We start from the raw sequence: 142,796 nt of genomic DNA, 5'->3' as shown, positions 1-142,796 counted from the left end.
AGATGCAAATGGAATTATTACTCTCTACAAGTCAAGGGAAAATTGTTGATTTGACTAGTAAGAATGAAACCTACAAAGTTGAGCTAGATCAGATGAATGCTCAATTAATTGCACTTCGAACTGGAACAAATTTGACTGATGCTATGAAAGATTTATCGGATAGTCATTATAAAGCCAAAGAAAAGCTCACTGAAGGTAAGGTTGATCTTAAAACTACTTCCGATTTGTACAAAAAAATCGGGGCTTTAGAAAGTCGAAAGGATAATTTAAAAAGGGATTTATCTATCACTAATACAAATCTCCTAAGTATGACCAAGGAAAGGGACAATTTGAGAACTACCAAGGCTAATCATGAACAAATTGAACGAGAATCAAAAAGGTTAGCTGAACAGTGCCAAAAAAATTATCAAAGAGTAAGTGGTGAAAATCAAACTTTACAAAAGAAGTCGACGACAAATCAAAGAGAATTAGGGATTTAGAAGAAGCCATTCAAGCATCTAAATTGAACCTAGAGCGAGAGAAGGCCGTCACATCTGGTCTTGCTGCACGTTTATCAGAAGAAGAGAATAAGTCAAAGGGACTACAAAAGGATATTGATGATTTAAGAAATCGACCAGTTCTAGCCGCTGATATGCATGCAGGAAGGTCTAATTTTCTTGAAAAAATCGAACTTGAGGGAGCAAAGACAACTTTACAGGGTAAGAATGAACTTCTTACTATGAACTTGAACAATTTATCCAAGGAGATGGTTAATGAGAAGGCAAAGTCGGCTCAGATTCCGGGACTGGAAACCAGGATACGAACCCTTCAAGAAGATATGGAGAAATTATCAACATCTCATCGTGAAAGGAGATGAGTTGGAATGCTGATCGAGACGATCTAGATGAAAGATACCAAGAATCCATGAAGTCCGTTGAAGAGGCAAAAGCTAATTTGGTTCAGAAAGAAGAGAAACTCGAGGAAGTCAATAAAATTTTGGACATGCAAAATGTTAGACAAAATGAAGACGCTACTAAACTCGAACAGCAGATTGCATTGATCAAAGAGAAAGATGCTAGAATTGATACACTTCTGATTCGAGTTCAAAATTCAGACTCTTTACAAGGTATATCCGAAGAATATGCTCAGTGTCGCGCGAAATGGGACGAGGAGAAGATTCAAATGAATAAGTCAAAAATTAGGTTGGAAGGAGAACTTCGAGTTACAATGAAACATTTAGGTGACTTTCGAACTGCAGATTACAAAAGTCGAAGAGTATATAGAGCTCTCGAACAAACATTCGAAACTTTCAAAACCAATGCTGAGAATGATAGGAAAGCGGAAAATGTTAAAAGAATGAAAGAATTCGAAACGGAAAGAAGAAAAGGAAATCAAATCCAAATGAAGCTTGATGGCGCAGTTGCGGACCTTGAGAATACTCGCAAGGCTTATCAAATTGCTCAAAAGAGAATTGAGAATTTAGAAGCAACTCAAGACAAAGTTATTGGTGATTGTTTCAACAAATCAGAAGGAGCTGGTTTTCTAAAAGGTCAAGTAGATTTACTCCAAAATCAAGTGAACTCACTTCAAGGGCAAGTCAAAGATATGAACTCACTTCAGGATCGAATCAAGGAATTGGTCGAAGAAAATAGTTACCTCGATATCTTGATTGCTCAAGAGGAAATTTCAAAGAAGACTCGAGAAGCACGAAACAATGAACGTCTTAGTAGATTGGAAGAAACCTTAAGAGCACACCAACGTCAAATAGCATCACTTAGATCAGAAGTGGAAACTAAAACGCAGGAAATCAAGCATCGAGACGAAGAAATTTCCCGGTATTGTGAATCAATCATTGATTACACGAATAAGATTGGAGAATTGCGGAAACGCGTCAATGAAGTTAGTAATGAGAGAAGTGAACTGGCTTGCAAGGAAGTCAGGTTTCATTGTGAAGTGACTGCGGCCACCAAAGCAAAAGATCAATTCGAGTCGAAATACAAATCATCTCAGAAATTGAATGAGGACTTGCAAAACGAGTTGAATAGCCTGAAGACTGCACACAGTTTGTGTAATGATTCCTCATTCCAAAGACAGAATAGTGAACTTCGGAGGAAGAATGAAGAAATGGAGAAGCTCAACTATCATGGTCTGAAGACGGAGATCACTAATTTGAAGTCAAAGTTGACTACAATGGTACCAAGATCCGACTTGGATACATTACAAGCCCAATTTGATACACTTAAAACCGAAGCAAATAAGGATAGAACATCTCTTGCAAGTGTAGTCACACAAGAAGATCATGAAGCAATTTTGCAAAGGGTCAGAACTGTCTATGAGAATGCGTCCAAAGATTTGGTACCTAAAGTCGATCTTGAAAGCACGCAGAAAAGATTCAATGCAGTGTCAGCGGAGTTAGATGCCTTGAAGTTAAAATTTAATTCTTTCAATGACACAACACCATAATCTCGATCTTTTCAATCCCGAGTACCCATGGGGTCTACATCGACAGATAGGACAATCAATAGCGATCGGGCTCAATCCCAACCGCAAGTTAATTCCAAAAACGGTTTTCAGGCTGGTACTTCTATACCTGTTACGCCATCATCCACACGCCACCATACTGGGATGGATTTATCACACTCGAGAGCTAGTTCTACATTCACTGGATTCAATTCTGGTGTCCCTCTCCCTGGTCCAAACTCCACTTCTGAAACTCTTGGTCATGGTGTTAACTTGGGCATAGAAAATGGTCAACAGCTGTCAATTCCACCGCAAAATATGGACATCCCGTTGACAATTATTGAACAATCTCCACAACCGGCGAGACTTGGACAACCCTCGAGAATTCCTAGGTCCCCACAGGATATGAACATGCGATTTGGAACCTCTCAAGGAGTTAACCGTCAACAGTTCCAGAGTCCCATGCCCCCAAATACTGGTCATTCATCTCGGGCTCAGACCCCTTCACATATTCCACTTCCAGCTTTCGGTCGACAATATGTAGATTCTATGCTACCACAACCTGGTTATTCTTCTCGAGCTCAAATGCCTTCTCTTCCTCCTCCAACTTTCAGTCAACAATTTGGAAACCCTATGACACCGGGTATCGGTCATTTATCTAGAGCTCAAACACCTTTGCAAATTCCAGCAGCTCTCGATCAACAGGCTCGTAACTATATGACATCACAACCTGGTAGTTCATCTCGGGCTCAAACTCCTTCACACATTCCCATTTCAGTACAAGCAGGCGGGATGATGACGACTTCAAGACAATCATCAATACAGCCACATAATAGATGCATGTTTTTGATTAGTGGTACAGTCAATCAAGGACCTAGAACGTTACAGGTTCTACCAGAGTTGATAGATAAGATTCAAATGGAAATTCAAGATTGGGATTCACATCCTTCAAACACGAAAAGGAGGTGGGATAGAATTTCCAAAATGAGCGCTGACAGGTGTGTTATTGTCAGGAAAAAAGCAATTGTCTCTTTCTGTTGCTCCATCATCAGCTGAAACACCAGACAGATTCGCTTGTCCATACTGTGTAGAGAATCGAAAACTTTGCGTGTTGGTATCCCTTTCTGGGCCAGTCATTGCACCTCTACCTATTAATTCTAGGTCTGTCGATGCTAACCCTACCACAAGGGGATATTGTATCAAAGAAATATGAGGAAGCATCATTACCCCGCACAACAACTTGGAAATAAATTGAATACATGAACAGCTAGGAGTTTATGAGAATAAAATGAAAGTTTATATTATGTACATAGATCATTTCAAATCTCAATGAATCCTCTAATTATATCAATCATTGCTTTGATAATATGTTTGCCATGTTTGTCTTTTCATCATCAATGTCTAGATTGGAGGGCGCGGTCAATGTTATTGAGACTGTTAACCCTGTAAATATCTAATCCCAAAATTCAAACCACCTAGTTAGGCTTGGGATATAGGCTTTGCTACCTGCTCCGGGTGAAACGGATATCAAATCCGTTGATTAATCGAAGCTCACAAACATATATTCGCCAAAAGGGCTTTTTTCCTCAACAATAATAATTGTGACGACTCAGTACCATCCCACACATACGGTGGTTGTCTCTGGAATAATCTGAATACCATCGAGACCAACTTGGTCATCTTACATCCTCTCGAGTTTACACATTCCCATCCGCGTGTATTTAGCAATTCCGCAACATTGCAACACGGGTAATCACATGGCTAGCAGCACTTCTACCAGAGGAAACTAATGAGGTCTCCTAATTTTAATCTTCCGATTCAATTCATTTTCATATTGAGATATTGAATCGTTTCGTGTATCAACTTAGTTTGCCTACATTACTTAAACTTCCCCGAAACTAGTCCAGACGACGACTTTATCATGAAGACCAAGTTGATGCAATCTTCTCTCCTCATCCGCAATATGGACACTCGTCCAGTAACTGTTATCTTATTTCTCGGTTTCCGCTTTATTAATTGTGCGTGCTAGACACTTTGCTTGTTACCCATAGAGAAATGATCTAGAGTCTGCAATAAATTCATCGTGCCGAGAATTTTTATAGAAAGTCTGGGTACGGTGTAATCGTGGTGTCTTCGATCTCCTCTTTGTATCCCCATTATCACTTCAATACCTGCCAAGTTCATATCATAGCTCTGCATTCTTAAACTCTATCAGATCACACCATGTTAATTCTTTAAACTACTCGGTTATTACCTTCTAACCACTAACATACTATATTACTAGATCTCCCTCCTTTCCAACCCCAAATTCTCGAGATAGCCCCTAAGCCAGCCTTCGTCTTTGAGAGTGACTTTAAAGAATTATTTCCTTGAATATTCATAGTTCCTACAATTAGTACCGGATCTCTTATTGAACTAGACTTGACCTCACTCGACTTGTATGTACCAAAGTGACTATATTTGCGTCAAGTAGTATATTAAATGTGTGGGTTTAGACTTTGATCTATTGTTATTTAAGGTAAAATATTGAAGACAGCCTCGCCGGGTGTATGCTGCTTTTCATTTGGGGGGGGGGAGGGGCGGGGGGTTAAGGATATATTGAGGGCAGGTCTAGAGGTATCTTGGAAGTTGGCTTTTATAATAAGAGATATTATAAAATAGTGTAAGATCTAGTCAATTTAAGCTTAGGGACGAATCGAATATATGATATATGAGTTGAATTGAAGTCAATTTAGAAGAGCTGGGCTGAATTGAAATGAAATTGCTTGCTTTTTCCTAGGTTTTCTTTGAAGAAATCCTAGGTTTATATATTATTTATTTATTTATTTATTTATATTAATTAAACGTCTGTTTTGGACTTCCCTAAGGGTATTTAGATGTGCTAAGATAAGGAACTATTTGAGCGGCGTGATCGTTGCGACCGAATTTAGCAATTTAACTTCAATACCAAGAGCTATTCGCTCCTCTGTGGATGCGATCCGCTTCTGTTTCCAGAAGGGAATATCTGATCCGGGTTGTTGTTGAGGCAGAGCTTGGTTCCCAGGTGGATAGGCTCGTTGTGGGCTTCGATCCTTATGGTAGAGGAGAAGAAGTGAGAGTAGGTTACTATTTGTTTAGCCAAGCAGCAAGGCTTTTGTGTTATATATTGGGTTTGCGATTTTTAGAGGTGTAGTGTATTCGAGTGATCAGTTGAGTGATGAGTTTATAAGGGGTGGGCAGTAAGCTTTGTTGAAAAGATTGTTGCTTTCTAAGGGTCTTTTAGTAGTTAGGACAGATCTGAGTGTAAAACTCTGAGTTGATGATTAGCTAAGTGAGTTTGTTAGATGTGTGTAAGAGTTTCTTGATATATATGATTACCTGCTTGTTAGATTGTATTTCTATAGGGGCAAGGGGCCAGTCTGAACGCTTTAGATTGTTTATAGTGCATTTAAAGAAGTGATATGGTTCCTTAGCGCTGCCGCATGAGCAGTCCAGCTTGTTGTTTTGATGACCAAATCGAAAGATAAATCTAGGTTTATATAGTTTATAATGAAATTCCAGTAGTTTTTATGCTTATAAATAAGATCGATTTAAGACGTATCTTATAGAACCGTATTGTATCATAAAAAGAAAGTATACTAATCAATTTGATCTGTTTTATCAACAGTTTTCCATATACTTCTATACCATTCTATTCCATTGTAAATCAATTTGATAAAAGATATTGTTATATAACTATATGATAATATAATTTCATAATCTAAAATCATATTATACATATATTATTCATCAAAGTATCTCTTAATTGGTAAGATATTAATAAGTGATTTAGTATTATTATAGAGTTTCACAAGATAGATGAAGTAATGATTGTAAAGACGGGAATGAAAGGGGAGGTAGTAACTGTAAAGAGATGTTTAGTAGTAGGTGTAACAAACAACAAACACGAGGGCACTCTTTTGTATTTTTCCCCCTTCTCTGTTCAATTATCTAGATGGACAACAAATTCCACATCTTCCAAACCCGGCAATGGGAATAAGCAATATACCATGTGAAAATCTTATAACCTCCATTTTCTCATCCTCATTCCTGCCATAAATCTTTTCTCTGATCTTTCCTTTTCTATAGTATTCCTATTTTGAAATTATAAATATACCAAATCCTCTTATAAGACTGGGTGTTGGAGAATATCTATGTGGCTCAAGTACTTAAATCCAAGTTTGTGTGAGTATGCGGGTACGAATTTATGTTCTTTATAAGTTTGCTTTTTGATTTCTATTCCACCATTTCTGGAGAATGAATGAGAGGACAACAGTTGGATGCGGGATCGAGGCGAAAGGTAGAAGAACATAGTTAAACTATTAAGTGTATATGATTAGGTGACTAACATCAATTTATGTTTAACTGTAACGTAGTTTATCAGCATGTGGGCCATATCATTATATGGGCCACTGTCACGGTGTGAGCTCACGTGATATGCTAGTCCTATCGGAGAGGACCGAAAGGAGCGCTCACACCGGAGCGCAAGCGAGCTAGGGCCCGATCGGGCTAGCTCGCTGTGAAAATTCCGTATATCTTCAACTCAGAAGATCCTGTATTGTAGCTCTTGAGCTACGTCTTAATCCTCAATCTGAACCTATTACCCGAATCAGTATAACTTTGCCAGATTAGGTAAAGTTACTAGAACCCTATCCCGCCCGCCTGCCCCCGTGATACTACGTAGCTCCTACCCATTAAAATATCGCTTTCGCGATGACTGCTCCGCACCCCGCCTGGCCGGCCTGGGGACTCCTCAGAATTTGGCGCTTCTGTATCGGAGGACCCCCAGGTTTGGTACCAATACCTCCAGTCGGCATCTGCGTATTATGCCGAGCTGGAGGAGACCAACAGATCGCTCGAACGCGAAATTTCCGAATCCCTAGTCCGCGAACGTATTCAAGCCGCTCTGCACGAGCAGGTTGCTACTCAAAACGCCCGTCTACTCGATCGCCTTGCCGAATCCACGCCTACTATACCTGCTCGTTTGGAAACCGTATCTCCCGAAACTCCCGCTGACTCTGTCCCTGAACCCACTGTACCTGCTCCGACCACTCGATTGAGTGAGCGCATCCCCGATCCGAAAGAGTTTGATGGCACCCGCTCCGACCTGCGTAGATTCGTTCAACAGATACATGGAAAATTGAATGCGAATAATGATAGATTCCCGACGACTTCTGCCCGCTTGACTTACACTGCTGGAAGACTTACTGGAAAGGCATACGAGCTTATACTACCTAAGATCTCCCGTGGAATTCCTCAGTTCACCGACTATACCGCACTCCTCGAATATCTCGAAAACGCCTTTGGGGATCCTGATCGAACACAAAACGCACAGAATAAACTATATGTACTGAAGCAAAGACACCTCGATTTTAGCACCTTCTTCGCGGAATTCCAGAGACTCGCCCTAGAAGGAGAGATGCCTGATGATGCTCTAACCCCGCTCCTATTTCAAGGAATCTCTCGCGAACTACAAGACATGCTGTTGCATAACCCCGCTCCGACCCGTGAATTTCGTCAATACGCTAACCACCTACAACAACTCGATAACCGATTCCGTCAACACCAACAACAAGTCCACCGTATTCGTCCTGTCGCTTCCGAAACTTCACCCCGGAGAATAATCGCTGCTCCGCCTCTACGACTCGCTAGCCCGAAGTCTACTCCTGGAGACCCAATGGACCTGAGCTTAGGAAAAAAGGAATACACCGCTAGGAACCTGGGTTCGCGGCGGGAACGCGGCGAATGCTATCGCTGCGGCTCTGCCAGCCACCTGATACGAGACTGCCCGCACCCCGATACCCGTCCTGTTCAACTCCGAGTTACCACTACTACAACCAGCCCTACGAGAACCAGCCCTGTACCGAACAGTCCTCCGAGGGGCCGAGTCCCTATCCGTTCCCCACCTCGCTCTCCTCCCCGCTCGCCGACCAGCTCAGTCAATTCGGGAAACGGGATACGCCTGACCTAAACCGCGATCAGGACGATCCTCCGCGTACCCTCCGCTTATCTACTGCTGCTACTCATGGCCTTCCTTTGGAAGATGAACTAAACAATCGTGCGGATCTGATGATTCTACCCGTCACCCTGCTCTTGGAAAAAGACACCCTCCCGACATACGCTATGGTCGATAGCGGATGCGAAGGAATTGCCTTCGCAGATCGAAGCTGGGTGTCTTCCCAGAAAATACCAGTACACCAACTGTCTACGGCGTTCGAAGTCATAGGATTCGATGGAAACACCCTGCCCGACAATCGAGTTACCTCCTACATCCGAGTAGGACTCAGAATCAACGATCATATCGAGAAGAAGATCGTTTTGTATGTAACCGAGCTAGCCCACTATCCTATTGTGCTGGGGATAGCTTGGCTTAAGAAACACAACCCCCGTGTCGACTTCGCGACAAACTCGTTCCAGTTCGATAGCTCGTTTTGCTACGAATTTTGTAACACTCCGTCCCGCCCGTCCCGCATAAAAGCTCTGCCAGATGTTCCTCCAAAAGCCCGACCTGTACACCTGCCTGCCCGCCCCGAAGGGTTAAAGAATAAGGATATAGCCGCGATCTCCCTGAGAGCCTGTTCGGCTTACGCCCGCCGGAAATATGAAATGTTCCAGATATCGATCGAACAAATCGATGATATTCTAAATAAGAAGAAGAAGGTATTCGACCCCAAAGACCTATTACCCGAGTTCCGAAATTGGAAAGATGTCTTCTCCCCAAAGAACGCAGAGAAGCTACCCCCTCATCGACCGTACGACCATGAGATCCGTCTCAAAGAAGGAGCTGTTCCTCCTTTCGGCGCCTTGTACTCCATGTCCCGCCCCGAATTAGAAGCCCTGAAAGAATGGCTGGAAGAGAATCTTAGAAAAGGGTTCATCCGGCCGAGCTCTTCCCCTGCCGCTTCCCCTGTTCTGTTTGTCAAGAAGGCCGATGGAGGCCTCCGGTTTTGTGTAGATTACCGCGCTCTGAACAACCTTTCGGTCAAGGACCGATACCCTTTGCCGTTAACAAAGGAATCTCTAAACAACCTGAAGGGAATGAAGTATTTCAGTAAGATTGATATCATCTCTGCCTTCAACAATATAAGAGTGAAAGAAGGGCAGGAGTATCTGACCGCGTTCCGTACCCGATTTGGACTGTTTGAATCCCTGGTTATGCCGTTCGGGCTGACAGGAGCACCCGCAACCTTTCAGAGGTTTATCAACGATTCCCTGCGAGGATACTTGGACGTATTTTGCACCGCTTACCTGGATGACATTCTGATATACAGCCGAACCCGAGAGGAACACGTCCGTCATGTCCAGAAGGTCCTGCAAGCACTGCGGGAAGCCGGTTTGTTCGCTAAATTCGAAAAGTGCGAATTCCTGAAATCCGAAACCAAGTTCCTAGGCCTTATTGTAGGAAGGGATGGTATCCGAATGGACCCAGAGAAAATCAGAACCATCATGGATTGGAAACCGCCTGCTACTGTAACTGACGTCCAAGCGTTCATCGGGTTTGCGAACTTCTATCGACGATTTATTAGAGATTTCTCGAAGATTATCAGCCCGATGGTAGACCTGACCAGAAAGAATGTCCCGTTCCTGTGGAGCCCTGCCTGTCAAAAAGCGTTCGACCGATTGAAGCGAGCGTTCATCGAAGCCCCTGTCCTGGCTTCCTTCGATTGGGAAAAGGAAGTCATCTTAGAAACTGATGCCTCCGACTATGTATCTGCTGGAGTACTCTCCCAATACGACGATGAGGGAGTACTGAGACCTGTTGCGTTTTTCTCTAAAAAACATTCGGCAGCTGAATGTAACTACGAGATTTACGACAAAGAACTGTTAGCTATCATTCGCTGTTTCGAAGAGTGGCGCCCGGAGCTGGAAGGCGCCGCCTCCCCAATTCAAGTCATCACCGACCACCGAAATCTGGAGTATTTCACCACTACAAAGCTACTGAACCGTCGTCAAGCCCGCTGGTCCGAATTTCTGTCTCGATTTAATTTCCGAATCACCTATCGCCCCGGGAAGCTAGGTGCCAAACCCGACGCGCTGACCAGGAGGTCAGAAGATCTCCCTAAGGAGGGGGATGAACGCCTCCTGCACCAAAGCCGTACTATCCTGAAACGAGAGAACCTGGATCCCGACCTGTTTCCCGCCGCTGTTACTCTAACCGAACCCAAGATTGCCAAGAAAGTACGCTTCGCTGTAACCACCCGCAGCCAGAGAAACCCCGATCCTACCGACACCACCGACCATTTAGATTCCGACGACACCGTAACTTTGCCAGAAAATGGCAAAGTTATAGAGCCTGCAATTCCACTTGCTATATCTGTACCCGACCCCGCGATACGACTAGAAGACTCAGAAACCCTTCTAAACCTTCCTGCCGACCTGCTTACCCTGTTCCACGAAGGCTACCAAGCCGACCCTGTACCCGAATCTGTCCTGAAATCCCTACGAGAGGGATCCCCGAAACACCCGAAAATCACTCTTGCCGAGTGTACCGAAAACAACAACCTGCTGTATTACCGAGGGAAACTATACGTTCCCGACCACGACCCCTGAAAACCTATCTGCTCCGCCTGTACCACGAATCGCCCCGCCGCCGGTCACCCGCACCGTACCCGAACCTTCGAATTACTGTCCCGAAACTACTACTGGCCTGGATACTACGATTATGTTACGCAGTGGGTCCGTAACTGCCATAGTTGCCACCGCGCTGCCCCGAATCGTAGAGGCCAGGAGGGAGTTCTCCGCCCGCTCCCGATCCCGCAGAGAGCTTGGCAAGATATCTCGATAGATTTCATTACACACCTGCCCGAAAGTACCGGTTTCGATGCTATCATGGTAGTAGTCGACCGATTGACAAAAATGAAACATTTCTTGCCCTGCTATGGTACCTGCAACTCCGAAGAGGTCGCCCGCCTGTTCCGGAAAAATATCTGGAAGCTCCACGGCTTACCCTTGTCCATTATATCTGATCGTGGAGCTCAATTTGTCTCTGAATTCTGGAAACATATCTGCAAGCGCTTGGGCGTAGCCGCCAAGCTCTCGACCGCTTACCACCCCGAAACTGATGGACAAACCGAGAGGGCTAATGCGATGCTAGAGCAGTACCTCCGATCGTACGTAGCATATCTACAGGATGATTGGGCAGAGTGGCTCCCACTTGCCGAATTCTCCATCAACAACGCCTGGTCCGAAAGCACCCGGATGACCCCGTCTTCTCGAACTACGGGTTCCACCCCCCGCCTGGGCTTCGAGCCCGCACCGTCCCAGAGTAACCGTCCTGCCGTGCGAGACGCCGAAGAATTCGTTGCTAAAATGGAAACCATCTCCTCGCACTTACAGACCGAACTGACCGCTAGTCAAGCTCGATATTCGAAGAATGCCGACGCCCACCGTTCCCCTGCCCGTAGATACCTGCCCGGCGACCTGGTCTGGCTGAACGCCAGAAATATCAAGACCCTGCGCCCACAAAAGAAGCTCGATTGGAAGAACCTCGGGCCCTTCAAAATCTTGAATCCGGTAGGCCCCTATGCCTATAAACTGGAGCTCCCGGCCTCGATGAAGATTCATCCTGTTTTCCATGTCAACCTGCTATATCCTGCACACGATGATCCTGTTCCTGGGCAGCGTAATCCGCCACCACCCCCTGTAGAAGTAGACGGCCTCGAGCGTTTTGAGGTTGCCGAAATCCTGAACTCCCGCTGGGAAAGAAGAGGTCGTGGAGGACCTCGCCTGAAATACACTGTCCGTTGGGTCGGCTACGATACGCCGACCGAAGAACCTGCGAGCTACCTGGAAGACGCACAAGAACTGATCCGCAACTTCCACCGTAGATACCCTGACAAACCCGGTCCCGCTTGACCGGGCCCCGCCTGCCTGTAGATTGTAAACCGTGACGTGCCGCCTCGACGGAGCTCGACCCTTAGGAGGGGGGTAATGTCACGGTGTGAGCTCACGTGATATGCTAGTCCTATCGGAGAGGACCGAAAGGAGCGCTCACACCGGAGCGCAAGCGAGCTAGGGCCCGATCGGGCTAGCTCGCTGTGAAAATTCCGTATATCTTCAACTCAGAAGATCCTGTATTGTAGCTCTTTGAGCTACGTCTTAATCCTCAATCTGAACCTATTACCCGAATCAGTATAACTTTGCCAGATTAGGGTAAAGTTACTAGAACCCTATCCCGCCCGCCTGCCCCCGTGATAGCCACCCCTTTTTGCATACAAAATTCGTCTATGCGTAACCGTGCACTTTCTTTATTTAATAATATAATTTATAAAGTTTGAAATTTTGAAAATTTAATTATATAAATATTATAAAATTTGAAACATTTATTGGAAAATGAAATTATTATAATAGTTATTATAGAAATAATATTTTTGTAACGAAAATCGTGACAATTTCTATTTTCTTTATAAAATAATAGGAATTTTTATATAAATATTAGATTCATAAAAAGCTTGTTTTCTGTTATTATCTTTTATTCTTTTTTTTTCTTCAAAATAATGATTAACTATTAAAATAAGAATATTGAAAAAGGGTTGATTTTGGTGTGTTTTCAAGTGGCCCACATGCTGATATGGCCCATATGCTGATAAATTACGTTATTATTTGATTAACGAATTCAAATCGAAGGGGTATTACAAAAACGAAATCATCATTTCTTCTTCTATCTCTTTCTTCTCTCATTTATTGCACCAGATTTATTAATGGCAATACCGAATTTGTATACCTGGAACTTTGTTCACAAAAGAAAAGGGATTTGGGATTTGGTAAGAGAATATACTGGATAAGAGAAGATGGGAAGGGAGAAGTGAGGTGGAAATGGAAGGTGGAACGAGGGAAAGGGAAAGGGAAGAGGGAAAATAAATGAGAAGCGGTGATAGAATGTGTAATAATAGAAAGAGGGATAAGAAGTGAAAGGGGAAACGGGGTGGAAATAGCATTAGTCTTGTTCGTAGCAACCAGCTCTTGGATTATTGCACTAGTCAATCGACCAGTTTATTTCCACAATTACCGCGAGTATTTCCACAGCTATTGTGAATACTTTTAGAGCAATTGTGAGTATTTCCACAACTACCACGAGTACTTCCAAACTTCCAAAGCTATCACAAACACAATCACTACTCCCACCATACCTGTTGGGAAAAGTTCCGAAGTGAGCTCGTATTTCGGAAGATAATGATATCTTAAATGTGATCGGGAAGGCTATTTCGAGATGAGCTTAAATAAGAGATGTTTGTAAGGGAAGAAAGGAAAGGGTAAAGGAGAAGAAGGGTAAAGGAGAAGAAGGGTAAAGGAGAAGAAGGGTAAAGGAGAAGAAGGGTAAAGGAGAAGAAGGGTAAAGGAGAAGAAGGGTAAAGGAGAAGAAGGGTAAAGGAGAAGAAGGGTAAAGGAGAAAAGGGGAAGAGATAATGGTAGGATGAGAGGAAGAGAGTTGGAGTGGGAAATGGGAAAGAAAAAGTGAGATGGAAATGGTGAGTGAAATAGAGGGAAAAGAGGAAAGAGAAAGCGGAAAGGAAAGACAAGGAGTGGAAGAGATAAAAAGAGGAAAAGGAAAAAGATGAAAAGGGGGAGGGAATAATAGGGGATGAGAGGGATAAGTTTGAGATCATATTGAGATTATATCGATTGAGTGAATCCCGTCAATTTTTTATGTTGAGTTGAGTTGGATCATGAAGTTGCCATTATGATTCAAAACGGGTTTGAATAACATAAGAATTGACTCCCTCTCCATGCTTTTACCTTCGCTATTCCTTCATATTAATATAGAGATCTTGGTGGGTTTAGAGAAGAAGAGTTGGAAGATATCAAAAGTGAGAGAGAAGTAGGAATTTATTGTGTGAGTGATTCATACATAATCCTACGCCCATAAACTTCAAACAGATCGAGACAGTCGGAATTGCAATCAACTGTTGTCCTTTTAAATCAATATCACTCGTACCACAACCACAAACACAACAACATTCAAAACTGCGACCATACTTTAATAGATCTGTAATTAATCACACATTACTCTCAAATCATGAAGTTTTGAATGGAAATGAAAAGTGATCAATGTGATTATGACTTGATATACTTCCCCAAACTCTTCTCATTTCTCTTCCACGTTGGAGAATTATTTGATAATCATTCCTCCTCTCATATTTCTGTAATCGGGGATAGATTCCAAGAACCTTTTCTACTTCCTAACCAACCGATGAAATCGATGCACAACAGGTATGGTAGATGATGAGGAACTTTCATTTCATATCCAAATTATCGGAATAACGATGCCACGAAAAAGGAGAAAGAGTTGATACTGCAGGGAAATGATAAACTTGGTCTTGACCGTACATCAAACATAAGCAAATGAGGAGTGACTGACTCATACTCATTTCCAGTCAACGGTAAAAAACATAAGTAAATGATTCATCAATTCTTCTGTGGAGTTATTTTGCTCTTAAAACATCCACCATGAACAAGATATTCGGCCGTATGGAGGATCAATTGAGATTGGATCAATAAATATCCAATTGCTTACTATCGCACATCACCAACGATATTGTTCATTGTGGTTGATGGCCATGTATATTTGTTTTGGTGTTGTCGTAAAGCCAATGAAATCGACGGATCCCAGATATTTGGAACTAAGGGTTGTGGCGGACCAATGTGAGCGACGGATCCAAATATTTGGAACTAAGAAATGTGGAGAGTCAATGTGATCAACGGATCTGAAATATTTCGAACTAATGGCTTTAGCGAGCCAATGCAATCGATGGATCCCAAATATTTGAGACTAAGGAATGTGGGGATCTGAAATATTTGAGACTAAGGAACATAGCTGGCCAATGTGATCAACGGATCTTACATAACATCCTCACCCAAATACTTCATTGACCTGTCTGTACAGTTTCAATCACGTACAGATCTCGTCAAAGATTGGTTGAAACATTGAAAATTAGTGACAAGATAAATCAGATTGAGAGCTTTTCAAAAATATAATTTTCACTGCGTCAAGTCATATCGTTATTGAGCTGTTTGTGGTTGAAGTTTCGTACCACTTTCAAATCCAGCCAAATATTTTTCCATGCTATTTTCGAGACACAGTTCAACTCAATACTCTTAAACTCTGCCACTATGAAATAGTTTATCATCTGGCTCATCTTACAGTCGCATACTTTCCAGTCGTACGAGGTATGCTAAAGACCTTACGTTTTGGAAGATGCATAATTTTAATGGGCGGGAGAGGGGGGAAGGGTTGAAAGACTCTTTGAATTTCTCTGTCTCGAAAATTTGATGTGCTGCCGTACAAAAGCATTGATCATCCTGAAGTATGGCATGGCATAAAGGGTTTTGTTTGAAGGACCTTCTCTGTGAATTTCCTCATGCGATTCTACTCCTTTCGAGAAACTCTCTCCAGAAGTCGCCTGGGAAGTATATTCTCCACGGGAAAGCTTTTCATACGAGAATTTACAATAATTGCGAAACCCTTGGTCTAAAGTACTTCCGCCGAAAATATCAACATCGAATTTCTACATGTGAATGTGTTATGTGATCGATCACTCGAATTGAAAATTCAAGGTCAGATTGAGGAGGAAAGTTTCAACAAGTGTACATGAATGAGGAATAAGAGAAAGACAGAGGTGGCGGAAGATTATCGCCCTCTTGAGGAAAGATGACAGATGTGATGTGATGAAATGCTCTTTGTCTAGCATTGTATATCGTTTGTAAGTACTAGGAAGATATTTAGACCTCCCGTGCTATCATCTCGCTCTTGGAATTATCAGTAAAACTGGACTTAAATATGCCAAAGACTGCTCAACAGATTAAAGCCTTTCACTTCTTCTCTGACTCACTCGTTCGTGGTCAGGTTTCAGTTCTCTTCAACGCGATAAATAAAAACTACTTTCCCGCATCCCGCCCTTATTACTTCCTTTCCTATAAGAAAACTATTGGAGTTATTCCGTACAACGGATGCTGTTCATAGCCGTACAACAAACACTGAGGGTTGCTGAGCCTGAACATAGTCCATTGGGTTCAAAAGTAGTCTTATCGTGTATTGAGGTTACCTTCTTAGCACCTATAGTTTTCTCTTGTGTTGCTCGCCATAACCAAAACTATAGGCCGTATCTTTTTCGTTTAATTCCAGTTTATATACAAATGGTATATACAATTAGCCTCCTTGTATTCTTGCTACTTTCCTCGTCTCCACAACAAGGTTAAGGGGTTTACCTGATAAAGGGTTTCTCACGGAAGGTAATAATTGCTCTTTCTGGTGTCGTCAATGCTAGTTCTTTCATAATTCAGAAATACTCGTCGTGTCTGTCAGGTGTGATGCCCTATTAAAAAGAAGCAACGCGTGTACTCTTTAAAATTCTGGGGGATTTGCACCCTCTAAATTGGCCAGTAAGGCTATTTAAACTAAGATACAATTGCCTGGCTTGAAGTGAAGTAAAGTAAAGTCTGTTTATTAGAACAAATTACCAATAAACAATTACCACTAAACAAGTACCTACTATATTCCATTTTTAACCTCACTAGTCATGTAGCGGGGCACTTTCTAAGTCCTACTAGACATTATGTATATATCCATATCCCAGTTATGTATAGGTAGGTATCCCAGTATCGAGAATGTTTCGCTCGCTGCAGAATTAGGATTCATCAGAAGGCGTGAATGATATGACTTCATATTATAGCAAACTCACCCTTCCTTCTCCCTCTCCCTCTCCCTCTCAGTCAATCTATCTCCCATTTCATTGTTTTCATAGTCTCAAAACTACCACCTCTATTATATACTGCATAGTTCGATCTCTCCAATCTCTCCAATCCCTCACTCTCCGACCTCTTCACCTCCATTCCCCTCCATTCCCCTCCATTCCCCTCCATTCCCCTCCATTCCCCTCCATTCCCCTCCATTCCCCTCCAACCCTCATCCCCTCATCCCCTCACCATCCCTTATCATTCCACCCCCCCTACATTCACAACCACACTTCATACTAACACTCACACTTCATACTTACACTCACATTTACACCCACACCCACTGACCCTCACAATCTGCTCACTTATATCAAAAAGTATCAAAGAGTATGTTCTTTTATATTTATATTTTTATTTTTATATGTATATCTCATAATCGCTGATACCCAACACTGGTACCTACACAACCAACACAACTAGTACTATATATCTAGCTTTCGCTGACTTCCCTTCCCCTCACACACAATACCCAACGCTAATATTTTCAATCCCATTCCTCATCCTATTCATCTGATCTCATCTCATCTCGTCTCATCCAATTTTCCCTCCTCTCCCCTCCCCATCCCAAAAAGACAAGCTCGTGCTCATATACATGCAAGACTTGTTTAACCTGGTATCATTGCCATTGCCATTACCATTGCCACGAGTAAGTGAGGTAGGTACAAAAAAGTACCACTCAAAAAAGACCTCAAAAAAAAAAAACAAATGAAAAATAAAAAACCTCAACTCCTTTATATCATATTTTTCCCTAATCCCCCGGCCAAGCCATCCATTCCATAAAATTTCCCATTCCCATTCCCAATCCAGATCATCCAGCCTTGGTATAAAAATTTCCCTCTTAATTCTCCTTCCCGCCCACATCAAACAAATCACATAATTACTTCCATTCCATCCGTTCCATCAACTGATCATTTACAATGAATAGATCCAAGCCAATCCACCGAATCAGAGAATCGTATTCATCTCTATCCTTCCAAGCCATGCAAAAACAAAAAAAAAACATCGTGAACCCGCATCATCATGGTATATACTGTTAAAAGAAAAAGAACCTTTGTAAAAGAAACCCCTACCACACACACACACACACAGCCTCTAAAAGAAAAATGGTATATACTTGAAGAGAAGTAAAAGTCAAGTAACTTTTTGCATCACCATCTCATCCATCACCCAAGCCGAGTGAGTACCCGATAAGTATCGAAAGAATCGGATAATTATGTAGCCCGAGACCATCCGAAAAAAAAATGGTACCACCACGGCATACAAATTAACCGACGGAAAGAAAACGCCAAAACCAAATGCAGTTTCAAATGCATTCAATATATATTTGCCACTCTCCTTCCTTTTCATCCAATGACAACAGTTTTCAAGTCAAGAACTGCCAAAAGAATCGAGATACGATGAGATGTGGAGAAGCATTTCATGCAGTATTCAAAAAAAAAAAAAAAAAAAAAAAAAAAGTAATATAACCTGCATATGCTGAAAACGTATACTGGTGCGGGGAGAGGAAATCGGTGGTCCAAACGCAAAAGTTATGGTTCTGTACAACTCTGGTTTGTTCTGAATATCTCATAACTGGTAAGATATTAAGAATTACCAATTAAATCATATCTTCCGATGCTGCTTGAGCTAATATATCCAAACGATTGGGACTCTTGGGTCTGGTAGGTAGACTTTGGAAATCTGTTTGGGTAGGCGAAGGACCCGATCCCATTTGAGTGTAATAAGAATCCTGTTGGGGTTGAAATTGTTGTTGATCCCTTAAATCGAATGGAGGGATTTCAGAAGTCAAGATTCGAGATGGCATCCTAGGTCTTGGAGATTGCAAGTTGTGGATTGATGGAGAAGCCTTCTTTTGTACTCTGGCAGGCATGGTAAGTGTCGACTTTCCATTCAATCTACCACTCGATGATGCGCTGCTCGATGCAGATCTAGGCTTGTCCTTGTAATGAGTATCAAGATGTTGCTTCATGTTGTCCGCTCGGGTGAATTTCTTCATACATCCAGTAAATGTGCAGCACACCATCTTTTCGGCAGTGTGAATCTTAGCATGCCGAGATGCATGACCGGAGGTAGTGAAGGTTTTATTGCAGTTGTGAAGCTCCTTGTATCGACATGAGTAACGTTTTCCAGGTCCACGTTCAGTAACTCCCGAATAAGAATCTTCATGATAATATTGTTCTTCGGAATATTGTTGTACGTTTGCTGATTGATAAGGTTTTTGTGTGGAGTAAGGACGATATTCGTCCATGGAACTACGCTCATAAAATGGAGTTTCCTTTCCATATTGCTCGGTGAACGAATGATTTCTTCCATGAGCGTTTGGGGTAAAGGTTGGGGTGAGTGGTGATCGAGCTTCATATGAATCGTAAGAATCCGAGCGTAATAAACTTGGTACCGATGTAAGACTGGTAATTGAAGCATTGGAATTCGTTCGCACCATGTGTGGAGAGCTTGGTGGGTAAGATTTTTGAGAGAATCTTTGCGATCCATATGAATCGTATGAAGGTTGTCTGAATGGTAATTGTGGTAATTGTGATTGGGATTGTGATACAGGAGATGGAGATATCTCCGTCGTGGAGGAATTTAACAAGGAAACTTCGCGGCCCGAGGAATCTCTACCCTTCATACTAGGTCTTCTTGTGGAAGACATTGTGATGGATCCGGTGGAATGCGAATTGAATTGGAATGCGTATTAGTAATTTTGAGAAGAATTGCGGTAATTCGACTATTTATTATTAGAGAAGATTAAAGATTGAAGCTACTTTATTGAACAATGATATTCGAATTTGAAGTAGATAATCTCGAGTACATGTGAAAGTGGGAGGGAAGAGGATATCGATAGTGGGTGTGTTGAGTTGAATTGATGAGTTTTAAATTCTCAATTACAAGCATATAAATATGATTGATTGATGGATGGACGGGTACAGATATAGAATTGAGTCAATATATCTATTTCGAAGTAGGTTGATAGTAAGAAGTCTTCAATAGTCTGAGTAGAATCGAAGTCTGATGAAGGAGGTGGAGAGATAGATAGCGATGTAGCGAGGTCGTGACTATCAGCGATAATGGAATTGTTCCGTTGATAAGTTTGACGGTAGTGAGGTGACGAAAAGTCGAGATAATGTTCTGATGGTAGGTAGGGTGGGTGTTGATAGGAAGGATATCTTTAATATCGTAAGCAAAGAATTCAGAGATCTTGCGTCGACTTTGATTTCTTTTGGATCTGAATTGAATGAATTTAAGAGAAGAGATATATATTTCGGAATATAAAGAGGTGAGGGGATGGTTGGGTCATTGATAAGATGGGATTCTTAAGAAAGATATGGGATTTGGCTTTGGGACGTATTACACATGGGTCCCTTTCCTTAGAGTCAAATGTGCCTGAGCAGTTGATGAATTATTTTTTTTTTTTTGCTTTAGTTTCTTTTTATTTTTTTTCTTTAAATTTTAATGTGGATAAATGGGAGTGGAAACTGGGATTAAGAGATGACTAGGGATGACTAGGGATGAATAATGAAGGGTCAAATCAAAAAGGGTTCAAGGAAGGGGAAGGGTTCAAAATCCAAAAAAAAATGTTGGAAATATTGGTGGGGCACAGAAATGGGAAAGTGGGAATCTGATGAATATCCCTAAAGGATACAAGGGGGGGAAAAAGAAATCCAAAGAAGGGTTTTGTATGATGTTGATGTGGTATTCTGGTGTGGTGGATGTGTGTGGATGTGGTATAGTATGCGATATACGGTCGTATGATTACTCGATACCGAGATAGGTGATAATATAATATAAATAATAAGTGTCCCAAGTTAAGTATCGTCTCTTTCGTATATTCCATCGTCTTTCCTGTGAAGGTTTCGACCGGGATCTTGGGAAACCAGAGTATACGGTACATATATGACAATCTTTACCCAAGCCAGAGGATGAAGAATGCCAACTTGACTGCGTTGGGTTTAATCACAAAATTAAAAGGCATTAGATAGGCAGGCCAGTCGATGAGTAGGATCTAAGCCCGATAGCAACTTCGATGCATCGGAAACCCTATTGTGGATGTAAGATGGAGGTAAATGTAGGTAAGATGTAGATAAATGTAGGTACTTGACTACTGCTCACCTAACAAAATGATAGATTTATATGTTGTCCTTCTTGGTACAATATGTACAGTAGGTACAGTATCGACTTTCAACCTTACCCGTCAAACGAATCCATAAAAACGCGCCTTGATGCATGTCCTTCCTGTACGAGCACTGCGTGAGAAGGAACCTACATGATTTTCATTTTTCCATGCTACACATCACGATCCATCTACCCAGTCACCCAGTCACCCAGTCACCCAGTCACCCAGTCACCCAGTCACCCAGTCACTCAATCTGCCTGAGTACTCGGGCAGGCACAGACAGACTGGCAGACGGAAGAAGTATAACCAACAATCTGCCTGAGTACCCGGGCAGGCACAGACAGACTGGCAGACGGAAGAAGTATAACCAACAAGCCGTCTCAATCCCGACCGATGATTATTTTAATCCGAGCTACTTAGCTACTTAGCTATCTAGCATCTAATATCTAATATCTAATATCTAATATCTAATATCTAATATCTAATATCTAATATCTAATATCTAATATCTAATATCTAATATCTAATATCTAATATCTAATATCTAATATCTAATATCTAATATCTAATATCTAATATCTAATATCTAATATCTAATATCTAATATCTATCATCTATCATCTATCATCTATCATCTATCATCTATCATCTATCATCTAGTCATCGTTGCCAATCGTTATTCACCATCCTCCCTAGCCATCATACTAACTCGTTGCTAATCGGACTAAATCCATTTGACATATCGTAACCATAACAACTTTACCACTTGATCCTCAACCCAACCCAAACCTCTTCCCTTCCCAGTTCCAACTTTCCATCATCCCTCCATCTCTCGATTCTATCCCCAAGCAGCTAACCCAACGACACGCATTTAAATTCCCCAAGCATCCTTTTTAATCTTTCTGCTTCACACACCAACTCACGCCCTAGGGATATCATACTATAACCCATTGGTCTCGTGCTCTCTCATCACCCATTTAAACTCTCATCTAAGATCTCCCAAGGCAATAGTAAGAAAACTTAACTTTTGAACACAGTAATATGATACTGAGAATTACCACAAATATTTTCCTTAATAAGTATCTAGTACCTAATAACATCTAGTATCTCCCATCTAGTAAAATTCTCCCATCTAGTAAAATTCCTCCCCAAACAAAAAACCGGGGTCACATCATACACCATAACAATCCTACCAATTTCCAATGCCGAAATACCCATCACATTATCTTTTCTCCCCGACATACCAGTACTTCGTAGATGGAAGGCAATGTCCACTCCACTTTGTTCCTCAAACATTGCGATGGCGTCTACGCGGTACAAAGCACATGTTGCACAGCATCATCTTTTCTTCTTCCCATCGTAAAGTATAATGCTTAGGTACGGTCGGTACCTAGTATTTAGGTTACACACGATATATATATAGCAAAAGTAAGTATGTGAAGATCTGTCGATATACGTTTTGCGACGTGGATATATTGACGGCGTTTTGATAATACCTTACCTACTTTACTTACAACAACACATACCTACACGTATACTCGTTCTGAATGATACTTTACGAACTTTTCCTTACGAAGCGCATTCAATACTAGATACTCTTCACGAGCGTAACAGAGAAGAGAAGAGAAAGTTAAGCCATGAAGAATGAAGTCATCATGTTTCAGTGGATTGTCCCCGTCATAGATACATATGAGCCAAGGGATAAAAATAAGGTAATTTTGCCTCTAAAAAGCATCCGTCCATCCATCCATCCATCCATTCATCCATCCATCCATCCATTCATCCATCCATCCATCCATTCACATTCATCCATAATAATAAGAATTCTCTAGCACGTACCGGTCTCCTACTAAATCCAAACCATACTATCGGAAAATTTGAAATTCAATCATCATTAACCTAACGTATTCGTATCCCCGTCGAACCATCAAACTAGTCGAACCGCACGAAACTTTCCCATCTTAATCTCTCTCGTCCATCCATAGGTAAGTAAGTAAGGAAGTAAGTAACCAGGTATATAACAGGTATCCAGGTATCCAGGTATCCGGGTATCCAGGTATCTAACTTTCCACTACCACCCCTCCCAGACACAATTCCCAAAGATCTCCCACGCTGACATGGGAGATCTCTGTATGTATCTCAGCCAGACCCCTAGATCTACCTCGCCAACGTACAGGTACACCACACCACACCATACCATACCATCCATCCCATACCTAGGTCCTCCATTTCTTTTCTTCCTTCCTTCTTTCCTCCCTTCCACCCGCTTCGCTATCACTTATCACATGTAGGTATTGTATCACAGGGTTTTCTGTACTACCATACCAAATTCATCTACACACACATTCATACACACATACATACATCCATACATCCATACATACATACATACATAACATATACATAATATATACATAACATATAATCCGTCCCACCCCAGGCTCTCAAGTTCACCATCTCTCCCCCCTATCCAAATTCCTCTGTGCTCAATCATCCTACCACTCCCACCAGCACCAGCACCGGCACTCCCAACCCACGCACCCACGCACCCACGCACCCTTTTCTTTTTCCATTCCACAAGCATGGGAGAAGACGGCCATCCGCATCCGCTTTCCTACATATGCATCGCACCATCTCTTTACCGTGCGAGGCCAGCCAGCCAGCTGCCTGCCAGCGGAGATATCTCCTTCGTCGCATCGTATCGTATTCCGTGTCACCTGTACAGGAAGGACAGGCTGGATGAAACTGTGAGGGTGAACATTTAATATGTCGGTTGGTGTAATGTTTTGGTTACACTGTCTTTTTTTTTGGGTTTGGACTCCTTTGTAGTGTAGGTAGATTCGAGGTTGCATATGCTATGTTATGCTCTCATTGCCTGTTTTTTGGAAAGTGAGATATTTAAATATTAGTTAGATAAGTAGTTGATATCGGGATGGTTTTATCAGGAATCTAATATAAGACCCCTCTTTTGGGGGTTTGATTTGTAGATACATATGTATCATATATATCATATACAGTATCAATCAAATAAATTACTAAAATCGTCTACTTGCATTGCATGCACACGATGAAAAGTCATTTTGGGATCATCTTCAAAATACGATTTTATAAAATACGATTTCACCTCGTCGTCGCAAAAAAAAAACAAAAAAAAACATCGTGACTTTTTCTTCCTACCGACTTATCTATCTATATCTTGCGAATCTTGACGTTGAAGTTGAAGGTTGAAGATTCTCGCTCGCTCGCCTCCAATTCCCCAAAAAACCTCCGATAGGTAACCTAGATAGGAGATAGGAGCAACGGAGTCATCTCCGCCTCTACCCCACGCCAAATGATCGTAAATTTTGATGCTCTCTCGCTTTTTCGCTTTCTCCTCTATCTACACCCACCACGATTGTGTAACTTTGTGCGAACCACCACTTTTGCCAACTTTTCAAACCTTTCTCTTCACATACTATGTATCATACGAAGTATTTGCGTTGCACACTCACCTCTTGTCGTACAAAGTCACAGACAGACAGATCCTACCATCGATGTTTGGATTTTTCTTCTATCCATTCATGCTTTGAGCAATCCATCTTCTAGGATGTGCTCATTTGTGGCGGAGAGATTCCTCCGTTTTGTTTGGTGATGGATGAGATGGATCTCTCTCGATCTCCCAATCTCGAGAAATTTATTTATCGATGTTTGGAGTTTGGTGTTGTGTCTTTGGAAGTATGTATGAAGTAGGCTTTCAAATCACTAATCGATAGCTTATATCATACGCTGCGTACAAACACAAGAGTTTGTACAACATAACATAACATAATATAACATAACATAACATAACATACAACATCTTCTCACCAAAAAAAAAACAGAAACAGAAACAGAAACCGCAATCCCAAATCCCGGTAGAAAACCCCCGAGCGGGTACATACTTACAGAGCCCAGGTGTGACAAGCTACCTACCTAGGTACATAAGAAAAGCCCAAGTAGGAAATACTACTTGAAAAGGGATAGGGACGCAATAATTACGTGCGGATGACTGCCTGTTCCATCATCCGCAGTTTGGGGGACCCGTTGCTCCATCAGCCAGGAACAAGAAGCTTGGACGCGGACATGGTATCAAAGGTAACCTTGGAATGGATCTGTTGCGTCGAGAGATAAACTAAGCCGATGATGCCGAAACGCGCACGCACTCGTGGTCTTTAGCTAGGGATGAGGTTTCTGGGCAGCGGACCCTTTAAAGTTTTATTTTATTTTAATGAAAAGGGTAGAGTGTGGATGGATGGATGTGTGTGTGTGTGTGTGTGTGTATGTGTGATTGATTGTCTGTGTGTATATGTGTGTGTGTGTGTATGTGTGATGGATTGTCTGTGTGTATATGTGTGTGTGTTATGTGTATTATGTGTTGTTGTATTGTTTGTGTGCGTATCTATCTATCTGTATGTTATGATTTTTGTCGAGTAGTCTTGAAATTGTATACTTGGCTAGGTCTTCTCCAGATGCCACCCAACAGTAAATAATTCATCACCAAGTGCCGTAGATCTTGCGAGTTTTGTGATGAGAATGATTTGAATCAAGATGATTCAAGATGAATCCCGATCAAAGTAATTTCCATAGATATTAGGCACGGCGTACGGAGATGAAAGCATCAAAGTTAAAATATTATGTAAGAAATGAAGTTATCCATAAAGTGACTTGATGGGATCTCCCTCTTCCTGCTCCGAGTCCCAGAGTCAAAATCAAAATCACAATCACAATCCAAAAACCTCGTCGAGACAAAAAGAGTCACAATCATGTCTCTCATTATACTCTCCACCCCAAGCCCAAGATGGAGATGCGCTGATACTCCAACATGGGATTCTGCAATTCCCCTGACGTCACACGGGCAAAAGTCGATCGAGAAAACGGGTGTATCATCGTGGATATGGAGAAGCTTAACACACATGCATATGAGGGGTTTCGTTTTGAATCAGGATACCAGGGGGTTATGGATGCTGGGATGTTTTGATCCCTAGTCGGGGTCCCCTGCGACTAGGAAGATTACTTGGGCACCTGCTTACTGATGAGTGATACACGGATACCAGACGAGCACCGAGAACCTCTGAGGAATTAATTCCCTTGGAAGGCGGTTGGAAAGCGGATCCGGAGTGGAGCATTCCTGGGACCATTCATCCATGATTCCCTTCATGATTCCCTGCACCTTTCCTCATCCCCGTCCCTTCTCATCCTCTAAACGTGATCTGGTGGAAATCGGTGGAGCATGCGCCTGGGACTCCTGGATGCCCCTAGTCCAAACCGGGCATGGTCGACATTTAAAGTTCCAGCCCTCGTCAAAGTGCGTTCTAGATGATGTTAAAGCTGACAGGGCAGAGGCAGCGTTAAGCCTAATGCGAACCTCATCGTCGATGCATCTGGAAAATAAGGGTATGATACTCGGACAATGGGCAGAAGGTCATCGAGATTCAGTGGAGTCCACCTCAGTCAATATTGGCTTTACAATAAGATCTACCATTGATTTTCTGATCAAAAGAACATCTTCCCATGGACCCAAGTACCATGTTTCTAACTCTGCTTGATAACGTGGCATAGTTGGAACTCTGAAGGAGATTCGGTGTGGGTTCGCGGCGAAAATGGCGAGGGGAACATTTATTTAATATCGTGCAAAGATTTTTCTAGAAGCTTGTTTGGAGAAATCGAGATCCCCTATGACGATGATCTGAGTCAAATCCGATGGAAGAGGCGGACCCGCTCGAGAAAAAAATATTAAAATGATGTACTGGGCGGAACGGATGTTTCATATGACTTTTTCAATCATCGACGATAAGGGACAGAAGCTCACCTTCATGCCGGCGATGCGCCGATGTGTCGATGCGTCGATGAGATGGGGTCACATGTGTGCTGAATAATATATGACTAATACCGGATGGGATGGCTGATGGAAACCACCTCAGATATCGTATGATGAGTCTGACGAGTCTGACTGATCCCATACTTCCACCTTTGAATTAATGGATTTAACTGATACGAAGTCTCAACATTCATTAACCTCAATCAGTTGGATAGTATCCGTGGCCCAGTTGAACCGAGTACAATACTGCTACCTAGATATCACACAGATACGATATCCAAGGTTAAAGTGATCTTACTTATCAATCAAGCGTATGTATCTATACTTGCTATTAACAACAAGGTATGTTTTACGCAAAACGTGCATTCCATTCCATTCAAGTCATTGCTCAAGCATTTCATACAACATCTAAATCTCACCCTCACACCTTATCCTTTCCAACCAATCTACAAACGCTTCTCAAACTCAGCCGTCAACCATCGCATCCAAAGCCGAGTGGCACAACCTCTAGCGGCTGCGAATTCTTCGCGTGTGTATCCCGCAAGATCGCCAGTCACCAGTGCCTATTCAAAACAGATTTATAAGTATACAACATCTACCACATGCATTTCTGTCACATTTCCATCAATTCTTCCAAAATTTCCCATGTGTGACACTACTCTGCGGAAGTATCTCGGAGGAGATGTGATCAATGTGTGGATATAAAATTTGGAGTCGCGATAAACTTTACAGATGTTGTACGTGAGTGCTAGGTGAACAGACCCTTTATGTATATTGGACCCTTGGAGTTTAAATGGACGAGATGATATGGACGGGTGCTTTAATTTTATCAATAGGTCGCTCATTTATAAGTATGAAGAGATATCTAGGTTTGCAGATCCATCACCAGTCAAGCTTGTAATGTCTTTCTTATCGATATCACATCGCAAAAGTATCATGAAATCTAAACTCTCTCGAGCCTCTATCATTCAATGGTTCAATGTCTCGGAAAAGAAAAGTTTCTTTCGCAATTTCCCAACAGCTATTCCTCTCCCCTTCTGTCAATAGAATTAAAAAGAAACATGTAATTATCAATGAGAATACCAACTAGTGTTGTACAAATAATACTACTCAATCCAACATAATTACCCCTCATTTATCCTATTACAACATCCTCCAGACAATTCGTTACATCGCGCAACACTACAATTTTATTACGAAGCTACCATCTCCCGCCAATCTGAAGGGTCTTTTAGAGTGACTAAACTAAAGTTCCTTTCCGATCCAAATCGGTACCGAATACCAGGGATTGTGGTAGAGTGTTAGGGTGATGCCGTTCAACATGAATTTACGAACGTGATGTCAAGAAGTTGTGTTGCAACGTTGCAACAAGCGGAATGGAGAATGGCTTCCGTCAAGAATTGACATTGAAAGTTATAATTTATGCGCGTCGATAGTAGGTTGTATGTCAAAGTTCTTGGAAAATATACTTTTCGGGTTACAACATGAACAGAGTTTATGTAGTTGGAACAATTTTTTGACTAAATTTTCATGAAATCAATCAACGGCGTGAGCCGTTAAGTGTTAGAACGGTGGCGTACTTCATGATGTACATGAATTCAGATGTTGAATATCCAATCATTCTTTTCTCGTTGTAACGCTTGATATGTACGCGTAAACAACCCGGCGCAATTATTTTGACGCTGTGTATAAACTAATTTATCACCATAAATTTCACCGGTCAACTCCGATTTTCAAGCGACGAACTAAACTCGATAGTTTGAACTGGTGGCCCGACCCGGGTTTAAGGTAGTTCCATTGATCCTGTTGTTCTTGTTAGGTGTACAGTTAGTATTGTGCTAGTTGCTTTCATCTCCAACATTATACTTACTGCATGATATATTTGACTATGAATATCTCTGTGGCTTTCCAATATCGGTAAGAGGGACCATTCAGAGGTATGCCGAAAAATTGTACCGAAGTTGCACTTTCTTGAAATGTTCTTGGCTTGCATTGGTATGTAAATTGAACTTTGAATTCGGAAGAAACTTTAAGAATCACCCATGTTCGTTTCTCTTGTCTCGAGGTATGAATGGATGTATCTTTCCTATTTGCAGGAGGCGAATAATCAATTCATTATTGCCATTTCAGAATAGCTAATAACAAGTGCAAATGCATGTCAATTGCAGGTTTCAACCACCGAGCTTGACTTCTGTTTACTTGGTTGCTTATGGCATCACGTCATATTGCGCCGTGCGAATAGACGATAGCCAAGGCAGAAATTCCACTTTTGAAAGTTTGGAGGCATCTTTGCCCAGTGTTCGTTTCAATAATGTGTATCAAGCACTCGTCAGTACACCCATATTTACCGTAGAGCTTGCTTCGATACTCCCGGCTATGTTCAAAGCTTTGATGTGACTGTCAAGGCCCATTCACAAATTAATCAATGTTACAAAGGTACATCAAGTAAAGTTACAGATGAAAGTAAAATGGATTAATTAATTTGGAGTTCTGGGCCGATTTGTGATCAATGGTCTCCCCCACAGTAATTCGATCTCCAACTCTTGGCTTAAACCCTATTTTGTCCACTTCCCAGCCTCCAATCACCAATCACCATTCGTCAACCCACGATCCACACAATCAAACTTCAATTTAGACTTTGTTGCTCTTTATCGACTTCTTATTCATCTTCACTTTATCTGTTATCGACTTGATGTCGGTACACATCGTAACATAAAGTCCGATCTCACGGTCCATCCGACCGGTACAATACGTTTGTGAAGCTAAAAAAAAATAAAGTTATATCGGCGCATCACTCTCTCTGACCCATTGATGGTGCGTGCGATATGCATGGCATTGCATGCATGTCGCCGAACCAATAGTCTCAAATCGGAGTCGGAGTCGGCGTCGGAGTTGGATTCGGAGGCTAAGAGAAGTCGGGCTTGCAGGAGGGTTTTCTTAGTATCGTCGGCGGAGGAAAGTCTAGATGGCGCAGGGACTATGGATGGAGGGTGTAAGCTTCCGGTGATGCACGGATGAGGGGATGTGCGGATGTGCGGGTGTTTTTTTGAGGTGATGGTGGTGGTGGTGGTGGTGGCGCGGAAGATGTGATGATGGAGGTTGGAGGTTTGAGTTGCTGGTTTGGGGTTGGTGGGATGGGTATGGGTAGGTTGGGGGTCTGAGCGGGTTGGGGGATGGGGATGGGGATTGAGATGGCAATTCGCATGTGGATGGGGATGTGGATCTGGATGATGATAATGATGATGGAGAGGAAGCGGAAGCGGAAGCGGGAGGGATGTAAATGATGAGATAGATACAGAGATTGAGATTGAGATTCAGATTCAGATTCAGAGAGAGAAGAAGAAAAGGAAAGAGAGAGAGAAAGAGAGAGAGATGAAAAACTATGGAAAGCTCCGTAGATGAGAAGAGGGAAGTGTCGCTTGCTCGCATACATACATTTCCATTACATACATTTCCATTTCATTACATACATACATACATACTACGTTACGCTGCTTATTGGAAGATCATTCACTATTCACTATTCACTATCTATCTACCTACCTACCTACCTACCAGTACTTTATTTCTTCCAGACTAACTTATAATAACTACTTTTTTCTTTCTTTGTTTGTTTGTTTGATATTTTGAGTGATGTTTTGGGTGATTAGTGTTTGGGTGTTGGGCGATGACTGGATGGTTAGTACTTTCTTTGGTTTTTTGAGGGGATCTTTTTTTTTAAATCTTTTTTTTTTAATCTTTTTACTTTATTTTTATTTTTTGCTCGGCTTCGCGCGCTTCGGGAATAATGGAAATTTTTATGGGTTTGGTTTGGTTTGGGTTGTGACTGTGACATGGTTTGGATGGATTGGTTTGGTTTGGGTATGTGTTCTGATCTGATCTGATCTGATGTGATGTGATTCGTGTTGTGATTATCACATCGTATTCACAAGTCATTAGTGTGATGAGTTGGAGCTATGGAGAGTTGGTGAGTTAGTGGGTTGGAGCTATAGAGCTAGATGTCATGATTTCTTTCGTAAGTTGGTTGTTTGATATGGTGATGTTTGTTTGGGGATAAGGGGGGGTGTGATGGTGTGTGTGTGTGTGTCTGTCTGGAGTTGGGATGGGGGATGATTGGGGGATGATTGGGGATGGGAGTGGTACGAGAGTGGTGTTGGGATGGTGTTGAGGTGGTGGTAGTGCGGGAAGTTTAAGTCGTTAGGTTCGGGTGGTGAGTTGTGGTGGGGCCGGGGGTTGGGGGGTGGGGAGTTGTGGGTTGGGGAGTTGTAGGTGGTGGATCGTATGTCGTATGTCGTATGTCTTACTTGTTTATGGATGGGGAATGGTGGAGGGGGTTAGGGTTTAGGATGTTATGAGAGAGGTATGAGGTATAGCGTGTGATGAGAGGGGTATGAGGTATAGGGTTTAAGTGTGATGAAGAGGGTATAGGGTATAGGGTATAGAGTGTTATGAGGAGGGTATAGGGTTTAGAGTGTGATGAAAGAGGTATTTGGTATGCGTGTGATGAAAGGGGTATAGGGTTATTAGGGGTTTAGAGTGTGATGAAAGAGGTACAACGAAAGAGGTATTTACTAGAATAGGAAGGTGAGAGATAGATAGATAGATGGAATGGATAGGATAGGATAGGATGGATGTCGTAAGTTAGTTGAGTGTATAGTGAGGTCGTTAGTTGAGGTAGTTAGTTGAGGTACTTAGTTGATGAAGTTAGTTAGTTGAGGGTACTTAGTTGATGAAGTTAGTTGGTTTAGTGAACTAGATAGTTCATAGATCTTCATGGAGATAATGGGGAATAGTGAGGGGAGATGATTGAGGGGCGAAGAGCGGTTAAGGTGGGTAGGTTGGAGTAGGTAGGATAGGGTGGGTAGGATAGAGGGGTTAGATGGGTAGGATCGGTTTTGCGAGCGGGTGAGGTGCCGGATGGAGTGGGTCGAAGTGGGTGATGTGCCGGACGAGGTTAGGGTGTATTTATGATTGAAGTGAGTTAGGTACTGTGAGAGGAGAGTGGGGGTGAGGGAGGAGGGCGACGAGGGAGCAGAAAGGGGAAATAACAAGGAAAGAGATGATTAATTAGAAATAAACGAGATGAGATATACCTCTGTTTTGGACATCGGGATGGAAGAATATACATGGATACCTATGTAGATAGAGAAGATGTCTAATTCTTTGATGTGATGTGATATATGATATAATATAGTATGTTGGAAATCAAGAAGTATGTGGAAGTATGAGATGGGTTTGTCGTGGTCAGTAGCTGTGCGATGGATTTGAAATGAAAATGGGATTGTGGATGTAAATGGGTTTGTAGATATAGAGGTGGGTGGGAGAGTGGGAGATGAGTGATCTATTTGGGTTTTGGAAGTGCGGATTAGGAGTTATGTGGTTGGGTGTTTTTTTGGGATCTAGGATCTGGAATTGTGAGATGTGAGATTTGTGGATGAGGATGAGGATGAGTGTTGGATCAGTATGGGTGGGGAGTGTATGATGAGTTTGGGAGTATGGGAGATGGATATAACATATAAGATGGGGAAGAAGCTTTGGATAAAATCTTCGACGTTGTTGCTGTTTTTTTTAGGGGGGGGATACGGAATGAAGCTATATATATAGGGGGTGAGACGGCATACTTACTGTATGCGCATCAAGCAACGACGCAACTGCGCGTTTCATCCTTTCATCTTTATCGAAGTCGGCTGGGGGGAGATGGGAGTGAGATGTTGTATCCAGCATACCTACCTACCTACTGAGTCAACTGGAGCCGAGACGTAATGAGATATATGAGTAGCATGATATAATCTTCTTTCCTTCTTTCTTTCTTTCAAAGCATGATGTGATTCTAGCGGACACAATATATCTGATTCCTGCGAAACTTATCTTCTTGATTGATTTGCGTTATTTTTAATATGGAAGTTATTGATGAAATTTTTGGAGCCCGTTGAGTATGACTCCCCATCCCGATTCTCGATTTTTGTATATTCTCTATCTCCTGCGTTGATACTTGATTCTTGGTTTATTGCGTATATGATAATGATATATCCTCTGCTCTTTCATCTAGATATTGTTCTTGCTCTTCGATGTATTGTTAGAATAGTTATAGAGTTTGAGCTTGATGATAATCTTATAGCAGTCAATTTGGATATACATAGAGATGAGGGTATAATATAAATCGTTGGATTACTAGTAATGTGTTTTGTCGGAAAAGAAGACATTGTAATTTCCAGTCAGCACGTTTAGTTTTCTATTCATAAATCTAGATCTAGATGTTAAACTGCTGAAGCAAAATTGTGTTGATGCCTTTGGAAACCTTGGATAGAAGTAGGGATGAGTACCTGGTAATTATTTCATTCTACTGGTATTGTATTTATGTAAGGCTTGGTTCTTGGAGTAATGATTACTGATGTCTTTTTCAGAGTTTGGATGTTTGTTCATTTGTTTTATCTTTACTATTTATTCCCTCGTTCAGATCATAGATAAGTAAGGATATTATATTATTTCGATAATCAGTAAAGAATTTATTTCTATTTCAACAGAAATGCTAATCATAACGCAAACAGGAGATATGAATACCTCTCAACATATTACTATCATCTCGAATATACAAATGAAAGAAATGAACTGTTGTATTCCTAAAGATGTAGAGTCATACCTCTCCAGCTTATCATGCTCCTGGAGAGTATAATCGATTAGTTGCATATTCAAGTCAAATGTTTATAATACATTGTCTGAAAACTCATCGTTAGTTCTTTGATTTAATTCCCGCAGAGGAGAAAGTGAATACATAGCAGGAAAAATGATATGGAAAACTCATCTGCGGGTGTAGGAAAGCGTAAAAATTTGGCGGTAGAAAAGGGTGTAAATTAAATTGCATGAATGACTCGGTTTTATGACTACAGTAAATCTGTCTAATTTGACCATTAGCATTTTCTACAATAGAGATGAATAACAGGACTAATCATATCTCAGCTCTCATTCCCATCCATCTTCACGACACCTTTCGAAGTTCCAAAAGTTCCCCTTGGACCTCTACAAATCTCAAGAGGTTCTTTTTCCCAACTCACTTGCCGATTTCGTTTTGGGATATGAGAAATAAGTGCTCATTTATAGAACAGCAAGACTTGAGAATGATAATATCTTCATCACTCGTTGTGACACTTTGCCTTAGAAGAACTGCAAGAGCAGGGTATAATTTATCCTTAAAATCTACAACTACAGAATCGGGAGCAAAGCGCTTGTAGAGCACTTCTATATATTAGCTATATATATATAATCGTGCACATACACAAGCGTGCATATAAACGATTGCAGTTGTGATTGGGTACGATTTGTGATATTACTCCTCTTTTTGAAAAAGCTTACCCTCAAGCTTTACAATTATTTAATTTGTAGATGCATTGGCGATCCTAATAAGGTATCGTTGTTTATATTATAGTATGGTGTGGTAAATAGGTGTGTACACAAATTTTGCTTTTTTCGTAACGGGAAGGTGTATGGGAAATGGAGGAAACCGTTCTATAGCTTAGTAACAGTACAAAGCCTTCGAAATATATAGATCACCCGAATTTCCCTCTTTTTTTCAAATCTTTTCTGGTTATTTACTTTTTTTGTATTCCTTAATTAATAATTAATATATCTTCTATACTATCAAGAAAACATAGTAGTAAGAGTAAGTTGTTGTTAGTGTAGTTGAAGCAACAAAAGGATGTGTGTGTGATGGTGAGTTGTTTATTTTTCTTTTGTGTTTGCTTTACTGATATGCTTCTTTATAGTTTGTAGCGAAAAGAGTATCTGCTTTTTCTATTATACAAAGCAAGTGTTCTGTTGAGGAAAAGGAGGAGTTGAGCTGTAGCAGGAATAATAGTGATTCTATTGATAAAAAGGAGAATAATAAAAAAGATAGATTGAATAATAAAGATGTATATAAATGAGATTTTCTTTTAATATCTTTGGCTTGTGATTAGCTTATTTAATAAGTACAATTATAAATACTGAAAACAATATACCTAAAGGTGGGATCAATCTTCAATATACTTATTAAATATATCTATTCTATTATTTTCCGAGGCAGAATTCGAAGGAAGAATATGATTCCTTGATTAATTGTATTGATAATTATGAAAAGAAGTTTGCTGATAAGTTGACTATAATAGTATATTATTTTTGTGATCTCAAAAATAATAGCGAGATAGTTGAGGAAGATATTCTAAAGGCCTTATATCAAAATCAATCTGGTTGCAAATTCGATATATCTTGTTGCAGAAGTGTTAACTTTGTTGATATTAACGAGTAGGGATCTCTAAGTAAAAGGTTATTAAAAAAAACGGTATCATAATAGGAATAATGTATTCGAAAGGATAGCTAGGTTTATGCTGACTATGTATATAATTATGTTTCCGGTAAGGGAGATAGTATTTGCTATTGACTTTCTAGATAATTGTTTGATCAATCTCGTTATCTGTTTTGTTTGGCTAACAAATATAAGTATGAATGTTTATTTGATAGGAATATGTACAAAATATTTCTCCAATATTGATTGACTATTACTGAATATAGTAATATAATAGAGATAAATTATAACTTTGCCAGTTTTTAGTAAATTAACTCTTGAGATAGTTTGATATACAGAAGAAGCTAAAGAGTTATATTTTGAAAGAAATACTTCCTTTTATTCTTATTCGAAAAGCCATGAAATATCGTGTAGCAGAGATTGTAATACAAAAAGATGAATTGGAATAATAGTATCAGTTTGTTTTAACTCAAATGGAAATAGAGCTTTCGATAGCTCGCAAGCAGTTAGATGCGATTAAGCACAGACTTGGCCTTGTTATCATATGTACTGTAGTTAATAATCGTTTTGTCTTTTGACTTATAGTTATTCTATATATACTTGTTATTACTATTAACTAGGGACTTGACTGATATTTTGATTTAAATTATTCAGTCTTTACTATTGTGCCTTACCCGACCGTAACTGTTAATACCCATAGGAGCTTTCTTTCTAACTTGGTTTAAGTTTGCTGGGTAGGGGAAAAGACTTTCTTTGTTGATATTTCATCTTTGTTCGGTTACTTTCAGCCTTTTGTGTAATTAGAATTTTCTTTATCATAATAATGAATTAAAGAAGTTCTTTTTATCTTTTTCATTCATATATTGATTGTTATCTGTAAAATCGTAATTATTCTTTTCACTTTTATAAAGACAAATCTATTCCGATAAATACGCAGAGGGTTTTGGTAGAATAGGATTTTGTAGATGAAAGTTACAAAGGTAATACGGAACAGTTTTTAAGTCAAAGGCAGAATATCAGATGAAATTGTTATTAGTGTTCAGTCATGATACTTTATACTTAAGCTGTTGGTGTACTTTTTTTACAGTTAGAATACACTCCACTTCCCATTCGATATTACTAATAATATTTATTGGGGGTGGTGGTTCGAGGATTTATTCGGAAAGTGAATCGTCTATTACTTTACAGAACTTACTAAATAAAAATACAGAATGGACTTTTATAATAAACAATAAATCCAATTGAAAGGAATCTCCAATCCGATTAATAATCTTGAATTTACCTTGAATAAGGTAATCCAGTTTTTTGGATAGTTATTGTATCGAAAAGTCCCTCATACTAAGCTATATATAATCTCCTATATTGAAGTCAATTGAGTGGCAATACGAATTAGCCAATCAAAACATCTTTTTTTGTATACACAAGATATTTTCTTTTGCTCGATCAAATACTAGTTTATTGTATTTGGTATACTCTCTAATATCGATTATATTCAAATCGTCGATAAACACAATGGAATCGAATTTCCAATTCTAGGAATTACGGGATAGATAGCCATACAAGGTCTTATATAGGGTTTGACCACCTAGTGATTTATAGGAAAATATAAATTAAGCATAATCCATCATTAATAGAAATTCAGATTAATTATCTTGATAATAATTTATAAAGAATTACAAGCATTATTAGAAATATTGATTATAAATCTCAATTTGACCATCAGTTTACAAATAGTGAGCAATAAATAACTTGACTTGCATTTTTAAGATATTATTGAATTCTTGCCAGAATTTGAATATAAATTGAGAACCACAATCAGAGATTATAGTTTTCGGGGTATTGTAGTATTTGTATACATGATATAGGTATAAGCGGGCCTGATCTCTTAAATCGATTGATTTATAACAGGGTATCGAAATAGCTTGTTTGATTAATTAGTCGATAATAACGAATACATTATCGTAACCATATTTATCCTTATTGAAACTGCAATAATCCATGATAACATATTACCATACTTGCATAGGGATCGGGAATAGATAAAGGAAACCGGAAATGCAATCTCTTGATATAGAGTTGCACTTATATTTGTAACAATTCCATATATATTAATTGATTATATCATTTATATTCTTCTAATAGTATTAATTAGCCAAAAAAATGTAAGTCTTTTTAACACCAAAATATACAATAAAGACTGAATTGTAAACTTCGCGAATCAAATAGATTCATAGATTTTTGGTATCCGGTATATAAAGTCAATCATCATAAAGCAAAAGTCCTTTCTCGAGTATGAAATGTTTATACGATTTGATAATCTGAATACACAGAGCTTCTAAACTCGAATAGGATTTATTTATTTCAATAATGTGATTTACAATATTGAAAAGTAGTGTGATTACGTATATATCAATATTTACAACTATATCCAGATCTTGTTATAAAGATTCGCGCATAATCTTTATATTTATCTGATTATCTTTTATAAGCTACTAAAGACAATTCTTCTTTTTAGTATTGTTCTGTTGATTCAACTTGTTAATACAGTGTATAAGCATATTTGTAAGTGGATTATTCTTTTCAGTATGGTATATAATAATAAAGTTATAATCGGCAAATAGTTTTGTCTAATATATTTGTTAAGTATTTAGCTATTTAATTGATATAAAGTATTCGAATGCTTTATAATTGGTGTATATTTTAATCTAGTATAGAAATCTAGCAAATTCGGTTTTCTAATAACTTAGGGATTTGATAATCGCAAGTATTTCTTTATTATGAATTTTATAGTTTAGCTTAGCGATAATTATTATTTTTGAAAAATAAATAACTAATAATTATTTATTATTGTGCTTTTAAGATAGTATATTAGCAACTATACTATCAAATATATTGGTTTCCAGTATATAAAATAGTATATAGTTATAATACTATAGAAGAGAAGTGGAGATAAATCTGTCTTTAAGTATATCAAATATAATTTGATAGATTTTATTGAAATAGAATTTGATATTCGCTTTTATAAATTTATAAAAAGGTTTTGTTATTATATTGTAATTCTTAATAAATCAATGATAAAAGTTATAAAAACCTAAAAACGATTGAACACTCTTTATAGTAATAAAGTAAGTCTAAATAGCAATTACTTCAATCTTTTCTGAATAATTTGTATATTATTTATAAAAATAATAAAATCTAAATACTTTATTATCGTACAGGACAATAGCATATCACGATGGAGGGGAATGATGGACAATAATGGTATAAGTATAAGAATATGTATATCTCCTCATCTACAGTTAGAACTGATCTCTTCTCGTAGAGAAGAGATCGGATTATATACTGGGTGATCTTCGGGTACCGATCACGGGAGCGGTAATCGGTCCTACAGCCGATCCGGTTATCGTTGTTCTGCTTTGGAGTATTCTATATAATGAATACCTGATTATCATATAATCTAATCCATGTGGTCTATAATATCGTTTCTGTTATATATCCCCCAGATTGCGATAATCTGCATAAACAAACAAAGGAAATTAGTGCAGTTGCACCTTGTTAAAGCCTCAATGTGATTTAGATCATATAATGAAACCATCTTATCCCTATTATAGCAAAGCTTTGATATCCATTCCCTATATGATTGGTATAAGAGTATGATACAAAGGAAATTTTGATGTGCCCCTAGCCGTCAATAAGTTGTTTGATTCAGGCATTATAGGGTGATATCTCTTATTTTCCATTATATTGCCTGAAAATTTTCAAAAGATTATGGGTAAATACTTTCTTGAAGCCTTACTTCGCTACGTATGTTTGTTGATCTGCTGTTACAAACAGAGAATATAGATTCTGATCCTTGTATCCGCGAATGTATACTGCAATATCAGCATTGTTATCTGGATAGGGTAATTGAATTGATGATTATAATAATGGTGGCGTTAGGTTGCCAGAGACATTCAGGAGGTTCAGGCAATCTCTGATCAAGTGATCTTGCTCACGTGCAGGGCAGATGTGATCTATAATACACACCCTTTCCTTCAAACTTTTCTTTCTCTAGATATTAATACTATCATGTTTTGTTTCCTTTCGAATGGATCACTTGTCTCCTGACAAATATGGTCCTGGTCGGCCCAAAAACCCTGAAAAGACAGGGCGCCGTGGTCGGCCAAGAAAGCATCCCTCTGCTGTTCCTTCTTCTCCTTCTACTCATAATGAGTTCTCTTCTGAACCTGCATTTGAGCATGATTCACTTCCACCCCCAAGGTCCCCTGCTCCGGTAGCGACTGATCCTCCGGCAATACTATTGACTGCTCGTTCGAGTGGTCTTGCTACCGTTGATTCTATCCTGCTCCTGTGAGCCCTGCTGCTGATCGACCGTTGACTCAGTAGCCACTTCTTCCCGAAAACCTTCCTGGAAATCCCTCAATTGGTTTTCCTCAACTGCTCCCTTCTGCTCTACCATCGAATGATGGTCTTGCTAATCCCAACTATACTGTCTTCCTTGCTTGAATGCATCAAGCCTGCCAACACCCTCCACTAGGAAGTGCTATTAACCCCGTATTTCCTTTTGCCCCTGTTATTGTTACTCCCCCTATTCCTGTTTCTGTTGCTATACAATAAGGATCTCTGCCTGTAGCCCCACTAGAAATAAATATTGTTATTGCCCCTGGGTTAACCATGTACTGATTCGAAACTAGACATAGTCCGCTCGAAAGCATACCTTATATAGTATTGCCCCAGAAGTTTGTTGTGATAATCCTGAATTTTATTCTTTCTATAGTTTGAAAGAATGATTATTCCTGATTCTCAAAAGACTATTGCGATTTCTGTAAGATTAAGGGAAGATTGTTAATTAATCAAAATCAAGTATAAGGATCCGGATAACTTCAGAATCCCTAATTCTCTCGATGGCCAATCTGAATTGATCACTGTTGTGCTTGTTAAGTATTATTCTTCTTGCAATTCGGACAGCTACTTTCGCGTTCCTTTTCCCTTGTACAACAGTCCTGATAAGCATGGGTTCTACAATCTTTGTACTTCCGATAGTAATCCCGATGACAACTTGCCTCTTGTAGATCTTTAGTATATAAGGACTGAAAGTGATCCGTCAAGGGCATTTATCAAAGCTCGGTTCTCATAATCTAACAAGTTTATCAAAGGGCTAATAAACGATTGTTTGTGTTTTGGCTGTATAAAGTCTTTGGTCTTTGGGCAAACAAAAATCTCAGGTGATTGTTATAAGGATTTCGATTGTACTAAGAGTACTTGTTGCTGGAGTTGCAAAACACATATGTGTGAGATTACTTCGGATGCTATAGTCTTTGTGGGAAAACTTTGTGCTGATGCTTATAAGGTATAGGATAAAAAGGTATATATTTACTTCCACCCCCAATCGATTATGGTGTTGATAGTCAAGCTAGAGATTGGAAAAACTCCGCGGAATCCTTCGAAAGCTCCTAGCAGAGTCTGAGGCTCGCAAGTCTGCTAATCATAAAGCCACTACAATCGATCTTACGAGAAAGAACTCTTCCATCAAAAAGCATATTCCTAAGGATTCGGTTCCGAAGACTTTTGTGGATAAAGATAAGTCGCTAGTTCTTATTCGACGTTTTGAGAATAAGGCTTATAAAGTAAAGAGACTTGTTGAGGATAAGCAGTACAAACTCGATCTGCTTTTGGAAAAGGAAAAGGCCAGGAAGTGTACCGGGTCAACTGGAAGAGTTCAATCTCTGGCTAAGAGGAAGAAATGAATATATTTTTAGCTGGCCTTTTAATTTAACTCTTTGATTCGTGTACTGATATCCTGTAGATTGAGTATTAATTGAAAGCGCTTGAATTTCTGTTGAGATAGATTCTTGGTTAATCTGTTTGCTATCATATCGGCAATGGGTAAGTAAATGATATTGAAACTTCTTTTAGCGTATTCTTAATATAACTATATATTCTGTATATCAATATACCTGAGTTTAGTAGTAATCTATTCATTTTCCCCGACTACTAGGCATATTGATTGTACATTATCACAGAAAATAATTACTGGTTCTTGAACCATAAGATCGATCTCTTTCAAAAGATATAGAGTGGCTATTGTTTCTTTTACTGTTCGTTCTATATCTAATAATTCTGCTTTGGTTGTAGAAGTGGTTATAGTAGATTAATATAATACTTTTCAAGAAACTGGTCCCCCGAAGAGTGACATAACATACCCTTGAGATGATCTTCTAATTTCCTTGTCGTTTGTAAACGATACGTCTAAAAATACTAAAAGTTAAGGGATTGGCTGGGAATTGTATTTTATAAATAAAAAGCAAGTATTCTATAAATATATAATACAATAATTAATAGCTTTCATATAATTAGAAAATGAATTAATAAGAAAATAATTTAGTTAAGAAACTGCAAATACAATATCAAAGCGGATTATAATTACTGTGTATAGTATTAATCCTACCTTTTCTTGGTATTCCTTGATTACTGATATAATAACTGTTCTATTAAACTTGATAAATTCGATAATTAACAGCGATATATATATACTATTTCTATTGAGCTTAAATTTCTTAACGATCTTTTCAATATAGGTATTGTGTGCTAGCTAAAGTTTCTTTATAGATCTGTCTTTCAGAACTCTGATCCCCAGAAATCATTTAGTATCACCTAGATCCTTGAGCTTGTAAGCTGATTTGATCTGATTAGTGATCTTTACAGTATTAGGTTTGTTATTCTTATGATATATAATCTGGAAGTTATCAACGAAAAAGAGAATTAGCATGGTGTGTTTTTTATTGAAATAAATGCATAGTTCTTCTGTGTATCCAATCATTCCAATTAATTTCAGGGTTGATATAAAATCCTTAAACCAAATAGATGGTAAATCATGGAGTTTATATAAAGTTTTATTAATAATTACCTCCTTTTTTGGTTTCTTAAATCCATTAGGTAGTAAGTATACTACAGGATTGCTAGTTGAATTGCGCTGTATGTTCACAAAAGCGTTAACTATATTGTATTGCTTGGTCTCAAGATTATACTTCATAACTAGAAATATTACAATACAAAACGATTGACTCGCAAGTATTGCTGTATATATGCTTTCGATTATAGTTTTCTTTTGTAGATCTCCCTTTACTATAAGATGTGATCGGTATTGAGTAATAAAGTCCTGATTATTATTTTTATAATTGAATACCTAAACCAGTGGAATAGGTTTAGTAGACTCTGATTCAGAGTCTATCTTACACCACGTTTCCCTTGAACACAGGTTATCGATTTCCTTTTGATAATTAGTCTTGAACCACAGTCCTAGGATGTGCTTGTCAAGCTGTTGATATCGACTTGGGCATTTGGGCGCTTGAGAGAGGTGAATATGTGGATTATCTTCTGAGTTTGGAATCATTGGATCGGATAGCTGAACGTTCTTCATTGTAATCGTTGCAGCAATCACATTATACATTGTTATGAAGAAGTGTTTCTTCTCTTAATCCTTGATTTTCTCGAGATTAGGCCAAAAGGTAGAATAGAAATTATATAGGGATTTGTGTATCCTACTATAATTTCCAGAATTGATTCTTAAACAGGCGAATTCAGAAATGTTGGTATAGAATATACCATTCTGTTTGTATCTCTTCCAAAAAGGATTCAATCATACTTGGTCTAACTGATTATCTGTGAATAACTGATATTGAGATAAATCCAGATTAACTTTAGGAATCTCTATTATCATATTACAAGCTCTCTTTCGGAAATGATCGTCCTAAAAGATTGAAACTTCTTTTGATTGCTTGATTGCTTTTTGACTAGATAATTGCTCTGGCGACTCAAGCTTCTTTATAGTGTATTCTGGATTTGGATTCCAGTCTATTGCCTTTCAAAAAAACCCTGTATGATATCGGGTGTGAAGTGAATGATCAGCCAATAGAAAGCTAGGGTTACTTTCATATTTCACTTTGAATACTACAATCGGAACCCTTGTATCCTCTGTATTCATTGCCTCCAAACTATCATCACCTTTTTCGATGAAATTCTTAGGATCAGGTATTGTTACCTCCTATTCCTAAACAGCTAAATTCATGGGTTCGCTATATCCTATCCACATTTAGGTGTTGTAATCTATAGGAATAATAAAAGCTGGTTTTCTATTCACATCTTCTAGTATCGGAGTAATATATAATTATAAGTCCCTATTATCTCCTGATATCGGAGAGCTGTCTAGTGATCCGGGGGATAATCGGATAAACTTCTCTTTGCTCAGTATTTTATCTACTTTCTGTTTTCTATTCCCTAGATGATTATCTTCTTTAGAGTTCTCAGAGTATGAAAAAGATGATTGATTATTTGAAGTGTATACAATAAATAAATCTAGGAACAATAGCTGGCCTACCAATACAATAAAGATATCTATATTGTTATCATCATTTTCGATAAGGATTCCATCCATATCTATATAATTAGTAATATCCAACAGTCTAGCTGATCACCTCAGCTGATTCGCGGGTATAGCGTTAATCTGTTAGTTAAAGTAATTCTGTTTATAGGTAAACGTTTTATTAAAAACAATATTCCGAGAGACAATAACCCGATTGAGTATTGGTATCCAGATGTGGTAGATCTGTGTACTAGGAATATATCCAATTAAATACTTAATGTATACTCGAGGATTTGTCTTATACCATTTTATTAATACTCCAGTCTTATATTCCTTATTCAAGGGGTACACTCAGCATCTATATCTGTAAATTAAACTTCAATCAGGCCGAAGATTATCAGTAATCTTGATAATAAGTGACGGATTATTTTCTTTTAGATACAATCGGAACCACTCATCTAATACTTGATTTGGTGATTTGAATGATCTTGCCTTTAGGGGATTAATGTTATAGAGATAGGTAACAGCCATTATAGTCTTTACTCAGAGCTTGATTGACAATCCTGTGGATAATTGCATTTTGATTTGCTTAGTTACCAACTCTTGCTCCGCTTGCTCAGCTCCTCCATTAATCTCGTAAGTATGGCTAGGGGAAAGTTCAAGCTCGATTCCCTTAATCTCAATCCATTTTTCAAATACTATATAATCTATAATTCCGATAACAGAGGTGTTGTTGTTTTGTTTGATTACTACAATCGAAAGTTTGTACTTTCTGTAAACTCAAGCAAAGTAACTCTGGATGATTAGGAATATTTTATCATGGGTCCTTCTTACCAAGAAATAGCTAAATAGCTTTCCGCTATACATTTCTTTAATAACCAACAGCCATATTGCTCCGTTAAATACACAAGGAAAGTCAAACAAGTCCCATTGTATCTTATAAAAAGATCTGGGTGGTTGACAATCACTAGATACTTTGGAGATCACCTGTTTTGCATATGTACATACACAATCAGAGCATTCTTGTCTCAGAGAGCCTTTGATCCTTACTCCTCTCACAACAAATATCAGGTATTCAAGCGCTTCCTTTTTAAGATATCCCGCTCTCTCATACCATAATTCTGCTTGATCCTTCCTTGGGATTAGAGTGTCCCTTGATTGTCTAAAGGATTTGTTGATCTTACGAGAAGCAATAGGATACATAAGATTACAATTTGAAATTGGAATAAAAGAATAAGAAAAACAAGGCTTCATTTCTAAGAATACAAAATTGCTGTATTTAATACATTGTGCACATACCTCACTCTCCATCATATCCCCAAAGCGTAAAGTAGCATCGAAACCATTAAACCATAAACCTAGTTTAAATAATCGTGCCTCGAAAACAATATTGACATAGAAACCAGAAATCAGAACAATATCTATAAGGATCAGATCCTTACCATTAAGAATACTTTTCATCGTTTTCTAGCCTCTTCCGACAATTTGGTAGGATACTAATCCTGAGTCCACCTAATCATCCTCGAAGGATTGATAATATAATTGGTTATCCAAAAGAGATATATCATTGACAACATGCAATGCTCTATAGCTATCAAGGAGGATAAAGTCATAGAATTCAAACTCCGGTTTTGAAGTCGAGTTGGTTGCAAATACCTTTAGCATGATAACACCTATAAATTTGTCTGGCATTCTGGTAATAGATAAAGTGGTATTATAAGATGATTCTTTTATCCATCCCTTACTCCTAAAAATGTTATAAAAGTACTTCCACTCGTTTATAATCCTTTACCTAATCTCTTTGATCTGATCTATGGAAAGAGTTGTATTTGAATAATCAACACATTTCCCAATCAAAGCAATTTCCACTTTGCTATAATTCTCAGGATCCCATTTATAAAAGTTACACCTTTATCTATCTTTCTTAGATATACAAGGACATTTTGTTTTCCCAATGTTTTTATCAGAATGGGAACCCTTGGATTAATCTTGTGAAATTCCTTTGAACAGAATAAATGATTTAGGCTGCTCGATAGTATAGATTCCTTTTGCTTTAGGTAATGCAGTATCGCGGCTTACAATACCCCCGAATATTATAACTACCTGTTGAAGCATCTAACATTTTTAATTTAAGTAAATCTTTTTATCGATTTTATCGATTTTGTGTTGAGCTTATGAAGGTGCCATCCTAATCCCAATAGCATTGAGAAAAGTGTAGGTGGCTAATAGTCCATAAGTGTTTGAAAGTCTATATACGGATACCTTTAAATAGGCAATACAGACAAAAAGACCATTGTCCTCCGCAAGGAGCCCGGCTGGTTCAGTGGTAAAGTGATCGGGCCACTCTCCCACTGTTCTACGACCTAAGGCTATAGCGACGAATATGGGCCAATCCCCATCTTTGGGATCCACATGGATCCACTCTATATGCCGCCTCATAGGCCACCTTAGTGTGGACCTCATAACACAGCTCCTCTGAGCTTCGACAATCTACCGCTAACCCTAATAGAGCTTCTCTATTATGGGCCGCAAAAGCGATCGATCGAGTGCTGAGGAGGAACTAGTGATCCCCCCTCCAGCCACCACCACTGCGCCTATGCGCCACTCCGCTATCAAGCAGAACCACCGTTCCGGCCGCTCCTCTTGAGCGGCCTAATAGCCGAACCCTCCGCTCCTCTGGAGCACCATCACACACACACCCGCTTCTTTGAAGCGGCACACCTGTACACACCGCTCCTGTCCATAAAACATGGTTCTATGACAGAAGTAATTGTACAATCAGAGCGCTCCTCTCCATGAGCAGAAGGAAGCGCTAGGAATATGGGGCCAATCAAATAGCCCTATTTGCGAACATTACACTGGCTTGTTTAGGATATATAGAAGGAACTGGGTTTACCCTATGAGGTTTTACTAGCGTGCGCATCAGCGCCTTTCTGTATTTGTAACTCTAGATCTAGTCACGTCTTTCATACCCCTCGGGAGGTCCTCCACAAGACGTTAATCACTATAAATAAATAAAAATAAATAAATAAATAGGCAATACCCCAATTCCGAAACTATTTGATCAAATCAATTCATCCACTGAATATCTGAGCAATCAGTATACAATATTCAAACTGAACAATTATTTCAATGATTTAATAAGATGGTACCAGTTTGTTATAAAGCGAAAAAATTACTTTATAAAATAACTAAGCCTTTAATCCCTTATTTAAAAAGGATAGTTCCATAAAATAAGCTGAATCAATGGTTGATTAGATCTATTTATAAACTTATCAATAGAATTTATACTTATCATTATATATCATTTTCTCATTACAATATAATCTATCAAGAATAATAAACAAGGGAATTATATTGATAATGGATATAGATATAGGCTCAGATAATGATGGAGAAGTAATTAGGTGATTAATTGATTTCTTTATTTCTATATCCCCATCTTTGCTTTTTCATTTAAGATACTTAGTATAGTATTCAACAAGCTCTATTTTATAGATATACTGCTTAACCCTATCCTATTCCTATCGAGTGCTCTCGAAAGTTGAAGAAATAGATAGAGCTGCAGTCAGCTAATCGATCACTTCGAATAATGATTCTAAGAAAAGAAAGGCTAAAGGATTTGTCTTTAATAGAAGTTCAGGATCAATCTTATCCCAAATATCTTCTAACTAATATTTAACCCTAAAAGCATTATACTAGACTGGCCAATCCGATTGGGTAGTAAGATATACTGATAGATATGTATATTGCATTGATATGATTGATCCGGGTATTTGGATAATGAAAATTTGGATTTTCAGATATGAATCGTAATATACCCACTTTTGATTACAAAAGTGGTTTATAACAAGATAACTGTATTTAAACGCGAACCGGGCTTATAACTATTGTACAGGACAATAGTATATCACGATGGAGGGGAATGATTGGACAATAATGGTATAAGTATAAGAATGTGTATATCTCCTCATCTATAATTAGAACTGATCTCTTCTTGTAGAGAAGAGATCGGATTATATACTAAGTAATCTTTGGGTATCGATTATGGGAGCGGTGATTGGTCCTGCGGTCAATCTGGTTATCGTTGTTCCGCTTCGGAGTATTCTATATAATGAATACCTGACCATCACATGATCTGATCCACGTGGTCTACAACACCGTTTCCGTTACATTTATATATTTGATATTAAATTCATACTTCTTGAGATCTGTTTGGAGGCCAGTGGACTCAAGTCATTCGAGGATATGCTTAATGTATTCTTTGTATTCATTTTCGTTTTTAGAATATATAAGAATATCATTGAGGTAAATAGTATAAAAATCATCTAAATAGTCAAATAGGATATTGTTCATATATTGTTAATAAATCACAGGGCTATTTGTTAGTTTAAAAGGTAAAACTTTGCATTTGTAGGAACTATATTGAGTATAGAAAGTAGTGTATTCTTTGAAAACTGGATTTATATAAATACAATGAAATACTTATCGAATATCTAATTTGGTATATATCTTTATACCAACAAGTTGTACAAGTATTTCATCAATAAAAGATAAAGAGTACCTATCTTTATATATTAAAGAATTAAATAGTCAAAAGTCTATACAAAACCTTAAGCTTCCATTCAGCTTTCTTACAAAGAAAATCGGTATTACAAATAATGCTTGACTGAATTTTATAAATCCTTTAATAAAGTTTTTTATAATATATTTTTTAATAATCTTAAGCTATTCAAATAATATTTTATATAGGGAATTGTATTTGAAAGCTTTTTTACCTTTTTCTTCAAATATAATCTTGTAATTGTATAATCAGGAAAGAAATAGAATATTGAACTTATATTTAGAGAATGCTTGGTAATATTGCTAGTAAATTTTAAAGATCAAAGACTCCATCTCGATATTTATAATAACACGATTGAAAGTAGCGATAATTTCTGATTTAGAATTATTTAAGGTAGTAATTGCAATTGAGATTCGATGATTGTTGTTTTGATTAGATTTGTAAATCGAAATAACATTATCAATCTTTGTATATATAACTATAAGATCTCATAATCCTTGTTTCTCTTACAAATAAGTTAAAATTGAATCGGCTTGAATATATAAATATCGAATATATTAAAGATATAAAGCGGGAGGGATTTGTAAATAGATTAAATAAAGATTTAATTGAAAGTAGATTTCTTTTTCAGATTAACTAAAACCTAAGCTTCAATCATATCTGAGATTATTATATTAATCTTTTGGAAGAAATAATAAGTATTTTAGATACAATTAATACTATAATCAATTATCCATTATTAAGTTGGTGGTATATCTCTTTTAATTGGATATTCCGATTGTCAGCATCTTTTTATTTCAAATAATTGATTCTGGATTATTGAAGATTGTTTCTGGTTAAAAATATATTTTTTGATAAGAAAATAATAAAAGAATATTCGAAAAATTATTCAAAGCATCGATTAAAACAATCGACTTTAATTCGAATCTTTATTAACCATTTATAATCTAGGATTATATTATATAAACCTAAATTGATAATAAGAAATAACAAATAAAACTATTATCGAGTATCAATCATGAAATTAAGAAATATGAAATAAGTAATAGCTTCATTTTGTACACCATTATAGCTTTTGACTTTAATTGGTGATTTGAATAATATGAAGTGGAGTTTGAATATAGAGAATAATAATAAAAGAAGTATCTTATCAATAAAAACGAAGCTATTCGCTCTGGAATTTATAAGAAATTGAATATTATATAAATATCCATTTTTCGAAAGTATATATAATAAATTTATAAAATCATTTCCCATTAGTTTTGTTAAATCAAGGAATCTTATATCCCGGATTGTATTTAGAAGGGAACTTCTATCTAAACATATTGATTTAAATATTAATCTTTAGCAATACAAGCAGATTCGACAGCTTCCACTTGTATTTCTTAGTTTATATCCTCCTCGATATTCTCTTTTATATTATAGAACTTTTTGTTTTCTCTAATCTCTTGGATCTCGGCTATAGCATTTATATTACTTATATATAGCATGAAACTATAATTCATTTCTAATATAAAGGCAATAATATTATAATTGAAATTGTTTTCTAAAAATAGAATATTATTTAACTTAAAGGTTTCTATATAGCCAATAAAAATACGAAAAGGATATTGAATATAAAACTGAATAGATAGATTCGAATTATTTGATAAGTGGAAAGTGCTTCTAGGGGTAATCGATGAATCGGTGTTACTAGATAGCTTTCTAAAAGGTATTTCTTTAATTATTCTATAACGATTACATTCTCAAAGCGTAACTTCGAGTTTATCGATTTTAGTAAGCTTAATAGCTAGATTCTCGATAATATAATATTTGTTGATATAAAGGTTAATAGTTTATTAAAGGAAATCGGATATTTTTCTTTCCAGATTGCAAAAGAGAGTTATCGGATTGGTGATTTCCACTTGTATAACTAATAATCTAAACCTGCAATACTATACTAGGAAGTTTTTTTGTTGAATATTATTAAACATAATCCAGTATTCGTATTCAATTCGTATATGATCGGTTTTGGCCGGATTCTTGTAAATAACTACAAGTTGATTAATCAATTACTATCCTATCAAACAAAATACTTGAGTATACAGCGAAAACATATATTTTTATACCTCTCCTTCTATTTAATCTACTATATAAGATTGTTGTTACACTTCCGAGATAAACGAATTTTCATAAAGTTCGAGTTGTTTAATAATTAATAGCTGTTAGAGACTTGCTTTCAACTCCATATTATCTTTAAGTTTGAATAAAAGATTAATGAGCTTCGGAATATACAAACGCTTTATTGTAGTGGTAAATGAACGAGAATAGAGTATTCGATAAATTTGTGGGTTATTTAGCAAAACGATTAGATTTGAAAGGGGTCTGCTATTAATACTCAAAAAGGATCGTCACGAAAACTGACTTTATAAATAAAGATTTTTCTTGTTCTTCCTTTTCCCAATAATAAAAATACTCTTTCAATAAAATCAACTAAAATATTAGGAATCCGGATTTCGCGATTTGCAAGGGAATCTGCGTGATATTGCTATCGGTATCTTGAAGGTTGAGATGGATAAGCGATATTAAAACTATATTATAGCAATTTGTTTTTGAATCTTGCGATTTTGTTTTGTAAGTTCTCAAAATCTTTAAAGATCAGCATTTGTTCTTTTTATAACGGGAAAGTATACATCGACATACTACCCTCGAGAATTAATACCTCAATTGAGGAGTCGTTTTTAGGCTATTTACCCTTTCCACATCTACCAATATTTACATTAGAACTGTAAGAACTATAACCATCGCTCCATTGAGATTAACTATCATCGACTGGAGGTGCTCAGCCAACAAGAAGGGGAGAGCAATAAAGTCCCTTTGAGGTAAATAGATCGAATATAATAACAATACTTATAACTCTATATATTAGAAGTTTATTATCTTCCATCAAATAGATTTATTCGGAATCAGCCCTTTTCCTATAAGTAATATCGAATATCCTCGATATACCCAAAAAGATATTATGGTTATAAAGTATTATTTGATCAGCCACCAAATGACCATACAATTGTATAATGAATTATAAATAATATAACACTTTGCCTTAAAAGAACTACAAGAACAGAATACAATTTATTCTTAGAATTTATAACTACAGAATCAGAAGCAAAGCGCTTATAGAGCGCTCCTATATACTAGCTATATACACGTGATCGTACACATACGCAAGCGCGCACGTGAGCGATCGCAGCTGCGATTGGGTGCGATCCGTGACACTCGTTCGCTTAATAGTAGTCAAATGAGTGTATTCGGCTTCTAAGCTATACTCGCTTAAATTGCGGGGCTTCTCGAAATCTCACTCCTCTTATGTGATACGAAAATGTAAGGCCATTAACTAGAGGGTATTATTGGTGATGCTAGTGCATTATAGTGTGTTTATGGAGGTGCACAAAATATATAACAGGGTTAAAAGATATAAAGAAGGTAATTAATGTGTAGTTGATGCGAAAAAGAAAGAGGAAGATATATATAGTGTATCACGCTAAAAGTGATATCACCGATAGCATTAAGCTAATTGGGTTTATATAGGCATATTCTCTCGTAACACACCCCCGAGATTGCTGACTAGCTGGTTGTAGGCAGTAATCTCTGTACTAGCCTCATTGAGTCATAAATACGCAAATCTCTTCCTATCTCTATATGATGCTAAATCTAGGTTCTCTTTTGATTGGATATAATTAGTATTAGGTTCTCTCTGGATATATCTAATAGGCTAAGCGAAGATAGTGGGGCAACAGAGCAGGGTCCTCACATTAGCTCCAATAGGCCAAGATCAGATGACTAATATGGGTTTGTTGAAATACCCTCTTATAAGTGGGCCTACGAAAAACCATTACAAGAGAGTACAGTAAAGTGAAGAATTATGTCACTGCGCTATAAACACATACCGGGCTTATAACTATCATGCTAAAAGTGATATCACCGATAGCATTAAGCTAATTGGGTTTATATAGGCATATTCTCTCGTGACATAGTGTATATGTGATCTTAGCATGAACGGCTTGTTCTCAAAGTAGATTCATGGAAATCTATCTTCAGTGTAAATCTTTAATCTATTTGATTATGAATGTTCAATCTAACATTGATGTGTTTTTATGATAGGACTTACAATCTATCGATATTCATTAGCGAGTAGTATCTAAAGTATCTGAAGTATCTGTCTGAAAGTTATCTAAGAACAAGTAATCATTGCATAACATAGACAGAACAAATGTATCAAGGAATTTATTTGTGTTTTATTACAAGATAGTATATTTTTATATTAATCATTAATTGTAGATAGGAATTTTGACTATTGTCATCTGAAGTTTAATGTTTGTAGAAGATAGTTATCTCATAACAGCTCTGTAGATATATTAATAATATTGTCTAAAGATACAAAGATGTAAAGTCAAGATCATTCCGTGGATTACAAAACTTCAGATTCAACTTTGGGATCTCACTCGAGAGAAACAATTGCTTTTTAGAACAAGAAAAACACACTCACAAGGTCTCGGCTCATAAGACACAGCTTAAAGATAAAAGAACTTTGTAAAACTTTCGAATTTTGTAATGTTAAAGACCTAAATCTATGGCCGAGTGCCAGTAGAGTAAACTCAACTGTCAACTTGTTACTAAAGTTCTAATAACTATCGCCGAAAGACATGTAGTAATCTTCTAGCTGTTATGAAGACACTTAAGACATTTTAACTGAGTTTGAGGGATATAAGAGAATCTTTATCTAACTGTAAGAATGCCAAAGACACACCAAGTAGTTTCCATAAGGTTAAGAGAGAAATAGATCCATTATTTGACAAATTAAACATATCCATCAAAGCAATTAGATGGATACAATTACCAAGTAACAAGATGACTCAAAGACAACAGATACAATTAGACAACTCTCATCTCAGACTCACAGAACTAGATTATCCATAGGAATAAAAATCCAATTAGTTGTTTCCAAGTCACATGATTGATAAACTTCCCATCAACATAATGTCTCCCCCTCGAGGGGCATTTCTGCTAAGCGACTAAGCAAAACCTCTTATTGGTGCAATAGTTGAATTAATCAAAACACATGCTAATTCACGTTTCTTGTTACCTTACTGCATTTCTTGACCTACTTTGAACTCTTCAGCAACAACAAAGATTAAAAATTCGAGTATTTACTCGAAATTCGACATTACTCCCACGCAATCTTTGATTCTTGCTGTTCTGCTTCCTTTCTCTGTTTTTACCTTGCGCCTCTGCCATCTTCGTGCTTCTCCATCACCGCATTGCCTTCCTGGTTCTTTCGGTGCTTCGTCCTCCTGCTACAATGGCAGATATTCAACCGTAAGAGCAACTGCTTGATTTATTCGATTTATGCAACCTTTTATACTAGATTCAACGTTTGATAATAACCTAGATACTGAGCTAATTATTTTAATTCATCTAGCCAATTGCCTGCTAGTGGTGATGATTCTGGTTCCGATGCAGGGTACGTATTATACCCTACTACTACTTCTTCTTCTTCTTCAATGCGCGCCATCTACTTGTCAATTTCTACAAGCTAGACCTAATCCTTTCATCGATTTCAACCGATTCTACACAATTAAACTAACTAATGTCTCAAATAGCCCCCCGGTACCCCTGGCACCCACCGAACCCACCCCAACTTGTGCGCGCTGCGTGAAGAGAATGGTCCTCGATCCTACTAAGAGCTGTGTGCTCCATCAACAAAGCCGGCGTGCTCGAAAAATGAATGCCGATACGAAGTGCACATACTGCCAGTGCCAACGGGCAAGATGTTACAAGTGCCCTTCAGCACTCAAGCCGGAGATTTTGGAGCTTCAACAACGAGCCCGGGACTACAATACCTGGGTCGATGGACAAAACCTACTTCCGCCTGCTCTTCGTAGCACCTGGGTCTTGCCAAAAGAGAAGATGCCGACTCAGTGCCCCACCAATGCACCAGATGTTTACAAAGAGCTACATAGGGCTCAAAAAGTGGTTATGAATGGGATTCCCAGAGCCCAGAAGGGTATCTCTGGGTGGAAAACCATGAGGAAAGGTATCAAGCATGAAATCATGGGACTGAATCCTGTGGTTAGGAATGGTGACAACCGTGGCTACTGGTGGTAAATGGGGGTAGATAAGGCCTTGGGAACCTATTTGAAAGTTACCTAAGGGGATGGGTAGATAGAGGCTTGGGAACCTGTAAGTTACCAAAGGGGACGGTTGAGTGGAGTGGAGCGGAGATAGAATGGCTTGGGAACCATAAGTACCTGTAGGATAGATAAGGGAGATGGATGGATGGGTGTATATGGGCATCGTATGGATGCGGCGGGGGAGGCCAGCAAAGACGAATCTCTACCTGTACGTGGTGCTGGCTACGAACCTGAGTATGACCTACTTGTACTTACCGACGTTGTCTTCGGATTACTGTTGCTTGTATGTATAATTGGTCATTAGTCAGAGCCAAAGAGATAGCATAAGGTAGTGTATATGAGTAAGATGAGACAAATGGAAGGGAGAATTGATATCGCTCGCTCTTTATCCAATTGATTTGGTAATCAAGAGATTTAAAAATGAAGATGTGGATCCTTCACATCCATTTATCCTTGACAATGAGGGTATGGCTATAAGGGATCCAATTCGAGAGGTTCGGATCGATGCCATTTCGTTGGATTGATCATGGCGGGCAGATAAACCAAATGAGCTTGACTTCATACTAGTGGCTCGTTGATGAAAGGCAAAACATAGACATGGTAGACATGGTCTGTATTTAATGTTCATTCAATCGATATACAACGTTACATACAGGGCCCAGATGGCAACTGAGCCAGTGAAAGATGTCATTTGAGTGAGTTTGGAGATTGATTTGAATTTTTGCTTGAAACGGAAAGAATGTTTATGGTAGAGAAGATTTTTGAAGAGCATGTCAACGCAGTTTTAAAAGGAGTATGAAGCACGCGGGATTGAGTATCGTCGTGGAGTAGACTTGAGATTGGTTGTAAGATGAACATTTGGGCGAAAGAATTATGTAAACTGCTGTCAACATTATCATCAGGTGATGAATACAGGATCAATTTATTGGCAAGCAGTTGGTTATTTGAAACAATCTTACATTCTTCAATTCTCGCCCAGTCATTGGATAAGCAAAAGCTCTGCTTGTTATGGTATTGTAAAACACCTATCCGCCCCCAAAACGCCATAATGATGCTCCTTTCCCGTCAAACTCCCTTTTCCATCTTACAGGATCCGACCCACCTTCTTTACGCTTTCTTTGGCAAAGCAGGTGGACCCATTTTACCAGCACCAGAATCTACTTTCTTGGGAGGAGGTCCCATACTGCTATCACCACCATTGCCAACTTGAGTAAATGTTCCACCTTTGAACCATTTATCTTCTTCTGCTGCCCTCTTTCTCTTCATTTCTGCTACTCTCTTTGGATCTACCAATTCTAATCCTTGAACTGGCGTAAATGCCAAACTACTAGCAGTTCCTGCACTAGCTCCAGTACTAGTACTTAATCCTCCTACACCTGATGCTCTTAAGCCTTTACCCCGTAAATCTATATTACCAGCCGATTGACCAAATCCTCGAAGTGATGATGCAGAACCACTCATAGGAGTTGAAGTACCCCAACCTTTGTTCTTTGCGGAAAGTTTGGCCTTTGTACGTTGATCTATTTGAATATTTCGGATACGACCGTCGTTGCCTTGTCCAATCATACCCATACCCTTAGTTCCATCACCAGTACCATAACCAACTTCTTTCTCTTCCTTTCCAAATGCCATTCTATTTTGTGCTTTTCTCAGATCGGTCATCGCAGTTGCCGCCTTGGCTAATCGAGCACGTCGACCACCACGTTTGCGTGCAGGTTTATCATCTGGAGCTGGCAATGCGCGAGCACCTTTATTTGGAGGGGGCTCAGTGAGCTTTTCGAGTCGAGTGATACATTGTTCTTTCAATTCTTCACCTGTAGAACCATCTGGACTATTATGAACGCGATCAACTCTTGCGGCTAGGACAACTTTAGCGGAGACAATACGCATAGCTTGTTTCTTAAGATCATTGGGAATTCCTTGAATGATAGGAGAATGATAAAGAAATCCTTGTTGGCGAACTCCGACATTAGTAGCAAAACCCGTTCCGGATGATTTATTGGATCCTAGAGGAGGAAGATTGCATGCAGGTGTCTTTGCTAAGCCTGTCAAACCTCCAGCGAAATTGAGTAGTTGTGCCGCTGTAAGAGATCCAATGAGGGCTGTAAGATTTGGAGCGAATAAGTTCATGCGTGATTGAACATAATCAGTTAAAGTCTTTTTCGCTTTGTCCAATGCAAGAGTCATATCACAAGCACGAAGTACTCTTTCAAGTTCATGAGGTGACATTTCTCGACCCTTTGTAGTGGTTGCCTCGACCGTAACAATCATAACAGATGGACCATCCAAAACGGATCTCAGTGTAGCACCAAGTCGATTATCCTTCGATGTTTGAAGCGTCTTGATATTTTCCGAGTCCATAGGTCCATTCCCAATAATAGTGACAACTTTAGCATAGTCCAGTGGATTGGTGACCAATGTTTCCAATTCCGGAAATCGAATCGAATAATGATCTCGTATGAACTTGTGGACTAGGATAATTTCACTATCGATAGATGTCGACAAAGTGTTTGCTTGCGTTAAGAGATGATATTCTGGGTTGTCTTCGACCGAGCCTACGAAGGTTGTTTGTTTATCGGGAGGTAACGATTGAAAATGTGCGATTTTCTGTCAAATCGAGGAAAGAGTCAGGGCTAAGACACGAAAGAGTAGATGTAAACCATAGGTCTCCAAGTTGAGAAAGGGAGAAACATAATTCTACTGACCTCTAAAACTGGTTCCAACGTTTTCATCAAACCTGCTACACTCCGCACATCATCCACTCCACCAAGTTGCATCTTTTCAACTTTCGCTTTGGTCGCCTCCTCATCTTCTGCAGTATCGATAGCACCACTAGTCATTCCTGCCATCTCATCATCCTCGTCGACTGCTTCTTCATCGCCATCGAGCTCCATTTCGCTTGCGCCTGAAAGTCCTGTCGCGTTCCCATTCATGCTCAGGGCGACCTCGTCAGGGTCGGCAAAAAGGTGTGCATTATCCTCCCCTTCACCTTCGGATCCAGAATCCTCAAAATCTTGCAATAATTCATCTGCGAGAGTCGACATCTTAAATGTAATGCTGTTTGCTGTAGTTGGCGTGTGAAGGTATAGAAAATCGATTAGAGAAGAGCTCAAGCCGGAAAGGCGGCCGCTAGCGTAGGTACAGATAATATTACTAATCAATCTTTTTGACTATCGCGACACCTTCAAGTCTTGAACGCGAACCAGAATCATACCAACTGTTTCGTCAAGAGATTAAACTCTATCGCCACCATGGAGTCTGAATATGAGAAAGCTCGAGGACCTCCAAAGGTCAAAAACAAGGCCGCCAGTGCCATCCAAATTTCAGCAGAACAACTTCTACGAGAAGCTGTTGACCGTCAAGAACCAGGACTTCAAGCACCAACTCAGCGGTTTGCTGATCTCGAAGAGCTTCATGAATTCCAAGGGAGGAAAAGAAAAGAGTTCGAGGACTATGTGCGGAGGAATAGGATTAATATGAATAATTGGATGAGGTATGCGCAATGGGAGTTGGAACAGAAAGAATTCAAACGAGCACGATCCGTTTTTGAACGAGCATTAGATGTCGACTCAACATCTGTCACATTATGGATTCGATATATCGAGGCGGAGATGAAATCGCGGAACATAAACCATGCCAGAAATTTGTTGGATCGCGCCGTCACTATTTTGCCTAGAATTGATAAATTGTGGTACAAGTATTGTTACATGGAGGAAATGCTTGGTAATATTCCCGGTACACGACAAGTCTTCGAAAGATGGATGTCTTGGGAACCGGATGAGGCAGCTTGGAGCAGTTACATCAAATTGGAGAAAAGATATGGCGAGTTTCAAAGAGCTAGGGAAATCTTCCAAAGATTTACCATGGTACATCCCGAACCAAGAAATTGGATCAAATGGGCCAGATTCGAAGAAGAGTATGGAACTAGTGATTTGGTTAGAGAGGTATTTGGCACAGCTGTCGAAGCTTTGGGTGAAGACTTTATGGATGAGAGACTCTTTATTGCATATGCGAGATTTGAGGCAAAGTTAAAGGAGTACGAACGCGCAAGAGCCATTTACAAATATGCCCTCGACCGTATGGCACGATCAAAGTCTATTTCCCTCCATAAAGCTTATACGACTTTCGAGAAACAATTCGGTGATCGTGAAGGTGTGGAGGATGTAATTATCTCAAAACGTCGAGTTCAATATGAAGAGCAGGTAAAGGAGAATCCCAAAAATTACGATGCGTGGTTCGACTATGCCAGATTAGAGGAAACTTCAGGGGATGTCGATCGAGTTCGAGATGTTTATGAGAGGGCCATTGCTCAAATTCCACCAACTCAGGAGAAGAGGCATTGGAGGCGTTATATCTATTTGTGGATTTTTTATGCTATTTGGGAGGAAATGCAGTCAAAAGATGTTGAGCGAGCGAGACAGATCTACCAAGAGTGTCTGAAATTGATACCCCACAAGAAATTTACATTTGCCAAGATTTGGCTCATGAAGGCTCAATTCGAGATTCGACAACAGCAATTACAAGCCGCCAGAAAGACTTTAGGTCAAGCCATCGGAATGTGTCCTAAAGATAAGCTTTTCAAAGGTTATGTTGAGCTAGAGATCAAACTTTTTGAGTTCGTGAGATGTCGTACCCTTTACGAGAAACATATCGAATGGAATCCAGCTAATTGCCAAGCCTGGATTAAATTTGCTGAACTGGAACGAGGTTTAGATGATCTGGAACGTACTCGTGCGATATTTGAATTGGCAATCAGTCAACAAGTTCTTGATATGCCGGAATTATTATGGAAAGCCTATATTGACTTTGAGGAGGAAGAAGGCGAGTACGATCGTACTAGACACCTATACGAGCGATTATTGGAGAAGACAGATCATGTGAAGGTCTGGATCAGTTATGCACATTTCGAAATTAACGTTCCAGATGATGATGAGGAAGAGACAGAGGATGAGGAGGAGAAACCAGTTAGTGAAGCTGCAAAAACACGTGCAAGGAAGATCTTCGAACGTGCCCTTAAGAGCATGAAAGATAAGGATCTTAAGGAAGAGGTATGTCACACACTTGATCCACATTTTCTAACACAATATCTAACGAATTCACAGCGTGTTTCTCTCCTCAATGCTCATCTTTCCTTTGAACGTACTCATGGTACAGAGGAAGATATCGAGAAAGTACAGAAACAAATGCCAAGAAAGACGAAGAGAAGAAGAAAGCTTGATGATGATAGTTATGAGGAATATGTCGATTACGTTTTCCCTGCCGATGATGAACAAACGAAGAAATTGTCGAATTTCTTGGCAATGGCTCAAAGTTGGAAACAAGCTGGTGGAACGATTAGCGGTGGCGGAGATTAAAATAAATTTTAATGACGAGGTTGGAAGAGTCGAACAAAATTGTGTATGTATACCTAGGCCGCCATCAAATGAACTGACGATACTTAATGTATGGTACGTTTGAAAATATCACCCAGAACATTTTCTGCATCAGTGTATGTTCCCATGGTTTCTACTTGTTTGGACGCTTTTAGTTTAATTTCATTAAAGTCTTAGCATTATTTGTTTCGGGTTCAAAGCGAATAGACATTCACGTTGGGTGGACTCATTGGCATCAGAAGATTGACAACATCTGGAAGAATCTTCAGAAAGGATTCGGGGTTCTCTCTGAAATTCAGATCGCCAAGACCATTTCGACCCAACAGTAATTTGATCATTCAAGATTGGCATTATTATCAAACGGCTCCCGAGAGATTCTGGCCACCAACAAGTCGGTGTCATTGTGCAGGATAGAGTTGGAGAACGTAGTGGTGATTGTTTAAGGTAGGCGGAGAGAAAGATTGAGTGATATTTGTCCGGATAACTCAAACAATCTTCCAATCTTTGTTGGATTTAAAAGTGTGGTAGGTAATGAAGAAATGGATCTACAACCCGAACGATTCAAAATATATAACTTTTCATGTTCACAATTTGTTCTCGATCTTGTCACATCCCATAGATCCCTGTTTCGATAAAGCGTCCTGATTATTCTTCATTCACCTTTCAATAACTCGACAAAGCTTTCGCCCTTAATCTTGGACCGTACCGCCATATACCCAACGGTGCTGTTATGCCAATGGCAATAGCAACAAACGCCAATGTGCTATTTCCCCACCCATGCCCCAACACTTGATACATCTTCGGCGCAAACAAAGGGAAACCAAAAGCAGTCAAGCTGCGCAGAAATTGTGATGCAGCAGATGCTGAACTCGTATGGTCTGGATATGAATCGATAACGTATGCTTGCAATGCTTGTCCACCAATCTGCATACCAAAACATAATACAAAAGCTCCAAGGTCGACGATTATCCAAGGTGCATGCTTTTGAGCTGCCCACCCATACACTAGAAGCCCAAGTGGTATGAGGACGAATGCTGGTATCATGATCGGAACCCGAAATTCCGGCATCTCGACACCATCTGCGCGTTGTTTCATTCTGCGGAAGACGAGATCTAATAATGGCCCTCCAATTTGTGCTCCCACTATTTCTCCAAGGCACATGGCAAGATAATGAAGGCCACTTTTGGAGATAGACTCGTGGTATTCTCCAGTCCAAATATCGGAATAGGTGGAAAGAGTAATATAGGCGATGCCATAATCGAAAGCCGAAAGACAAGCCTGGACTTGAATAATTGGATGGAATAGAAGTAAACGAATGGGTCTAGAAAAACTTCTCATCAATACCCAGGACACTGATCTTCCTTTCCTAAGTGCCTCATCCTCTGTGTAATAACGCGAATTCCCGGTACTGAGCCTGAGCTCTTTAGCTTTATGCCGAAGAATTGTCGGACCATGAGTTTCTCGAAACAAAGGAATCGATATCACGATCATTATCGCCTGAAAAATTGATGTTGACCAAAACATCCACCTCCAGCTCGTATATTCCGTGATGTAACCTCCAATAATAGGACCAGCAGCTGCACCAAGCAGTGGTAACAAGGAATAAATCCCCAGCGATCTTCCTCTCTCATCAGATCTCCAAACATCTCCTAGAACTCCACTTCCTAAAGCATAAATAGCACTAGCACCAAGACCGGCCATCAATCTTGCAGCAATCAATAACCCCTTCGTGTGCGCAAATCCACAAACAATATTCCATATCAGGAACCATATATTGGTCGTATGTAACACAACGCGTCGTCCATATAATTCAGATAGCGGACCAATAAGTAAGGGACCAAAGGCTGTGGCGAGTAAGTAAACGGACATAGCCATAACAGACTCAAGGGAAGTCATGTGGAGCTCAGATGCGACTATGGGAAGTGCAGGTGCCATAATCGTGGATACAGCAATTCGGTTGAATCCGGTGGATGAAAGAACGAGCGTAGTGAGCCATTTCTGGTAGGTCGGCCAGCATTTTGGGTTGGTAGGATCTTGGGGGACGGTAAATGCTACGAGATATTCAGCGTCAGCGTATGTCGTGGAAGTCTTCTCGGAAGCTTTCTCGGGGTCATTCTCAGGATCCATTTTCGAAAGCCTGCGTTATGAAAATCGGGCTAGCCGTCGTGGTAAGCTTTAGTATGAGGTTGTTCGGAATAAATTAAAAGTTAAGCTGATGATTTTTCATTCATGTTATGGTTCATCTCATAGTATATATGCATCTGACGATACTCTAGGAATAAGCTGCTGGGCCTACCTATTCCGTTATCCTAGATCCGTGAGTCTTACACCGGTCTCTGCAAGGAATTTGACAGTTAACTTAGACGAATGGTTGCATGTTTAATATTCATATCCTAGAGAAACTGTCTACGATGCAGAGAACATCTTATCCATATTGCCATATAATTTTTTATAGAAAATCATTCATTTTCCCGAAGGAGGTTTTCCTGCCGAAAAGCTCTTCTATGAAACTACCATGTAATTCTATATTTGGTCATTCGATTTTAGCCTTTTCAAGACTTTGGCTTTTACTAAGAATCCAAAACTCAAGGGCAAATCGCACACCAAAACTTCCCGAGGAGAATTCGTGCTCATTCATCTCGCTTTTGCTCCCACGGAATAAGCGGAATAGCATATACGGAGTACGGAATAACAGTGAGGCGCTAGGACCCACACATGTATCGCATCACGAGAAGGGTGCTAGATATGGCAAGCAATATATTGATCACCGGTATCTAAAGAAAATGATTGGATTGTGATCCTCTGATTGATAAGATATGATTAGATTGTAAAATTATCTGATCTTTTCCTTGCATTAACGCTAGGCAAACATGAAGTAGCCGAGCTCTAGACTCCAATTCGACTACCAGCAGCGAGCGACAGCACCTTGCTTTATTGTGGGACAGTTTCGAAAACAGAAAGATCTTCATTATCAAAATCTCATTATTGAAAGATATGTCAGGTTTCAACGTTTGTAGTTGGGCCGATCTAGAAGCCATTAGCCAATCCTACAGCAACGTACATTAGCTAGTGCTATCATAAGATCTGTCAACTTGAGTGAGCTCACTAGAGATTATTATCAAGCATGCATCATTCCCGGTAAGCTCGGAGTTTTCTGTATCTAATCAATCGCCTTTTCTGGGGCGGCGCATTTGATGGACTTTCTCCTGCTTGGCCCTCCTCTCTTTGTCTTTTCAATTCCTCTTCTCGCTGTCTTCTCGACCCCTCTTCTCGCTGTCTTCTCGACCCCTCTTCTCGCTGTTTTCTCGACTCCTCTTCTCGTTGTTTTCTCAACCGCTCCTTTTGTTGCTCCTCGGTCTGCTGCTTTCTGGCTAATTGCTCTGCGGCTTGCTGCACTCTAGCTAACTGCTCTATCGCTTGCTGTACCTTGGCTTGCTGCTCTGCGGCTTCCTGCTCTCTGGCTTTCTGCTCTCTGACAAACTGATTTTTGCCTATCCGCCCTGTGGCTAAGTGCTTTTTGGCTAATTGTTCTTTGGTTGAGTGCTCTTTGGCTTGCTGCTCTGCGGCTTGCTGCACTCTAGCTAACTGCTCTTTCGCTTGCTGTACCATGGCTTGCTGCTTTCTGGCCTCCTTCTCTCTGGCCTCCTCCTGCTTCTGGCCTCCTGCTTTCTGGCCTCCTTCTCTTTTGCTAATTGCTCTTTGGTTTTCTTTCTCCGGTCTCATCGCCATCATCATCATCATCATTATCATCATCATCATCATCATTATCATTATCATCATCATCATCATCATCATCATCATTATTATCATCATCATTATCATCATCATCATCATCATTATCATCATCATCATCATCATTATCATCATCATCATCATCATCATCATCATCATCATCATCATCATCATCATCATCATCATCATCATCATCATCATCATCATCATCATCATCATCATCATCATCATCATCATCATCATCATCATCATCATCATTATTATCATCATCATTATCATCATCATCATCATCATTATCATCATCATCATCATCATCATCATCATCATCATCATCATCATCATCATCATCATCATCATCATCATCATCATCATCATCATCATCATCATCATCATCATCATCATCATCATCATCTCATCATCATCATCATCATCATCATCATCATCATCATCATCATCATCATCATCATCATCATCATCATCATCATCATCATCATCATCATCATCATCATCATCATCATCATCATCATCATCATCATCATCATCATCATCATCATCATCATCATCACTATCACATCACTATCACCATCACCATCATCACCATCATCGCTTTCTGAAATCTCACTGAGAGCTTCTCCCCCTTCAACCCGTTCAAGAATACCTTCCTCATATGTTACCTGTAACTCCGGTCTTGCCCAATCTTGCAAACGTCTATACGTCAAACGTATCGTATCTTCAGCTATTGGTCTTATATGGTCTAATATTTGAGCTGCAGTCCATCTCTTTTCTACGTCCATTTCTCTTGGCTTTTCAAGCTCGTTAGCCAAAACTTTAGAAAGATGTGGATCGCATAAACCCCAATTCGGCTTCTCCTTTTTATTTTGCTTTCCGTCTACTTCAGTTCTCTTTGGTCGTCTACCTGAGTGCGACAGAATGTAAAATGACATCCCGACACACCAAACGTCATATTTGGCACTTAAATAAGGTTCTTCGGGCGCCCCGCACACCGTGTTTCCCGTGTCATGCCAGCGTTGCTCTCCATATGGCACATAGGTGGCTTCTCCGAAGTCCCCAATTTTTACAGTTGGATATGTGTTTGGTTTCCCAGAGTCCTTCAAAAATATGTTGTCCAACTTGATATCAAGGCAAATAACTTGATTGCGTGAGTGGAACTCTTGTTTCTTATTGAGTTCGTGGTCACCATGAAGGAAACTAAGAGCTTCCATTGTCTGCATATAGACATGCCAAATGAACGCTTCTGGTATTGCTGCATGCTTGTATAATTTTGGCATATTTTCTGGTTTGTGAGTCCATACAGAACCTTCGGGCTCTCCTGAGCCCCAGCGTGGTCTATCATAGTACTGCGTCACAATGTTTTCCAAATTTCCCCAATCACAATACTCAAAGATATGGCAGTGGCCGTTATCTTCTGCTTGTTCTAAGTCGAAAAAAGCTTCTAAGTTGCAGATAGAAGGATGACTAGAACGTATGTACTGCAAATAACATTTGGTTTCATTGAACCGTTTAGTCATTAAATGCCGTTCTTTCATTACTTTCGCGGATATCTTCGAAGCCTCAGAAGAAGGTGTGACAGGAGGGGTCTTGGCTCCCCTCCACGCTGGGGGTGTCATCATTGGCTCATCGTCATTTTCTCTTATAAGCCTGCAGGATTTGGGAGTCAGTATTGCTTGTGAAGACTAGGCTTTGGAGGAAAAATGAGGTGTTCGTGTCGTGCAGGGCATTAGAAGAGGTGTGCAAGATGAAATATAAATGTGCTATTTTGAGCCGAAGAATAAAATGAGATAAAAAACCAAAGGGATTAGTGATTGCGTTAATCTTACTGAGTCTTCATTGCATATTGAACCTTAGTCTCAATATTCTCAATAAGGTATACTGCTCCAAAACCGCCCTCGCCGATCTTGCCTATGATTTTGATATTTTTGTTTGTGAACCCTGCGGTTGGTTTTCGCCATTTGTTATGACGAAGAGGCGCAGCTGTTTGATGTATAGCACGCAGAATGTCCACGGCAGCCTGGGTATCTTCATGAATCAATCTTCTCTCGGCTCTTTCTTCTCGTCTTTCCTTATCTTTAGCCATTTTATGCAATAGTTTTTTCTCTATCACACATATGAGGGTTGAAATGACCAGAGCGAGTCTTTAAGTAGTCTTCGAAATAATTGTAAATCGGGTGCACGAAACGAAATACGCAATATTCGTTTTAAATTCATTCACTATGAAATGCCTAATGTGCAGGCCGAGATTTCGAGGAAACCACGTTCGGATTTCGATTTCTTGTCAGAAATTTTGTTAAATCCAACGAGACGACAGGAAAATCAACCTAGAATGCAGCAGATATTCAAGAAGTGGAACAAAGCCACAAAGGAATATCTACGACCTTCGCCCAAAATCTCTATGGTCAGCTTCATTGTACTTTTGTATGGGCTTTGTTATCCAAAAACAATCGATGCTCATGGCATAGTGTTGTTGTTAAGGATTAATGTCTTTGTCAGTTTTGCAGTTGCACAAAATTATGCAAATGGTAAAGATGTTCAATTCCTAAGCCGGAAAAACCAATGTAGCGCCAGTATCCAGAAATTCATAATTACAATACCAGAGAATAATTTGTGAGTCTAGATGGGAGGTGTTGCCTAACAATTTTCTATGAACTTTGACAATCATAGCCTATAACCTACATGATAGCTCGAATTAAGAGCTATGGAGATTGAAAGGTCTTGTTGTATGAATTTTCCAAACTTGATGTAATTACCTATGTATTATCTTGAACACCTAAAACAACCACTGGGTATCCAAAAGGATCGTTTCATGAAGCACATCCAATATTAAATTTCACATCAAGACATATCATTTCATCATCTCAAAGTAAAACACTCCAACTTCTTCGGCCAATTCACCGTCACAGCCTCTCTGTCCATAATTTCATGTGCATAACACTCTCCTATGAAACTCCATCCCCCCTTGCCTTTCCAGCCATCCTCATGTCTTCTCAAAACAACAGTTACCGCATAACCTAGGAGTATAAAAATCACATCACCTTCGTTTGCCTCATTAGGCATCAATCCAAAAAGTTCATTCCCCCTTTTCCCGCTCGTTAAGAAAAATCTTCTCTTCCACACTACCGCTTGTACTCGATCTAAAAATTGAAGCATGGCTGCCGGTGCCTTTTTTTCTAGTTTCATATCATCAGTATGCCAATCTCCTGACGCATCTCGCAGTAAACATACTTCTAGACAATATGCGCAAGCTCTCCGATACCAATTGGACGCATTGACACCATCGGGTCCACGGTCCCCTACTAGAGTCCTCCATAGTGCATCATGTGGCTCATACTTTCCTGTCAAGGGGTCTTTCTTACATCCCCCCATTTTCAATGCTTCAGCTGTAATTATACCTCCAGTCACGGCATCAGATCTTCTATTTATAACATCCAGCTGAAATCCTTCAACATACATGATACCATCGAATTTGTGTCGGAGTTGTATATCCTCCTGCTTCTTCGCATATATAGGTTCTACACCGGGCTCTCCTGGGATGGTCGGATCAATTTCATCGTCCTTAAGATCATAATTGATTTTCTTGCCGAGACGCACAAGAGGTGCTAGTCGAGAGGATGCATTATATTGTGGACGACCTGACTCATCTACAAAACTATCTCCATTAATCCTCCATTTTTTGCTCCGCTTGGCGAGCCAAAAGCATACCGATCAATACTGGTAATCCAAGATGGCATTTTCTCCTTTTCAAATGTGCTTTTGACCTTTTCCCGAGTGTTTTTGAGCTTAAGTCTGGGGGCCGATGGCGACAAAGAATATCGAGGGAGTTGGACATTTGAATACAGTATTCTATGAAATCCGCATAGACATCCGAGAGACACTTTTGGTAATTAGGCTGTATGCGTGGATCCAAAACTGCCATAGAGGGGCTTGATTGTGTGTAGAACAATGTGGTGAATAAATTAAAGAATGGCCATACCACATATTCTAACAAAACCATCAGAATTTTGATCACACCGCGTCGCCTTTCAAAATCTAGCCACCGCCTTTCTGTATCAAGTTTAGAGCCCAGATTCCCAGTATCTTTAGCAATAGATAAGATTGTGAATATTGTATCCCTTGGATCAGTGGCTTCAAACGCGAGAAGCATAGAGGTAACTAAAATTTCCAAACTCAATAATCGTTGCTCGATCCGCCCATCGTCAGATCTGCGGAATAAGCAAGAGGCGGTAGTGACCAGCGTATTAGCACCAAGCGCACGAGCGTCAAGAGCACCGAGATATTCTGTTGGCTTCCTCAATTTCTCAAAGTCGGTTCTCATAGATTTGTTGAGAATCTGCTTCATTCTGGGAAATTTAATCAGCAAATTCCGCCCATTTCATCTCTTGATTTGCATACCGAATCGATGAATTCTTTGCGAGAGCAAGTTCTTGTATACGTATTACCCATCTCCTTATAAACCAATCATTTTTCATAAGATTGATAATAAGCATCCAGTTTTCCCAGTCTTCTTTCTGTCAACGAAGCGATCCAGTACCTGGAGATCTAGAATACTTCTCAATATATTGAATGTACGCTTCGGACCATCAGTCGCGCCCTGCTCATCATTTGTTCCCAACCAAACACAAATGCTCTTAGAAAATATGTAGACTTCGTGCATTCTCGCAACCTGCGCGGCCTTTTCCTTATTATTTACTTGGTTTATGCATATAGCATCACACCATAGATGCACCTCATCTTTCTCCGATCCGAGTTGCAAGAGAGCTTCTCTAAGATTCTTTTGAATAAACCTCGTGCTGAAAGGCCATAAAGCGTCTCAATCTTCGCTAAATTCCTCATTGCTGTATACATAAATTTTGTGCACGGCATCGTCGTCTCCCCAATGGTAAGATAAAGCCGTGTACTCGAGCTTAATAAACTTCGACTTAGAATTTCCGTCACTGTCTGGTAGGGCGCTGGCCATTAAGACGCAATAAATTGGAGAGTCTCTTCTACCCGGTAGGATTTGTAAAAGTCGATGTCCTCGTTGTAATTGATGCCCTTGTATTTGTGATATCCTACTTTTTGCGGTACCACGGAATGTAACACATTTTGTAGGCGATCTCGAAGATTTTTTGCGCGAATCACTGGCTCCTGAAAAGCATTGCATCGACTTCGATGTTGTACTTGCTCGGGTGTTCCTGCTCTGCTTTTCGGATCGGAGTTCGGCATATTGACTGTTCTCATATTGTGACAAGTCCGTTCGTAGGATCAAGATTTTACACTCAATTCTATGTCTAAAGGTTTTGAGGCAAGTAATCGAATTTTCGAGGCTCTGCATTTGTAACACGAAATCACGGAACGGTGATTGCGGAGCGCGACGCCCTGTAGGATTTAGTGTTATAAAAATATCAGCGATGTAAGCATCATGATTGTCAGCTGAGAAATTGGAGGTTTGATACCCCCTCGTTCAAGCCATTCTCTGATATTTCGTTCAAATCAAGGGATCATTTTCCTAGCTGAAATAGATTTTCAGTCTTTTAACAGGGAGTTTTTACCACTCTCTTCTTTCCAGATTTATTGATAGGGAACAAAATGTTCTATTGTACCACTTGCAATGCTATTTGCAGTGAAATGATTGTGAAATAGCAAGTGACTAGATTTTTGCTGACCATTCTCCGCTTCCATCGGGCTTCGAGAAAAACACTCTTCTTCCTTACAAGGCAGGTATCAGACTTCTATTCCAAATAATGACAAGTCGTTTGTTCCTGATCGCGTATCCACGATAATCAGTCTTGCAAGCTGCAATCGACAAGAGATAATATAGATTATCTTCTCCCCCGCTCTACTTCTCTGTAGCTTCAAAGTATTCTGACCACCCCCTATTTGATTTGTTTTAGTATGACCTAATCTTTTTCGATCGAAGAATGGTATCTGAATGAGAAGAACGAAGGAAGTCGACTTACTTAACATTTGCTTTGCGGGGTAATAATACCCAGTCAGCTAAAGACTGCTCCTCGATATTTATGGGCTCCAATGCCACATATGCACATATTCGCCTATCTGGTAATTGTTGGGATGTATTAATCTTCGTTGCCGCTACTATGAGATGATTTGTGACTTCCTCGTCGTCGCACCCAATACCTTGAATTGTTACCCAAGCTCTAAGGACAAGAAGAACACGATATATTTGACTAAGTAGATATGGCTGCCCTAAAGCAACGACATTTATTCCAAATACTAAACAACCAATATCTCTCATAGCTTTCTAACCCTAACCTTGAGGAGTAGTGGGTCCTCTCGTACAGCCAACAACAACCAGACTCCTGGGAGCAAATGAGGTAATCAGTTTTCCGTTAGCTGAAGTGATCAAGAACTCTACTCTTTGCCTACTCGAAGCGTGATTTATAGCGAAACCAATGCCTTAAAATTCGGCCTGAAGATATTTGCATATTAATTGCCGGCTTGAACTAACAAAAGATACTTAGATAAGTTGGATGTGACTTTTATCATGATGTATCTACATGATGCAGACCGAGTGCTCGAATGGGGAGATTTTTTTTGCAAGAGTATTGATCGCCCAGATCAATGTCGCCCATCGTGTGTAACGTGAACACTCAGCCTCAGCCTCAGCACCAGCCTCATTATTTCGACCCATTATCCTGCTTGAGACTCATTGGTATGATAGCATATCAGGAGCATCACAATAGATACAATTAAAGTTCTTTAACAGTCGTAGCAGGTTTGAGAATTGCAGCTTTCACTATCATTGTGTGGTTTCCGTGCAACTTTGATCAGTATAGCCGCCATGAAAATTGGCCCCGTCCTGACAGTGCTATTCCTCCGGCGTCTTATGCGTGATTTGGCAAAAAGAAATTCCAGTAATGCGGCACAAGCTGAATCAGATCACCTTTGACTTCATCACGTGGCGCTTTTCGCATACTCCAAAGCAACTCGAATTCTGATAATAGGCAACTACAAGGTGAAATTAGGGCAATGCAAGCGACATGTAAACGCCTTTCTCTAGTGCGTGGAACTTCCGGAGCAGATTCTGGATTGTCTGCAATTGTCCAATTAAACACAGAAGCAGGTGCAGACCCAATTCTAGGTGAGCAACTCAAACGCAACTACAACAAAACAGCAAAGAGCAGTTCAGAAAGCCCTATCTAAACTGTTCGATTCGCAACCTAGTGTAAATACTTCTGATATATATCAGACCGAGTGGCGAGAGTGCATGGCATCGTGGCAGAAATGCACAGACGATATACCATGTTCTCCGACGTCGAACGCCACGTGGGTTGTTCGGCCAATTGTTATTTGTACTTAACTTTAGCAAGTTCTCTGTGGCACATCCTATCGTTTGGATATTTTTATGGAATCTATTTGAAGCTCTTCACGAACTTGATAGAGCCTTACGTGAGATTTCGGTGCGATAGTGGAATGGAGAGAGATGACTCCATTCGCATACTTGACCTCACCAAGAGAGAGTTGAGCAGAAGTGTTGAAACACTGTGTTTAAATTTACTTAAAACGCGAATTTGAGAGCAACGAGAGTCTTAATTGTCTTATCGAAATACGTTAATCCGTCGATAAAGTGGAAGAAGTGCTGACAGGATTAAAGAAAACTTTCTGGATAATCTCGAGAAGGAAATTGGACCGTAAAGAAGTTAGAGGAAATTAAAAAGGCGGCTCTCCATCTGCCAGACACCCAGGTGCCCCATTCACCACAGTATATTCATAGTCTGCCTATCACAATTAGTGGAACCAGAGGCAGGGAAATTTTGTCTTAAATTCGAAGCCAACTCGTGAGAGGGATTACAAAAGGCTCTCCGATGTAGTCACCTCAAGTAATGTAGCCCAAGAGGATGTTGTGAATGAGCTGGAGTAAATCTAAAATGTTTTTTACACCCGAAGGCTGTTACCAATCGTGAAAGAGACGAAAGGAAAAAGGAGTGAGGGAAGTTTTGTTGAGCGGAGATGAGATGTCTTGATACAGTAGTCAAGACATGGTTTCAATACGCCAGAGAGTCATTATCCAAGTATGGCACGACATACACTAGAGTGGGATGAATATGAACAAAGAAACCAATTTTGAGGGCGAACCTGTTACATATAAGGGCTTCCTGAACTGCTGGACTCCAACCCCAAGACCTCATGTGCGAGTAATACGCTTGGCAGGTGAGACTAACTTCCTGATCTCATTCATTTTCAGAGATGGAAGAGAGAGATAGTTTCCAGTTTTCATGCTAAATTTAATGATTTATTGAGATCGCAGTACTTACTTGTGATATCCCAAATAGATGCCTGAAAAAAAGATACAATTAACAAAGACCAACACCAATAGAAGTAAAACTCTGTTAACCCGCCCAAAAATACATAAAAACATTGAATGAGACCACAACTAATCCTATTTCAAGTCTGACAACTTTGAAAACATGGAGTGAAGAGGTGGCCATAGGTAGAAACACGCTGTAGGCTGCTCAACTATGTTTAGGTTGACCGAAGATAGGCCGGACTCACAAGATCTATTTCGAATCCCACTTTGGATGATAAAATTGGACAAAGTAATCGTGCAACACTTCTTTACAAACTGCTGCTGCAGAGCTAGATACGGTCGTTGACGCTCCATGCTTCGGTGGTAGACGCCTTGTACTACATCGAAGGCTTTCTCTTCCGTATGAGCATGTATAATGTATCATTTTGCTATAATTAGAACCCAAATACCTACTAGGTATATAATGTAAGAAGGAGAGTGTCCTCCATTCGTGCGTACCGATGCACAGTCAGGCTTGAGGGGTACCAAGGTATCAGCCGCCCGAAGTATTGTGATTCCGAAACGAGTAATGATCAAATTTCAGACATGCAACAAGACAACAAAAAAAACAGCCTCAACATCATTCATCAATCTCGCATACACTCGAATAGGAAATGATTGATTTTCAGAGACGCAACAAGATAACAATGTTACCTCAAATTTCGGGCCTAGACCTCCTCAGATTGGGAACACGGAAGGCCCGTGATCAAAATGGGTAATCTCCACAGCCGATCGATTTCAGAAGATCTGCAACAAACTTCACTCGCAGCCGAGCACAGGCGACCCGTCCCGAAAGCGGATTGAATAGAGAAGATCAAGCGATTAGACGTGCAACAAACTTCAAAGGGTGGAGGTTTAAGCAGCAATGATTTGATGGCTCTAAGCGAGCTGTGCAAAACAGGAAAACAAATGATTAGGTTGGACAGCCAAGGCGTATTTCATGTCAAGAATTTGACGGTTTCGTACTTGTGTAGGCGAGCTGTAGCAGAAAGAGAAAGTTTCCGGAAAAATCAAGCGATGAGATTTGCAACAAAGGAAAGAGTATACAAGCTGAGGTATGCAGTTTGTCTGAATTGGGCGACACGGAGACGATCATGATTTTTTAGATGTGCAACAAAGGACTCGTACTCAATATCGGGAAATCTAGTATTGAAATCGTCGGAATCAAATCCTGGTTGGCTTTGACCAAAAAAAAGGTTGTAAGATTGCAACAAAAATATGCCTCCGTTCCAAACGATGAATCTCCGAGTGTATCTAGATTGGGAGATTGAAAAAGACGATCTTAAGATTTCAGATGTGCAACAAAAGGTTGTGTAGTATATTTCTGCTTCGGAGAAGATCTAAATGAGGAGAAGAATGAGGAACATCAAGCCATCAGGTTGGCAACAAAATGATGTGGTGTGGAAACTCATTTCGGACACTGACCAAATCCGGCCATGTTCGAAGGTGATCAAGATTTTTCAGACTTGCAACAAAAGTCTGGGAGAGATCTTCTTCATACTTCACAGTAGTGATTGGAAAAATTGCAGTGGCGATCAATGTAAGATGTGCAACAAACATTCCAACATTTTAATCTCGGAGTCGGCTGTCGCGAGATTGTAAGAATGTTCTCCTTATAGGGGAATTCACGATAGACGATCGTATATTTCAGATGTGCAACAAAAGAGAACGTATCGCTCTAGATTACTAAAGACCCTTTATACCAAGAAATAATATCAACCGGAAAGAGGAGTGAGTATCGTTGATCTTTCCGTAAGATGTGCAACAATCTCCAATTTGTGTCCCTTTCTTCTCTTTAGACCACAGTTTTTCCACTGCCGATCTCCATCCCAAGCCTATAGATATTGCACCCCAGCATTTTCCAATCCAAATAGGAAATAAATGATAGCTGATCACTTCATAAGATATGCAACAATAGAATTTTCTTGCTCGCCTTGCTTGAAATTTGTCCAAAATGGGAGTTTTCAATTAAAGCGTGGTTCCAATGATCTGCCAATGTGGCCTGATTTCTTGGACGAATGGGGAATACGAATTTCATGATTTAGACGAGTCTAGACCTTTCGCTAGCTCTTGCTTATTTTGTACATGAGGCGTCTGATCCCTTCTTTCGGATTCGTTTAAAAGTGGCTTGGTGCTGCACGTTCCTTTACCGTCGGGTTAACACCAATCAAAAGCTGTCATTTTTGATAGAAAGCTGGTTTTCTAGTTCAAATAGCAATTCTTGTCGATATGCAACAAATGCCATGCCCACCACCAAGAATGTCAAAATTCCATGCTTTAGGTCATTTGGAAGCTTTGATTCTTCTACTACACGTGGTCAGTTGTTTGTTTTAGGCGCCTCTAACGAATGTTCGGGATAGCTCGTGGCCCACGGGCTGTAGCTCGTTTGAAACTAATGTAGTCACATTCAAAATATTTGGAATTTGAAAGTATAAATCTAAGTTCAATCAATTCGAAATTTCGAGTTGTTGATCACAAGTTCCCTTTGTTTCCTCCCCTCCTTCATTGTGCGTTGCGTGTGTTGATCATTTGCCTCTTCATAACGCCCGTGTTTGCCGAAGGATGTGCAGTTTTACAAAAAGAAAATTGATTGATCGGCAGAGACCCCGCCAAAGGATGGACAACTCTCGGATAATCGGATTTGAAGCATAACCCTTTGGACGAGTGTGGCCAATTTGCATAACAACCAATTAGAAATTATATATTAGAGATCAAGCTCTTCAGCAAGGGTGATTTAGATGTAGTATTTATTCAGCCAGTTAGAGTGGATTAGATGTCGAATTAGCATACGATCCTGTTTAGCTACGGTGTCGGAATAGGACAATTAAACGACTAACGATGGGATGAAATCATAATATCCTCGTTCAACGACGAGTTAGTCCCATCATTTAAAAGGTTTGACATTCGTAGAACGGATATAAAAATTTCATTTTCTAGTAATGATATACCTTTCTCAAGTATTTATCAATCTCTGAAGTTGGATGTGACACTTCAGATCAACTTCCTTCATCTTTCGGATAATATCATCGAAAGGTTTCCTTTCTAACCTCGTGAAATAAAAACGTGAAGTATTTGATATTCACGTCGTACCAGAATCATGGGTTCGTAGCCTACGATCAAAAGATGATCAACGAACATATGTATCCTGCTGTCGCGTCGAATGACTTTCATGTCGCATCGGCTAGAATTCTTTGTTGCGACCACAAAAAGGTAATGGGAGTGTGCAAATCCAACATGATCTCTCTTGCGATTCCGCGCGGACGTTCTTGAACCTCCAGTTCATGCTGATAATGATTACAAACCATCAATAGTCATGATCGTGAATAAGGTCAACTCATGACCTGATGTGAATTGTTAGAGATTAGCCTATCCACGATGTTCTTTACAAATCAGCATACCTATAATATGTAACTTCGTATATTCCAGAAATCGAATAAAAGTAACAACATTGCAGATGCATATGTGTACTTTCAACGTGGCTTTGGTTTTCGAATTACAACCTTTGTCCCTTCTAATTGCCATCCCACGCTATACGCCTCAGTCAAAACGCTCCAACTAGAATCGGTGAGTTGCTCCAGGCAATCTAAATCGATACTGAGGTACGTTTTCCCAATCGACTTTAATGCATGCAGCTTCATCTCCTCCCCCGCGAATTCCATGATCTTTGCCTTATAACCATCAACCTCTCTCTTTACCTTCCAGAATAGAAAGTAATTATCGTGAGCAATCGCTTTCAAAACTTCATCGACTTTAGGATCTCGCAACCCGAGTGCAAGTCTGATAGAGTATGCCTTTGCCAGATCAGATTGCCTACAAGCCAAATCTAGCACTTGGTATGCTGCAAATTCCTGAAGTTCGGTGCTTGATAGTGGATGTTTTGGGTGCATTACTTGAAGTAGATGGCGCATTGCTGGATGATACGATTCCCAATGTTTCAGCAATATTGACAAGCGTATGCAAAATATATATGCTTGAATGGAGAAATCATCTATTCTTTTCGATGCCACGATTCCTTCTCGAAGTTTTCTCATTCCCATTGTTATAGCATCGAGTTCGTTTGTATCGGGTTTGCCATTGATAAGGTCTGCGGGGTTTGGCACTGTTTGTGTTGTTGGGGCAGCATCGTGATTCGCATTATCTTGAGCAATATTCAGACGTGCAAGCTTCCGGTTTAGTTCATCTCCTCTGCGAGCATCAGCTGCGAATATCAAGTATCGTTCGACTATCTTGTTGTAGAAACGTTCCTGGGTTTTATAGTCAAGGAGCCTGGCGGGGCAGTAAGTCAACAAAGGCGGAGGATAGGATTGGCTGCAAGGACGTACTGCTTATCTCCCTTGGATCTTAAGCCCATCTCCTCGAAAATATCCTGCTTGACGGGCTTTAGCCGACTCCATGATGAGTTACGTCCACCTTTGGTCGACATCGAGACAGAGAACAAGTATCGACAATGATGCTTGTTTGATGTGATGTCTCTATTTCATATGCATGAGTGAAAATGAACACTCTCGTGCTTAGCTTCAATACCCCTCGTCATCAATTGCTGCTTTAAGAAGGAACTCCCAACATTATTTTTGATGAATCTGATAAGAATTTCAGTACCTGGATAATTATCATCCCAGCTCTATCCGTAAAAATGATGGATTTATTGTGTCAAATCGGTCGTTTACTCCTTCAGTTGTGATTTTACTTGTAGCGACTGACTTCATTTCATTTCAAGTTAATCAATCGTAAGCACAAGCTCACTCACTGGCATTAAGATGTCGACCCGTCAACGAAGACCATCGACGACATCGACCACAGAACTTCTTTTCGAAGCAGCCAAAAATATTGAAAGGAGGGTCGAAAATTCTCTTACAGTACTTTGGGATGATCTTCCCTCGTGGCAACAAGACAATCATTATATTAGATCTGGTTATCGACCTGCAACATCATCTTTTCAGAAGTCCTTTGCATCCCTGGGTTACATTCACAATGAATCAGTCAATATCTACTCGCACTTGATTGGAGCCGTAGTATTCACACTTTCGGGATTTCTCTTATATGCAATCATTAAGCCTAGATATGCGTCCGCTGAAATCGCTGATGTTCTAGCATTTAGTTGCTTTTTTGCAGGAGCTGCATTATGCCTTGGGATGTCGGGGACTTACCATACTATCTCTAATCATTCTCCCACTGTTGCTAAGTTTGGCAATAAGTTGGATTACCTGGGGATCGTTTCTCTCATCACTGGGAGTGTTATACCTGGGATCTATTATGGTTTGTATTGTCATCCACATCTATTCGAATTTTACTCCACAATTGTAAGTCGTTTCTACAAGATGCGTTCAATTTTCACTTGGCTCATGATACATTCAGACGGGTGTCCTTGGAGGTTTTTGTGCAGTTGTAGTCATGCTTGAACGGTTCAGAACCCCTGCTTGGAGACCTTATCGAGCAGGTATCTTTGTGGCTCTGGCGCTTTGCGGAGCTGTTATTCCAATACTGAATGGGATACAACTCTATGGATTCCATGCAATGCGTGAACGGGCGGGCTTGACATGGCTGCTACTCGAAGGATTCTTTTACATTCTTGGTGCTTCATTATACGCGGTAAGTATTCCAATGGTGTTTGAGTGAATGGCTTTCTGATAGCAACTAGGCTCGATGGCCTGAACGGACCTCACCAGGTTCTTACGATATTTGGGGAAGTTCTCATCAAATATTTCATATGCTTGTCCTTGTGGCAGCTGCTTCACATTTGTACGGCTTGACCATAGGTTTCGATTATTATCACAACGGTCTTGGACTGAAATGCTGAATTTCGAAACGTTAGTTGCGAGATCTAATTGCCTGGATGTTTTGGAATGTTGCATCCACCTGTCGATTGAGTCTTGATCTCCGAGTTGAATGCATGGTAGGGATTTAGACGTGACAAAGGATGAGAATAGGGGCTTCGGTATCGACAGAAGATGCTTTAGCGTGGCGCTTTAGATGGTCAAGAAATTAGCCACATTGATAGACGCAAATACTTATGTAGGACCGGATTAGAGAATTATAAAACGCAAGATACTATGCTCAAGTAATTGGAATTGAAGATGGGTAGTTCGAACGGTTGTGAGGGCAAAATAGCTCAACATCCAAAAATAGAAATTTACAGCAAGCCTCGGTCCGGCAATCAAAAATCCGGGGAAGCCGTCGTTCCCCGCCTTTAATTCATATACTAGGAAACCTCACAAATACAAACAAATGCCACCGTTCTTACTACCTATGACTCCAATTCTCTATTAACCAGAGAACTGTACAATGGCGTCTCGTATTGCACAAATTGCTGGTCATCTCAATTATCCCAAGGGATTACTTGCTGGTCAAGTAGCTATAATTACCGGTTCTGGCCAAGGTATTGGTGCGGAAACCGCGAAACTTTTCGCAAATGAAGGAGCCAAAGTAATTATATCTGATATCGATGGCGGTTGGTACCTTTCAATTCACTATTTATCTCAAAGCTACCAATACTAACCCAGTCTCCCTCTCAGCCAAAGCAAAATCCGTCGCCGACGAAATCAATTCCGCCGAAAGCGGCCGCGCAATCGCAGTTCCAGGCGACATGCTTAATGCCGATTATCTCAAAGTACTTGTGAAGAAAGCTGCAGAATTTGGAAACGGAAAAATCCACATCATAGTAAATAATGCGGGATATACATGGGATGGCGTGATCCACAAAATGACCGACAAACAATGGGAAAACATCTTGGCTCTTCACAATACCGCCCCTTTTAAACTCATTCGCGAAGCCGCGCCCTATTTTCGCGTCACAGATGGTGAACCGCGATGTATAGTGAATATATCATCGACATCCGGTGTTCATGGCAATGCCGGACAGGCCAATTATGGAGTTGCAAAATCGGGGATTAATGGACTTACGAAAGTGATTGCGAAGGAATGGGGTCCAAAGTTTGGAGTCAGATGTAATAGCATAGCGTTTGGACATATATTGACGAGATTGACGGCTGCGAAGGAAGAGGGGGCTTTTGTGACGACGCCGGATGGAGAGAAAATTGCACTGGGGATACCGAAGGGTCAGGGGAGTCAAGGAAAAGATGCGAATTTGGATATTCCGTTGAGGAGGGCGGGTACGGCGGGGGAAGCGGCGAGGAGTATTTTGGCGGTCGCGAGTCCGTTGTTTGGGTATGTGACGGGGCAGGTTATTATGGTTACAGGAGGGAGGAATATGTAGGTGTATCTATGTATTGGAGATGATGAATTGTTTTGTTTCAGGGTATGGTTACTTTGCTTATGTTTGGGTGGACATGCCTATCAAAATTCGGTCATCGCTTTTTCGAATGTTCCAAAGACCTTTCCATTAATTCTCATGGGTTTCCGGTTCGATATTTTCTTGAAAGGTATGGAAATTTCAAATGGATTCATGCACACTGGCACCAGCTCATAGATTGAATTACGTACTTTTTCTTGTGATCAGATATATAGTCTATGTGAGAGCTCAACTCAGAGCGGAGGCTATAAACAAAAAAACTTGCACCAGCCCCTAAAAAATTTCTTTGCATATTTGATATCCAACACCAAGCACTACCACGAAATGATATTATCAGTATTACCCTATGACCTCAAGTCACAATTTCGCCAAGACCTTGTCAATAGTAAGTCGGTTCCCTTATCTTTCCTTCCAGGAATTCAACTTCGACTCTACCAATTAAAGTTTGACTATCGACTGGTCCAGCAGTCGTCCCAGGCTATCGCAAACGAGTTTCCCATAATCTGTATATGCGTTAGCTAATCTTGTAGCTCTTGGGTGAAAATCAGACTGCCGGTAGTATACCTCAGACTATTGAGTAAAACCTACCGTCGAGCCAGAGAATAGGCGTACGAAATCATCTCCGAGGATGAAACAGAGAAAGATATCGTCCCTCGAAGTCCCAAAAAAAATCATCGGTCGATGTACATAACCAGTTATAGAGTGGTCCATCGTCTGCATTCCTCAACCTCAGTCCGTTCTCGATGCATCGAAGTACAACAAAAGTTGGGAGAAAGCAAAGCAAAACGCAGAACCTAAGTCTGCTCGATTTGCGAAATACCCATGCGAATGTAAGAATCCCTAAGCCACAAAGTACTGCCGCAGCTATGAAGAACGCTTTCCATGATGCGCCACTCCCGGTCAATTCGTTGATATTCATACCGAAAAACGAAGTTACCAGAGAGATGGGGAGAAAGATGAACGCTAGGACGGACAATTTTCCCAAAGTATTGGATTGCTGGATCGATTTTCTCGATTCAATTAGCGAAAGTCTTCCAACATTCCACTGAAGTGTGTCTCGAACATATTGCTCAAGTTCGCGAGCTCTTTGTAGCTTTTTGCGATGACAATTAATCACATCTTGTATTTTGTTATTTTCACGAATGCCTACAGTGCCTTCTTGATAGTCTTCAAGTTTCTGGGTGATCAGTTCAAAACTTTCAATCACGGCGCGAGACTTTATCCATGCTTTAGTAAGATATGAAAGCGTGAAACTTCGGCTTTCATTCTCTAAAGATCGAGGATCCTCAAGTTCTGAACCAATCCAGCATTGAAGTTTGAATTTCAATTTTCCAAGTCGAGCGAGAAAATACGCTTCCAGGTCACTGATTAGGGGAAGGAAACACTCGATTGGACTTGAGTTGATGAATCCAATGTCTGCGTCCGTAAAATTGTCCCAATTGTTGATGAGGGACTGTACAACAGTATCTACACTCTGCCGACTCCATGTGCGATAAAATACGACCACTAAATATGATAGAACCGTGAAGTAACGAGCTACAGATACACTGACTCGTTTTACAATTCTCACAATCATTCATTGTCCAGCGTAGTAGAGGTCTGAGGCGTAATGCCTCATCGCGACCGAAATCAAAACCAAGCTGTGAAGTCCCCGATGCCGGAGGGCCAAACTTCCAAGAACCCAAGTCTGACCTGATATTCGCATTGTATTTAGCTTCTAGAATTTCGTATGTTGTGCTACAAGCTGAGAAGAGAGTTGGTTCCTCATCAGAGCAACTCCGTGTAAGAGGGCTATTTGTGGGAGGAAGTAAAAGAAAGACGATCATAGTGCTAGTTTCGGATGGAATTATAGCTAGTTGTTCGTTGAACAAAGAGGGCGTTGAAACAAAGTTAACGGAATCGATGGAGTCAACACAGCTTGAGTTAGGGTTTCCAGTCTGCCAATTAACTTTTTGGTAAGAGATAGATTTGGCCTCCGATCCATGTAACAAACTTATATCGGCAATAAGAGTAGCTAAGGGAATACTATCTATCTTCACAGAAGACTCAGATTCGCTGAGACTTCCCATACTGATATAAATGAATAATTTTGAAGCAAACGGTTGTCCTGTTTCGACACGAGATAGTAACGAGGGGGCGATCTTTCAGTGTGAATTCTTGATGCAAGAGGTGACATATAATGATAAGTTTTCAACGAATGTCTGTAGATATTTCAGTAGAGATATGGGATATTTTCGGCGCTTAATATGTATCATTGTTCCGCATAGAAACCCTAACTTGATCTAAATACATGGTCATCAATACGTTAACTATGAAACAATGCTAGCCAACCGTCAATTATATCTTTACACTGTTTCGTACCATTTGGTTGATGAAGACGTGCATCTTTAAACAAGATAAACATGGAAGACCAGGCCATGCCAGTTAAAGCGATGACCGCATGATAATAGCCGCCCCTAGAAGGGGGGGCAAGGGTTGTAGCCCAATAAAGCCGATGCTGTACTCTGGATTTGAATCTACCTTAACCGGGCTGACTGGCCTTTAAATATGCCCTTGGTTGCATTTTAGTTTTCCAATACGCTTTTGACTGCATAATTATTCTTTGGGAATGTCGATCACACAGAGAAGCGCTTAATGTCCATTTCATCGAGACACTTCTACGATTTTGGCTATCATGTATGCTCAATTCTGTTACACGAATCAATAGTAAGCTACCCAGAAGCTACTGCGCCATGCGAATCAAAAGAGCCTCGATACTGCCTGTCCAAAATTATACGTCCAATGAGCTACACTGAAAAGTGAACTACATACAATATTTCGCGGATATAGTGCATAAGTAGAACATCAAGCCCAACGTCAGTATTGTCGCAGTATGAACCATAGTGATAGTCAAGGGTGACGGATCTTATCAAGGATAAATGCACACAACTAAGATGCGATTTTCAAGGCTTTGCTGTGCAACGCGAGAGCAAGTTGTACCCGTGACTTCAACGATTACAATCAGCATGTTGACTTCGTGGCGCTTGCCAAATAACAGCCTGATTTTCGACATTTGAGATCCTATAAACTCCAAAGACTAGAGACATCTAGATCTAGCTAATATGAGTGACTCTCCTGAGATAGTCTTGGGGCAAAGTCGTCGGTTCCGACTTTGCTGAAACGGAACCAGGAAAAGTCACAACCTTTCAAAGTTGGTGCCTTATTCTTGTTGATCTCAATTGGAAAGTAACGTTCAGTTACAGGGTTGCAAGTCGAAGGGGTTGGAAATGCTTGGGATGTATGCAATTGATTGTGTAATTAATTATCCAACTTCCATCCATCGACTTGATGGTGACCGACGCGAGAGCGACGCGGCCGGTGTGCTTACTAAGCAAGCCATTTCGGATTGTCAATTTTGTGGACACGGTGCACCTGAACCCCATCGAGCTCCATGAGAAGTCAATAACCACACTCCTTTAACAACATACAATTTTAATTGAATAGTCCCGACTGATTCTCGACACTTACCTTCCTTTACCTACAATAATAACTATCCAAAATGGCACCAAAAGCTACCAAGGATAAATACTCCGTAATCCTTCCCACCTACAATGAACGTCGCAACCTTCCCATCATTACATGGCTTCTTAATCGCACATTCACCGAGCAGTAAGTCTGCGCCAATGGCTCGCACTTTTATGCGCATTGATTTTTCAGGCGGCAGCTAATTGAATTATAGAGGACTCGATTGGGAGCTCATCATCGTTGACGACGGCTCCCCCGACGGAACTCAAGTCGTTGCCAATCAACTTGCCAAAGCTTACTCCCCTCATGTTCTCCTCAAAGCTCGCGCCGGCAAGCTTGGTCTCGGAACGGCATATGTTCATGGTCTCCAATTCGTGACTGGAAACTATGTTATTATTATGGACGCGGATTTCTCTCACCACCCCAAATTCATCTCCCAAATGATCGCGAAGCAGAAGACGCTTTCTACAAATGGTGGATATGATATTGTTACTGGCACAAGATATGCCGGTGATGGAGGTGTATTTGGATGGGATCTGAAGAGAAAGTTGGTTTCCAGGGGCGCCAATTTATTCGCTGATACCGTTTTGAGACCTGGGGTTAGCGATTTGACGGGAAGTTTCAGACTATACAAAAAAGCGGTTTTACAGAAGGTTATCGAAAGTACGGAAAGTAAGGGATACACTTTCCAGATGGAAATGATGGTTAGAGCTAAGGCTATGGGATGCACGGTGGCCGAAGTACCAATCAGTTTCGTGGATCGTGTTTATGGCGAGAGTAAATTGGGTGGTGATGAGATTGTGGAATATGCAAAAGGTGTCTTGAATTTGTGGATGAAGGTTTAGGTTAAAGGTGTACGTGGATATATTGTATGCATGGTGGGTGGAGTTGGTGGTTTTATTGGGATCTATAATGGTCGGATCTTAGTTCTTGGAATTTGATGATGTACACTATCATATGGTTGGACTGGTGCAATTTTGACAAAGAATCTTCCTTTTCACTAAGCAGTCGAGTGGTTGCATCTCATTTAAGTTGTGGAGTGAAATCTTACTCTTTTTGCCATCATTCATGGGTCTCCACCAACCTCTTTCACTGCTGGCTTAGTATTGAACAACTGAATAGTGGCATATCGCGACAACCGACATAAACTATTCCCCAGTTATTATATCATCTGCAATCTTCTCGGCAATCATATAGACAGAAGCTTGAGGATGTCCAGGAAGCGCAAAAGGAAAGATCGAAGCATCAACGACTCTTAGCCCCTCTACTCCAAATACCCTGCCCCTCGAATCTACAACCGCATTCGTATCTCCAGTTTTGCCCATTGCGCATGTAGCACTAGCATGCCACATTGGAGCCGAGTTCTGTTGAATATACTCCAAAATTTCTTCGTCTGTTTGTACCGTCACTCCTGGAAGAATCTCAGGTCCTATCTTGATAGATTTAGCTGGGTCGCTATCCCATATTTGTCGGATGCGTTTGAATATTGCTACTGCGACTTCAGAATCTGCAGGGTCACTGAACCAACCAAGATCGATTACAGGTGGGTCTAACATGCTAGCGCTTTTGATGGTGATATTGCCTCGGGAAAGAGGAGCTGTAAGTACTCCGCCAAAAACACCAATTGTAGAGAAATTGTCACCTCCAAAACCTGCTCCTACATATTCTGCTTCTGGCCAGTCAGATGGGAAATATCTTAGTGATAATTTTGTCTGTTGTGAGAAATTTCCTCGCAGTTCTTCTGGGATTCTTTCGAAAGATAGGTAACCGGCCGCCGAGCTGTATGGCCCGCCAGCATCTTCGTAATATTGTTGCAATATCTCGGCAGAGTTGTTCGGATTTGCTACAATACTTCCAGCACTGGGGGTGTTTACTTGGTTGAGTACAGTGAATGAAACTTGATCCCATAGATTTTGTCCCACTCCTGGAAGTTCTGAAATCAATGGGATGTTTTGTTCCTCAAGTGTAGCGCGCGGGCCGATTCCTTCTCCACATTAGCATGTTATTCTAAATGTTGAGAGTAGCTTCTCACCAGATACCATAAGTAATTGTGGTGAGTGAAAAACTCCTGAGGACATGATAACTTCCTTCTTCGCATGAATAGTGTATTGGAATCCTGCTGTCGATACTTGAACCGCATTTGCTCTTTTTGGTGAATCAGAAGCAAAAAGGATCTTTAGGGCTTGAGTATGGGCATGTACCATGATATCCGTATTCTTAATAGCTTCTTCTAAGAAACTTGACTGCGAAGATGATCGTACAGCATTCTTCGGTTCAATGGTAGAAGGGACCCAAGCACCATGACCCGATAAAGAACCACTACTGAATCCAACTGAACTTACTGGAAGACCAATAGACTGTACAGCTTTCGCAAGTGCATTTATCGTGGGATCAACCCAATTGTTCCAGGAAACTTGTAGAGGTCCTCCAAAAGAGTTATCAAAAGCTGTGATATCATACACTACTGTTGCGGATGTCGAGTTTCGTTTTAAATCATCAGGTGGAGTCAAATGACAAGACTTCTTGTAATATGGAAGAATATTCTCAAAAGTGAAGCTCTCATCTCCTACAATTTCAGCCCATTTCTGATACGTACCAGTAGTAGCACGATGATATGATAACGTATTCAGTGCTGAAGATCCTCCTAGCGTTTTTCCTCGAGCATAGTGTATTCGCCGGTTCCCAGCATTTACCTGTGGTGCAGAGAATAAATCCCAATCAATGAGCGGTTGTTTAGGATAATCTTCAGTTGAGTACACCAGAGGCATTTGCAAACTTCCATATGGGACGATGCTATAGTTTCCATTGTCTTGTTCGTAAAAACCACCTGCCTCGATTACGCCAACAGATGCTATTTCTGCGAGCCTTGATGCAATGACCAACCCTGCTGTTCCACCTCCGACCACTGAATCTATTAACTTAAAAATTTTAGGTACTCAACTATCTCACATACCAACATAATCATAAGTAGCGTTTCCAGGAACAGCGAAAGCACTCGAACGAAGTCGATGTTGAGTTTGTGCAGTACCGGCTACAGATTGTATGAGCGCAGGCAATATCGATATCCAAGCACGAATCATTGATGCTATATGTCGTATTGGAAATAGTTTATCGAGTGTCAATCGCGAAGTCAATGAGCTTGTATGTTCATTTTGATGTCTCGGGGGATACTTTGACCCAGGTAAAATCTCCCCACTGCCAAGTGTCAGCAGTACATCCGGATAATATCCTGGAACGAATCACGTCACCGAGGACTGCTTCAACACCGTAATACTAAGATTATTTGAAGTATTAAGAACGGGTCTGCCCCACAGTTTATACTGTATATACGCGGCTTGCAAGCCCCCCGCAATATATCAAGAATACCACAATTTCATCAAGGAGACTTCACAAGATAAAAAACTTCCTGCCACCGAATTCTCCTCTGGCAGCTACCTTAACCTTAATCATTTATCCTTTCATGATACCTGGATATATGCTTCTTCCATGTATGAGTAATGGTTTCCACATGCGCTTGGTTGTAGTACAAGCGGGATGCGAAATCCAAAAGCAACAGCAATGATATCTCCTAATCGAGCATTTTGAAAGCTAAGTTTTTGTACCCTCGCTCTGTGGTCATTGATCTTCGTCCGAAAAATAGTACCATGGCACGTATCGCACTAGCGTCGTTCCATCTCGTACGTGAAAATCCACGTGTCTCGGTGTTTGCAGTCAAAGTAAGAGTGTTTTAGTCGACCTCTTATCATGATGTTTCCATTTGTCGTCTCTATGTCCATCTCTGAAATTATCTTGCATGAAAGGTCCAGGGTGCGCCAAGTTTGGGTCGATCCAGTTTTCATCAGGAAGACCAATAGACACAGCAATATTGTATCTTTCCAAGACATTACTGGGTACTCTATCTATGACTTTTAATGGGTGCTGAACTAAATCCACGGCTATTCGGTATACTAGACTTCAAAATGTTTTATGAAGTCCGAATTCCATAGTTTGTTCTATTCGGTTTAAGCTGTGTGGCCACTACACACTAGTACGAACAATATGGCTATACTTCCGGAGAAGTCATGTTTCTTGTCATGGCACACTTTTTATATGCCAATGCCTGTGCAAAATCAAAGCATCTTATCACTACCACGTGGGATATGTATCAGGAAAAGATGGGATTTAACTATAACTTGCGAACCAGGATACAGCGAAATAGGCATGGAATAAATATGCGCTTACGGCATTCTTTTTCTTGTATCTATATAAATATTGGTATGGGACATATCAAACGGACAGAAAAACTCCCTCGGACGATGGAACGTGGAACATTCGTGAAGCGAAGAACCTTTCCACAACTTCCTTGGCAAGAAGTATACAACTCTAAAACCATTATGGCGGACCATGGTGATACAATTCTTGCAGATGGATGGTATGGACTGGCGCGCAAGATTCACTATAGCCGGATTTGTACTTTACTGTTTCCTGTGGGTCTGATCGCCGATTTGACGGCCCCTTTCCTTGGTTTTATTCGGTTGCTTTTCACTGTCATGATCGCACATCGTGCTATGAGGGATATCACTAAATGTAGACAGAAGTATGGAGATGCTTGTAGGTAGTATGAGAAGCAGGTACCATATCTCTTCATTCCGGTAAGCTCCAAATTATGCCCCTTGTCAGATGACCTCTAGCTGACCAACTATCAGTACGTGATATGACTTTCGCATGCATCATTTGATTATGTGATGATGAGTTCTCTACGGATTCGGACATGATACATAGCATCAATCGTATCTAGATATATTGCCATAGGTCTGAGATCACCAGTAGTTCTTATCTGCGGCTCCACGTATACTTGGCTCGTCAAAGTATTTCATACTAACCCTAATATTTTCCTTTGAAAAAAAAAAAGAAGGCAGGATCCACGGCAATTCTGTAGTATATTCACATAAAGAGGGCCTGGGTGTAAGAACAAACTTCGCTTCAAAGATCAATAAAGGAGGTTTGTAGAAGAAAGCTTCAGGGTGAGAGCAGTTCGTTTGGTTGAGTTGTTTGTCTATTCATTGCATTAAAGAATTAAAAGATAGGAGAATAATAAGATAGTGAATCCAGCTCGTTTGGAGAATTTCAAACAAACAAGCAACTAGGTAGGTAGGTAGGTAGTTGCTTTTTAATTGCCATATAAATATTCACTTTTATTATGACCATCAACCTCAACACTTCAATCTCCACTGACTTACCATCCATACATCACCGTCTCATTTGCCCGTAGTCATCATGGATCGATACTGGGAAGCCAATCTCTGGCAACCAACCATCGTCACGACGGAGGAAGTTTGCAGCAATTCGTCCCCTTGCACCTCAAAGTCAGTACATCCATGTTCCCTCGCCCAACCAAACTATAACCCCCACAATATCTAACACCGATCATAGGAAGTCGAGAGATGTCGCGAGAATCTGAGGGAATGCACTAAAGTCCTAGCTCTTTTTCCCTACACGCCATCTCACTGGAGGAATCGATCTGCAGTTCTTTTGGAATTGGGATATCCGGAACTCGCTGCGGCAGATGCTTATAAGGCGCTTATTTTGACGACATATGTATTTGATGGGAAGTATCTCGGCCTCGAGAGTGTGGCTTGAGATGGGCCATGGCGGTTTGGTATCGAGATGCTGTTCAAGGTAAAGTTGAAGCACGGCGCGCATGTAAACTTTTTTGACCCCGTTAGGGAAATCCGTGGGATGTGAATCTCTCGGCGACGAAATTTGGCATACAGATGCTTGATTTGTTGAAGTATGAGCGGAAGCAAGCGTGCGTTTCTAATGCCTTATTTGCCGATAGTTTCTATTCTTACCTAACCACATGTTTAGCTATACCCAATTGATCTTCTCCCTCTACTATCTCCAAGATTTTCCGGACATCAAAGCCATAACCACGGAAGCACTAAAACATTACCCTGACGATATCACATTTCTCTATTTCCAGCACGCTCTGCAACCTCAGCATATGAAAGAAATCGAACTTTCATATACAACAAACCTTATCCGATGATATCAAATGGATGAATGCAGAGATGGGAACAGTATGGAATAAACCATATCCATGGGCCTCAGGATTCCATACCAGAACCAAAAGATCAATCAAAGTCGCCAATATAGCTCTGAAAAAATGCTCAAAGGTACTTCGAATTCAGTCTTCTAATATGACTATATCAGACTCGAATGGAGTTTTCTTATGGCATGTTCGCAAGTCAAGATATACATAGAGGTGATACCATTATCGAGCGCAGCCTAGTCTTGTCAATCAGTGGCTTACAACTAAAGACACATTTGAATTTGATAGATTCATTATTAGGAGAACCGAAGACTAGATCGAAAACTTCCCAGGAAACTGTTTCAATTGTTACGGACTCTTGAACAAATATGGGCCAAAATATGGATTTGTATGTTGTTCCCATCTCTACTTCTGCAGTAAAGATTGCAAGAATCTCGCCCAGCAGTATTACCACGATGCCCTATGTGGCACCAATATACTCCCCATCTATTCATTCTCGAATAACAAAAAATGTTACGTATGTGGGCCCGAGATCGCGGGAATGATATGGTTACGGCTTTTGGCGACATGCAAACAAGGGGGTGGACATCTGCTTCAACATCCTCTTGTAACCAATCTAAGCATTCATGAAGCAGCGGCTCAAGACCCCTGGTCCTTGGATATCCGTGTCATCTGGCCTCTGAAAACTCTGGAGATACTTGGGATAGATGTCTTCGCAAATCAATGGTATGATACTTGGGTCTTGGAAACTCTATGGTATGTCTATCTTTCCTAGAACAACATTCAGAGCAATAACAATTGATATTACCTCACAGGCAAATATTCAGGGTCAACTCTGCTGGAGCATATAATGCAGAAACGAGTATGGATGCTGGGTCGATAGCTTCTACGCAATGTTCAACCATAGTTGTGAAGATCCGCGAATGTGGGTTACACATATCCAGGACTTTGATCGGGCGGGCTCGAAGTTTCAATACGGGGCTGGGAGAGAAATTAAAAAAGGGGGAAGAGGTATGTGTCAGTTACATTGAGGTGTTGGCGCGATCGAAAATGGAAAGACGCAAAGCCCTTGCGGGATGGCTCTCCGGTGATTGTAAATGCAAGAGATGTTTGGCTGAATAGTATGTAATAGCCCCTGTGACTATCTAGGATTGTCTCCCATAGCATCACAAGACTTGAACAAATCGGAAAGATTGGTCTTGACAATCTTCAAGTGAGTTACGCAATCGAACACTTGCTATAGTAGGTAGCCAGTATCATATTGTTAAGACCATTTTGATAAGACATAGGTAGTTTTTGGACCTTCTAAACCCATCTAAGCCGTCAAGAATTCGAGACGGCGAGGAATAGACTTGATGGGGTATTTCAAGAAGTCACAAAGAAGCAACCATCATACACTTCAAATCACCAGGTATAGATCAAGATATGTCTTATTCGAACGAAGTGATGTCGTTGTATCGATACATACCTATACAAGTTGGCGCTTTGATGTTTACTAAATCTGGTGAAGTCACGTTTGTAGGTGTTCATTCTTAGCTAGGGGAGCAGATGTATATCACTTGCACGGATGGATGTTATATCATAGATGTGGAAATTTATTAAAAAAAATGGGTCTTTGACTTGCAAGAAAATGAGCATCTTCCCTCCCCACCGTTCCCCGAATCCAAAAGCAAAACCCATCCCATCACAAATAAGTACCCAACTCCCTAGGTATCTCCAACTACCTACCTACCACACTCAAACCGCAACCCTATCCAACCCACTCTCCTCAAAAAGCCTCAAAATCCCCCTTACTTCTTTTCCCTCCCCCCCCTCACCAACTCCGCACTCCTCTTATCCTTCGCATCCGCCCTCCTCTCCCTCCTCCTCTTCCACGTCTCCAACTTCCACTTCGTGGCATGCGAGATCCCATTCCGCGCATGTTTCTTAATCTCCAACCACGGATCTCTCGGATCATCCAGCTTGTGGTACTTCCAATACGGGGTATCTGGATTCGGGTCGCGGGGAAGCTGAGTCGGACGATGCATGATGAGGACCGTTGAGTCACGATTGATTTTCTCACTCGCCTCACCATCCTCATTCCAGCGCTGCGCTTTCAGCGCCAAGCCCTCGGCCCTGCTTTCAAAGTCACTGAGTGTGCATTCGTCGGTAGCTACGAGTTTGAATCCTTTGCGGGGTTGTGCGCAGTTCATGAATGAACCATCGCAGGTATTGAAGATTAAGGTGAAATTTTCCGCGGGACAGTAGCGGAGAAAATATGTGATGTGACGGTATGAGAAACTTTGGTGAGAGTTAAAGAGGTTGGAGACATCGAAGATCCATTCATTTATACCATGATATTTTGGTGCAAGAATCTCATCGAGTAAGAAATTTTGTCTCGTGTACAGAACTTGAGGAGAACCTTTGTAGCGGTGGGAATCCGGTGTCTCGTAGAATTGAATATGAACTGATCGAAGGAGGATCTGTCCTGCGCGAGTATATAGAGGGGCGCATTTGAGAAAGGATTCCAGAGTTTGGAAAGTGAAAGTTTGGTTTTGCAAATATTCTTTTGGAAATACTGAGTCGAGATCATTGTAAATTGTGCGACAGGTTAATCGTAGAGATTGAAGTATTGATTTTTTAGATGACTGTATGTATCGAGACTGCTTGATGGATAGAGCCTCGCTCCAGATGATATTTCGGAGTTCGATGGAAAGTTTCATAATTCCCACCTTCTCAGGAGGTAAATTTGTTAGTGACATGGTGGTAACTAGATGACTGAAATTGTGACATTCGGGCTGAGGAAAATCTGAGTGTTTCGAAACAGAGAAACTTGGTCGAGGTAGAAGATGATCTTTGGAGATAGGTATGGAGTAATCTAGTATTGTATGCAGATGACACGTCCAACTATTTTCTTCCACAGTGAAGATTAATAAAAGTTGATGAATGTATTGAATGATTTATCGAATAGGTGGAAAGCAAAGTTGTATTGTTGAGAGGGGAGCTTAATCCTTAAATAGACCATGCCATAGACCGATCAAAAATCAACCCAAGCCGTGAAATTTATTGAATACCCAGGTAGACATGTCATATCTAAAATTATAGTGAATTAAACTCTTTTCATCTCTATTATGTGAATCTCTACGTAGGTAGTTAGCTCACTTATTACTATCGAACTCAAACGAAGATTCATCAGAAGCGTCCATGTTTTCTTCATCTGTTCTACTCACTTTCTCTTTTATAATTCTTTCATTCGAAATATACTTCAAGTGTTCAAATAGCCATACCGGCACTACTAATGCCAATTACCTTGATCTTAATGAACCACCGAGTATCAGCGTCAAACCTATGACGTATCAATCTTCCAACCCCACACAACTCATCGAGAGGTCTTCCATCTGCAGAACACTTTGCGCACTTTGAAAGAAACGATGTAGACGACCTCCACAACCGAGTCATGGGGTTCTAGACCGAAAAAGAACTGAATCAATCATCAAGATACCGACATGAACCTACGGACTCAAAATGTAAAGTGAGTAATCAAGTCCACTTTCCACCAAGGTATGCACTACTATGCGCTACTCATGTCATTCAAATCAAGATCTGCAAATGCCGATACCCGTGGACACCTGCCGAAAGGCATATTTTGAGGCTGGTACCATGTGGCTGAAAATCAGACATGCAACAAATTAGAATATAGAACGCTTCGATTCCGTTCAATTCCATTCTGTGGAAGCAATATTTCTTAGAGAACATTAAACTAGAATTTAGAATGGCATGATATCGTGCTCCTCCATATCATGACTGCCAAGTAAAATTCAAACCATTTAATAGTCGTGAGGTCGGGAATCGAACCATCATCCCAACACATTCACTGATATGTTTTCAATGCTTCGAATGACACGAGGCATTTCCGCGTAAGAAAGGGGGTTGCTGAAGTTCTTCGTGTGGTGATTCTTTGCTGTGGTGTGTTCTCTGTTACTCCTTTGAACAGAAAGAATCAACACTTGCCTTCTTGTGCTCAACGCAAAACGATCTACTTCTTCACACTTGTGAAGAGAAGATGATACTTTCGGAGAAACGAGCGAACACATGAAGTGAAAATATTAAGTGGCTTTGTTTGAGAAAGGTAAAAAAAATATCCAAGGAAATGATGAAAAGGTAACCCCAAAGCTCGTCGACTGGGCAGAATAAAACATACTGAGGATCAAACAGGGTATCAAAGTAAAGAGAAAAGGTTTCTCTCTTGCAAACAAAAAGAGAAGTATGTCCTTAGGCCAGTAGAGGCCAGAATAGTGAGTGTCGCTAGTTTTTATAAATGAAACATCTTGTCGTCTAAACCATTTAACATTACCCTATATCCCAAGTTATCTAAGTTAGATGGCATCTATATCTAATCCGTATTAATGACGTATGCCTCTAGGTCTGAAAATGTTGAATCCTCGAACAATTCGTACCAAGTCGAGTTGTAGCTGGTGACCAGGACACAGAAACTTTCACAGCTTTTCCCTCAGCTTTTTTCTATCCATGGTAATAAATAAAGCTTCCCCAGTGGCCAACACTACTCCCTCGCCATCCTCAATCGTGGCTTTTCCAAATATCTTCCTTCCCTCTTTCCTGTCTACCCAACTTCTCCCCAACACAACCCCTGGTGTCCCGATTGGTTTCTTATACGTAATGTGTAGATACGCCGTCATGGTAGTTTTATCCCTTGGCCTGGCGACGGAAGCTGCACAACCGATCATATCATCCAACATGACTCCAGTGAATCCGCCATGCGCAGTATCAATATGACCATTGACATGCGAACCCAAACTCATCAACGCCAGAACTTCGCCAAATGAACGCGAGGAGTTAGGCGGAGAGTAGAAGAATTGACAATGCGAGATAGTGTCCGGTGTCTGAAGGGTAATGGCCGTAAATGTATCACAGGTATGATGTTCCTTGCGCATTCGCGACCGAGGTGAAAAGGGGTGCATAGAGCTGTCCTCGAGAATTGGTTTACACCATGGTGTTAAGGAGAAATGTTCCGCGGTTTCTTTTGGTATAGTCGCAAATCGAAACAGATCCTGAGGGAAACTCATGGTGGAAAATGACTGAGTGTGTCCATTTTGAGATGTAATTGAAGTTGTTGATAGTAGTACAATGCTGTGTTGCACCTCAGACTAATGTTAGACGTTATGGATCTGATAAGTATTCCACTTTGGATGTGTGGTCAGGTTTGATAAGATAAGTGGATTCGGACCTCGGAACGATGGAACTAAAGCGCCTGAAACATGAAACTAAAAAGGAAGAGCTACTCTCGCGCTATTGGAGCTGTGACCCTTGGAACTTGGAAGCTAGGTAGTTCAAGGGAAAGGGTACAGACAGGTACAGGACTAGTCACTTCGATGTTTGAGGGAGCTTTCAGAATCATTCACGATGTTTGAATATTAAACTTTTGCGAGTGCAATCATTCAGGAGGCTCGTGAAATTAAGGTTCAACACGATATTGAGTTCTAGAGCTAGTACGAGAAAAAGGAGGGAGGGAAAAGCTAAATGAAGGTTGGAAGGATTCTTATTGAATTGATATTGATATTGATTATTGATACCGGAATACTTATTTGTATCTGTCCAAAAGTTATTCATCCTTCTCATCCTTCATATATGAATCATTCTGCATACAGCTACCGACCTAGATGGATACTCGATATATGTATATATATACATATCACACAATACTGTAGAACATACTCGTAACATAAGATAGCCGCAAGATTAATGATGGAATTTTATGGATCCCTAATATAGAATTTCATCACGGTTCTCGGTTCGGTTCACAACACTTGCTTGGGTATAATAAGTTTGGCTAAAAATAAGGCTGGGAAGTTCCATTTACCTTGGCTGAGCTTGCGAGCTTGCTTTTCTACCCTCCCTCGCCTCCTTTCTACGTCGCTCTGATGATTAGATGTCACTCGAACACTTTGGCCCCCCTATCAGAAGAAGAATCTGTCACTTCTGCAATTATGATAGTTACCCAGTAGAACCTGGGTAGTGAGGTAATATAACCCCCATTATACCAGGCTCATTCCACGACCGATGACCCTTTCGAATTAAACGAAAGTTTGCTTATGAATTCGAATGTCCCCCTCCACCCCCCTGAACACTGCAATTTTACCAAGATGACCATTGACCAGTCACGATACAGAATGCGAGAGAGACGTTCCTTTTGTGTACGAGGTAGTATCAAATTGAATGATGTCTTTCATTAACACTGGTCGATATTCAGACGGTTGGTGGGAACGGTTATTGATACACAGACCTGACTCTGGTCAAAACTCACTCGGAACAATTTTTATATAGGTATGCTCTGGACCTCTCGCCCTCGACAATGAACGTACGATCTGAGCTCTGATTTTGGTTCGGTCTCTTCTCGTCCAAGTATTCCATTCCCTCCAGCATCTTCTCACTCTTTTCAAGCTTCACTTCATCTTTGTTATCGGGCTGGTCCTTCATTGGTTGCCACAACCGGCCATTCATGTTGGGCCATCGATAGGTAGCCACTCACTCATCACGCTCACTCCTCCTCACACACTCCTCGCACCTCTTGCCACCAGTACATTCATTCAATTCGTTTTATTCGTTGTCCGTCATTTGAAACTTTATGGTTTTGTTTGCGTCAACCGCGACATTCATTCCTTGAATCACCCATCACTCATCATCTATCATTCGTCATTCAGTTTATTCTATTCCATTTGTACAATTTCCCACAGTCAATCATAACAGTACCTACCAACCATTCAGAGCGCAATTCATTCACAGCACAATTATCTTGATTCGCCGTACCCACCTCCTTATTCACACGACTTGTGTATTTAATTGTCTCGAGCTTGTATAACCGTACACCCTTTCACCTCTTACACTTTATCAATTAAACTCAACGTCAATTAATAGTATCCACCAAGTTTGCACAGCCTTCGGCATCCTGTGACGATCCTTCCAATTATTTACGAGAACACGAGATACATATCAAAAAAAAAATAAAAAAAGTTGTGTGTGTGGAGGGCACCTGAGGTTCTCCAGCTACAAAAGTCTAGAAGCTTTCAAATTTAATGAAAAGTACAATACGTCTGGATCTGTCCATTCAAAGATTTCCCTCCGGATCGTTTTGCGACAAAGATCTTCCGAGAGCACCTTCATACCCCACGATCCCTAGCGAAGATCAAACAGGACTGGTACACAAGAATACATCATGTGGAAACGTCTCAATACCCCGAGGAGTAGTGGTACTACAGCTCGTCAATCATCTATAAGTGAACCTGTACTTGTCGAGACAACCATTTTTGAGAAATCTTACGGAGCGGCTGGCGGAATAAATGTTGATATAAATATGTCGTCTTCGGATAGAAAAGCTCCTCATCCGTCAAGACCGACGAGAGATAATACTCCAAAAGGATTACCACTTCTACCATTGTAGGTCACAAGGTTTATCTATTTACTCTGAGAGTGGGGGCGTTGAAGTTCGAGGGGAATTACTAAGAGGGACAATGGATGTTGGGCTTATGTTTCAGCTTAATGATATCGCTGTCAAATCTACATTCTCACGCAATCACCAAACATTTGCTAATGTTTACATCAGTGAAGCAGCTCCTCCCATGTATTCGCGCCAAAATTCCGATAATTTCAGACCGGTTTCTTCTGTCTATTCACAGCCTTCTCCAGGCCCTATGAATGATCAATTTCCATATAATACATATGCGAAACCCATGACTCCAAATTCGGCAGAGGTATCTCCCCCAAGCTCTCCGGAGTTTGATGGCACGCGACGGTAGGTCAAGTCTTCTATTAGTTTTGAATAGTTCTCTTGGGGTTGGCTCGGTTCGAAAAGCTGGACAACGACCTGTGAATGCTTCATGCTTCATAATTCATCGGCGCAATTATATGGATAGAAACTAATGAAAGTTCAAACAGAAACCCAAATCGATATCAAGATCATGAGGTCTCTCCAATCGATGAAGTACCCGATATTTCGCAACTTGGATTTGGGAAGTCGAAAGAGAGGACGGATTCCAGGTTGAAGCCACCATCGAGCAATATTCCTGTTATGCGAAGAGAAAAGAGGCGAAACCAAGTCGCAGCAGTAGCAGCCAACTTATTGAACCGCAAGGATGTCGATGGACCAAAGGGTAGAAGGACGGCAGATGGAAAATGGGATCCATATTCTAGTGAACAGACTACAAGCGAAAAGGGAAAATCGCAATTCGTCAAGCCAGGAGAATATTCACCACCTTACTTGGGAAATGTTAGACAAATGGGGAATACATCAATCATTAGCGCCGGTCCGCAGAAACCCCAAAACCAACCATCTTTTGGAGAGCGTGTTCGCAAATTGAAGAATAATGCGCCGGTAGAGAAACCAGAATGGAAGGGGGCAACAGGACGTTCAAAGATTGTGCCCACACCTTCAGATGATTACACTATACCTCCACTTAATATTCCAATTCCAATTCCAACGAGGAGCGAAAACCGCATTACATCAGGCACAAGTACCCCTGTATCTTCCATCCGAAGTGCAAATAGTGAAACGGCGGCGGCACCAAGCTTCATGGATCTACCCGACCCAGTATCTATCAATGCAGGATCATTGTTCAGCGGCCAAAACAATCCACAAACCTATAACGAACCCTTAATTCAAAACCTCGAACCCATTCATGCGACTCACCTTACAAATTTCACCAACGATATTACTACAGAATCCCCTACCGCATATTATCCTTCTCATTCTAAGACAGATTCCACAGGAACTATTGAACGAAATTTTCGAGAAGCTCTTAAGAATTCTTTTCCTTCCATCGATCCAAACGAACCTTACGTCCAACCACCTTCTCGCTTTAGTGTCAGTACAAAGGCTACTTCAGAAGCCACCCAATCTACCAGAGCACCCTCACTTGACATACAAAACGAGATGCATCCTCCACTCCCAATTCAATCCTATACCATGACAACTCAAGGACCTACTTCAATACTATCTCGAAAACGTCCCAAGGTCATGGCTGATGATAGCGCATCTATTTATTCTACGAAGAGCATTACTCGCAAAGCTATTAACTCCAATAGTCCAATAACAATCTCTATGACTTCTTCTCTTCCTCGCGAACACAATCACCCACCGCGCTCTTCATCCACTGTCACAAAATCTCTCCCCAGCACCCCTGCCGAAAGCGCATCCTCTGATCCTATATCTACTCTGGAAGCGCGTCTCGAAGCTCTTACACATCGCCGACAGAATATTGAAAAGTCAATTAAACAGATGACGGAACTCATGCCAGCGGATCGCATGATTGTTACGGAAGAAGTGAGGAGGAAGAGGGAGACGGAGAAGAAGCAAATTGAGAGATTGAGAGAGGAGGAAGCGGAGATTAGGAAGGAGGAACATGAGTGTGGATTGAAACTACATAGGGCGTGGAAGAGGAAAGATAAGCAAGCGGGCTATGAGGAAACAGGATTATGGGTTAGGAGAGTTACTGGTTAGGCTGTGGAGTTTGACCTAGCAGAGATGGAAAAGAGAACGATTGGTTTTTATGGCGCAGAAAAGACCAAATGGCAAAGCGAGGCAACTAGGAGTTCGGTAGGCGCATATGTAGGGTATTTTTCGAGAGGATGGATGGATCGGTTTGGAGTTAAGGAAAATTCCACCCATTGCATTGGATTTACATGTCCAAAAGATTACGTGGACTTTTTTTTAATGTCGCATCACATCATGTTTCATTTTATTTCATAAATCGGATTTGGAGATGTAGATCTATTCAGCTTTTCGTTAATCTCTAAATCTTGCTCTTGAGGAGAATTTATCTCGGAATCTCACATTTGTATCATAAAATACCAAGTGATTTATTTGGTTTATTAAACTATCAATGAATTTTAGTCTTTATGAAATCGGAATTGCATATCCATTAATTTCCTATACATTGCAATTGAAGAGGCTGTGTATTCTCGCTGTACATGGATTTGTATCAAGAATATATCATTGCGTTCTTGGCACATATCACTTTACTCACGCAAGTCACAGAGTAGCGATCGCTCACTCGTCATTCAAACTACCGGCCCGGTAAGCTTCCGCGGAGCTGGAGCTTGTACTTGCTCCGGGCATTTTCACGTGATCCACGGACGATCACCTATCGTATTCTCCGCGAATTCCGAGCTAATGTGAGCTCAAAGCTTCGACTTTCCAATTCCTATTTTAAAATTTGAGATCATTATTTAGGTGTTCAACGTTGATGAACATTGTGTTTTGTTGGTTTCAATTTCAATCTTGAGATTTTGTTTGAGATTTTGAGGAATAGCTTGTTGAGTGTGGAATTTACGATTTGCTTTTACGGTTATTTATTGTATTGCGGTGAACGACTTGAGATATACAGCAAGCACGAGAGAATATTACGACTACTGGTTCTTGAAGAGAGAGATTGGATATCAGAAGGGTAATCATGGATTACGTTGAGAAGAGAATGGCTGCTGGTATGTTCTTTATGGATTTTATCTTGTGTGCTGTGTTGTTAGAGAGGAGATGAATTGGAGTCTCTCTCATGTTTGAGATTCGGTTGAATTGATGAAATCGTTTCATTCATGTCAAGGCATATGAGTATGGAATCGAAACGCTAATCATCATATCAATACAGAAGCCCAAAGACCTGCCGGTGCAGAAGTGTATGTTACTCCCCCTCTCAAAATTCCACCCCATCAAATCAGCACACCAAACAATCCCAAACCCTCACTAACACTCCCCAGTGCCAGCCTAGCCACTCCAATCAACCTCCTCCTCCTTAGTCTCCTCGCCCTCCTCACCTACACAACCTTCCGTCCAAAAAAGGCCGAACCCACCCCCAGCGCTCCCTCCCCCATCGTCTTCCGTACCTTCACACCCCCGGAGCTCGTCCCCTTCTCCGGCCTCAACAACACACCCGTGTATCTCTCTGTACGCGGTCGCGTCTTCGATGTTAGCAATGGAAGGAACTTTTATGGACCAGGTGGACCGTATGAGAATTTCGCCGGGAGAGATGCCAGTCGGGGGTTGGCGAAGGGTAGTTTTGATGCGGAGATGTTGACGGAGGATTTGCAGGGGGAGTTGGATACTCTGGAGGATTTGAATGCGGAGGAGTTGGATGCGTTGAGGGGTGTGGGAGAGAGATTTGAGGAGAAGTATTTGGTGGTTGGTCGGTTGGTTAGTTGTAAGGAGAAGGAGAGGAAAGATAGGGAGAAGGCGGAGAAGGCGTAGGGAGGTTTGGGATAGTGAGTGTAGGGTGGGGGGTGGGGGTGGATATATGGAGTTGGGGTTTGCGGTGGAAATGTGAGATGTGGATGTTTCTGCAGAATGGAATCTTGAAGAAAAATATCACAAGTCAACAAGTCAACTGGTCAACTCTGACTGCATGGTGGTTATAAGTATCATTCATTCATACAAACATACGGGTGGTAAATCTACACATCGAAGCGAGAATAACACACAGATTCCTATACTATGATTGCTTCATTCATTGGCTTTTCTCTCTATTCATTAATGATAGTGTAATGTCCCTACCTAGAATGCTTTAATCCATCAACCACATCTATCTATCTATCTATTCATTCATCCCCCCTCCCTATCCTTCAAAATAGTGAATTTTCAAGCGCACAAAGTATCTCTATCCTCCTTCACTCTTGCACAACGCCCAATATTTTGAATACAACTATGCAAGTGAGGAGTTGTGAAGTATTAAGTACTATCTATCTAGGTATCTATCATCTTTATAGTTTTTGGAATTTAGCTTTTTTTTATAAAAAAAATTAAAAAAAAATTCTGCTCTCTTGTGATTTGATTTTTGATTTTTGATATTGGGGTTGGAGATTTGATATTGGGTTTGAAGATTTGGGGTTTGGGAGTTTGGGGGTTGGGATGGGGAGTTTGGGATGGGGAGTTTGGGATGGGAAGAGGAGGAGAAGGCGCGGGGGAGGGTGGTTGAGGGTTGGATTGAGTTGGGTTTGGATGAATATTGAGTAGTGGCATAGACGAATGGATGGGAACTAGTAATAGATTTGAAGATTGGAGAATAGTTTCATGGTCACATTGAGAAGTAAATTGTAGAAAATGGGGGGTTTGAGTACTAGGTTGTGAGGGAGTGAGTATTAGGTAGTGAGAGAGTCAGTGGAGAAAGTGAGGTTGAGGTGAGGTGAGTTGAGAGGAGGGGAAGAAGTGAGGGAGTGAGAGAGTGAGGGAGTAAGGAATAAGGGAATGAGGGAGTAAGTATTAGATAATAAAAGAGTAAATAGAGAAAGTGAGATGAGGTGAATGAGTGAAAAAAGGAGAGGAAGTAAGGGAGTAAGGGAATAAAGAAATAAGGAAGTAAGGGAGTGAGAGAATAAGGGAATAAGTATTAAGTAGTGAGAGAGTAAGTGGAGAAAGTAAATGAAGTAAAGTAAGTTGAAAAGAGAAAAGAGAATAAAGGAGTAAGGAGTAAGGGAGTGAGGGAGTGAGGGGAGTGAGGGAGTGAGGAATGAATGTGTATTGTTATTGTTATTGTTATTGGATTTTGGATTTTGGATGCTACTCATTCATTCGACTGGCGAAGAAGAATTTATGAGGAATGGGAGAGAGGAGAGGAGAGGAGGGGAGATGAAGAGAGGAGAGGTGGAAACAGAGATGAGAAGGGAGGTAAGAGAATAGTGTAGCAGGGGGAAGGTATTTGTGAGTTTAGAGATAGAAGGGGATTAAGAGGAGATTGTGTGATTACTAAAGTCATGAGTGTGAGATTTTAGCTTTTGGAGTTGGACTTGGAATTGAAGTTGGAATTGAAGATGTTGTGGTGTTGTTTTTGAGTTTCGCTTTTGATACTCTAACGGGGTTTCTGGATCGTATAGGGTGATCTGTAAATGGTGTTTTGTATGTGCATGGAATGTTTGATTTCTTACTACGTTTTGAGTGTGATGTAATAGATATGGTTTGGAATTTTAGATGATGTTTTTATTTTCTATTCTTGGGGCAGGGGATTAGGAGGGGAGATGGATATGGATATGGACGAGAAATGTGAAAAGGACAGTATAGCTAGTATGTGATATTATATTTTATATATTAATTAATTTTATTAAATCAATCTGACACCGAGACTCCCCATTTCACGATTCTCCCCCTCGCTTAACAGCCTCAGTTCCCACTCCCGCTCCCACCTCCACCCCCATTCCAAACCAACACACCCTGAACCACCTCCCCCTCCCTAACCATCTCCTCCATCAACGACCGACTCTCCAACATCCACTTGGCCCAGGAACTTTTCACCCCCTCTCTAAACCTCCAACACGTCACTTTCGCACTCCCCAGCCCTTCATGCGCAAGTAATTCCTTCATATACTCCCAATCACGCAACGTCCACATCTCCCTCGATTTCACTGTCGATCTGCATGCTTCCCCCACACCCACCCCATCTATCGACATCGCCTCTCCCATCTCGCCAACTGCAGAACTATCCAGCAATTCTTCCCTCCACGGATTTCCCCAAACCGTCAAATCCACATTCTTCAATCCCAATAATTCACGCGTGATGAATGCACAAAAATTTCCCCATACCACATCAATACTAGCACTAACACTAGCAGCGATCAACAACTCCGGAACCTCCCTCGCAATCTTCAAATTTCGAACCCATCCCCGCGCACCCTGACTTCTATCCGACCAAAAAGGCTTTACCGCTTCGATGTGCATACCGAAATCCCAGATGCTATTTCCATTTCCATAAAGCACTTCTTCGGCTTCTTCTTTGGTTTGTGTGCAGACGCTTAGGATGCGCGTGTGGATGCTGGGATTGGGATGGTCGGTGTGGGAATTAGCCGAGAGGACTTTGTAAGTGGTGAGCTTTTCCGGGGTCTCTGGAGATAGGGGGTAGAACGATTGGGCTGCGCAGAGAGGAAGACATTTGGGTGGGAAGTAGTATCCATTATGTGGAATTTGTGTTGTGATTTTATGATGTCGAGGTGGGAGGAGGAGAAGATAGATTTTCAAACGGATTTCGATAGGTAAAGATAGAAAGGGGAATGATGGATTGGCCATTGAATTGATCTTGTTGATTGGCGAGGAAAAATCATGTGATGAATACTCAGATAGAGCTAGGGTATCCACAGGGCTGAACGAAATGGATTCTCTCAAGTCTGTATCCCTGTTTGATTGTTTCGAAGAATTACAATTGAAAGGATATGAAGTAGGATAAAGAATATCGACATCGATATTCCGACAATTACTTTTACATTGCTTTATATCTTTATTCTTTTGAGCGTAGAAAATATTTATGGATAAGGTGGATAACTCCGGATACCTTGATGGGTTCTCGAGAAGATAGGACTTGGATGTCATTTTCGGGTACCTAATGCAGGGGCGGAATACCGGTGAAGTCAACAAGGGGTATGATGTCCGGACTGGCGAGTTTTGGAATTTTGAGTGTTTTGAGTTGTCGGTGTATCTAAAATGGAATATATTGAAGTGTTGCTTTCGAAGATTTGTGATACGTTCAGTGTTTCACTACTACTGATAACAGTCTCGAGCCTATGTGAATTTCGCATTGATATATTAGGAAACTTTGAACTAACATTGCACAATAATATTGATGAATATGCGCGTAATTATTTGGTGAATAGGGGTGCCGATTTGACGTCCTAAAATGTGATCTCTTATGTGTGTTGAGATAAATAATAAAGATGACATGAATAAGTGAAGAGTAGTAAAGTGAGAAATGTTCTATATTAATGAAAATCTAACTGTTTATATAGAGGCACAGCCGAGCCTGGACACCACGTAAGGAATATACATTTCTCTGATGCATAACACGAAGAAACGAATAAGAAACCAATAACTTGTTTGTACCTCGAGAAACGGAAGTATAACCAGTTCATCCGGAGTGATATCTGACAGCATGCGGCTGAGGATGACACTGCATGACTGTACCAAAATGTCCAGAGATCAACGTCAAAATCCGACCTCTTTCGTACAACAATGCTTACACCGTAAACTAATACCAAGGACATGCATATACTAATTATACACCAATTAGTTCTCGTCGCAAGTACTCGGCAAATCCATTCATGATTGAAGCAGAGAATGCGACAAAAAGAGCCATAGATGAAGAGTGATTTGACGAGGGCATAGATTGCATCTCAGAGGTGATCTCCAATTTCTGGATACCTTTGATTTCCAACAATTGGGAAACCCATACCAAGTGTTCGTTTGAATGAGTTGTCAAAGTCTTAAACTCCGACGATGTGTATTGTCTCGTTTCCCGTTCGCCTCTTGGTTGTCCTCCCTCGACGATTAATTTTAATCCCTTTAATTGCATGTGATCTCTTAAAAATTTACAAAGATTGTTCCAATCGCATCGATTTGATTCGAGAGAAAAGATGAAACCTTGCTTGAAAAGAGATATCTCTTGTACTAAAGGTCGTGTACCAGGATTTAGGTCGGAAAAGAAGGGAACAATGGCCTCAATGTCCTTATGAAAACTGAATGCTCGATTGCAATACAACATTGGTAAGGTTTCCTCATATATCTTGCGATTGACTCTCATTATAGAGGTGTGTATATCGACGGCAGTGCATAGTTCATATGTCGTCTGGAGTCGTTGTCGCAAAGGAGAGAAATCGACACTGTAGGAAGACCGTAGGGAACGACAAGGTCCGTCATGACGTTGGCCATAAGCATATGGTTTTTGGTTGCGGATTTCGAAAATTTTGTTGTTGTAATCGTTGAAAAGGTATTCATATATCATAACCCTGATTTCTGATGGCATACTCATGAGCGCCGAATGGGGTTTGACGTCTGCCATGGCTAATAATTCAATAAGTATCCGTGAAGCTAGAGAGAATGTCGATTTTTTTATTGAAATCGAGGAGTGTTGTGTGCATATCCTGAACCAAAAACTATTTTCCCAATTAAAGATTAGAGTGGTTGCTGGACGAACTAGGAATATCCATCAAGGTTCTTATTCTTTCCGTCCAACGGCAGAACCTGGAAACACTGATTAATGTGATCAATATGGCTGCGTTGAAGGCTAGTAACTTCAAAAGAAAATGTCCTTTGAAACGAAATGCTGAATCGTGTATGCAGTGGTTCTTTATTAGTATAGCAACTCGAAGGTAGACCCGAGTCGACTCAAATCATATCGCCGAAAAAGAAACTAGAATATGGAAGACAAGTCTATCACCTAGCATGATGCCATGATACCATGATGGCGATTCATGCTGCTAACAACTTGGGCAGTTCTTCGGCGAAATCATCAACGGATTGATGAATTGGTTTGGATTGTTATGACTCTGGTGTGGTTTCCTCGAGTCCCCCTTATAGGGACAGCAGTTGCGATAACATACTGCTAACGCTTTGAACACTCCTGCACGATTAATCAGTGTGTATGGAGGTCCTTGTAAAGGGTTTTCGTGCGTTCAAACTTCGGTGCAAAAGTATCAATTACTATCAAAATGCCGAGAAAATTTTGGGATGGAAAAATCGCATGCGTTTATCGGAAAATTGTCGGGTCCTTTTTCATGAGTCGGTGTCGGTTACCGGTACTTGATTGATTAGCCAACCATCATTTCAGGGGATGACCACTCAACAACTCATGCAACTCATGATCGATAGATGATTAAATATCTTTTCAAAGCTATCCTGCATTGCATTTGCGATCAATGGATACTACAAAGCCAAGGTTATCTTCTCACTTTGCTAAAGATATTGCCACTTCTCTTCGACACTAATGATTTATCCAAATTTGATAATATTTCGTTTACTGTTTCGATTACTAATCTACCCCTCCATCAACGGAAAACTCCACTTCGATTTTTAACATCAACCTCGAAGTCCAAGGTCACTGTTCGCAATTGCACGGTATCCATACCTATATATACTAGAATCTCATCTTATCTACCTGACTATCCCCAGAATCTTTCCAACGGCTCTTCTATTAAAAGAAAAAATATGCTCACATGCTTGCTATTTGGTTTTAGCGATGTTACTTCCCAGCCACTTGAATTATCAATTATCACGGGAACAAAGCAGAGAAAAGAAATCCCAGCCCTCTTCACGCGGAATTAAAAAAGATTGCTTCCCAGCCTCCATAAACAAATTGCATGAGGTATGTATAATATGATGCATCTCATTATTCCATGTAAGTCCCTCTAATCTCAGATATCAAACAATTGTTCTCGAGTCCATTCCTATATATTTACAAATTGATGCAACCATGCGTCTAAACACTTCTACTTCCAATCTTTTTGCGCTATCTACACTCTTTTTGCTATCATCAGGGCTACCAGTCGTTCAAAAAGACGTTATTTCGGTGGAACATGTAAAGAGGGCTACGTACTCCGTTGTTAATGTTGAGGGAGGTTCTTCAACTTCCGCAAGTAGTGGAAATGGGAAAGCAACTACTGTCATAGAAACAGTCACCAAAACCGAGGAGCCGGCAACAAAAACAGTAATCGAGACCGATTTAACTACAACTACAAATCACGTTGTCTCAACTCAGACTGTGAAAGGTTCTGGTGCAACTGAGACTACTTCAGTTACGGTTACACCATCTCCGACCACAGTCGTTAGCGTTAGTTATTCAGTTGTGGATATCTCTGCAGTGACTACTTCCAAAACTTCATCAAAAACTTCATCAAAAGAAGTCTCTACCTCTGCAAGTTTCACTGCTTCGGTATCCTCATCGGGTTCATCAAGAACAGCAATTACTAGTTCGGCAACTATCATATCTAGTGCGTCAGAATCATCAAAGTCATCCGAGCCATTGTCACAATCCACATCATCTTCCCAATCTGTATCCTCGATAACGGCCACGGCGTCAACTTCCACCACACAATTGACCGTATCGCCTTTGACATCTAGCGTTTCTGAATCATCCACTGCAGTCGGATCTTCCTCATCGCTGTCCTCAATTGTCCCCAGCGTCCCCAGCTTGATCACGTCCGAAGCATCTAGTCCTATTCCAACTCTCGAATCACAGTCAAGCACATTCACTGACGAAACTTCATTCATATCAATCCCCACAACTACTACGTCTTCCTCGTGGACTCCTTCATATACAGGAATACTATCGAGTTGGTCTGCTATTACAGCTTCCCCTTCAGCTACTACTACTTCCTATGATAGTGGGAACTCATTCACCAGCTATTCTTCTTGGAATTCCACGACTGCAATACCTATAAATTGAGCAAATTTTGACTCGTTACATTGAATGCTCAACCAGTCCTTAGTTTGGGAGGGATGCTGCTACATCGCCGAGGATATTTCTCTCACGAGTAGAATTTCATATTGAAACCACGTTGCCTCCCTGGCATTCAGCGAGTGATGGAATGAGATGAGATCGCTGAGCTGAGAACCAAGTGTATGATTCAAACTATCAGCGCGGAAAATGTGCTTGGTTCTGTATTCATGTATACATCTTGGGTTGATAATATTTATATGGAGTTAAGGAATCATATGGCGCCAAGAGCTGGCAAGCCTTTTATATTATTGATGACACAAGGGACACGAGGAGACATGGTGGTGTTGTATAAGATGTCGAAATTCTTAGATAATTGATAATGAAGATAATTAAGATCACTTATTCACATGTTAAAAGGTACTTTCTATTGCTCTCTGGGTGTAATAGAATTCTTTGAATGGGGACGATAAGTACAATATAGTGGTAAGATCTATATTTGACCAATAATAACGATCCATACTCCTAACCTTTTTATCATAAGCCAGAATTTACTACATTATCTTATCAAATCTGGAATTCCGCACAAGACTGGTGACGCTTTTCGGAAATCGGATAAACTCTTCATCCGTTAAAACATGATTGGACAAAGGCAATCCTTGTCAATCAATTGTACATTGGGAGGCTTATTAGCGTTCCTTCCCCCGGAAACTGGTCGTCACCAGTTAATCTTCGAATCCTATACGAATATCTGATATCTACATTAATCGCCCAACCATTCACGAATTATTATTTGCTTGAGCTACGAATAATCTCTGCTGCGCAAGCAACTGTACTTGAAAGTCTGCCATAATGGCTTCTCCACCTCAAGTCGTGGAGGATCAGGCACGACTCCTTGAAGATGCCTTGAATGTTGTTCGTCAACAAACACAACTTATGCGACGATGTTTAGAAAGTCCAGGGAAGCTTATGGATGCTTTGAAGTGCAGGTACGTCAATGGGTTATTTGAAGCTGATCTATGTGGTTGCAATGATTATAATAAATGCGCCAGATGAAAATGGTCTTGTGCTGATTTGTCCCTTTCAAAACTTGTAGTTCAACACTTGTCTCCGAGCTTCGAACGAGCAGTTTAGGACCGAAGCAGTATTACGAGTTATACATGGCAGTATTTGATGCTTTGCGACACCTATCCTCTCACCTCAAAGATTCGCATCCCACTCATCATCTCGCCGACCTTTACGAGCTTGTTCAATATGCTGGAAACATTGTTCCTCGACTGTACTTGATGGTAACAGTTGGTACGGTCTATATGGGTGTTCCAGAAGCGCCAGTTAAGGAAATCATGAAAGATATGATGGAAATGAGTCGTGGAGTACAACATCCCACTAGAGGGTTATTCCTCAGATATTACCTATCCGGACAAGCTCGCGAACATCTACCCCAAGGGGATGGTGATGGACCAGAAGGAAATCTGACGGATTCGATAAGTTTTGTTCTTACAAACTTTGTGGAAATGAACAAGCTATGGGTACGACTACAACATCAAGGCCATTCCCGAGAAAGAGAGATGAGGACACAAGAGAGGAAAGAACTTCAATTACTGGTCGGAAGCAATCTAGTTCGATTAAGTCAATTGGTGGATCTGGAAGTCTACAAGAATACGATTCTCCAGCCACTGCTTGAACAAGTAGTGCAATGTCGGGATGTTCTAGCCCAAGAATATTTGCTAGAAGTAATCACACAGGTCTTCCCTGATGAATATCACCTTCACACCTTGGATCAATTCTTAGCGGCTGTATCGAGATTGAATCCTCATGTAAATATGAAAGTCATTGTCATAGCTATGATGGATAGACTTTCTGCATATGCTGCACGAGAATCAGAATCAACTTCTGGAGCAGACCGCGAGAAGTTAGAGCAGGAGGCTGTTACTAAGTTGCTCGAAATAACTCGGTTGAATAAGGAGAGTAAGGCTGCTGAGTCGAAGCCAGACTCAACTCTGGCACCGGAGTCCTCAGAGTCAAACGGTGATCGCCCGTCCGCCGAGACAAATGGAGCCGACACAGACTCGAAACCCAATGAACAAACTGATGATAGTCTCAGCTTAGCTCCAACTGAAGTTGATACTCAGTCTGTTGCTGAGACAACTGTTAATGATGGTGCCAATGACAGACCAAATGCCGTTCCTGAAAACATCAAGCTGTATGAGATCTTCTTTGACCAAGTAATGCATCTTGTTGCTTCTCAGCGCTTGTCCGTACAAGATACCTTGGCATTGTTGGTGTCTTTAGTCAATTTAGCACTAAAAGTTCATCCCGATCGTCTAGATTATGTCGACCAAGTCCTGAATTATGCCTCAGAAAGGGTTAAAGCATATGCCAACACTCCTGAGTTACATTCTCCGGAGGCACAGAAAAATATTCTAAACTTGCTTCTAACACCAATCAACTCCTACGCTTCCATTTTTACAGCCTTATCCCTTCCGACTTATATCCCACTACTACAACTCCAAATATATCCAACACGTCGAGCTGTTGCTGGCGAAGTCGCTCGCACCTTACAAGGCAATTCAACCAAGATCTCTACTATAGCCTCGCTAGAGGGAGTTCTCGAAGTTCTTAAGGTTCTAATTAAGGAAGGATCTCAACCCCCAGCCAGTTACGCTGGCGTACAGCGCAAGTCCGTTGAGACTGATGAAACGATAGAAGAGCAGGGATGGTTGGCTAGAATCGTCCATTTAATCCATAGCGATGACAACGATACACAGTTTAAGCTTCTACAAACTACCAAGGCCGCTTATTCAGAAGGAAATGAGCGTGTGAAGTTTACAACTCCAGCTCTCATAACGTCAGCCATGAAGCTTGCAAGACGTTTCAAGGCCAGAGAACACTATGATGATAATTGGGAGTCACAAATATCGGCTCTCTTCAAATTTATGCATTCAGCTCTTTCGACTATGTATACCCGAGTGTCTGGGTCTGCTGAGCTTTGTCTGAGGCTCTTTGTGGCATGTGGACAAATTGCTGATCAGACCAATTTTGAAGAGGTTAGCTACGAGTTCTTTGCTCAAGCATTCACTATCTACGAAGAAAGCATTAGCGACTCTAGGGCTCAATTCCAAGCAGTTTGTGTTATTGCGTCTGCTCTGCATGAAACACGAAATTTTAGCAAGGAGAACTATGACACTCTCATTACCAAATGCGCTCTACATGGCAGTAAGCTATTGAAGAAGCCTGATCAATGTCGTGCTGTATTTTTAGCAAGTCACCTTTGGTGGGCTGTGCCTATCGCAGCAAAGGGGGAGACAGATGAAAAGAATGTAAGTTTCAATTATTACCATCACATTTAGGACAACAGCTAACACACCATAGCTCTATCGAGATGGGAAGCGTGTTCTTGAGTGCCTTCAGCGTGCACTCCGCGTTGCGGATGCATGTATGGATACTGCTGTCTCGGTGGAACTTTTTGTCGAAATTCTCAACCGTTACGTCTACTATTTTGAGCAAGAGAATGAAGCCGTAAGTACTTCGCTCATGCATAGTCACATAACACCAAGTTAACACAGTTGATAGGTTACAACCAAATATTTAAATGGTCTTATTGAATTGATCCATTCAAACCTTCAGGGCAATCAAGATTCTGCCACAATTAACGAACCAAGAAAGCATTTCCAACGTACTTTGGATAATATTACTTCTCGAAACTATGAAGGCGTAGTAACAGTAGCTGCACCTTAAAGCACAAGTAAATACCATCTTCTTTCTTTTATTAATATCTTTCTCAGAGCATGTAATCGATCATACTCGATGTAAATTTACGTGAGATGGCTTGGGGTTATTTGCTTTGATGGAGACAAGAGGGAAAGAGAGAGACCCTCGGTATGATTTGTTTTGGAAGCCAGCACTCATGTTTACGAAGACCAAAATAATGCAGCGAATGTACTTAGATTTTACTTGGCTCGTTTTTAAGCAAAAAAGTGATGGGTTTGATTTAATTGGCAAACATCAACATAGCTATAGGCTACGTATGTAAGAAGAGATGATAATCAAAAAACCTCTGAATATGTGCAACATTTATGTTCAAAAGACCATTGAAACTTGATATGGATTCTTATGAGAGATTTGCTTTGAGTTGTGATGTACTTAGTTGGCTGAGCAGAATTTAGTAACAAAATTTGTTCATAATTTAAGGCATAGAGACTGTCTTCCCAACATCTAGATCATGAATCTTGAATTGTGATGCTTCATTAGTCCTTTCACATAGATGTATTGCTAGATCCTATCATAAACCGTTTCATAATCTTACATATTCCTTTCTCCGTATTCGTGCAGATCTAAATCACCGGTGGATTTATCGACAGGGGAAGGTTACCGAAGACGCGAATCCCTTGATAATGAGAGTCCGTGATTGTCTGTGTCGCAGATAACCCATTGACTTTCGAATATGCTTCAACTTTTAAGCCACCAAAGAAATTCACAATACTTTGAAACTTCGACATCGTACAATAAGTATTGAAATAACAGCTGGCCTGAAATTTTAAAGAATCGCTGGAGGGATTTACAATTCTTTGGGAGAATTTTGTGAATCAAGGAGTTCGAAAGGACATTAATATTTAGAGATCCATCAAAACGTCCATTGTCCTTCTTTCCGCCCTTCGTATTCGCAACCTTATCAATTGACAACATTGTCAATCGCTAGCACACAAACTCAACCACCAAGAGAAGTGGTATCTTCCTCTTCCATATCTAACAAATTGGCACAACTTTCACAATGCCGGACGAAAAGCACATCTACGAATCTCTCCCCATACCCACCTACTCCGAAGCCATCGGCGAATCCTCTCAGAGCTCAACACCCATAATCTCCCGTTCCGATTCCTCGAATGAAACTGCATATCCCGCCGAAAGGGAAGGTCTGTTAGGCCCTGATATCGGCGCCAGAATTCCAGTCCCTACTCGCAGAGCTGGTTATCGCCCTCCTCCCACTGAAGATGGCATTTCGAATCGAGGCAGTACGGAGCAAGATACGTTTCTAAATCAACATGGAGAACGCGAAAGTGATGATGATGATGAAGTGCGTAGAGAGATGGAAGAGATGGAAATACAGGATCCGCAAACCGAACAATCGACGTGGGGGAAACGGATGTCGAGTCTTTCTGCATCGTTATCGTCGCGAATACCTTGGATACGGAGGATTGGTTGGCCAAAAATCGATGCGAATTTTTGTATAGTGATTGGGAGAATTTTTGCAATACTACTCGTTATGGCAGTGGTTTATTTGCTGTTTATGAGTGATCTGTTTTCGAATGCGGCGAATAGGATTGGAGGACAAATGTTTCCTGCGGAGAGCGTAAGGATATTTGTGCAGGAAAGTGTTTCGGAAGAGAGAATTGTGAGGTGGATGAATAGAATTACGGAGACAGATCATTTGGCGGGTACGGAGGGAGATTATATTTTGGCAGAGATCGTACAAGAACTTATGGTGAAGAATGGATTGGAGGACGTAAAGATGGATGAATATGGAGTTTATCTGAATTATCCAAAGGAGGGAGGGAGGAAAATCGAATTACTTGGCGAAGATGGGAATCCGATTTGGCAGGCAAAGATCGATGAGCCGCAACTTTATACAAATCCACCGAGACAACAAACACCGGTTTTCCATGGACATTCGAAAGCAGGAGATGTTACAGGTCCATTGATATACTGTAATTATGGTTCACAAGCCGATTACAAAAGCTTTTACGACAGTGGAATTGATACGAGAGGGGCAATTGCTTTGGTCAGATATTATGGTACACAAGGAGACAGAGCTTTGAAGGTCAAGGCTGCGGAACCTTGGGGTTTCAAAGCTGTGATAATGTACAGTGATCCTGCAGATGATGGATTTACTTTAGGTGATACCGCCCCCAATGGTCGATATATGCCCAAAGATGGAGTTCAACGAGGCGCAGTCAGCTTAATGAGCTGGGTAGTTGGAGATGTTCTTACACCAGGATGGGCAAGCGTAAAAGGAGCGAAACGGGTACCGAAAGAGAACAATCCAGGATTGACTAGTATTCCTAGTATTCCAATCTCATGGGGAGATGCGCAAAAGCTTTTGCAATCCATTCAGGGATTTGGAGAAGAATGTCCTCCAGAATGGCAGGGTGCGGTTCCTGATGTCAAATATTGGTCCGGAAATCTCTCAACCCCCAAGGTTCATCTTGTTAATGAACAGGATGAAGTTGAGCAACAGCCGATTTGGAATGTTTTGGGAAAGATTACCGGTGTTGAACAAAAGGAGAAATCCATCATTGTTGGTAATCATCGCGATGCTTGGGTTTTTGGTGCAACAGATCCTGGCTCAGGTACAGCGGTCTTCCTCGAAGTTATGCATATCTTTGGTGATCTTGTTTCACGAGGTTGGCGTCCACAACGTACCATTGAATTTGCATCTTGGGATGGTGAGGAATACAATCTCATCGGATCTACGGAACATGTTGAAAAAAACATGGAGAAATTACGTAAAGATGCATTTGTTTACTTAAACGTTGATGTAGCAGTTGGTGGAGACACATTCCGAGCCGCTGGAAGTCCAATTTTCAAGAAAGCACTTCTTAGAGTTCTAGATCGCACAACTGATCCTGTTAAAAACGCAACACTAAGACAACTTTGGGATGAAAGGAAAGCCCAACTAGATGGTCTAGGTGCCGGAAGCGATTATGTCGCGTTCCAAGACATGGCAGGAACTTCTTCTTTGGATTTTGGATTTGAGGGACCGGTTTATCCTTATCATTCTGCGTATGATAACTTTGAATGGATGGCCAGTCAAGGAGATCCTGGTTTTCAGTACCATAAACTTTTAGCTCAAGTATGGGCCCTTCTTATTCTTGAGTTTTGCGATAGAGCAGTTCTGCCGTTTGATATTAGAGCATATTCTGCGTCGGTCACTAAATGGGTAATGGAATTGGAAAATTGGGCAGAATCAAAAGGACCAAATCAAGCTGGTAACGTACCTTGGTCAACAGAACCATTGAGGGAAGCAGCATTACAATTTGCCCAAGATTCGAGACGGTTTGAAAAGTTTGAATTGGAATGGGATGGATTGGTATTGGGAAGTGGAGGATTTGAAAGCCCAGGATTGGCCAGTCATAGGAAGAGTCATAATACTCGAATGGCGAATTTCGAAACACATCTTTTGGATTTGGAGGAGGGTGGTGGGGTATGTTTTCTTTTTCTTTGCTTCGGTTCCCTGTCTCTTCCCTCACTCACCTCGTGTCCTCAATGATCCTCGTACCTCTTATCTCTCATTGATAACATCTACTAACATCTTAAAACAGATACCCAACAGAACCCAATTTAAACATGTAATCTTTGGCCCACAACTATGGTCTGGATATGATGAGGCATTTTTCCCTGCTATCCGCGATGCAGTCGAAGTGGGAGATTGGGGATTAGCAAAGAAATTGGTGGAGAAGACAGCGAACATTATTAAAAAGGCTAGTAGGAAAATGGCGGATGGAAAATAGGGGCCTGTATAGGCGAAGGAGGAAAGGAGTTGAGTGGGAGATACAAATATTATATCAATTTCTGAATCGAGAATCAGGATAATGATGATTCGAGATTCAGAATTTCAGAATTCGGAATGGAAAACCTTGTGTATGCGTCTGTTTCATACAGCGAGCGTTTGGCGTTATTTTTTTTGTCTTTACTTTTTTTTGAGGGTATCGATTTGTTTGCCATCGTTGGATGGGATGGGATGGGGTTGAATCTGATTGGATTTCCGGGGGCAGAAACGGAACAATAAGCAGAGAAGCAGAGGTGTGAAAGAGAGAGGGTGCGTGTGTGTACATTGTATAAGAAAGACAGGATAGCGTGCGTGATTTGTGTACCTACCCACCTAGCTAGTTATCTTCTGATTGGGCTGGGTTGGGTTGGGTTGGGTTGGGTATTGAATGTTGGGATGTGAACCCGCTTGAGTACAGTTGGAAATGAGAATAGGACTTGGGGGTAGAGAATATCATTGGAGAATAAATATATCAATGGAAAAGATTTGTTAGGAATATCTGTTCAGATTGTTGGATGTTGAAATGAAGTGGAAATGGGAGTGAGAATGAAGTGCAAATGGGAGTGGGAGTGGAAAGTGAATTGTGAATGTGAATGTGAATGAGCGTGTAAATGAGCATGTAAATGGTTCAACTACTCACCATCTACGATATATATATATATCTTATTATATTCTCTCTCCTGTTGTGCGGGTAGTTCAGTGTTCTCAGAAGTATGGATGGCTTTTCTTTTCTTTTCTACTGGTATAGTGGGTGATGGTGATGGTGATTTTGAATTTCATCATATTTCACTACATTTCACTAACTTGAACATCGACTTTACATCAAGAACTGGATTTACACGTGAATGCATAGATGGGATGCGATATGATATAATATGATATGATTTGAATTGTTTTATTTTCGTTTGATGTGATTTTCTGGACTGTTTTCATTTGATGTAATTTGATTTGCTTTGAATTCCTTCGGTTCTCCTATCCTCCTATTCGCCTATTCTGCCTTAATCCTCTCGTATCTTCCCCCCTCCATTTCTTATATTCTTCATTCTTTTCTCTTCCTGCTGATTCTTCAATTCAACTCAACTCAAACAAATTCATCATTCCCCTTTCCTGTCTTTCACCCGCTTCCCCTCCCCCTCCCCTTCCCATCCCAACTTCCAAAGTCTCCTCAAAAGCACTTCTCACAAATCATAACCACATCACAATGCATATACACATCCTTCCCCTCCCCCCACAACCCCTCCAAATCTCATAAAAAAACATCAAAACCATTCACCCATAAACACCCGAACCCCTTTTCAACGCCCATTCCCACTCCAACCCCAAACCAACCAAGTCCGCTTGCCGCCCGCCAGAATGCTAAACGCCATCCTATCTCCAAGAAGAAGAAAAAAGAGAGAAAAATACCCCTTCCCATACACAAACAGAATTTAAACACACAAAGAAGTAAAACAAACAAGTAAACAAATCTTTAATCCCAAACACCTATACACCATTCTTTTCGCTACCAAGCCCAAGACGTATGTATTCCCTGGCCGAAGTTTTATAACGCCTGCTCCATTGTTCACTACCCAAATCAATACCAATCAAGACCAATGATTTCGATATGCTAAACCCAACAGTTTTGAAACCAGACAAAAACGGACAAAAATTGGGTTGGCAAAATGGAACTACCATTCCCCAAGTAGAGAAACAAAAGAAATGAAAACGAGAACATAAGAAATAAACGCTGTGGTCAGGCGAGAATCATAATCATGTATGGGTTTCCCCATCATACCCCCAAGAAAGTGACATTTATGCCTGTAAATCACCATGCTTAGGACATCCCTCCACATGTTCCGGCTTTGACGATTTTCCCTCATTCATTGTCATAGCCACCTCTCTCTTCGTATCCGGAAACGGTTCACTAGCAGCCGCAGCTCTATATTCCCTGGCATTCATCCACGAATTTCCATTTCCATTTCCATTTCCATTGCCATTGCCAGTAGTCGATCCCGGCAATTCTCTCAATGGCAAATCCGTACTTTGACTCTTATGTAACTGTGAAACTACATTTGACGAGCTAACAATGGTCGCTAGAAGAGGCCTCCCATTCACATTCGTTTCCCGCATCTCTGTTGCCACTTCCGAGTCTCGTATAGGAATATGCTCTGCTTTTCCACGGGGTTTACTATTTCCAGCTTTGGGAACCGTGATTGGAGATGGTTTTCTGGATCGTCTCGTTGTGTATCCATCTGAAGAGCTGCAGGAATCTGTCGATGAACTTCTGTTTCGATCATGTTGCTGACCTCTGTTTGTGAAAGAACGGACTTCTAATTTGGAAGGAGTTTCTCCACGTTGAACTTTGGCATCGATGAGTTTTTCCGTGACGATTCGTCCCAATGGTTGACCTTCTGTACCTCTTCGACTACTCCCATGACTGCCTGCTCGATTCCTACTAGTACTGACTACTCTCTCCTTCCCCTCCATTACTTTTGCCGAAGGAGGTGGTTGTATCATCCATCTTGTTTCTTCTCTACTCCTTGGTGCCGTACTAACAATTGGTGGATGTAAATCGTTCACTGGCGGGTTCCTCGCAATATAATACGACTCTGGATTTCCATCCGATCCATGTTTACTACTAGGTCTCCCATCCATATTGAACATTCTCCCCGCGGATTCCGAAGCTCTTGTAATTGCATCCATAATTCTATGACCCGGTCCATAAGTTTCCCTACCCCAAAGTTGCTCATCTTCCCGTTGATATCGTTTCCTATTCCACCCCTCTCCCGAAATTCGAGATCCTTCTTCAACAACCGTAGGACTACTCCCTGTGTCCGTACTCATCCCCGCACTACTCGCATAACTACTCCCTTGTCCTGCTGTATTCAATCCTCTCTGACTTCCATTCTTATCCTTCTTATTCCCTTTTTTATTCGGTGGACCGGGCCCCATCATGATTTCTTCTGTCCAATATGGATTCGTCGAGAATGGGGAAGGATGCCTATACAGGCCCGGTTGTTCGGTTTCCAATGCATGTTTTTCGACTCGTTCTCGTTTGGCTTGTTCTTTGGCTTTCCTTCTATGGCTAATCTTGGCGCACGTAGCGCAGGATAGTATATAGAATGCAACGGATTGTAGAGCAACATCTATAGACATGATTCCTCAATTCTTTGATATGGTGAGAGGAGAAGAAACGTCTATAGGATTATAAAATGAGGAGATGATCGTGGGAAAAGTTTAACGCATGAAGGTGACGTTGCGCAGTTCACTCATTCTGTGGTTGCGGCTTGTTTCGAATGGGAGGATCCTCAACCAGGGAAATGCTGGTTTGAAATATGCGGGATGGGATGGATCCTTTTCGATAATCCCTTGAGAAGTATTGCTTAAGGTGAGTCTTGGGTATTGTATATGCAAGTAAATATTGAGTTTGAGTTAAGATTCCCGAGAAATGGAGTCGTCTCGTGTGAGAGGTATAGAAGTATGAAAGGTAATGGATGATTATGATTGGTGGCTTTCGTGGCTGGTAGGTTGATGAAGTAGCCAATCTTAATCCACAGTCATCAATTGAATTTTCCAGCACCAATTGAATGGAAACCTTTGTAACAAATATAGAATTGTAGGAAGTTATAGTTTGAAGGATCGACAATGACAATGGTGTAACGAGTGATTAGACTGGCTTATGATAAGTCCTTGGGTAGTTTGGATTCGTTTGTTGTACTCTGTAACTTCTATTTTGATATTGCTTCGAGTCCGAGCGGAAGGGATGAGATGGGATGGGATGATGGTGATGGTGATGTTGGTGGTGATGGTCTCTATTCCAGATAGTCTCCACGATTGGGATTGAATGTGACAAGACTTTGGTGGTATGTGTCTTTTCGATCTTGGTTTAATTGATTTGAAGTGAGAACAAGTAAGAAAACAGAAGAAGGAGAATGATGAATGGTATTGGAAGTGATGTCAGAGATGCAATTGACAAGACCAAGTTCGTATTTTGTATGCACTTATTAATAATTGAGGCTTGGATGAAAGGTCGGTATGGTCGGTATGGTCGGTATGGATGGTATGGATGGTATGGATGATATGGATGATATGGATGTATGGTATGCAAAAGGATTCCAATATGTTTTTAGTCACACATACCACCTTGGGTAGATAATACGAAAGAATGAATGAATGATTGAATGATTGAAAACCTACTAGGTAGGTAATTGAATAAATGAATAAATGAATAAATGAATCCCTTTATCGATAACCAGGGGTTGGGTTGCTTAAACGGCCAAGCGATTGCGATCTAGTTTAGTAGGGAGAAACGAGATACAATCTCACAATCTAGTCGATGGTAATGTTTCTCAGCATATTTGATTCCTCTGATGATCAATGGTGAAACCCATGGATGCATTCATTTCAATTGCGATAATCCAATCCATCCAGCCTTTGTGAGAATGAAGGATGGAAACATATACACATAAGAGACGGAAATTGGGTGCTACTGACTGGAGATACATACATACTTGGTACTCCATAGAAAGGAAGTCACTGGGGTATGTTATTGTCCATTCTCAAATTCTCACATTCCCCCTTGCTTATCCCCCTTGTTGCCCCATATAATGTAACCCTCGCCACGAGGGGCAATGCAATGATCTGTTATGTTTGATGAAGGAGAGGTGATATCCGAGGTTAGGTTTGGATGTTGTTGTGTATCGTATTGTTGTCGAGTGAAGAAATGAAATGAGAATTATCTAGTATGATGTTCAACTCTTCTATATCTTCACCGACTCACGCATCTACTACATCTTTCACACCTCCCCCTCCCATCCATCACCATCCTATTCACATAATCGAGAAACCAACCATCAATCCCCAATTCCTCAACCCTCAGATAAGTACCTACCAGGTATCCAAACGCAATCCCCCACCTACCCATCCCCCGATCCATTCATCCCCACAGAATCCCGTCCATCCACCGACCTACCATACTCGGTACAGCCTACCCAGAGACTTGCCTCCGAGCCTCCTTGCTGCGAAAACATGCCGAGTAGCAAGTACCCATCTACTTATCACGTCCCCTCCCCAGCCCGCGCAATGCATACTCCGTAGTCCGTACGTCCACACACCTGCCCTTTTCCTCGATTTCCCACCTCCCACCTCCCACCTCCCAGCTTCAAACTTCCCGCTTCCCGGACCCCTAATCAGTAATCCGTAATCAAGCCATGAAAATATGGAGTGGACCCTGAATAATTTTCTCTCCATATCTATGTATCCGCTTTCGAGATATGAAACTCGAAACTCGAAACTAAACACAGAAGAGTGATGATCTTTTAAGCGTTTGGGTTCATCTTTACTAGGAGGTGTTCTCGAATTGTTTGAGGAGAGATAGATCCCTAGGTAGTAGATACTAGGTAGACAGATGCATTTCTTATTGCGCTTATGATATTATAGATATGGTAGATACCGAGGATATGATAATTACATTACCGCTAACTTAAATATACCTACGATACCATCCAACTTTCCGCCCGCAAGTGCAATTGCAATTTATTATCCACACACATATCATATCATAATTACCTAGAAAAGCGGTGTCGACTAGATAGCTAGGTAGGTATTCCAAATCAGCACTTCCAACACCACCAACCACACCTTCAATTCCAATACACTACACTACATACCTCCCTCTCTACACACCCAGACTCGAGCTGGGGTTTCAAAACACAAGGTATGTTGTGTAACCACACACAAACCGCAGTTCTGGTTTGGAACGTGGGAACCGTTACATTTTGGTCGGCTGACTTGAGTATTAGTACTTAGTAGTATATATATATTCCTAGTATATACTAGATATGTATATACGAGTATATACGAGTAAACTAGTTCTGTTTCATTACTCCGTAGGCTCATTCGATTCATTCATTCGATTTATTAATTTCTTTCCTAAACATCTTTAGTGAGGTAATTGGTCGGATCGTATTATGGTATGTAGGTATAGAGTATGAATGATTGTTAGGATATCCTATCTAGTAACGCTAATAATAAGATATGGGATAGGATACTCAGGTACCTAAAGTTAGTAGTAAATAGAGGTTGAATTTTTCGAGTTATGGATTCAGGATCTTAAACCTAAACATCTAATTAATTTTCATTTTCCTCTACGCAGGTACGAGTACATACGATACTTATCTGGAAATATTGAAATGTAAGATATTTTGATGGGGGTTTTTGGTTATTATTGTAATATGATATACTATATATAGCAGGGGTTAATATAAATATTGAATAAACTACTCGATCGTTTCTGAGATCTGGATTTAATACTATTAGATACTAGATAGATGTTCTTAATTGTAAAGAGGATTGATTGATGAGGTTTGATTGTTTGCAGCTAGTGATGTTGATATCGAGTGATATTGATAATGAATATCTAAGGGTATGAACATTTTCATATGAATATCTACGATAAGTATATATGTATCAGCTAGTTATATATACAAACGTACGTAAATAAATGATTATAATTAGATTCATGAAACCGTCGAATAAAATTATGATAGAGTTGAAATATTAGAGAAATTGTAAGTACGTACTCTTGATAACTATATGGATTTGTATGGAATTTATATGATCAAGATTGTTGCGGTGAAATGAATAACGATGTGCTTTTACTGTGCTAGAAATTGTCTGATTGTCTTTACTATTTGAGAGTCTTATTACCTAGGTAGAGCGTGAAAATATCGCGAATACCTAGTAAGTAATGGGAGTAATCATTTATATGTGGTTGATACTTTGGTGTAAATATTTAGTATGTCCTCCATAAAAGGTATCTTCTTATATTTGGAAATGCGTTTTTATCTCGGAATTCTTTTTGATGGTTGATATGTTATGGAGGGCTCTCTACTCATAGAAGTATCTATCATCACCAAAGTAGTATCACCAAATCAGTAAATTGGTCATCGAGAGAAATAATCATACATATCTATCTATCTATCTACCTACCTACCTACCTACCTACCTACCTACCTACCTACCTACCTACCTACCTACCTACCTACCTACCTACCTATGAAAGAAGCCTACAGTCACTCAAACTCACAACCCCAATTCTAACCACATCAATCCCACCATGTCCCTATCAACTCTCCAGCCCAACGCCCTCTACATCGTCCTCTTCAACCGCGGATATCCCAACCAAGCCGACGACTTCCACTGGGCACTCTACCTGCACCACAGCGCGCAAAGAGGCGGTATCAAATACCACGTCCGAAACCGCGGTGCAGGCTGGACTGTCGATCACGGAAGCACACGAGGGATTTTGAAAGAAGCGCTTCTTGTGTGTCTTGTTCAGATTGCGGTGATTCCGGATGGGGAAGAGGAGTATGTGAATGGGGTTTTTAGAAGTCTGGATGGGACGCTGAATGAGGGGGAAATTACGTGTCGGACGTGGATTTTGAGGGTATTGGAACCCTGGATGAGGGGTGGAAAGGGAGAGGGGGAGGGGGGTAGAGTGAAGATACTGGGATGTGAGAGTATTGAGGGGTTGGAGGGGGAGGTGAAGGATTGGGGGAATAGTTATATGGATGAGGCGAATGAGAATGTGCAACCGAGACCGGTGGACGTTTCGAGAGTTTGTGGTTTGTGAGGATGAGGGTGAGGGTCAGGGTCAGGGTGTGTTAGTTTTGACTCGACTCGACTCGACTCGATTCGTATCGACCGAGGCGCACAGTGTTTACAGTAAGAATGGTGTTTGAGACGTTTCAATGGAATGTTGCTCGACTTCTACTCGAACTACTGCATCGAACAAAGATTTGCGGGTTTGCTAATACATGGGTTGATTTTTGGGATCCATGGTTATGATTGCCGTGTGGTATGTGCGAATATCGAAGAGACGGACGGTGAAGAGGTTTGAACAAGCAATAACAAGCTCACCATGCCCAGAAACGATATCCATAAGCATTAGAATGATAAACTAAATAAACCATCAAGTATCAAACCCATTACGATTTATAATTATTCCTTCCAAACAGTACCGGTACATACATACATACCCACCTACCTATGTATAAATCCGAATACGATATTATGTAGTTCATGTACCTAGCAATTCTCTTCATAAGGCTACTTTCATCCGTGCCAAGGAGACTACCTCATCGACTGCGGTCTGCGTCAGCTAATCGATCGTTGACTCGAAACTAGTGAACTACATGTGAGAATAGCGTATGCGCTATTTTTCGGCTTGTTATTAGGTGGATCTTTGAAGATGGCTGGTGTGGTGGCTGGTGTGAAGATATCAGCTGGTAAGATCGTATGGGTTATGGTTTATCTACAGAGTACGGAGTCTTGATGATGAGGTTGGATCGGACTGCGAAATTGAGAGTTGTGATGAATGAGGTGGCATGGTGGGAGGTGGGTTTATAGGTTTAAGGAAAGTCCTAGTATGGACCTGGGTACGGTGTAGGTATATGATAGTATATGGATATGTAAAGACTCTGGCAGATATATGTAATGAGTATCTAGGTAGGTGACTATATTAGATCCCGAGTGTAGTATAATAGTCCCTCATTCGATTCGACATAGCCGCTGCAAGGGAAAGAAGAGGAGTATATATCGACAAACTCTAAACAATAAACCATCTCCAATTGGTCAAGAGGAAAAATGCATCTCCTCCTACCTTGATCCAATTCGTACTCCGACAAGGATTCTTACACACTCCAAAGTTCACACATTACTTCATACATAAATGATCGCCCTTTCCCTGCTGGTCCGTGATTCTGATGGAGAACTTCAAGCCCCACCAGATGCGATAGGTCTACCATACATATAATTTCTTTGTATTTGATTACATTCTTGGCGTTATATAAGCCAAGAGAAATTGGGGAAAGTGAGAATTTGACTTGTTTTTGATAGAAATGAATGATAATTGTTGTTGTTGTTGTTGTTGTTGTTGGTCTTTTTCGCTTTTGTTGTCATTGCCACGGTGACATTCGCTTTTCAGGAAGCAGAAACTTCTATCTTGTTTTGGATTCTATGTCCTGTGAGGGAGTGAATTGACATTTCTATACCTAGGCACCTGTCTAATTGCGATCAGAGGGAACCTACTCAGCGAGTAATCTCGAGGTTGCACAAAGCATTATATTACGCATTTGGGTCAACTGGTAGAAACGCGGACGGGCCGTATCATTTACTTTAAAAAAGGATCAACAATTTAATCTTCTACTTCTTCCTCGCGCACATCACCGACAAAAAACACGCATAACCATACATACACATAATTCACAGCTTCCGAATTCCCAGCTCCCATAAACAATGGCAGCTCACTATCGGGACGATCTCCTGCACGGAAAAGAGCACATCGACACCCACGCATCCTCGAATCCATGGCGCCACCAAGAATCCACCGCATTTTCCAATCATGCAAACATCGGAGCTCGAGGAGTGGAGGGCAGAAATGAAAAAGAGGATTTGGCTAGTTTTCTTAACAAATCGCGAGTTCAAGGCAAAGGTTCACCCAGTCCGCATCGACCAATTGTACTAGCTGGGAATGCGCAGTCCGAGGAACTTGAAGCTGCGAGGAGGGAACAAGAGGAATTGGAACATAGGGATGCCGCGAATGGAGTGCAGAGGACTGGCGCGGGGGCAACGGTTAAGTGTGGTCCGTTGCTTAATTATAGACGGATGGAAAATGATGTTTGGTTTGGGAGTGTGTTGGTTGTGGTTGATTCGCATACGGTCAGAGAAGATGCAGTACCGGAGTTGAGATTACGAGTTCAAGAGAGGAGACAGGCCACACAAAATGGTAATGGGGCGGGTATTGCCACTGGGAGTGAACAATTGAATGGTCATGATCAAGCGCCGGGGATTATTAACGGGGTAGATTATTCTGAAAACGTACACCCAACACAAGCATCAAATGGCAATATCCCTCAACAAAATGGAGTGTCCAATACTTCTAGCGATTTGGAAGAAATCAAAGTTAGAGGAGTCAAGCTTTATGCAGATGTTGCGAATACTTTTTGGAGATTTCATATCCAAGTTCCAATGCTACAAGAAGAACTTCGATGCGAATACACAATTCCCGGTCTCACATTTGCTGAAGGAGGAAAGACGGATAGACAAGCCTTTTTCGTACCAGCGGTTACCGAGAGTATGAGAATAATGTTTCATTCTTGTAATGGATTTAGCGTGGGAACAGATGAGGAAGCTTATAGTGGTGCTTGTCTTTGGAGAGATGTCGCACGACAACACGAGGAAGCTCCTTTCCATGTGATGTAGGGATATCCTCGATTTTGGGATTGGTACAGACTAACATTCGATAGGCTTGGTGGTGGAGACCAGATTTATAATGATGGAATTAGAGTCAATGGTCCTCTGAGACCTTGGACTGATATTGGTAATCCTATCAAGAGAAGGGAGTATCCTTTTCCCGAACAGTTGAGGAGAGACTGTGATGATTATTATGTCAAGAATTATATTCGCTGGTAAGTCAATGGTTGGAGTGGAAGATTTAGGCTACGAAAATTAACTTTAGGATATAGGTATTCCACAGAACCTTTTGCTGCGATGAATGGAAAGATCCCTCAAGTCAATCTTTGGGATGATCATGACGTGGGTGTCTTTTGTCTCATGATAGGTTTAGCTACTAATCAATTCAATAGATCATTGATGGCTTTGGTTCATACGTTGATGAATTCATGCGTTGTCCCGTTTTCCGCGGTATTGGTGGTGTTGCTCATAAATACTATTTACTCTTTCAGCATCATCTTGCACCTCCGGCATCTACATTCACGACTGGTGCGCTGTTCCTCCGACCATTCTTTTGTCCTATACTAATATTTCTCAGATGCACCTCAGACTATGTCCACAAATGGAGGTGGAATTGATCCACGTCAAATAGAAAATACATATGTATTGGAAAATGACGTTCCTGATCCAAGTTATATTATTGGTGATAGCCCCGGTGTAAGTAATTTCGCGTTGTCTTAAAGATAAAGCTAATAATTTGCAGCCATATGTAGCAGAGCGCTCCCGTAGTATCTATGCAAGATTAGGCGCAAGAGTTGCTTTCTTTGGTATTGATGCTAGAACGGAAGTAAGTAGTCAGAATTATCAACCAGAGTAATATATTGACCTTTAATCTAGCGTACACGTCATCAAGTCAACTATCCAGAAACATACAAGAAAATTTTCGATCGTCTTAGAGAAGAACTTACAGCCGCAAAAGATTCTCCGAACCCTATTCAACATCTTATTATTTTACTCGGAATCCCTATCGCCTACCCAGTAAGTCTGATATTACAATTCAACATGATATGATGCTAATATTTGTAGCGTTTGACATGGCTAGAGAATATTTTTTCGAGCCCCTTAATGGGCCCACTCAAATTTATGAATAAGCGATTTGGATTTGGTTAGCGATATTTTATACATCCATTTATCTATAGTACTTGCTAACCCTCATTGCTAGGTGGAAGTTTCTTCAATCATTTCGATGGCAGTGTAGATCTTCTTGATGATCTCGATGATCATTACACAGCACATACCCACAAAAAAGAACGTCACTACATTATCAAACAACTTCAATCCCTCGCATCCGAATTCTCAGTCCGTATCACCATTCTTGGTGGCGACGTACATCTCGCTGCCGTTGGACGTTTCTACTCAAATCCTCACTTGAACATCCCAGTTTCAACAGATTACAAGTATATGGCGAATATCATTTCTTCAGCCATTGTTAATAAGCCTCCTCCGCAAGCGGTCGCAAATCTTTTAGCGAAGAGAAATAAAATTCATCATTTAGATAAAGAGACTGATGAGACACTGTTGAGTTTCTTTGATAGAGATCCGGGAGATGAGAAGAAGACTAGTAAGAGTAATACTGTCACGATGCCAAGTCGAAATTGGGCAGTTCTTACAGAAAATTCACCTTCCTCGGCATCTTCCATTCCGGCCCAGAATGGAAATGCTGAAACGCCAGTCGATTCATCCTCAGGGCCCTACGATCTCCCCGCCTCGGAAACACCAAAAGATGGACACTCCCCCCTCCACAAGGGAGAACAGGGCGCAGGAAGCGCATACAAAGCAGCGGATCCGCAATACCACGGCAAGAGCGGAGATGGAAGTCTAGACGTGGTGGTCCGAGTCGAGATTGATCAGCATGATGCAGAGGGCAAGACGCGGGCGTATGGCATGAGCGTACCGGTTTTGAGATATACGGGCGTGCCGTTGGTGGTGGACGAGGGAAGGAGGAGTTGGGCGGGGGGAAGGAGAAGTTTGAGGGAGAGGAAGAGTAGGACTTCTGTGGCGGGGAGGGGGGGGAGCGCAGGGAGAGAGGATGTTTAGGGGGTTGGTGTAGGTTGGTTGGTGTGGGTGGGGAGTTGGGGGAGAGGGAGTGGGTGAGTGAGTAGGTGGGGGATTGATTAATAGTGCGGAGACTGGGAAAATGATTGGTTGAGTAGATGAGGGAGGGATATGATATGTTTCAGAAGAACGGATGCGTACGTTGTTAATAGTATATCCATGTCCATGGACTGGATTGGATTGGACGGGTTGGGGATTCTTTGATACCAGGATTGCGATTTTTTCCTCTCTTCTTCCGTCTTGATTGTATTTGTAATTAGGTAATATTGTATTGCTGTCGTTATTTTTATTTTTATTCTTATTGTCCTTATCGTTGTCATTGTCATTGGTATTGGTATTGGCCTTCCCTAATTCGTGATACTTATTATTATCAATCATCTGCTACGAATTACGAATTATTCGTCACGTCACGTCACTTCTTTGTATTTTTGTATTTTTATATCTGCATGTATATCTTCATATCTGTATCTGTATCTGTATATTCCCAAGGCAAAGGAAACTTTTATTGTGGAGATTTATGGTAGGTAGGTAGCTAGCTAGTTAGATAGATGAATGGATGAATGGATGGATGGATGAATCTCTTGAACGACATTTTAATTCTTCTTCTATTTAAAGCCAGTAGACCAGTTATAACAATAAACACGAGAGAGAGAGAAAATGAAAGGAAATGGTATCTACAACGCCGCCGATGCAAATAATTAATAAAAAAAAGAGCAAGAACTTTTGTGAGATGTGAAGATTGAACTTTTTAGAATATGGGCTGGTATCATGATGAGATGCGGTGGAATGAGTTATGACTGAGAGGTATTGTGCGGAAACCCTGGGTATGAAGATCGAGTTTGCTGTTTTGCTCGCGTGGATGGATTCGGAGCAAGTTGAGTTTCTATGGTCGAATCACCTTGTTGCTCGTAGGGTGGGAGTTGAATACCATGGTTGGAGAACCCGCCTTGTTAAATACTACAAGTGACTCCTTTGGACTGCAGTGATTTTATTTCTTTGCTTTGTTATTTTATGGTGGATTTGACTCTTAGTTTGCAAGACATACCCTGTTGAGAAGGTTGATTGGTGAGTATGGGGTTGTTAAGATTGTGTTGGTTTGAATTATAGGTGATTGTTAGACAAATAGATGTTCCGGTCGTTGAGGCTCCTTAATTGATCTTGCGGTGTTGAAAGGTGTGGAAATGTGCCCAGAAAACGAGCCGGAGGTAGTTGGCAGGGTCTCTGAGGATTATTCTTAGAGCATTCCTCATAGCCGGTGGTTTTAAGCCTTTCTCGAATAGATATCTTCCAAGATTACCAACGGGTACTATGTAAGACGAAAAACGAGTTACCATCTCACAAATGCATACCTTCCTCCTCATCTGCACCAGCATCTTCGCGCATCCGTAATTCCATTGCTCGACGTAAAGCTTCATCGTCCAATCTTCCTCCTGTGTTCGTAGTTGCTGTGTTTCCATTTGTTGTAACTCCATTCGCCGTTGGATGTGCTGCTGTAGCTGCAGGTGTTGAATCCAACACAACTTCACCTCCCACAATTCGTCCTGTAGTAAATGTTCCATCGGCCCAAGGGTTACTCCTACTTTCTTCATTCGCAGAGGTTGTGCCGTTTGTCGCAGGAGCGGGAGATGACACATCTTCTTCTGGCTTAGGTTCGGCGCCAGCTTCATATTCGCCCCATACTCCACCTCGAGCTTCGATTTCTGTGCGGAGAAGTGAGATGCGGGTTTCCATGCGGGCTATTACAATTTCGTTTTCGCGAATGGCGTCAATACTATCAGAGCTGATTAGTAGTTATTTCGAAGAGATTCGCGTTCTTCTTTTGTAAAGTAAGGAAAAGAAATCAAAGGAGAACAACATACCAATCTTCATCCGCCTTCCCGTTTACACATTCGGGAGCTCTCCCTTCAGCGAAAGGTTTCAATTCTTCGTTAGAATAATCGAGATGTGCGATGGAATTGCGTAGTTCGGCGGCTTTGAGGTGAAGAGTAGACATGGGGAGATCTTTGAGAGCTTCTGCGAAGGCGGCAGGGGAGATTGGGAGGGCGTCGGCGGACATGTTGATATTTGGGTAGATTTGAGAATTATTTGTCAAGTTCGTGGATGCTGTTGGAGGGGTTGTGTATAGCTCTTGCGGCTATGCCTAAAGTTGGAATTTGTGAAAGCTGATATTCCTTTGTCGGTAAACAAGAGAGGTGTTGGCTCTTCAAATTCTTGAAATTTACAGAGAAAATTTCGAGATGTCGTGGATTGATGATTGTATCTGAGAGATTGTAATAAGTGATAGGAATGGAGGGGTTGAAGTCGAGGCAACAGCTGCCCGCGCGGAATTATCGCATATTGGTCCGTGCGCGTAGATTTTCTATGATCTCCAAATCCAATCTCTAGGAAATTCGATGGCGAATAAGAACACCATAGCGGGGTTCCTTCATCCAATGATTCAAAGCAAGGTATGACATTATAGTAAGAAGTTGAAGATGAATAGTCTTTGGCCTGCAGCACGCAGTTCGTGCTTACAAACTTGGGTCACTCTACAAACATGTAGCAGAATTGATGGTTTAGCCTCGAGGCTTGCTCATGGAGCTATACGACCGTATTCGATATCGTCGGCGCCCTTTCGAAGGAGGGGACTAGGCGCAGGGAAACCAGAGGTTGAAAACTGTTGCTGGTCAGGAGCTCTAGGGTTGCAATGCTCGAAGAGGTTCTATGCCTCGAAACGAAGGGCTTCAAAAATTCCAAAGAAATCGACATTATCCAAGGGATTGCCTCCCAAGAAATTATCTCCAAAGGCTACGCTTGGAAAGACAATATATACAAGATATGACCAACTACCATCAGACTATGAAGATCAAATGGGTCTAGATTATCGAGAGGATCCGATTACAGAGGAGGAAATCCAGGCGATTTTTGGACGTGTAATGGATATAGATTCGGCAGAACGATTTCTGAGAGTTATACATGGACGAAGAGTGGCGGGAACCTTACCAGATCCAGACGAGCCTAGTTCCTTAGCATACTGGGAGGAAGTCGCACAGAAAAACGCATTAGCATGGCTAAGAAAGAATGTTCCAGTTGATGAGGATGAGAACGCAGCCTTACGAGCCGAACAAGAACTAGCCGAGATTGAGGGAGAAATCGTTTCAGACTCCGAAAGAATTGGGATATATGTGCCTAATGTTGGAGGTGGTGTGACGAGAGGGGGAAGAATCAATCTCAATATGTACAAGCCAAATGATTCGAATGCGCCAGCAGAAGAGAAAAAAAGTGTATATGGTGATAGTGGATTAGATGCTATCAGGAAAGCCAATCAAGCAAAAGCTGCCGCTTTAGAAAAGAAGAAGAAGGAAGAAGAGTTGAGCCAAGCAGATGAGATACGATATAACACTGGCACATTAGATCACGTCAAACCAAGATCACGAGTAGAACTTCGTCGAAAAGGTGAACATCCATGGCTCAAACACTTTGAGAAAAAGGCACAAGAAACTGTCCCTGATGTTATTCCCGAATTTTCTGCTTTTACTCGTCTTTGGCCTTCCGCTCTAGTTGTTCTCTTGACAGTGGGTGTCTCGTGTACATTGGCACATTTCTACATACCCCCTCTCCGAGACTCTCGCATGTTTCCAGAAATTCCACCCGCAGTTGCCACAGTCTCTGCACTAATTCTGGCTAACACTATGGTACTTTTCTTCTGGCGTGTGCCACCTTGTTGGACAATGCTCAACAAATACTTTATGATCATTCCTGCCTACCCTCGAGCATTATCAATGATTGGAGGTGTCTTTTCCCATCAAGCCTTCACTCATTTTCTCCCGAACATGGTCTTTCTTGCCATCTTTGGAGTTGATCTTCATGATGAAGTTGGTCGCGCAAATTTCCTCGCCCTATATTTCTCGATAGGTGCTGTATGTTCCTTTGCTTCAATGGCAGGATGGGTATGGAAAAGTGCTTTTATTTCATCAGGTCTCGGTGCGTCCGGTGCGGTATGTGGTGTTATGGCGGCAGACTTGTGGTATAAAAGAGATAAGGGTATCAGCTTTTTTGGGCTCACTCCATCGATTCCCTCATGGGTAGCACTAGTAATGCTATTTGGGTCGGAAGTCTTAGCTTGGAGGAGAGCGAGCAGCGCTGCTGGCAAACAAATCTTGGATTATCAATCGCATATCACGGGATATATTGGGGGCATGGCTGGTGCAGAGGTGATTAGATGGAGGGATAGGATTAGGAAGAGACAAGCTGAAGAGAGGAAGATGCAGATCGAGGGGGTGTTGAAGTGATGATTGAGAGGTAGAGAAACAGAGTGTAAGATGTTGAAATGTAATTCTATTTGAAAATTGGCTTGACATGACTCTTCGAATATCCTTGCAGGAGAAGCAAAACTCATGAAATATAGATCGGGTAATGGAACAATGTATATAGAATAAAAAAATGAAACAAAGCAACTCTATCGAAATGCTCGTCGGCCACATCGTCTAGCTTCTTACATTTCCAGCCATACCCCGCTGAAAACTTTATGAATAAACGTCAAGAGTACTATTCAAATTCCTATCCAGCTTGTTTCGACGCAGGATTTGTTTGCATTTGAACTTTGAACTTTGAACTCGAATTCATTGAGAGGGCAAGTTCGCAATATGCCGGACACTGACACCGTACACATGATCAAGTCCTTCTTTAAGAATGCGAACCATAGATGTTATGGTTTGCTCTTGTATAACCTAAGAAATTTTGTTTTTGCAGAAGGAGAGGGTTTCGAATTGCCACATTTGGCAACTCGGCGTTTGGTAAGGCAAAAATTGATCATTAGGCTGAAAGACTACTGGGAGGTGTGTTTTCCTTTAATATAGATAATCAAGGTCTGGAGGAAGCGAAATTCCTGGACTAGCGACCGGCTCACTCTGTCTGCGAATATGAATATACACAAGCAACTCGACTCGTTTGCGAAATTATAGCCTACTCAATACTTTATGTTTCAGTTCCTTTTGGATATTGATAAGGTATGGTCTGAGATACAGGACAATGCTGAGGGTAACGTTGTGATCGTGCTAGGCCTAATAGAGCAGGTGGGCTGGTTTGATGACTAATATTTCTTCGACGTTTGATGTTTGACGTCGAAAAAGAAAGGGCGAGGAAAAGAGAAAGGGAGCAACGGGAATAAGAAAAGAGACAGGAATGTTTGCTGGCAAGTTTCTTAATATGGCAGCTGCGTATTATGATTAGTCGGTCTGAGAAAAGATTCAATCTCAAGATAAAGAGGAAAGAAAGAGGATTCGACTGAGGGCTAGTTTGGATGCACAAATCCGCGCTGGATCCGCTGAATATTCCGCTCTTTTTGAAAGCGGATTTTGAATTCATGTTTGGACGTCAAATCGCGGATTCCGTCAAATAATCTGCATTTCAATAAATTTAGTATATTTCGAAATAGGGAAGAGATGGATTACTCTAAAATGACACTAAATAATCCACGTTTTTCATCAAATTTGTATAGGAAAACAAAAACGCGAATTGAAAACGAGGATTAGAAAAAGCAATCCTCGTTTTCAATCTAACAAATAATCCGCGTTTTTATAGGCTTTTATAGACCTTTCACCCTATATCTATATAATATTATAATAATATTAATACTTCAAATACCTAAATTTATAAGGTATCTTTATTTTTTTTCAAATCGTCTCTGATTTCGATTTAAATTACTTTATATTTCTATTTCCTATATACTAGAATATATATAGCTTAATTTAAAAGTAGAGAGCAGATAATGGAAGGAAAAAAGAGGCCTGATCTCCGAAATGTATAATGCATAGAAACCGGCATATGATATCTTAGAGCCGGAAAGCCTTAAGCTTCTTTGCAGGGTATTATATAGACTTATAGTAATACGAAACGGACATAATGATTTTATAGTCTATTATTGTCATGGTACGGGTAAAGACTTATATTGTACCATAAGGGTAGAAGAGCTATAAAAGAGTGAAGCCCTACTTATAGGAAGTAGGGCGTACTAGTATTCTGTACCTGAGGCACAAAGGCAACTACAGATCATATAGTTGGCACTGTAACAGTACCCCCTGTTCAAGGCGATCGGTCCACAATTGTAATACCAATTAACCTTTTAGAATACAAAATAACACTAAAATACTCTAATTTCTATTATTAGATTAAAATAAACTTTTTTAGAAATAATAATCAATTAATAGAGCTTTTTAGATCTACCTCGACCTTGATTCAGGGATATATTTAATATAAGTATTAGCAGGGGATTAGAAGTAGTAGGTTTTTTGAAACCTATCCAAGCAGACAGTTCTGATTTATTTGGATTTGCTAAATGAAAAGTAATAATTATATCTTTCTAGCCATGAAGGTTTTCGATAGGTTGCTAGGATGCTGAGTAATATTTCTATTTGATTTGATAATGAAATCCATTCTTATTATAATAATCAAATAGTTTATTGAATTCCTATCGCTCGATTTCTTTATTCATTTTGTTATCTTTTTCTAGAATACATCCTTAATTCCGATAGGATTCAGTATTGTTGATCGTTTTTTGATCAGCTAATCCGAATGAACAATAGAATGGTTGGAGTAATGAGTTGTAAAATACTAGAAAGATCTTGAAACTAGTAGGAAGCTAAAGTAAACAGACTTGTTTGTAAACTTTAATAATCTTATAGAAACTGTTCCATTTGTTATTGCCTTTCTTTATTGATCAATTAGTCTTTATATTTTTAGTATTAACCCATACTCTATCACTCTCTTTATATAAAAAAGCATTAATACAAATCTTATTAATATAATCTTCATATTTCTGAATAGATTGAATAGCTAAAGCTTTCAATTTTGTTAGAATAATATCAAATCGATTTGTGATCTCATTGGCCTTTAGGAATTCGCGTTTGCATTAATATAACAAATTCGGGGGAATAGATAAGAAGGGCTTAATACTAAGATGTAAATAAAAACTATAATTAATAAAGAATAGGGATATATCAGTAATCTTTGAGGTTGTATTATTGAATGCAAACTCTGTGAGCAAAAGTTAATCATATTAATTATCTTGATAAAAGTTTATAAAAGCTCGAAGGTATTATTTTATTATAGTATTTATTCTTTCTATTTGTTTATCGAATTTAGGGTGAAACAAGGAGAACTATTTCAAAGTGATTGATAAGTATTTGGATAAGTATTTCCAAAATTCTGATATAAATTGCAAACCTTTATCGGATATAATATTATCAGATAAGCTATATAAATAATAGATTTTCTCAACAAATTAATTAACAAGCTCCTTTATAGAGAGTTCTACAATTGAAATGAAATAATGCATTTTCGTTAGGCAGTAAACAATTGTAACGATATGTTGATATTTTTTATTGTAGTATTCATTGATTGATAGCGGTATAATATAATTAATAAAGATATCAGACTAGAAACAAAATGGTATAGGCAGAGGTTCTAAGAATCTAGATGTGGCAAGACGGGAGGCTTTGGTTTGGAAATAGAGTTGATAGGCTTATACATAAGTTTCGATTTCTCTCGACATATTGAGCTATCAGTATATACAAAAGACAAGGTTAATAGTCTTAATTCAATCAAGATGCCCGACAGGTCCAATAAAGTGTGTTCGATATATGATTTGAGTGTGGAGTTTAGTAGAAGGGGGAATGAAAAGGTAATTGTAATAAAAGATTTTATTATTGATCAATTTATAATCTTGAAAAGCGATTCGAAGGTCTTTTCGGATAGATAATAGCCAATAGTGAGTAGCTGAGTTCCGAAAGGTTTTATATATAATAATAATCAATTCAAATGATTTGTATACTATATTGATAAGATTATCAATCAGCTTCTCAATATCGGAAATGATTATACCCATAGAAACTACAATAAGATCAATATCATTATTAACTTATTGAATAAAGTTTTTGAATATAACATTATCAAATACTTTTTTTAAGAGAATTATCTGTAAGCGATTTTTGATCCGATTATTATTAAAATTAATATAAGCAAGGCGGTCTTCTGTCTTTCGGCTTAATATATCAGGACGAACTATCTTATAGCTAGAACGGTATATGATATAAAAGTTGAAGTCAGATAGGAATTCAGTTTATCTAGTTTATCTTTGATTCAGCATTTTTGTTAATATAAAGTACTTTAGATTCTTATAATCAGTAATGATTTCGAATAACTCCTGGGTTCTATATAGTTCGGGTTTTCATTTTCTAAAGACTTGATAATAGTTAGTAATTCCTTATTATAAATCTTGTAGTTGTATTTGATTATACTATATTTCAAGGAGAAATATATAATTAGATGTAGTTGGCCCTTATTATTATATTGAGAGAGTACTCCGCCTGCAGCCCAGTCTGAAGCATTTATTTCAATAACTATATAGCAGTGGTAATCAAACATTATAAGAACTGGAGTAGAGGTAAAGGTATGCTTTAGGTTTTTAAAGGTATTCTTTTGATTAGTAGTCCAATTTCATATATTCTCTTTTTTCAATAGATGATTAAAGGTTTCGTGATTTTAGAAAAGTTGCAAATGAAATGTCGATAGAAGTTGGTAAACCCTAAAAAGTGTTGGAGATCTTTTAGTTTAGTTAACGATTTCTATTTGAGGATAATCTTAACCTTGTTAGGATCTATTTCGATATTACTAGAAGTAATGATTAGGCCAAATATTTTATTCTCTTTGTTTCGAATTCGTATTTGTTAATATCAATTTGTAATCTAGTATTAATGAATTTCTAAATGACTTCGCAAACTTACTTTCAATAATCTATAACATTCTCAGAGTAAATCAAGATATTGTCTAAATACATTGTACAATTTTTATTCAGGAAATTGTGTGAACAAGGGAATTCACTTCAAAAGAATGACTTCAATACAATGGCTACTGTATCAAAGGTATTTAGGCAAATGCGAAGGAGACTAGCTCTTTCAGTAGTGCCTATATAAGGCCTACTACTTTCCTTCATTAGCTAGTTCTTTAAACAGAATACAATATAGACATTTAGGGGCCTACTAATAATAGTAGGAACTATATTTCCTGTATTCCTGATCTTATTATTGAATCAATACTAATTAGTAATATTACAAATTACTTAATTTACTTATTCGAAATACCTTCTCATTTTTATTTCTTTTATTTCCTATTGTTAGCACTATGATATCCCGGGGAAGTATTAGTATTAGCTTTAAACAAACTGACAAGAAACCCGATGCTGGCAAGAAAACCTGTTCTATTCAATCAATCTACTGATATAGGAGGATTTATTGATATAATAATTGATGATATTAATCTTTTGTAATAGAAGTTCAAGATTTCTTTCTATAAAGATATAATCAGTATTCTTTCTTATCCTTTTACTCTTTTTAATTCTATATTTTTAACAAAGTAGTAGTAACTAAAAAAAAAAAATCAGGAAATTATTAAGGATTTGCAAATTCAAAGGAGAATCTTAAAACTATATTTTTTTTTTTAAAAGATTTCAATAAAGTCAGATAGTTTTATAAAGGATATACATTTAATATAAGAATAGAATATCAGATCAACAAATACTTTCTTTTTCGAATGGCTGTATACTCGAATATAAGGATCACTAATGCATCTCTTCAGAACATAATCATATTCGATTTCGAACTTATTCGATTGAGCTTTACTTAGGAGTATTGATAAGTTGATATTATATAACTTTTGCAAGATCTTGTATGTTATAGAGTTTATGGTTAATATAAATACAAATCTTAATAATACTTTAATAAAAGCATTTCTCTACAAAGAGTATTACGATTAAACTGCGAATTAGCTTTTGGAATATCAGATTAATAAGGTACAATTATTCGTATCTACAAAATGGGCCTATCTTTCTATCGGACTTAATCCGAGATTACAAGCCAAACCTTTTATCGAATTTCAGAATAATGCTTTAGCTATCACCTAACTTTACCAAAACCTAGTAAAGTTATAAGTAGTTCGATTATTCCTCTTGATATATATAAAGGACTAGCTTTATTCTACTCTGGGATATACAAATCCCATGTTATCTTTACTAGCACTAAAATCAAACTCTAGAATTCCATTAGTTGATATTCCTATAGGATTATTAATAAATAATAATAATCCGGATAATAATAATAATTAAACCGGTAATCAGGGTTAGTAATAATGGTAGAGGCGGTGTAATAGCGGTAGAGGTTGTGTGGTAAAGGTGGGTAGGGATAAGGATCATTCTGATTGTTTAAATTATAAGGAAATAATAATTACAATTTAGAGTTATATCTTATTAATCTTTCGAAAATCTATAGAGATAACATAGATATAAGGATATCGATAACTCTTTTGATTTAAGATCTTTATATTCGGGAGTATTTATACAAGTATTTATACCAGTAGCAATGATTATAAATTAGCTTTTTCCGATATACTCGCACAGGAACCAACTAGAAATTATATTAAGTAAATCTTAGTAATTTCCTGATTGTATAAGATTTGTATAATATAATAATCAACAATTTCGAAGGATCTAATATTAACGGGAATATGCTTCTCACAGTGAAATAATACTTATTTCAAGAAATTTACATCGAGAAAAAACTCATCCACAAAGCCTCAGGAAATATTTAATACAATAATTACAGCATTACATTTCTTCCAGTATACTATTCCCAGGATAATATGCGATTCTCAATCATACTACATTAAGATTTTGTCATATATAATGGTATTCCAAAGTGCCACTCTATGATATACAATCCTTATTCAATTATTGTAGAGCTTATTAACTAGATTAAACAGACTATCGACTCTTATCAAAAAAACATTTCCAAAACTATACTCTTCACTAAGATATTCCTTACAAATCGATGTTTTAAATAGTGCATTTTCGGGCTCTTTCTTTCAGAAACCTTATAATAAATATACCGATCAACAATCCTTCTCTGCACCAACTGATAAGAGCAAGAACAATTATTATTTCCCTGGTTACAAGAAGAAGGGCTATAGATACTACAAGTATACACAAGAAGAGAAAAACCGACTTAAGACGAATTACCATATCAATACAGCAATCTCGACAATAAGAGCTTTACAAAATAATATGATCAATTTGTTATTGATATCGAATAAAAAGATGATCGAGATAGTAATAGTAATAATAATAATAATTATCTCATTGATCAGTATCTTATTAATACAAGTAGTTCTAGAGGGGGTTTCTAGAATATTCTTTATCTCAATAAATACTTATAATAGTTCTTCAATAGTAATTAATCTCAATAATACTATAAGCGCTTATAAATTGATAATTGAGGTATTCACTGCAAGCAATAAGCGATATGGTACTGATACGTTCTTCGGCATCATAATCGATACAAATACGGCTAAAAGATATTTATTGGATACAACCAATATGTGATATGGAAGAAGATTGAGGATGTTGAGTACAATAAAGCTACCGCTGAAACAAATAACAATCCAATATAATATTGGAGCGATAACTTCCATTAATTCGTTTTACATCAAGCTTTCATTTGGAGAAGTAGAATGAAACGTGATAAAAGCCGATCTTTCATTTTTGCTTTCTTTAACCAATATAGATAGACTTAGATTCAAGTTATAACAACCTTAATAATATTGCTATTACACCTAAAGGCATTTATCCTGTATATTAATAATTCGGCTATGCATTTTTGCTATAAAATATCATATCAAGGAATTGATTAATTATTCTATTGATAATAATAATTACTATCTTATCAAAATCGAGTTATAACAATTTATTATCAATCGATTATCTATCTACATACAAATTCCATAAAGTACTTAAACGCTCTGAGCACGATAAAGACTTTGAAATAATTAAATAGCTTATTAAGTTTTATCATTATTATCAAATCTATAGCAAATTGCTTGGCAAATTCAAATTCTCTTTACTAATAGGATTTTGAGTTTAATTATATTATACTTATCGACATACTTTATATCAATAATAATCCCGATCCTGTATATTACTCGCTAAAGCCATATGTTTTCAAGCCACTCGATAACTAAGTAATGTATCTGCAAAGGTATATATAGAATAAACTCTGTAAGTACTGGATCAATACATATATTGGTTACCAAAGTATATCACTTATAATACTTGATATCAATTTTGTTGAAAGAGAATTTCAATAATACTACGTCATATTTATTCAGATAAAGACAGTTCCTGTAGAGATATTATCATTCAATCGGGTATTGTTGAGAGATTTTATATACTATTGCAAAGATCTTATGAAATTATTTATAAAGAGGTTTATAAACTCAGTATTCGTAAACAACTATATTCCAGATAATTATAAAGGTAATCAATAATACTGCCGGATCTGATAGTTTTAATTACCTACTTTACTCGTTTTTGGTACTTTTCCTTACATAATCGATACTAGCCCTCCGATACCTACTATTCAACAATGTGCTACTGTGATCTCTAAAGCTATAATAGAGATTTGCAGATTACATAATTCTATACAAATACGAGAGGTCTTGAATATACACAACGGACCCTCTACAACTATACTTCATAACTTACTACCAAACAGCAAGGTTTTGATCTGAAGAGAAAGCAATGGAACAGCTACTAGTAAGTGGAAAGGACCTTTTTCACTTATTAGTATGAAAGGGGAGACATATACTCTTGATCTATCTTATAAATCTACAAGATTTAGATCTATATCAGTAAAGCTGTATTATGAGTGTTTAGAAGCTAAATGTATTGAGGAGGTTGAAGAAATTGATTATAACATTGATCTCGAAGTAACTTTACCAAATTCCGGTAAAGTTATATTGCCTCCTTTAGGAACAGCAATCATGTATACAACGAATCCAGAGGAACCTCTCTTGGATTTATCCAAGAACAACTAAATGTTTACACCAATATCTTTCCTGTAAATAATTATATTTCAGATTCGAGCTTATATATAAAATTAATTATTCCAAATGTTTTATTACTAATCCCAAGGATCCTATTATGTATAAGGAATCCAGAAAGAAAAAGATTAATGGATTGATAACTAAGGGTATATTCGAGATTATATCATTTTCGAATATTCCTTTTAGTATATATATTTTTAATTGCGATTTGTTAATGAAATCAAGAATAAAGGAATGGATACTGAATTTCGTAAGTCGAGGTTAGTTATTTAAGTATATAATAATACTGATAAAATGTTTGTATTGATATAATCCCAATAATTCAATAATCATATTAATATATTTTAGTTTCATTAATTATAAGTACTCAAAAAACAAATACAGAAGTATATATTCGAGATATTATTTAAGTGTATATTTAATCCATTTCAAACTTATATTACACTTTTATACTTATACTTTAAAAAAAATGAATCTATTAATTGATATGATTTTACTTGTTATTAAGCTATTATATAGTATTTCTAAGGCAGAAAACTATTAATTCCGAATATACCATATTCATTACTGCAAGAAGCTTAAGATATAGTAATCCATATATAACCTTTATCTTTTATATATTAATAATAAGAAAACTAGATTCGATATTATAAGGCTTCAGATAGATGATACACTTATTATTAGAAATAATGTATTTATATAAATTAAGGATAAGTAATTTAAGCAAGCTAGCTTTATAGCTAAGGATTATAAGAAACTCATTCACGATCATCCATTAAAATTTAATGATATCATTCTTATACTTAAAAGTAATGATATTCATTTTGATTAGGAGAAGCAATACAGCAATCTACAGCTCATATCTACAGGATCTATAAATATGTATAGTATACGTGGCAAGGTTCGGAAGTATGCTTTTACACGTAAATAGTATGTTGCATAACGAGCCCGCGGAGTATACATTACAACTATATATCAACCCGAGGTATCTTTCGATCTATCCATAGCAGCATAAACGATCCAACCTGGCAAGAATAATATTATAACGTTAAACAAGTATATTAAATAGCAAAAAGAAAACTTTGCTAAAAACTCAAATATGTACTATTTGACTTAAATTCATTTAAGATTGTTGTTTTTGCTGATACCTTTTTTGCGAACAATAAGGATTATTTGTTCCAAATAAGCTATGTAATTGTCATAATAGATAAATACAATAATACTAATATTATTCATTAATCATCTATTAAATACAAAAAAGTCATATGCAATATTTTGGCATCCAAGCTATATAAATTAATTCAGAAATTTGATATCGATACAACAATTATTTTTATAGTTAATATTATTTTCAATAAAAAGATTCTATTAGTTTTATACATTGATTCCAAATTATTATATGATTTACTTATAAAATTAAGAATGATTAGTGAAAAGAGATTAATAATCGATATTATAACACTACATTAATTTTATAAATGGAGGGAGATTGTTGAAGTGATTTGGATTGATAATCCAATTAATCTGGTTGATACGATAACAAAAGAAAAGCTATATCAAGCTTTTGCTGATTTAATCAATATAAATAAGATCGATATCAAAACAATAAATAGATAGAACAGGATTAAAGAAAGGGATTGGTTTTGCTAATAAGAGATTAGGGATTTTAGTTAGTAGATAAAGGATTTTTATAATTTTATAAATTTCTTTTTAGTCATTATATTTGAAGTTATAAAAGAAAATTCCGAATATGTAAACAAGGGAATTCACTTCAAAAGAATAACTTTAATACAATGGCTACTGTATCAAAAGTATTTAGATAAATGTGAAGGAGACTAGCTCTTTTAGTAATATCTATATAAGGTCTACTACTTCCCCTCATTAGCTAGCTCTTTAGACAGAATACAATATAGACATTTAGGGGCCTACTAATGATAGTGGGAACCACGTCTCCCGTATTCCTGATCTCATTATTGAACCAACAGAAATCAAAAAGAATATAATTGATATAATTCTGAAACGAGACAGGAGTATTACAAAAGCTGAAAGGCATTACTAGAAATTCGAATAAGCCGAAACGAATTGTAAAAGCGGTTTTCCATTTATGATCTTTCGCAATTCATAATTTATTGAATATAATAATGATATTCAATTTGGTATAAACTTTAGTATAGTATAAGGTATTGAGGGTTTCTTTGATTAATAACAGCGGATAATAGTTTTTAATAGTAATATTGTTCAGTTCATGGTAGTTCTAGCAAATTCGAATACCCCCTCCGGGCTTTGCAGTTAGGAAGAGTGGGGCAGCTGATTGGGAGCGGGATTTGTGGATAAATTCTTTATTTAGGTTATTATCGAGTTATTTGTGAATAACTTGAAGCTTAGCTGGAGATATTGGGTGATCTTTATTGTATGGAAACTCTTTGCTTAGTATAATCTCGATCTTGTAATCTCAAAAGTGTTATAGCAGGAGCTTATTGGTGAGGAAAGGTAAGAATCCAGTGAATAAATCGCGAAGCCAGAGTGATAGCTTACTTTGAATCTTTATTGTAAATAGTACAGGTTGGTCAGTCCTTTTTTTATAAACTTCTTGATATCGTTTCTATAATACTGCAATGTAGTTGAATAGGATTGTTTGTTATTATACAGTATAACTTACAAGCTTTATCTAATTTATCCCAGATTATTTTTGTAATATAAGCTTCCTAATCTTTATAGAATTGAATAAAGCTATTAACTATAAGGAACTTTATATTGTTTATTTTCTATTGAATATTTCGTAAAGCATCAGTCGATTCTTCAAAGGGTTTCTATAGCGATAAGGGATTCAATAGGGATAAAACATTTTGGTTTCGTAGTAGTCTTTTGTATATCCTAGAGTCTATAATGATTTACGTTAGAGCTGGTTTCAGGATCGACCAGTTTAATATTATTTTGGCACGGATCTCTGTTTTTCTGTTGATTCGGTAAGTATAATAACAGTTTGAGTCGAATGGTATTAGATCAGCAGGATCTATATTATAGAGGTTTCTATTAGTATTTTTCTCTACAATTGAAGTTAAAGGATTGTATTTCAAAAATATTAATTAATCTTGAAATGAGAAGGAGGGAATCTGGAGACTTTTGTCAATGATTTCTTTGGTAAA

The 142,796-nt window shown here is 39.8% G+C and overlaps 30 protein-coding genes across 30 annotated transcripts in view; 16 read left to right on the top strand and 14 right to left on the bottom strand.

The window, feature by feature from the left end:
* Positions 1-3,652, top strand: part of EAF02_005037 (uncharacterized protein) — a gene marked incomplete at both ends in the record, with an annotated part of 4,037 nt that extends 385 nt beyond the window's left edge. The window contains 5 exons of the mRNA XM_038901085.1: positions 1-413; positions 464-842; positions 884-2,381; positions 2,505-3,437; positions 3,508-3,652. The exon at positions 1-413 is cut by the window's left edge and continues 91 nt beyond it. Of these exons, the coding sequence (XP_038759597.1) occupies positions 1-413; positions 464-842; positions 884-2,381; positions 2,505-3,437; positions 3,508-3,652 (3,368 nt within the window). The remainder of the gene's footprint in view (positions 414-463; positions 843-883; positions 2,382-2,504; positions 3,438-3,507) is intronic.
* Positions 3,653-18,787: 15,135 nt separating this feature from the next.
* On the bottom strand, positions 18,788-19,840 carry EAF02_005036 (uncharacterized protein; the record flags this gene model as incomplete). Its single annotated transcript, XM_038901084.1, has 1 exon — positions 18,788-19,840. The coding sequence occupies one exon, from the start codon at positions 19,838-19,840 to the stop codon at positions 18,788-18,790; it is 1,053 nt and encodes a 350-aa protein (XP_038759596.1).
* A 33,839-nt stretch (positions 19,841-53,679) lies between these two features.
* Positions 53,680-54,485, top strand: EAF02_005035 (uncharacterized protein; the record flags this gene model as incomplete). Its single annotated transcript, XM_038901083.1, has 3 exons — positions 53,680-53,696; positions 53,800-53,841; positions 53,981-54,485. 3 exons carry the CDS (start codon positions 53,680-53,682, stop codon positions 54,483-54,485), a joined length of 564 nt encoding a protein of 187 aa, XP_038759595.1.
* A 1,133-nt stretch (positions 54,486-55,618) lies between these two features.
* Positions 55,619-57,555, bottom strand: EAF02_005034 (uncharacterized protein; the record flags this gene model as incomplete). Its single annotated transcript, XM_038901082.1, has 2 exons — positions 55,619-57,118; positions 57,217-57,555. 2 exons carry the CDS (start codon positions 57,553-57,555, stop codon positions 55,619-55,621), a joined length of 1,839 nt encoding a protein of 612 aa, XP_038759594.1.
* Positions 57,556-57,762: 207 nt separating this feature from the next.
* Positions 57,763-59,999, top strand: EAF02_005033 (uncharacterized protein; the record flags this gene model as incomplete). Its single annotated transcript, XM_038901081.1, has 2 exons — positions 57,763-59,559; positions 59,614-59,999. 2 exons carry the CDS (start codon positions 57,763-57,765, stop codon positions 59,863-59,865), a joined length of 2,049 nt encoding a protein of 682 aa, XP_038759593.1. The 3' UTR covers positions 59,866-59,999.
* A 547-nt stretch (positions 60,000-60,546) lies between these two features.
* EAF02_005032 (uncharacterized protein) lies at positions 60,547-62,010 on the bottom strand (the record flags this gene model as incomplete). The annotated part of the gene is made up of 1 exon (XM_038901080.1): positions 60,547-62,010. The coding sequence occupies one exon, from the start codon at positions 62,008-62,010 to the stop codon at positions 60,547-60,549; it is 1,464 nt and encodes a 487-aa protein (XP_038759592.1).
* A 1,002-nt stretch (positions 62,011-63,012) lies between these two features.
* EAF02_005031 (uncharacterized protein) lies at positions 63,013-65,710 on the bottom strand (the record flags this gene model as incomplete). The annotated part of the gene is made up of 3 exons (XM_038901079.1): positions 63,013-63,590; positions 64,214-65,274; positions 65,454-65,710. The coding sequence occupies 3 exons, from the start codon at positions 65,708-65,710 to the stop codon at positions 63,013-63,015; spliced, it is 1,896 nt and encodes a 631-aa protein (XP_038759591.1).
* Positions 65,711-66,764: 1,054 nt separating this feature from the next.
* EAF02_005030 (uncharacterized protein) lies at positions 66,765-68,099 on the bottom strand (the record flags this gene model as incomplete). The annotated part of the gene is made up of 4 exons (XM_038901078.1): positions 66,765-66,800; positions 66,856-67,271; positions 67,333-67,970; positions 68,023-68,099. The coding sequence occupies 4 exons, from the start codon at positions 68,097-68,099 to the stop codon at positions 66,765-66,767; spliced, it is 1,167 nt and encodes a 388-aa protein (XP_038759590.1).
* Positions 68,100-74,626: 6,527 nt separating this feature from the next.
* Positions 74,627-76,340, bottom strand: EAF02_005029 (uncharacterized protein; the record flags this gene model as incomplete). The annotated part of the gene is made up of 3 exons (XM_038901077.1): positions 74,627-75,258; positions 75,316-76,183; positions 76,240-76,340. The coding sequence occupies 2 exons, from the start codon at positions 76,338-76,340 to the stop codon at positions 75,388-75,390; spliced, it is 897 nt and encodes a 298-aa protein (XP_038759589.1). The 3' UTR covers positions 74,627-75,258; positions 75,316-75,387.
* Positions 76,341-76,674: 334 nt separating this feature from the next.
* EAF02_005028 (uncharacterized protein) lies at positions 76,675-77,714 on the top strand (the record flags this gene model as incomplete). The annotated part of the gene is made up of 3 exons (XM_038901076.1): positions 76,675-77,217; positions 77,273-77,506; positions 77,556-77,714. 3 exons carry the CDS (start codon positions 76,675-76,677, stop codon positions 77,712-77,714), a joined length of 936 nt encoding a protein of 311 aa, XP_038759588.1.
* Positions 77,715-78,199: 485 nt separating this feature from the next.
* Positions 78,200-79,130, top strand: EAF02_005027 (uncharacterized protein; the record flags this gene model as incomplete). Its single annotated transcript, XM_038901075.1, has 2 exons — positions 78,200-78,365; positions 78,430-79,130. 2 exons carry the CDS (start codon positions 78,200-78,202, stop codon positions 79,128-79,130), a joined length of 867 nt encoding a protein of 288 aa, XP_038759587.1.
* A 485-nt stretch (positions 79,131-79,615) lies between these two features.
* On the bottom strand, positions 79,616-81,235 carry EAF02_005026 (uncharacterized protein; the record flags this gene model as incomplete). Its single annotated transcript, XM_038901074.1, has 3 exons — positions 79,616-79,669; positions 79,987-80,672; positions 80,737-81,235. The coding sequence occupies 3 exons, from the start codon at positions 81,233-81,235 to the stop codon at positions 79,616-79,618; spliced, it is 1,239 nt and encodes a 412-aa protein (XP_038759586.1).
* A 1,469-nt stretch (positions 81,236-82,704) lies between these two features.
* Positions 82,705-83,515, top strand: EAF02_005025 (uncharacterized protein; the record flags this gene model as incomplete). The annotated part of the gene is made up of 2 exons (XM_038901073.1): positions 82,705-82,814; positions 82,885-83,515. The coding sequence occupies 2 exons, from the start codon at positions 82,705-82,707 to the stop codon at positions 83,513-83,515; spliced, it is 741 nt and encodes a 246-aa protein (XP_038759585.1).
* Positions 83,516-83,818: 303 nt separating this feature from the next.
* On the bottom strand, positions 83,819-85,750 carry EAF02_005024 (uncharacterized protein; the record flags this gene model as incomplete). Its single annotated transcript, XM_038901072.1, has 3 exons — positions 83,819-84,654; positions 84,703-85,575; positions 85,624-85,750. 3 exons carry the CDS (start codon positions 85,748-85,750, stop codon positions 83,819-83,821), a joined length of 1,836 nt encoding a protein of 611 aa, XP_038759584.1.
* Positions 85,751-87,926: 2,176 nt separating this feature from the next.
* Positions 87,927-88,289, top strand: EAF02_005023 (uncharacterized protein; the record flags this gene model as incomplete). Its single annotated transcript, XM_038901071.1, has 2 exons — positions 87,927-88,019; positions 88,083-88,289. 2 exons carry the CDS (start codon positions 87,927-87,929, stop codon positions 88,287-88,289), a joined length of 300 nt encoding a protein of 99 aa, XP_038759583.1.
* A 419-nt stretch (positions 88,290-88,708) lies between these two features.
* Positions 88,709-89,823, top strand: EAF02_005022 (uncharacterized protein; the record flags this gene model as incomplete). The annotated part of the gene is made up of 3 exons (XM_038901070.1): positions 88,709-88,873; positions 89,234-89,457; positions 89,517-89,823. The coding sequence occupies 3 exons, from the start codon at positions 88,709-88,711 to the stop codon at positions 89,821-89,823; spliced, it is 696 nt and encodes a 231-aa protein (XP_038759582.1).
* A 668-nt stretch (positions 89,824-90,491) lies between these two features.
* EAF02_005021 (uncharacterized protein) lies at positions 90,492-91,442 on the bottom strand (the record flags this gene model as incomplete). Its single annotated transcript, XM_038901069.1, has 1 exon — positions 90,492-91,442. One exon carries the CDS (start codon positions 91,440-91,442, stop codon positions 90,492-90,494), a length of 951 nt encoding a protein of 316 aa, XP_038759581.1.
* A 1,734-nt stretch (positions 91,443-93,176) lies between these two features.
* Positions 93,177-93,764, bottom strand: EAF02_005020 (uncharacterized protein; the record flags this gene model as incomplete). The annotated part of the gene is made up of 1 exon (XM_038901068.1): positions 93,177-93,764. One exon carries the CDS (start codon positions 93,762-93,764, stop codon positions 93,177-93,179), a length of 588 nt encoding a protein of 195 aa, XP_038759580.1.
* Positions 93,765-95,911: 2,147 nt separating this feature from the next.
* On the top strand, positions 95,912-98,191 carry EAF02_005019 (uncharacterized protein; the record flags this gene model as incomplete). The annotated part of the gene is made up of 3 exons (XM_038901067.1): positions 95,912-96,132; positions 96,299-96,487; positions 96,631-98,191. 3 exons carry the CDS (start codon positions 95,912-95,914, stop codon positions 98,189-98,191), a joined length of 1,971 nt encoding a protein of 656 aa, XP_038759579.1.
* Positions 98,192-99,143: 952 nt separating this feature from the next.
* Positions 99,144-99,931, top strand: EAF02_005018 (uncharacterized protein; the record flags this gene model as incomplete). The annotated part of the gene is made up of 3 exons (XM_038901066.1): positions 99,144-99,174; positions 99,336-99,363; positions 99,445-99,931. 3 exons carry the CDS (start codon positions 99,144-99,146, stop codon positions 99,929-99,931), a joined length of 546 nt encoding a protein of 181 aa, XP_038759578.1.
* Positions 99,932-101,833: 1,902 nt separating this feature from the next.
* EAF02_005017 (uncharacterized protein) lies at positions 101,834-102,733 on the bottom strand (the record flags this gene model as incomplete). Its single annotated transcript, XM_038901065.1, has 1 exon — positions 101,834-102,733. The coding sequence occupies one exon, from the start codon at positions 102,731-102,733 to the stop codon at positions 101,834-101,836; it is 900 nt and encodes a 299-aa protein (XP_038759577.1).
* A 979-nt stretch (positions 102,734-103,712) lies between these two features.
* Positions 103,713-104,495, bottom strand: EAF02_005016 (uncharacterized protein; the record flags this gene model as incomplete). The annotated part of the gene is made up of 1 exon (XM_038901064.1): positions 103,713-104,495. One exon carries the CDS (start codon positions 104,493-104,495, stop codon positions 103,713-103,715), a length of 783 nt encoding a protein of 260 aa, XP_038759576.1.
* Positions 104,496-105,905: 1,410 nt separating this feature from the next.
* On the top strand, positions 105,906-106,877 carry EAF02_005015 (uncharacterized protein; the record flags this gene model as incomplete). Its single annotated transcript, XM_038901063.1, has 1 exon — positions 105,906-106,877. One exon carries the CDS (start codon positions 105,906-105,908, stop codon positions 106,875-106,877), a length of 972 nt encoding a protein of 323 aa, XP_038759575.1.
* Positions 106,878-107,603: 726 nt separating this feature from the next.
* Positions 107,604-110,995, top strand: EAF02_005014 (uncharacterized protein). Its single transcript, XM_038901062.1, has 4 exons — positions 107,604-107,857; positions 107,965-110,188; positions 110,241-110,387; positions 110,442-110,995. The coding sequence occupies exons 1-4, from the start codon at positions 107,721-107,723 to the stop codon at positions 110,604-110,606; spliced, it is 2,673 nt and encodes an 890-aa protein (XP_038759574.1). The 5' UTR covers positions 107,604-107,720; the 3' UTR covers positions 110,607-110,995.
* A 644-nt stretch (positions 110,996-111,639) lies between these two features.
* On the top strand, positions 111,640-114,376 carry EAF02_005013 (uncharacterized protein; the record flags this gene model as incomplete). The annotated part of the gene is made up of 2 exons (XM_038901061.1): positions 111,640-114,069; positions 114,188-114,376. The coding sequence occupies 2 exons, from the start codon at positions 111,640-111,642 to the stop codon at positions 114,374-114,376; spliced, it is 2,619 nt and encodes an 872-aa protein (XP_038759573.1).
* A 1,829-nt stretch (positions 114,377-116,205) lies between these two features.
* On the bottom strand, positions 116,206-117,549 carry EAF02_005012 (uncharacterized protein; the record flags this gene model as incomplete). Its single annotated transcript, XM_038901060.1, has 1 exon — positions 116,206-117,549. The coding sequence occupies one exon, from the start codon at positions 117,547-117,549 to the stop codon at positions 116,206-116,208; it is 1,344 nt and encodes a 447-aa protein (XP_038759572.1).
* A 3,961-nt stretch (positions 117,550-121,510) lies between these two features.
* On the top strand, positions 121,511-122,026 carry EAF02_005011 (uncharacterized protein; the record flags this gene model as incomplete). The annotated part of the gene is made up of 1 exon (XM_038901059.1): positions 121,511-122,026. One exon carries the CDS (start codon positions 121,511-121,513, stop codon positions 122,024-122,026), a length of 516 nt encoding a protein of 171 aa, XP_038759571.1.
* A 1,255-nt stretch (positions 122,027-123,281) lies between these two features.
* Positions 123,282-126,723, top strand: EAF02_005010 (uncharacterized protein; the record flags this gene model as incomplete). The annotated part of the gene is made up of 9 exons (XM_038901058.1): positions 123,282-124,652; positions 124,701-124,862; positions 124,920-124,989; positions 125,040-125,175; positions 125,225-125,343; positions 125,390-125,473; positions 125,524-125,664; positions 125,713-125,791; positions 125,849-126,723. Exons 1-9 carry the CDS (start codon positions 123,691-123,693, stop codon positions 126,721-126,723), a joined length of 2,628 nt encoding a protein of 875 aa, XP_038759570.1. The 5' UTR covers positions 123,282-123,690.
* Positions 126,724-126,800: 77 nt separating this feature from the next.
* EAF02_005009 (uncharacterized protein) lies at positions 126,801-129,054 on the bottom strand. The gene is made up of 2 exons (XM_038901057.1): positions 128,601-129,054; positions 126,801-128,512 (listed from the first exon to the last, which is right to left on the bottom strand). The coding sequence occupies exons 1-2, from the start codon at positions 128,795-128,797 to the stop codon at positions 128,077-128,079; spliced, it is 633 nt and encodes a 210-aa protein (XP_038759569.1). The 5' UTR covers positions 128,798-129,054; the 3' UTR covers positions 126,801-128,076.
* A 161-nt stretch (positions 129,055-129,215) lies between these two features.
* On the top strand, positions 129,216-131,012 carry EAF02_005008 (uncharacterized protein; the record flags this gene model as incomplete). The annotated part of the gene is made up of 1 exon (XM_038901056.1): positions 129,216-131,012. One exon carries the CDS (start codon positions 129,216-129,218, stop codon positions 131,010-131,012), a length of 1,797 nt encoding a protein of 598 aa, XP_038759568.1.
* Positions 131,013-142,796: the final 11,784 nt, after the last annotated feature.

The sequence above is a fragment of the Botrytis sinoallii genome (genome assembly GCF_014898435.1).
Source record: "Botrytis sinoallii strain Bc 23 chromosome Unknown BSIN_007, whole genome shotgun sequence".
NCBI classification, from domain to species: Eukaryota; Fungi; Ascomycota; class Leotiomycetes; order Helotiales; family Sclerotiniaceae; genus Botrytis; species Botrytis sinoallii.
The sequence above is the reverse complement of the archived record's forward strand: the minus strand, read 5'-3'. Positions and strand labels throughout refer to the sequence as shown.

Coding starts and splice junctions, on each gene's coding strand:
- EAF02_005014 (XM_038901062.1), top strand. CDS start 107,721: ATGGCTTCTCCACCTCAAGTCGTGGAGGATCAGGCACGACTCCTTGAA. Junction 107,858..107,964: donor ATGGATGCTTTGAAGTGCAG/GTACGTCAATGG, acceptor CAAAACTTGTAG/TTCAACACTTGTCTCCGAGC. Junction 110,189..110,240: donor GGGAGACAGATGAAAAGAAT/GTAAGTTTCAAT, acceptor AACACACCATAG/CTCTATCGAGATGGGAAGCG.
- EAF02_005009 (XM_038901057.1), bottom strand. CDS start 128,797: ATGTCCGCCGACGCCCTCCCAATCTCCCCTGCCGCCTTCGCAGAAGCT. Junction 128,513..128,600: donor GGGAAGGCGGATGAAGATTG/GTATGTTGTTCT, acceptor CAGCTCTGATAG/TATTGACGCCATTCGCGAAA.